The 109,814-nt window shown below is 34.8% G+C and overlaps 14 protein-coding genes across 26 annotated transcripts in view; 9 read left to right on the forward strand and 5 right to left on the reverse strand.

The window, feature by feature from the left end:
* The first annotated feature begins 2,693 nt into the window (after nt 1-2,693).
* Nucleotides 2,694-7,525, forward strand: LOC18053429 (eukaryotic translation initiation factor 3 subunit D). Its single transcript, XM_006449294.2, has 2 exons — nt 2,694-4,515; nt 6,091-7,525. Exon 1 carries the CDS (start codon nt 2,792-2,794, stop codon nt 4,511-4,513), a length of 1,722 nt encoding a protein of 573 aa, XP_006449357.1. The 5' UTR covers nt 2,694-2,791; the 3' UTR covers nt 4,514-4,515; nt 6,091-7,525.
* Nucleotides 7,526-17,332: 9,807 nt separating this feature from the next.
* On the forward strand, nt 17,333-19,024 carry LOC112101207 (non-classical arabinogalactan protein 31). The gene is made up of 2 exons (XM_024192023.1): nt 17,333-17,975; nt 18,491-19,024. Exons 1-2 carry the CDS (start codon nt 17,450-17,452, stop codon nt 18,784-18,786), a joined length of 822 nt encoding a protein of 273 aa, XP_024047791.1. The 5' UTR covers nt 17,333-17,449; the 3' UTR covers nt 18,787-19,024.
* A 9,782-nt stretch (nt 19,025-28,806) lies between these two features.
* On the forward strand, nt 28,807-29,821 carry LOC18053431 (VQ motif-containing protein 4). Its single transcript, XM_024192110.1, has one exon. It carries the CDS (start codon nt 28,976-28,978, stop codon nt 29,678-29,680), a length of 705 nt encoding a protein of 234 aa, XP_024047878.1. The 5' UTR covers nt 28,807-28,975; the 3' UTR covers nt 29,681-29,821.
* Nucleotides 29,822-41,898: 12,077 nt separating this feature from the next.
* On the forward strand, nt 41,899-47,241 carry LOC18053433 (protein SMG7L). Of its 2 annotated transcripts, XM_006449298.2 has the most exons (6): nt 41,900-42,070; nt 43,156-43,294; nt 43,400-43,993; nt 44,189-44,311; nt 44,434-44,642; nt 45,002-47,241. In XM_006449298.2, exons 2-6 carry the CDS (start codon nt 43,232-43,234, stop codon nt 47,037-47,039), a joined length of 3,027 nt encoding a protein of 1,008 aa, XP_006449361.1. In that variant the 5' UTR covers nt 41,900-42,070; nt 43,156-43,231; the 3' UTR covers nt 47,040-47,241. The 2 variants fall into 2 exon arrangements, with proteins under 2 accessions (XP_024047809.1, XP_006449361.1); XM_024192041.1 differs by lacking the exon at nt 44,189-44,311 and having other exon boundaries at nt 41,899-42,070.
* A 532-nt stretch (nt 47,242-47,773) lies between these two features.
* LOC18053434 lies at nt 47,774-52,665 on the forward strand. Its single transcript, XM_006449301.2, has 4 exons — nt 47,774-48,189; nt 48,258-48,442; nt 48,556-48,713; nt 52,086-52,665. Exons 2-4 carry the CDS (start codon nt 48,365-48,367, stop codon nt 52,180-52,182), a joined length of 333 nt encoding a protein of 110 aa, XP_006449364.1. The 5' UTR covers nt 47,774-48,189; nt 48,258-48,364; the 3' UTR covers nt 52,183-52,665.
* Nucleotides 52,666-53,832: 1,167 nt separating this feature from the next.
* On the forward strand, nt 53,833-57,828 carry LOC18053435 (transcriptional corepressor LEUNIG_HOMOLOG). Of its 6 annotated transcripts, none has more exons than XM_024191952.1 (13): nt 53,833-53,860; nt 54,189-54,234; nt 54,380-54,480; nt 54,928-55,031; nt 55,118-55,287; nt 55,616-55,658; nt 55,748-55,850; nt 56,165-56,214; nt 56,395-56,574; nt 56,959-57,033; nt 57,154-57,207; nt 57,325-57,439; nt 57,536-57,828. In XM_024191952.1, exons 1-13 carry the CDS (start codon nt 53,857-53,859, stop codon nt 57,541-57,543), a joined length of 1,053 nt encoding a protein of 350 aa, XP_024047720.1. In that variant the 5' UTR covers nt 53,833-53,856; the 3' UTR covers nt 57,544-57,828. The 6 variants fall into 6 exon arrangements, with proteins under 6 accessions (XP_024047720.1, XP_024047722.1, XP_024047724.1 ...); XM_024191954.1 differs by having other exon boundaries at nt 56,959-57,001; nt 57,158-57,207; XM_006449303.2 differs by lacking the exon at nt 53,833-53,860 and adding an exon at nt 53,867-54,097.
* A 328-nt stretch (nt 57,829-58,156) lies between these two features.
* On the reverse strand, nt 58,157-60,402 carry LOC18053436 (30S ribosomal protein S5, chloroplastic). Its single transcript, XM_006449304.2, has 2 exons — nt 59,589-60,402; nt 58,157-58,636 (listed from the first exon to the last, which is right to left on the reverse strand). Exons 1-2 carry the CDS (start codon nt 60,254-60,256, stop codon nt 58,387-58,389), a joined length of 918 nt encoding a protein of 305 aa, XP_006449367.1. The 5' UTR covers nt 60,257-60,402; the 3' UTR covers nt 58,157-58,386.
* A 3,132-nt stretch (nt 60,403-63,534) lies between these two features.
* Nucleotides 63,535-65,782, reverse strand: LOC18053437 (B3 domain-containing transcription factor LEC2). Its single transcript, XM_024190981.1, has 6 exons — nt 65,315-65,782; nt 65,110-65,184; nt 64,657-64,757; nt 64,500-64,546; nt 64,315-64,388; nt 63,535-63,957 (listed from the first exon to the last, which is right to left on the reverse strand). The coding sequence occupies exons 1-6, from the start codon at nt 65,780-65,782 to the stop codon at nt 63,535-63,537; spliced, it is 1,188 nt and encodes a 395-aa protein (XP_024046749.1).
* A 3,781-nt stretch (nt 65,783-69,563) lies between these two features.
* On the forward strand, nt 69,564-70,419 carry LOC18053438 (late embryogenesis abundant protein 1). The gene is made up of 2 exons (XM_006449306.1): nt 69,564-69,704; nt 69,799-70,419. Exons 1-2 carry the CDS (start codon nt 69,564-69,566, stop codon nt 70,417-70,419), a joined length of 762 nt encoding a protein of 253 aa, XP_006449369.1.
* A 3,086-nt stretch (nt 70,420-73,505) lies between these two features.
* Nucleotides 73,506-75,910, forward strand: LOC18053439 (dof zinc finger protein DOF2.1). 4 transcript variants are annotated; one of them, XM_006449307.2, is made up of 2 exons: nt 73,506-74,098; nt 74,225-75,910. In XM_006449307.2, the coding sequence occupies exon 2, from the start codon at nt 74,569-74,571 to the stop codon at nt 75,607-75,609; it is 1,041 nt and encodes a 346-aa protein (XP_006449370.2). In that variant the 5' UTR covers nt 73,506-74,098; nt 74,225-74,568; the 3' UTR covers nt 75,610-75,910. The 4 variants fall into 4 exon arrangements, with proteins under 4 accessions (XP_006449370.2, XP_024047727.1, XP_024047725.1 ...); XM_024191959.1 differs by having other exon boundaries at nt 73,506-73,924; XM_024191957.1 differs by having other exon boundaries at nt 73,506-73,680; nt 73,782-75,910.
* Nucleotides 75,911-89,907: 13,997 nt separating this feature from the next.
* On the reverse strand, nt 89,908-92,640 carry LOC18053440 (dof zinc finger protein DOF1.4). Its single transcript, XM_006449308.2, has 3 exons — nt 92,522-92,640; nt 92,177-92,303; nt 89,908-91,980 (listed from the first exon to the last, which is right to left on the reverse strand). Exons 2-3 carry the CDS (start codon nt 92,234-92,236, stop codon nt 90,955-90,957), a joined length of 1,086 nt encoding a protein of 361 aa, XP_006449371.1. The 5' UTR covers nt 92,237-92,303; nt 92,522-92,640; the 3' UTR covers nt 89,908-90,954.
* Nucleotides 92,641-98,122: 5,482 nt separating this feature from the next.
* Nucleotides 98,123-99,585, forward strand: LOC18053441 (squamosa promoter-binding-like protein 3). Its single transcript, XM_006449309.2, has 2 exons — nt 98,123-98,713; nt 99,233-99,585. Exons 1-2 carry the CDS (start codon nt 98,400-98,402, stop codon nt 99,348-99,350), a joined length of 432 nt encoding a protein of 143 aa, XP_006449372.1. The 5' UTR covers nt 98,123-98,399; the 3' UTR covers nt 99,351-99,585.
* Nucleotides 99,586-100,692: 1,107 nt separating this feature from the next.
* LOC18053442 (mitochondrial arginine transporter BAC1) lies at nt 100,693-103,381 on the reverse strand. 3 transcript variants are annotated; one of them, XR_002907028.1, is made up of 9 exons: nt 103,096-103,381; nt 102,898-102,987; nt 102,332-102,433; nt 102,067-102,171; nt 101,878-101,976; nt 101,619-101,807; nt 101,432-101,530; nt 100,993-101,236; nt 100,693-100,908 (listed from the first exon to the last, which is right to left on the reverse strand). XR_002907028.1 is itself a non-coding variant. In XM_024190118.1 (8 exons), exons 1-8 carry the CDS (start codon nt 103,192-103,194, stop codon nt 101,163-101,165), a joined length of 849 nt encoding a protein of 282 aa, XP_024045886.1. In that variant the 5' UTR covers nt 103,195-103,381; the 3' UTR covers nt 100,693-101,162. The 3 variants fall into 3 exon arrangements, 2 of the variants coding, with proteins under 2 accessions (XP_024045886.1, XP_024045885.1); XM_024190118.1 differs by having other exon boundaries at nt 100,693-101,228; XM_024190117.1 differs by having other exon boundaries at nt 100,693-101,236.
* A 353-nt stretch (nt 103,382-103,734) lies between these two features.
* LOC18053443 (glyoxysomal processing protease, glyoxysomal) overlaps nt 103,735-109,814 on the reverse strand; it is a 6,131-nt gene continuing 51 nt past the window's right edge. The window contains exons 1-14 of one of the 2 annotated variants that reach the window (XM_024190509.1): nt 109,758-109,814; nt 109,595-109,641; nt 109,317-109,482; nt 109,174-109,221; nt 108,989-109,069; nt 108,556-108,699; nt 107,762-107,890; nt 107,499-107,602; nt 107,037-107,122; nt 106,864-106,955; nt 106,048-106,777; nt 105,772-105,964; nt 104,485-104,576; nt 103,735-104,272 (exon numbers count right to left, since the gene is read on the reverse strand). The exon at nt 109,758-109,814 is cut by the window's right edge and continues 51 nt beyond it. In XM_024190509.1, the coding sequence (XP_024046277.1) occupies nt 104,010-104,272; nt 104,485-104,576; nt 105,772-105,964; nt 106,048-106,777; nt 106,864-106,955; nt 107,037-107,122; nt 107,499-107,602; nt 107,762-107,890; nt 108,556-108,699; nt 108,989-109,069; nt 109,174-109,221; nt 109,317-109,482; nt 109,595-109,641; nt 109,758-109,814 (2,232 nt within the window). In that variant the 3' untranslated portion in view covers nt 103,735-104,009. The remainder of the gene's footprint in view (nt 104,273-104,484; nt 104,577-105,771; nt 105,965-106,047; nt 106,778-106,863; nt 106,956-107,036; nt 107,123-107,498; nt 107,603-107,761; nt 107,891-108,555; nt 108,700-108,988; nt 109,070-109,173; nt 109,222-109,316; nt 109,483-109,594; nt 109,642-109,757) is intronic. The other variant, XM_006449311.2, reaches the window with a different exon arrangement.

Below are 109,814 nucleotides of genomic sequence, written 5' to 3' on the forward strand. Positions count from 1 at the left end.
AAAGTTTACAAAATATATTAGGGACCCTCTTTAAAAGTTTGCAAAAAATATTAGGGCATAACAAAATTTCTACATGCAAACATTCCGTAAACATTGGATGATACTAAAATTTTATAAAGGATAGGGATCAAAATGATATTATCGATTCAGTTTGAGTTTTGTTACTCTCGGTTCAATTTCAAATGGTTTGGTTCGGTACTTACACATTTTTTTTGGCTTTAAAAAAATTGAATCGAAACTGAAAACAACCAAACCATTATGCGTGTGTGTAATTAAATTTAATATAACCATTATTTGTATGATGATTTTTTAAAATAAATACGCATATGTCATAGCATCATTTACTTGTTATATTTCTGATATCATACCTCTAATTTATTCTAAAATTTCTCTATCTTTAGATATATTAACAATATTTTATCAAAGACTTTCAACCGGAATAATAATAATAATAAACAACTAAATACTTATAATCTATAAATGATAATATTAAAAAAATAATATAACCACACGCACAAACCTAGGTGTGGGCGCAGGTTTGAATTGACACAGGCTGACACGCGTAGGGATGGTAAAATATGGGTTCGGGTGTGGGTTTAGCCTTTTCAGATCTGAATCCGGACGCATATTTTCTATACCGGACCCGGTAATAAACCCGCCTTTTCCACTTTGGGTCTGGTCCGGGTTCAACCCGGGAAAATTCGGGTTCCCGGATTGCAGGTTTTCAACCCGAATTGATGAATCCAATTGAAAAAAAAAACTAAATTCAATTGAAAAATCAAATAGAAATACAAATCCAGAATTTCAGCAAATCAAGTACAAATTTAGGTTTTAAACAAACCAAATACAAATCAGCTCGTTCAATTCTTGGTTCGATATCATCATCATTATGAGTAATGATACAGCCACAAACTCTTGTACAAACTTATTTTGTACAAACTGACGTGGCATTAATTCATTGGTTGAATGAAAATATATATTAATAAAAACAAATCATGTGGGCCAAGTGATATTTAATTCAACCAATCTTATCATGCCACATCAGTTTGTACAAAATAAGTTTGTACAAGAGTTTGTGGCTGTATCATTACTCCATCATTATTATTGCATTTAAATCAAATCGATCACATTTTCAGCACTTTAATCTATTAACAGCAACAGCCAAGACTTTCAGTTTTCAACCTATGAGTAGTTCTCCAAATTTGTTGAGTGGTCGTTTTGAACCCTTCGCAACGGATTGCCTTATTTGTTAAAACTTCCTCCACCAAACGCTGTTCTAATCTGTGTACGCCAGCATCGTGTGCACTCCTCTCAATAGCAACTACCTCGCCTTCTTCCTCGGGAAGAGAAAGGGCAGTACAGAACCGATGTAACTCCTCAGAGTCCATGCAGAGAACAGATGAAAGACAGAAAGAGAAAGTTGAGATGAGTAGGCGAAAGAGAGAAGAAAGTGAAAGCACTCCGGTTGAGTGAATAATCACAACCAACAATTAAAAAATATTTCAAAATTAAATAAACTATAAATAATGATGATGATGAACAGCCGCATCACTGTTGGTTACTGGTCGCGCCAAAGAAGACAAGGAAACAACGACGGGTGATTATGATGATGCACAGCTGCGAAGGTGAAAACGATGATTTGATGAAAATGAGCTAAAGAGGGACTGAGAGAGGAAATGGTTGCTGCGGCTGTGAAAGTGTAAATGAGCTAGGGCACCATTTGGGCTTTTTTTTTTTTTCCTATTTATATTAAAAATAATTTTAAAAAATTAATATTAAAATTAATAAATATCCAGGTCCAGATTCCGAATATACGGGTTCACCTGAACTTGAAACCGGACCTGGATATATGCGGGTTTTGAAAATGGCATCCGGATATTGGATTTATTTAATCCGGTACGAGTTGAACTCGATCCGAAAAATCCAGGTTTCGTCCGGGTCCGAGTTGAATTGCCATCCCTAAATAGGCGTGACTGGTCATTTTTCACTTCTCCACACCCTCATCGATACCCATAAATATTAGGCTCAAACTTTTTGTTGATTTAGTTTGAACATTACGAAAAATATTCAGTTTGAAGGAAATCATTAATAGAAGGCTAATTAATAATAGCACACATACAAATTAGTTATGTCTACAAACTAGTATACGCATTAACTAATCTGTATGCATCCAATTGATCAACTGTTTTTAATTTAGTATTAAAAATCAACAAATTAATTTGTAAACTAAAATATTTAATCTTTTGTTTCACTTACCGATTCAAAAATGTCAACAAAAATTAATTACCTGTATATGGTTGCTTGATGCAGTAATGAGGCATCTCCTACATCATGAACCTAATTAGCTTTTAAAAACATTAGAACTTAAGCATATCTAAAGAGAAAATAAAATTTAAAACAATTTGCGCACCTCTAACTTAAAAAATAAATAAATAAAGTACTTTTAAATTATCAAAATTTGAAACAGGCAACTTAAGTTTAACCAAATAATATGGATTTTTAATCCAAAGCGATGTGATTGGATTTGGATGGTAGTATTTTAAATAACTCGGGGTGTATTTCAAAATCATGGCCACTTATCAAATGGGCCAATAAGGGCTGGGTTCGGTTTATGTCGGTTGGGTTCACTGGCCCAAGTAACACACCCTACACATGGTACACAATCTCAAGTAGGCAAAAGGCAAGCTCACAAGTTGAAAAACGGGTTGAACTGGCACTCTTTTATCTGATTATATTAACTTCAACGTCACCGAAATCAAAACCCTAGCTTTTTCACTTCAGTCTAATCACAATGGTGAGCGGCGAATTTGAGATCGGAGCCGTTCCATTCAATCCTGACGGCTGGGGCCCACCGGAATCAACGGCAACCACAACCGCTGCCCTCCCTCTCCACGTGCCGTTTGCCCCCTTCTCCCGATCGGAAAAACTTGGTCGGATCGCGGACTGGACCCGCAACGCATACAACAATCCATCAAACCGCCAAAACGCTAGCAAAAATCCGGCCGACACCGTTTTCGACTTCTCCGCCGACGATTCCTTTCCTCTGTCTGTCAATCCCGACGACGACTCCTCCTTCCGTCTCGTGGACGGCAAGCCTCCACCGCGTCCGAAGTTTGGCCCTAAGTGGCGGTTTAATCAGCACCACCGTCCGCAGTTGCCCCAGCGCCGCGACGAGGAGGTGGAGGCCCGTAAGCGCGAGGCTGAAAAAGAGCGGGCCCGACGTGACCGCCACTACAACCTCAACCGCTCCAACGTCAACCAGACCCGACGTGAAGCTGCAGTTTTCAAATCCTCTGTCGACATTCAGCCTGAATGGAACATGCTCGATCAAATTCCCTTCTCAACTTTTTCAAAACTTTCCTTCTCTGTTTCGGAGCCTGAAGACTTGTTATTGTGTGGGTCCCTTGAGTACTACGACAGGTCGTACGATCGTGTCACGCCGAAGAATGAACGTAGGCTCGAGAGGTTTAAGTACAGGAACTTCTTCAAAGTTACTACCACTGACGATCCAGTGATTCGTAGACTTGCTAATGAGGATAAAGCAACGGTTTTTGCAACGGATGCAATTTTAGCAACGCTTATGTGCGCGCCCAGGTCAGTTTATTCGTGGGATATTGTGATTCAACGAGTTGGGAATAAGTTATTTTTTGATAAAAGGGATGGGTCACAGTTAGATTTGTTATCTGTTCATGAGACGTCTCAGGAGCCTTTACCTGAGGCTAAAGATGATATAAATTCTGCTTATTCGTTGAGTGTTGAAGCAGCTTATATTAATCAAAACTTTTCACAGCAAGTTTTGGTTAGGGATGGTAATAAGTTGACATTTGATGAGCCTAATCCCTTTGCAAATGAAGGAGAGGAGGTAGCTTCCGTAGCTTATAGGTACAGAAGGTGGAAGCTTGACGATGATATGTATCTTGTTGCGAGGTGTGAGGTGCAGAGTGTTGTGGATGTTAATAATCAGAGGTCGTTTTTGACGTTAAATGCTCTTAATGAGTTCGATTCCAAGTACTCTGGTGTTGATTGGAGGCAGAAGTTGGAGACTCAAAGGGGTGCGGTTTTAGCCACTGAGTTGAAGAACAATGCTAATAAGTTGGCAAAATGGACTGCACAATCGTTGTTGGCGAGTGCTGATTTGATGAAATTGGGATATGTTTCAAGGGTTCATCCACGTGATCATTTTAACCATGTGATATTGGCTGTGATGGGGTATAAGCCAAAGGATTTTGCCACCCAGATTAACTTGAGTACTGCAAATATGTGGGGAATTGTGAAGAGTATTGTGGATTTGTGCATGAAGTTGAATGAGGGGAAGTATGTGCTTGTGAAGGATCCATCTAAGCCGCAAGTGAGGATCTATGAGGTTCCCCCAGATGCATTTGAGAATGATTATGTGGAGGAGCCTTTGCCAGAGGAGGAGCAGGTTCAGCCACCTACTGAGAATGCTGAAGGAGTGGAGGCAAATGGAGCTGCAAATGATTTGGATGATGTTGTTGTTGATGCTCAAGCTTGATGGTAATATTCGTTATTATATTTTATTTATTTTGGTTTAGCGTTTGCACTTTAATGAGTTGTACTCTTTTAGCTACATGTCTTCTATAACTATTGTTTGCATTAAGATTTGTAGTTTTTGTATCTATAATATATATGTCAAGGCAGCTGAAACATGGTTGATGAATTTTTGTGGTTAATGCTGGACAACAATACTGAATTCCAAGGTCAAGATACTGGTTGTGATATGTTGAATATATGTGAGATGAGCTGAGAGGTTCCAGTAGTGTTTGCCTATTTTGGCTTCTGCATTCTAGGCATGGTCCTTTTGGCATTTCTGGGTTCCAGTAGTGTTTGCCTATCTTGGCTTCTGCATTCTAGGCATGGTCCTTTTGGCGTTTCTGCGTTCCAGTAGTGTTTGCCTATTTTGGCTTCTGCATTCTAGGCACTGTCCGTTTGGCGTTTCTGTCATGCTAAGGATTGATGAGTTAAATACTAGTATGTCTCGGTTTCTTGCCTTAGCATGCTGGGACTTGTTGGCCACTAGAAAAAGAGCACATGAAATAGGAACTAAAAGAAGATCAAAGAAAGGACATGAAGGGATTTCTGTCCCTTAATTCCAAGAGCAGAAAGGACATAAGGACTGGGAAAGAGTGAGTTGACTCTTTTGTCCTATTACTCTGGGATTAAGGTTGTTATGTAACTTTTATTAGTGGTGGCCGTTTGGAATAAGAAGATCCTGTGTTTCTTCTTAAAACTCTAGGAACTGATTTTTTTAATTTCCTTGACTGAATACTTCAAATGCTTGATGTTTAGGATCAGTGATAAGGAATGCGTAATTTTTCTCAGCGGTTAGTGAGATAAGCAACTTATGGCTCAATTACTTCTCAAGCTGAAATTGTCCTTTTACTCTATTGCAAGGTTTTGAAGGTGATTCAAGAAACATAGTTCTTTCTTCGGATCAAAACTTAAAATACAAAGTATAGATAGAACTTCCTCTGTAATCTTGATCTTGGGGCAACAGGATAATTGTGCTTCCTGGCTGAATTTGTAACTTGCAACATGGCTACTATTTTGTTTCCATTCATAAAAAACTATGCTGTCTCAGTATCTTAAAGATTTAATCAACTCCTTAATTTTCAATCGAATATCTTCTTCAGTGGAGTCCACTGTTTCTGTTATACCTCCATATTGAACTGTTTAATCTTCTTAAAAGAGATAAAGTGAAGGTACCCTGTTTCTTCTTAGGATGTATCCAACACTGTTGTTGTCTGTGGGCAACGGTTATCTTCTTAACGGTGGCAACTAATGCATTTCCTACTGCATCCAGTTCATTGCAGTTGGTAGATTCTGATTGTTTTTGCATATTCAAGCACACTGTTCTCACTGTATCACTTCCCTCCATTGTTAACACCTGGTAGCTTGTTACACTCTGACCATTCCTTTAATGGCTTGACCACTTCCTGATCTGAGTTTAGATTCATTGTATTATTAGTTGTATTATGTGAATTAGTGCGAACTTTTTGATTTGCAAAAGGTTGCTCAACCCTGTAGCGGATTTGAATTGCTGATTGCTAAATTACGATTTGATGATTACAGGTCGAAGTCTTTTTTTTTCTAAAAACAGATACCTGCCAGTGAGTGGTTTGCATCATGACAGTAGCAGACTAACAAGCTGAAAGGATTCTGGCCCTTTTTGACCTGATGTTTTTGATGTTGTAAGTCAAGCAGCAGAATACTTCAATTATGATAGTGTATGGTGCCCTTTGGAGATCAGTGGTTATAATTAGTTGCCATGACTTTTGTTGCTATGGATAATGGAACCTTGTCTACAATGGTTTTCAAGGTTTGATGATTATTTTTTTTCACTTGTTTTGAATTTTAATTATGATTGATTATCTCTTGGCATTGTCATGCTTGACTTCATTAAGGATAAACGAAGTGAACTTGCTAGATTGGTGGTGATACTATTATTTATTATCTTGTTATATTGGCTGGCTGCTTTTGCCTTGTCATCTCTTGTCATACTTTGCACTTCGCCACAAAATGGATTTTACAGTCAAGACTAACTCAAGGCCGATATATATGTGTGTGTGTGTGTGTGTGTGTGTGTGTGTGTGTGTGTGTGTGTGTGTGATGTTTCCCTGCATGCGTTTTTCCTTGCAAGACAACGCTAGTGTGGGAAGTTTTTCGAAGTTGGACCATTTAACATTGGCAGCACAGAACTTGTTACCTACACCAATTAATCTTTGGAAGAGGAAGGTTGTGAAGGATCCTGTGCGTAGAAGATGTCAGAATGAGAGATCTCTTTCAAAACTGAACACAATCTGAACCTTAAATCGGAGTGGATTCTGATGGGATGAATATTTCAGATTAATTTGGGGGGACGTCGATGTGGTTACCAATTGCCAAAGAAGGCTAAGATTGTCTAGCCAAATTGTGGGCAAAAGCAGAATAATAAGAGCAATATTGACAACAAAGCATTGATTTCCACCAAGTGTCAATCCTTCAAGTTTAATTGCCATGTCTGGAAAAAGATTCTCCTACTCCTCTCTTTCGAAGATCAAGAATCAATTAGTAGAGGTGTATGTTCATGACATACACCTTCTTCCCAGAGGCTCGGTGCTGGCTGGTTCGGGAGTTGATGTGGGTTTGGGGCTGCCGACTACGTTTGTGGCTGCGGGTTTGTGAATCTGGTCAACGATGTCAATGCGGCTGGGTTCGTGGGTTTCGTTGGGTTCGTAGACTTTGTCTAAGTCAAGTTGACAAGTTCTTATCCGAATCCGATCCAATGCCTAGTCCTAGTAAGCATGCCAAAAAGGTATGGAAACTGACCGCTTTTCGTACGGAAAATGTTGGGTGCACTTCAAGAGCTGGCAACGAGCAGTGAGGAAGGAGAAACACTGAATCGGATTCCTCTCAATACGAAAGGCAGCAAGACAGCAATATTTTGTGTATCAAACAACTTCTTGAACTCCATTTCCTTCATCTAGCACAATTGATGAAATAATAAGTCAATAACAAGCAGAGAGTCTCCTGTGATAATTTGAACAGTAAAACTATCTTTCCTGTACAAATATAAATAAGTCTTCTACATGAAATCAACAATCATGAAACCAAAGAATATATGAGGGATAACAAAATAAAGCACATGAGCGACTAAAAGTCCCTGGAAGATCATATTATTCATACAAATATGAAATATTTCAAAGAATTAGATTGGTAAAAGTCGCCATCATGCGGGCTACAATCTTATAGAATCAAATTATGCATCATTTTAATTTAACAAAAGAAGAATGTCCGGGGTATAATGAAAACAATTAAATATTGCTATTTTGAATTTAATTGGCATAACTTAAAAGTAAGTTTTGGTACCAAATCATCTTGAAATAACCACAGGTCAAATGCAAAGTGTATATTAATGAACAGAAGAAGCAAAGTGATTGTAAAAGTCACTTGCTTCGCCCTTTCTTAGGTCCACTGCTTGGAAATAATACTAGTCTTCCATTCAAATTCAACCGCCATAATTGTTGGCAGGCTGTGCTCGGGTGACCAAAAGCAAGTAGTTTAGATATGGTTCAGCCTTAGATATAAGTTTAAGTACCTAAAAAATAATCATTGATAAACCCTTGCACAACCACTTTCTCTTATCATTTTTTTTTTTTAAAGTAACCCAATTTGATAATAGGACTCAAATTCACAAGAATTCACTATCAAATCAATAAAAATAATCAAAGCGGTTCATATGTTTTGACATCAAAGTGCTATAAAATAAGCAATACTTATAAAGAATCTAATTTTAAATAAAAAAAATCTCAAATATTGTTTTTTATCGTATTTCTTTTTACTTTTTTCTTTTTTAATTTAAAATCATACTTTTAATCAATTTGTTAACTAATTCTATTATTTTCAAATAATTAAAAAAATTTATTAATAGAAATAATTTGTACATCTGATTAGATTCAACAGTACATGTTACTTATAGTTAAAATAAATGTTTCTGAGGTTGTTGCATAATTGTTTGATAATATACCTCAATGAAGGCATTGGCGGGAACTCATGAATCCCTTGAATTAAGCAAGCCATCTGATGTTTGAATATCAGTCGTTGGATGGCTAGAAGCATCCAAGGTCAGGATTGGATGGTAATCAAGCTGAAGGAGCAAGATATCACAGCTTGTTAAAGACAAGACTGAGCAACTGAAGACAAGAAGACAAACTGCAGTGTCAGGTTGTTATAACAACTTTTGTAATGTCTTGTGATGAAATTGATAGTCGTTGATGCTAGGACTTGATGTAACTAAAACATGAGAACCTAGTTCTATATAAAGCATTGTAATGCATTGAATCCACTGGCTGGAAAAAATAAAATTGATTCTTTATTTTTGCTTGTGAATTGTGTGAAAACTACTAGCCTCCTTTTTTTATCTTGGTATCAGAGCTTTAAAAATCCAGAAATGGATAATCAAACAACAAATGAGCCAACCCCAGAAGCTGTAATCAACAACACACCACCAGCTCAAACACAAAGTCCTTTACCCACCCAAACACAAACTGAATCATCATCCTCACACACAAACATGCATGTACCCATAAGTTTTTCCTTCACAGCCCCTGTGAAACTTGACAGAGGAAATTACATTATATGGAAAGCCTAGGTCTTGCCTGCTATCCGTGGCAATGGCCTGGAAAACTTTATTGATAGAACATCTGTATGTCCAGAAAAGTTCCTAGTGGATGCTGATGCAGAAAACAATTTCATAGCATCTGCAAACCCTGCATATGCACTCTGGCGTAGACAAGACCAACTTCTCTTAAGTTGGCTTCTTTCTACAATATCAGAGAATATTATCACTGTTGTGACACGTTGCACAACTTCACAAGAACTGTGGTCTGTGCTGGAAAGGCTTTATGCCTCCCAATCAATAGCCAGATCTATAGTTATCAAGATGCAGTTGCATGGTGCAAGAAAAGACACACAAACTATCACTGAGTTTTGGACAAAAGTAAGAAACTTGGCAAATGAGTTGCAAATGGCAGGAAAGCCAGTTTCAGAAGAAGATCTTTGCTCTCATATGCTTACTGGCCTTGGCCAATCTTTTGAGTCCGTTGTTGTTAACCTCACTTCAAGACTTCATGAACTGACCTTTGATGAAATGTATTCTGTGTTGTTGAACCATGAAGCCAAACTGGAGCAGAATGCAACTCACGACAACAATTTTAAAGCAAATATGGCCTCAAGGCAAGAAATGAACAACTGGACCCAAAAGAGGAATGAGAGACCAAGGAACCAACCACCAAACCAGTACCTTAGTCCACAAAATCAATACTTTGAACCTTCCAACAATGGTGCTGGAAGACTAAATAAAGGAAAAGGAAGGGGGAGACCACATGGAGCAAAGAAGACGGTATTCAAGCCTGGAGTTTTTTTGTCAAATTTGCCACAAAGAGGGCCATACAGCTGATGAGTGTTGGTACAGAAAAGAAGATGACTTTGAACCAAAGCCTGAAAACTATCAACCAAGAGGAGCCTTTCTGGCAACAAATGAAGAAAGCAATGAACCAAGCTGGTACTTAGACAGTGAAGCAACTAATCATGTCACAAATGACCTCAACAACCTCAGTGTAAGGTCTGAGTACAAAGGTAACTCCTTTCTCTTAATTGGAAATGGACACAAGCTTAAAATCACACATAGGAACGATACATTTGCCTATATATGCTGGTAACAAATATGAACATCTTGTGCTTAAAATGGTATTTGTAGTTCCACAAATAACCAAAAACCTATTAAGTATCTCTAGCCTTACAACAGATAACAAACTAACAATTGTATTTTCTGATGAAACTTGTGTTGTTAAGGACAAATTGGAGAATATTCTTCTTCATGGAATTGATATAGAAAGGTTGTTTCAGATTGTTGGAAGTCAAGAATATGTATGTCCGAGGAAGAGATGTGCTGCTGATAGAGTCTACAAATCAGAGTCTTTGTTTGCTTCAATAAGTGAGGCTTCTGTCTCAGAAAGTGTTGATGAGTCTTTAAGTTCTAAGCCTAGTAGTGAGTCAATTAATCAACCTGACATGTTACACAGAAGGTTTGGCCACCCTTGTGAACAGACCCTTATAAAAATCATTTCAAGTTGTAAAAATTTATCTACTTTCAATAAAGAAAAATCTTTGAGTTTCTGCACTGCATGCCAATATGGTAAAAATCACAAATTGACTCTTAAAAGCTCACAAACACAGACAAAGCAGCCATTTGAACTGATCCATGCAGATCTTTGGGGTCCAGCACCTATAATTTCAGGAAAAAGTTACAGGTACTACTTAAGTATTGTTGATAATCACATAAGATACACATGGATTTACCCCTTAACCAACAAAGCAGAAATAACACAAACCTTCATTGACTTCAAGAATCAAATAGAGAAAACATTAAATAAACAGATCAAGTGTTTACAGACTGATATGAGGGGGAGAATTTAGACCATTAACCGAGTTTCTTAGGAACAATGGAATCATGTTCCGACATTCCTGTCCATATACGTCAATACAAAATGGTCAAGTTGAAAGGAAGTATAGGCACATTGTAGAAATAACACTCACCATGCTAGCACAAACAAACATGCCCTTAAAACTGTGGTGTAACGCCTTTGAAACTGCTGCATATTTTATCAATAGAATGCCTACACAGGCCCTAGGTCATATCAGTCCATACAAAAAAGTTTACAACAATGAGCCTAATTATGCCTTCCTAAAAACTTTTGGGTGTGCCCGTTTTCCATATTTAAGACCCTATAATCAACATAAACTTCAGTACCATACCACTAAATCTGTGTTTATAGGGTATAGCTTACAACATAAAGGATACAAATGTCTAGATAGCACAGGCAAAGTTTATGTAGCTAGACATGTGATTTTCAATGAGAATGAGTTTCCTTTTGTTATAGATAAGAACTTTGAGACTAACAAAAGTGAAAGCAGGACAAGTAGTCAACCTAACTATCATCAGCTTCGATTACTTCCTTGTGGCACTTTCTCAACTCCACAATCAAACAACAATCCATACAAAACATCCAAAGAGGGTGAACATAACTCCACACAAGATACAATGCAAGCATCATTCGAAAATCAAATCAGAACACCAAACCAAGACCAGATCCAAACACATCAACCAAACACAGAAACATAATTGGAGATAGTCAATATAGAACCTGAACGACCATTAGAACCATTAAACACACACCCTATGGTAACCAGATCCAAACATGGAATCTACAAGCCTAAAATATACCTTACACAAAGGAGTTCATATGAGTTACCAACAAATATAGTAAGTGCTATCAGGAATGTGAAATGAAGAAATGCTATGTTGGATGAATACAAAGCTCTACTGGAAAACAAAACTTGGGAATTGGTGAAAGTTCAAGAGGGTACAAAGGTCATCGGAAACAAATGGGTGTACAAAGTAAAACACAATCTAGATGGGACAGTAGCGAGACACAAGGGAGATTAGTGGCCAAAGGCTATAACCAAACAGCAGAGGTTGATTACACAGAAACCTTCAGTCCAGTGGCCAAGTCATCCACAATCAAGGTACTCTTGAGTTTGGCTGTCAACTATGGTTGGGACATCAAACAAGTAGATGTCAACAATGCCTTTTTTAATAGAGAACTAAATGAAACCGTGTTCATGGAGCAACCAGAAGGATTCAAAGTGAAAGGAAAGGAAAACTATGTATGTAGACTAAAGAAAGCACTCTATGGATTGAAACAAGCTCCAAGGGCTTGGTATGAAAAGCTCAAAGCTGCCCTACTCAACTGGGGATACAAGAACTCAGTCTCGGATACCTCACTGTTTCATTGGAGGGATAATAAAGAAGTCATATACGTACTTGTGTATGTAGATGACATACTCATAACTGGTAGTAGCCAAGATCCTGTCAATGACCTGATTAAAAAACTTAATGAGAGTTTCGCGTTGAAGGAGCTAGACTCATTAAGTTATTTTCTTGGAATTAAAGTAAAAAAGGACCGTGCAGGGATGCATATTTGCCAAAGCAAGTATGTGCAAGAACTTCTAGAGAAGACAAACATGAAAGGGTGCAAAGAAAGCATAACCCCATTAAGTTCAAGTGTGAAGTACACCTTGGAGACTGAAGAAGAAGAGAGAGGACAACTTTTTGAAGACAAAACTCTCTACAGTAGTGTCATTGAAGCTTTGCAGTATGCAACCATCACCCGGCCAGACATTGCTTACAGCGTCAATAAACTAAGTCAATTCATGCAAGAATCGAAAGTGATACACTAGCAAGGCTGCAAAAGGATCTTGAGATACCTTCAAGGCACCCTAAATTATGGTCTGTACTTCACACCTGGAAACAAAATGGAAATCTCAACCTTTACAGATGCTGATTGGGGAGCTGATAGAGATGACAGAAAGTCTACAGGTGGTTATTGCATCTTTTTGGCAGGAAATCTAGTCTCCTGGAGTTCAAAGAAGCAGAAGGTAGTATCAACCTCCAGCACAGAAGCAGAATATAGATCACTGTCAAATGGAGCAACTGAATTGACTTGGTTACAATCCTTACTTGCAGAGATGAACATCAAGTTGGAGAAGAGGCCAATAATATGGTGTGACAACAAGAGTGCAATAGCTCTTGCTGAAAATCCAATCTTTCATGGAAGAACCAAACACATTGAAATAGATGTTCACTTCGTGAGGAATAAAATCAGCAACCGAGAGTTTGATTTGAAGTATGTGGAAAGCAAGAACCAAGTTGCAAATATAATGACCAAGGCACTACCTAATCGAAGTTTCGAATATCTAAGAAGCAAGCTCAATGTCTTAGCATATGATTGAGCTTGAGAGGGGGAGTTAAAATAAATGTGTCTGAGGTTGCTGCACAATTGTTTGATAATATACCTGAATGAAGGCATTGGCGGGAACTCATGAATCCCTTGAATTGAGCAAGCAATCTGATGTTTGAATATCAGTCGTTGGATGGCTAAAAGCATCAAAGGTCAGGATTGGATGGTAATCAAGCTGAAGGAGCAAGATATCACAGCTTGTTAAAGACAAGACTAAGCAACTGAAGACAAGAAGACAAACTGAAGTGTTAGGTTGTTATAACAACTTTTGTAATGACTTGTGATGAAATTGATAGCCGATGATGCTAGGACTTGATGTAACTAAAACATGAGAACCTAGTTCTATATAAAGCATTGTAATGCATTGAATCCATAGGGTGGAAAAAATAAAATCGATTCTTCATTTTTGCTTGTGAATTGTGTGAAAACTACTAGCCTCTTTTTTTATCTCTTATATCATTGATGTTGGTAAAAAAAAAAAAAAATTACAAGAGAGTTAGTTGATAGGGTAATAAATATTAGGAATAAGGACCAAGGACGGTGAGCAGCTGAATGAAAAATGGCTGCTCATGGGCTGCATGCAAACTGCCAAGCGGCTGAGCGGGTGATCATCTTTTCTTTTGCAGCACTGCTCAACTCATACCAGTCTCATTTTTTATATTTTATGCTTGAATCGAATGGATACAACACAATCATACAATACAAGAAATCAAGAACTGCTATTGGCTTATACGTACAATCGGTATTGATATTATCAAACTTCCATTACATCGGATCGGATCGTATTTATTATCATATGATCTGTTATATCCGATTATCTCGATCATTCTAATTCATTTTATATTTCTAAGTCAACCACAACGTATTATTTTCAGCTCGCCATTGAGGTGCTGCAACCCTAAGCCTTATGTATAATCTCTCGATTGAATACAAAAACAGCTGTTCGATTTAAATGTGACTTCTTGGTGGATCCCGTTATGGACGCAGCATCATAAATTACACATACCTGACGATGATTACATCAGTGAAGCTATATATAATCCTTTACCCCAAACACAAGAAGAAAGAAAATTTAAGTGATCCTTATTTCTTACTCAATATAATTAATTTTTATTAATTAAACTTGTCCGATGAGTTAACTGACAGTTAATACTTTTTTGTTTTTTCTGCTTTACTGGGTTTGTCTTCTTCGGCTCTTCTGGCACTTGCGATTCATCTGCCGATCATTATAATAAAAGCTTAGTCATTTATGCCTTTTTGATTAAAAAATTTATTATTTGCAATCTATATGATTGTAAAATCAAAGCATAGTGAAACTTCTGAACATTAAAAGCTGCATTTTGTATGCGAGCTTGTAGAAATTAAATAACGAATATTATGCAAGTTTAAGCAGCCATTACTGATCTATAATTTTACTTGTGTGTGGAAATGTGGATCAATTAATGTGGGCTTAAATAAAAATCAATGATTTTTTGTTGAAATAATTTTTTTCCGATAAGTACATTGAAGATCAATTATTGCATATGTGTTTAAGCAAAACACAAAGTTCTTCAACTTCAAGTTATATGATTTAACTGGAATTCTTTGACAAATGCATGAAAATATTTGTTTATAGATTGGGAGTGAAAGAGTTTATGAGAAGCTGAAACAAAACACAAAGTAAGAGATAAGTGAAAATAAAAATAAAAATAAAAATAAAAATGGTGGAAGAATAAGCAAATAAGTAGGAGAGAGAAATGTCAATTAAGAATTATTAATTATATACCATTAGTAAATTTTTATTAAAAAATTTATGTTAATGTGATATAATCTATACCAAATTTAGTAAAAAAAAGGTATGATGTACTGCATCAAATAATTCAACCGACCTCGATCGCCAGTAAATACCTGTTACTACTCACTTGCGTCTCAACCAGGGAAGGGTTAATGCCATGTCAGTAATCAACTGAGGGATGCGTACTGAAAGATGATTTGGTCAAGAATCAAGCCCATGAAAACATAAAAATAATACTATATTTACTTAATTAGAATATTTAATTTATATCTCGATTAAAATAATAAATATTATTTAATTAGTTAAAGTAGTAGTTAATCAAAATATAATATCTAACCTTCTATAAAAGGACCAAAATGCGGGACAGAGGAATTACATTTGCAGTTCCATATATAAAAAGCTCAATTACATTATCTAGAAAGTTATCATCTCCAGAGTTTTAATTTATTTCATGCGTTGGAGCAAATTTGACATTCGCTTAGATTTGGAAATTTCTACTATTAATTTTACGCCAAAAACGATTGATAAATTTTACACGACTTACCCATCAAATGAACCCATTATTTAACTTTGTCGGAATTTAATTATATTACGATAAATAATAAACTTGAGTTTTCAATTTTTAGGGTTTAAAAGAAGGAACCCTAAGGCTAATTCTAGCTCTGATTTAATATCGATAACCCTAGTATAATATTTTCTTTTCTCCTTGCCATGTCGTTTTCTGATTAAGTTTTCTAAGGTGTCAGAACAGAGAAAAGATAAACAAATAAAAACAGAGCACATATAATAAATACACAACCTAGTTTCTAGACTCCGACGATAATTCGAAACCGAAAACGAAAGTGGCAAAAGCGAAAATAGCGTTTCGTTTCTTTATTTATTTTAGGAAAATTATTATTTTATACCCTATATTTGTTTCGTTGTCAAAAATAATATCAATAGTTCATTTTAAGCTGAGAAAATATATTTACTGACTACTAAATCATTAGTTATCATTTGAAAGTTAATATAATTACAACGAATTGACGATTTTACTCTTGAAACTTAAATTAAAATAAAAAAATTTATCACTTATATATTTTTAAATTTTTTTATTATCATTTGTGTACTTTTAAATTATCACTTCAATATCTTTAAATTATCTTATTATCACTTATTTTATGTGGAAAAATTAAATTATCCCTCTAATGTCATCATATTTAAACGGTAACTAACAGTTTAGTAAATAATAGATATATTTTATCAATTTAAAATAAATAATTAATACACTCTTAAGATATTATAGTATTTTTAATAACGGAAAAAATTAAGGTTCCTTTATTTTATTTTCACTTTTCTTGTGAAACGCAGGAACTTCAACGTTAAAAATTATTGTAACGTACAATATTCTTTCTTTATCCACAAAGAGCTCGAAATTTTATCACTTGCCATTACTTTTTCGTTGGGCCCATACCAATCATTCATCTTATTTACCATTTACCAACAGTTTTAGTAAATATCATTAATTTCCCAAACCAAAGAATCAACGTACTATTTAATTTAATTTTAAAAAATAAAGACGAGAGGTTCAGTAACCAAAGAAACATCGGAAACTTCTACATTGCCTCGCTACATGTGCAAAATTCCGGAGCCCACTCGCACGGTCTCACCTCTGCATGTGAATCTCTGAGCCACTTGTTCACAACGATCACTTGGGATTTAATCACCTTGTATTCCTAATTATCCTTTTAAAATCCTCCACCAGTATAATTTTTCCCTAGTAAGTAAAATAACATATGGAACCCACTTATTAGTCACTCTTTTTCTACACACAACACATGTGGACAGACCTTTAAGTCTCCTTGAATAATATATACACACACATTATGGAGTCAATTTGAGATGTTAGAAGTTGTCTACACATTTGACATTGAATATCAGTATTGTGAATATCATTAGACTTTAATATTAGATTTAAAATTTTAAAAAAAAAAATCAACAATTTTTATTTTGACCTCAACCAAACGCTAAAACAAATTAACGAATCAATCTTGCATTATCTCATTATCTCTCTTTTGCATTATGTTTGTGTCTACCTCACAGCATAATGCATAATAATAATAGCCCCACCACCATATTATAAAATAAAAATTTTATCACAAAAAACCGCAGAGAATCACGGGTTAAAACCCCTATAAATTCCCCCAATCGGAGATCGTTTTCACCACCTCTCTCGATCTCTACCACATTCTCTCTCTCACTCTCTCACTCTCCCCCTAGTTGGCTGGCCATCTTCTTTACTAGAGATAAAAGAAGACTGAAAAACAAAAAAAACAAAATGGGTAAAGCTTTACTGATTGTTGTTCATGTTTGTTTGGTCTTAGCCGGCTGCAGCTTCACTGTGTATGGTGAACAGGTTTACACTGAGAGTTCCATGGCTATGCCACCATCACACTACCACACGATAACCCCGGCAACGGCACCAAGCCCCCACCATCACCACCACCACCACCACAGCCACCCTCCTACTGCCCCACCGGCTCACGCCCCAAGCCACCACCATCATCACCACCACCCCCACCCGCCGGCTCATGCACCGGCTCACACTCCCGCTCATGCACCTGCTCACCCACCTTCACACGTTGCTCCTGCCCACCCACCTCCACCACACGTTGCTCCTGCTCACCCACCTCCACCGCACGTTGCTCCTGCTCACCCACCTCCACCGCACGTTGCTCCTGCTCACCCACCCACACCCACCCATCGTTTCCCTAGGAGCCTTGTTGAAGTTCAAGGCGTCGTTTATTGCAAGTCTTGCAAGTACGCCGGAGCTGATACCCTCCTAGGAGCTACCGCTGTTCTCGGTCAGTTTCGAACTCTTTCAATTTAACTTTCCCTGCTTCTAACTTTTACATACTTCGTTTTTTCTATCATTATTACTTCAATTAATTTCACATGTATGTTTAGTTATACATCATGCATACATAACATACGTATGGATGCGAATGTGCATTTGTTTTCATGGATGCGGTATGTATACATTTCCAGATTTTGAATGGAGAGAGAGAGAGAGAGAGAGGTGCTCTTGATCTCTTTCTTTCTCTTTGTTCTAGGTTTATGTCACATTCAGTAGGAGGCATGGTTATGGCAGCATAGCTAGCTACTTTTTCCTTTTTCAAGCTCTCTTTTTTAAGTCCTAGTATTTAAATTTTTATTTATTCTTTTAATATTGCCCATGGGTTCAATCAAGCTGAAAAAACAAATCTTGCTTTACTCATTCTCAAGCCACAAGAGTATTGAGTTAAAAAAGAAAAAGAAAAAATGACCACCGAATGAATACTGACAAAGACATTGTTTTGATATGTTTTTGGGGAGGCAGGGGCGACTGTGAAATTGCAGTGCAACAACACCAAGTATCCACTCAATGTGGTTGGCACAACGGACAAGAACGGCTACTTCAGGATCAAAGCACCCAAGACAATCACCAGCTACGGAGCTCACAAGTGCAAGCTGTTCCTAGTCACATCACCCTCGGCTTCCTGCGCCAAACCGTCCAATCTCCACGGTGGAGCCACCGGCGCCGTTTTGAGGCCTGAGTCACTCTCCGCAGGCACACCTCCAGTTGCTCTCTACACCGTTGGCCCTTTGGCCTTTGAACCCAAATGCCCACATTAATCTTCTTTTGATTATTTTACCCCCCCCCTCCTCTCTCTCTAATCTCTATCTCTGTCTTTTGCTTCAGTCATATCGTATCATATCCAGTGCTTTGTACCAATCTTGTGTTGTAAACTTGTAATGGGAATGCCAGTCTGTTTGTTTCTATTTGTACTGTGTCCCTTCGTTGACATTAATAAATTATAGTATCCCGCTAGTTTAATTAGCAACAAATAAATTATGAGGCTCATTGTTTGAATATGAATTATATTTATAAATGCATATGCCATATGGATCATGTTTTTTCCTTTTTTTTTTAATGTTTTTGTCATCATAAATGTACCCATATTATAAAATTTTACGGCGGATCTAAAATTAAATGGTAATTATATATATATATATAATCAAAACCAAGAAAAAGGGCAGTAATAAAACTAATTGAGTGGTCTGCCTTGTGGCAAACATGAGAGACATTGCAATTGTTACTTTTTTCTGGGATAATGTTCCAAAAGAAAAGAAAAGTCAAGTCCTTGGAATTTGTTTACTCTCTTTTTTTTTCCCTAGTATTATTAAATTAAATAATCATTTATGTTAATTATTTTAAATCTTAATTTATTTTGTGGTGCTAGCCCATTGGTCATGGAAAATGTAAAACGACCGAAATAACAAGGTCTATTGAGATTTCCCGAATGGTTAGATCACAATCACTTAACTAGCACTGGACTGTTGAACCTTTACCCTTGTTACCCTCACAGATAAGTATGACTGTGAAGTTTGGGATTCGAGTTTTCACATATTCAAAACTTTCTCAATTTAGTATTATGCATAATTATGTAGATTTATTTAAAGTTTTTCTCTCTTGTGAAATAAGAATAGAGTAGAGATATCTCTGTTTGTGAGGGTTATTTATCTGAATAAAATATTTTATTTATCTGGACAAAATATTTTATAGAATTTAAAGGTTGCAAGGGTTATTTGTCGGAATAAAATACTTTATAGCTATGATTATAAATATCGGTTATTTATCTGAATAAAGTATTTTATAGCCTCAGTTATATATCTGATTATAAATATCAATACAATTGTCTGTTGTAATAACTAATGTAATTCAGTAGTCTAGTGTATCATTAGTATTAAAAAAAACTATGAATGGAAGATAAATTGACGATCACTTAAAATAAAATAAAAAATCTGATGTAAAAATTTTTAATTTGTGAAAGATATCTGTTGCGATTAAACATCTGCCCGAAATGTTTTAGATCACACATTTTAGATTTTTAAATAATTAAAATCACATATTCATTTCAATAGCACCTTTTTTGTGCACATTGTGGTTAGTTAACCGCGGTGTCCAACTTCAAAGTAATATAGAGCATATTAAATTGCATTCCATAATCGATTTTGTACATTTTAAGTACCACATTATTTTTACAAGTCAATCACATGTTTATTCATATGCATATTTAGATAGAAAATTGGTAAAACAACACCCAAACATCGTATATATTTTCTCACAATAATTATGCATCACGTAAAAAATATTTCAAACGGTTTTTTTTTCTTTTTCTTTTTTTGGGAAAACAAAGCAACTTTGTGAGGTAAGTTAGGGATGGCAATTGTACCCGCAAGCCCACTCAAACCCGCCTGCTGCAGGTAATTTTACTCGTTGCGGGCGGATTTAGTATTATAAATTAAAATCTGCATATGGATACGGGTGGGTTTGGTATTAACCTTGTATCCAATGGATACCCGCATGGATATCCACCAAACCCACAATATTTTTTTTAAATATTTTTAATTTAATTTTAATCTAAAAATGTATAAAGAAAATAATGTCATTATTCAAATTACCAAATAGCCAAAAGTTCAAAGTTGTGTATGTGTGTATGTGGCCCGTCTCCCATTCTAAAGTCATAACCTAAAGAAAACTAAAGGCATTTTCCTTCGAATTAATATTTGAAAATATTAATCTTAATTATTATTATTATAGGCATTGTGTTGGATGGGTGCTTATAGTGGTGAATGAAATGAATATCTTGTCTCGGAGCTTGTTTTAAATGATAATATGAAATGTAATTATTATTTTTAGATACTAGTTTGTATTTTTAAATGGATTTGTGTAATTTATACTTAAATTTGAGAATTTATATTGGATTGATGTTGAAATTTTAATTTTTCATTTACATTGTTTAAATATAAAATTGAGTATGTTATATGGAATTTGAGGTTATTATTATAAATTTATATATTAAATATTTTTTTATTTTAAATACGGAAACCCACAAAAAATCTGCCAGGTACCATTGCGGTTTTGGTAATTGTTAAAACCCGCTGCGAGTGAATTTTTTTTAAAAAATAAAACCCGCTGCGGGTTGCGGATGGGTTTAGTAATTTAAATTTTGTGCGGGTTTGGGTTTGGTAATGGCAAACCCGCTGCGCTCGGTGCCCATTGCTATCCCTAGGTAAGTAGAAATGATGATTAAAATAAATTTTAAAAATATAAATTTACGGCTATAAATTGACAAAAATGATACGCATCTCATCAATAAGCCCGCTAAAGTAAGATATTTGTGCAATTCTATCATTAATTCAAACTTTAAGGATATTCATTAAAATATTTTAATTTTTATTTGTTGTAGTGTAGATTACATATCATTCCTCTAAATCAATGGCGGACAAGGATTTTAATATGGGAGTTGCTAAAATCTATTGTAAGTTAACATTTTGAGAAAATTGAGGATTGTCTCGAAAAATAAGACAGGGGGTCATCTTAAAAATATTATAATTTTTTCTACTCATTTTCTAAAAAATTTAAAAAAGTCGGCGACCCCTGCCCAAAATTGGCACCGGTATCTCGAATAATCTTTTTATTCCAAATGCCCTTTTTGACCGATAGCAAAATGTAAAACGTATCCGATGGCAATTTGCACTAATTTTGTTCAAATGGTGAATCATGGTGATGGGGTCACCCCATGTCGATTAATCATGCTTTTGTACGCCCATCATGTCATTTTCTCTCTCTCCATGCATGCATTTGTCTTTACTCCTCTCAACTCCACAAAAAAGAGAGAGAGAGAGAGAGAGAGAGATTGGTATAATCTGATCATTAAAATCTGAGCCGTTATTTTGTTGTTTCTTCAACGGTAAAAAAGAAAACAGCAAGTTTGAAAAATTATGGGGTCCATGACTCTGCTTCGAGTACTACTTGGTAAAATTGTTAACGTTATCAACAAATAATGGAGGTGTGGGGTTGGGAACCAAAAAAGGAATAGGCTAGCCGTTGAGATGATTTTGAAGCTGCACGCGGCTGCCTGTATGAGCAGTTCATCTTTGTCACCTTCTGTTAAAAGTTTTGCGAAGGATTTGACCTCCACCGCCTGACTTGTCTATCAATTTTTGATGCTATCTCTTCTTTGGTTGTGAAGTTTATTCTTATAGATCCCTCTATCTTACGAGGATATAAGATAGAAATTGTCTATTCTTATTCATCGAAAGACAGAATCCAAAGAAGTGTTTCATCAACTCGACATAGACTCGTACAGATAATTTACCCACACTTATATTAAGTAATTTTAGACGATATGAATCACGAAATTGTTTGGATATTTTTAATTAGAGTCAGACTATCTTTCTTAAAAACAAGAATTGGACTACTGTTACCACCAATTAATCTCTTAAAACTCATTTTCTTTACTTATAACAGCCTCTTCATGACAAATTTAACCTCAATTAAAATCATTCTTCATCATACCCCCCCCCCCAAACTTTCTATTTTCCTCTGGTTTATGCCCCATATCTACGAAAATTTTCTCTTACCAAACAAACACTTCTAAGTATATATATATATATATACAGTTTTTTATTTATTAAATTTAATCTTCTTAGTTGCTCGCGCTTGGTTTACGGGGAAAAAAAATTGAAAGAAATGTATTCAATTTAAAATTTATGACAAGTATGTCAGAATAACAAACAATACTTGTAATATGTTTGTGTAAAGAGTTTTTAGCAACACTGTAAGAGCAACCTCGGACCAGCTGCCTGTGGCAGTGTTTTTATTTTTTTGGCAGAGACTAAGGCTGCTATTTTAGCAATTGAATCAACTATTGACAGAGGATGGCATCAGTTATGGTTAGAGTGTGACTCGATATTAATTGGCTATTCATTTATTCTCTCATCCCTCTTTGAGTTCCCAATGAAGTACTCAAAATTGATGGGCATTCGTTTACTTCTTGTTCACACCGTCTCTCACACATTTGGGAAAGCAATGGTTTGGCCGCTGACCTCGCTAATCTAGGCATTGGACGTCCTTCCTTTACTTGGAGAAGTTCCGTGCATTTCGAGGCTCAGTGCGTTGTTTACGAAGAGGCTAGTGGTTTTCCTATACTCATATTTACTTGATATGTATTGACGCTGCAATCTGATCGTGTTAGTTATCGACCAAACGCCTAACTCTAACACTTAAATTTATAGTTGGGGAGATACCTTAACTTATTATTTTTCACCCAAGTAAATATACGCGACCAGAAACACTTCTTGATCTATAATCTTAAACCCTAAACCCTAAACTCTTAAATCATTTCTTTTAGTTTACAAGAAAAATGTATACCAAAATAATGTGAGCTTTCATTAAAAATTTCTAAAAAATAAAAAGGACTAAGAAAAAGAATAAAACTCCGGTTGTTTTGTATTTTTAGAGCAAGAGAGTTTAATAATAGAGAGAGAGAAAGAGGATCACTTATGTGATTTGATTTCTTAGAGGCTTTAATAAGCATGAGAACACTACGCTTCTTGGACTGTGGCACGATCGTTAGTGAATCATGTTCATGTCCTTTAAGAGAAGATTTGCAGGTTGACTTTTAACCAAGTCTTTTGGTTGATTTGGTTTGAGTCTCTCCAAGATCCCTGCTCAACAGCACAATCTATCTGCTCGTGTCTTTTTCAACCTAAAGAAGCCACTTTGTGAGTATGGGCTGAGCACGATTTGTGAGAAGAAACACCCATTCACGCTTCCCCATTTTATCCACCAAACAATAGCCTTGACTCTTTCATATATCTTTCCATGTCCCTCTTGACTTCTCTTGTGTTTAACTTTTATTTGCTTTCAATAAATTCCTTGTTATAGCATGGACCATTTATGGAAAAAGATAATAAAAGAATGTATTTTACAAGTAGGTTTAATTAAATATAATTTGTGCTTGTATGTAATTCAATAAATGATAAATTTGTAAATATCCTAAAGGAGTTAATTAATTCGGGTGGGCCACGAAGGGCTGTCTCTACTTGGGCTTTCTCGTTGCTTAAAGGGAATGGACTTTCACCATTTAGATGGATAATGGATTCGTCCATGATAGCGAAATGCCATTGAAGCCCGACAAAATCATAGTAGACTAATGGTCCACATAGAAAGCGAAAACTAATGGCTTGTGTGTTAAATATTTCTGAGTTTGAAATTTTATTATTTTTCAGACTATTTTAAATTTACTTAATTATTTTTTGTAACATGTATATGATTTTTAAATATTTACATTTGAACAAAACTAATAAATTTTTATGGCTTTTATCTAAATGAGAAAAAAACTTAATTGGAAGTAAATAATGTACCCCAAAATATTTTCATTAAATATACTTATTTTCTAAACTATAAAACATTACCCCTTTTTTCGTTTTGACTTGTAAGGATATAAATGTCAAATAGTCATGTTTAAGATAGGGTTATAAAATTTCAAGCTCGAATCGGGCTTGGCAGAGCTTGAGCTCAGCCAGAGCATGTTTCCTGTCGAATCGGGACGGGCATAAAAGCCTGAATTTATGTGTTACATTTTTTAATAATATTTTTCACTATATTTTACAAATTTACAATATGGAAAATTTGTATTTTTACTATATTAGGATTTAAAAGTAGGGACAAAAAAATTTAAAACTTTGAATATATGTTATAAGAAGATTAAGTAAATGCTTTTTGAGTAAAGCCCAAGCCTAGCTTGAAACACTTGGACTTGTGCCAGGCGGGATTTTTCTATCATCCTTAGTGTAAGATTTTTTTATTTATAAAAAGTAGGAGTGTTTAGAATCAAGTCCATCCATTCCATTCAATCTGTCTGATTTATACAAATCTAATAAGTGGATCGATATATTATATTGGATTGAAAATTTTAAATTTTACAGTTAGTGGATTGGATAAGTAAATCCATATAAATCAACAAATTCTCCAATAAATAAAAATAATATTTACTTTGTTTAAACAAATTAAATAAAAATTTATAACTATAGCATTTAGTAAATAAACAAGTTAAAAGTAACGTATCTTATACAATAATATACACAATAAAAAATAATTATAATTATATAATTAAATAAGTAAATATAGTTGCCTCAACAATATTATTGGAACAACATATTTTTATTTGTTATTTACTTCAATTATGTCTATCTTGTTTAGGTTGAAGTTCAAAATACGAATTGGAGGTGGACATTTTGACAAATCATCCAAACATTCAAGTTTCAATTTTTGTATTGATTTAATTCCATAAATTTAGTTAATTTTCATATATTAATCTAAACAAATCATATTTTTTCTTCTTGGTGTGTTATAATTTGAAATTTTGAATGTATTATTTTAGTTTTATTTAAGCAATTAATTTATTTGGATGTTATTTAGTTTTGAATTTGATTGGTAGTAAAATTACTTTTACATTAAAATTTTTTATTTAATTATTTGATGTTAGATAGAATGAAAATTTTCTTAATTCACAACGAATCTGCAAAATATTATTAGATGTGGATTGTGTCAAACTTGCATTCGATTTGCAAACTTATGGATTGGATTTACATTGAATTTCATCAATCCATAAATTGGATTGAATTAAAAATTTATAATTTGTAAAATCATGGATCATAATGGATCATATATAGATTGGTCTCTAATTTGTAAAATATAATATACAAACACTCCTAATAAAAATAAACCAAATGTCACTTATATTAAAAAAATAATAATAGCAAACAACTAAACATGTGATTAAGATATTTACATTTAGATCTATTTAGCCTTAAACAAATTTAAACCTATTGAGATTTCAAATACAAAAACAAATGCTGTCTAAGAGTGGTGCAATCAAAACCCTCTCTTTTTATCAGATCAATCCACTTTCATTATATTTTATTTTATTACACTACAAAAATAATAAATATGGATAAAACAAAATTATCATAAATGACAAATGATGAATCTGAGTACAACTTTAGTAACCTTATGAGTACTAAGGAACTTAAAAGAACTTCCAAAGGAAAAGGGGTCAAAACAGCTAAAACTAAGGAAATTAATTAACAATAAGCTGCTACAGTATTCTCAACTCTAATTGATTAATATTACTTCAATTTTACATCCAAAGGCTTTGTTTCTTGCCAAGCGTGACATGGCTTCGCAACACCATGTTTTTAAGTGGTATTGATTTGTGTTGCAATCTGAAATTGTTCTTCAATTTATTTTCACAACCCCCGTCGTTCTTCAAGTCATGGATAATTGTTCCATCGTCTTCCAATTGACCATAAAAAGTGTAAATTTGTGTTTTCGTCGTGATAGAGTTTCCAAACACTAACAAACCCTTTGGGACACCCAGAAGCATTTGAGATTACTTTACAAAGATTTACTTAAAAATAATTTGGTTTTGTTGATTTCGCCGGGAACTGGTATTTAAAGGTGTTGCTTGAAGAACTGATGAAATATTGGAATGAAATGAGGGCAAATTGAGAAATTTAAAAAATTTAAATTAAAAGTTGGGGGATTTGGTGAGATAAAATAGGGCAAGGCCCAGATGGATTGTTTGCTTTCTTGGGCTTAAAGGCTGATTTGACCGATTAAATAAGAAACCCAAACTCAATTGCTTTCGTATGCGTCAAGTGATCCATACATCATCGATCACGATTGGGTCAGCGTGCATCAAGCACTATCCAAGTTGATTCAAAAAATAATAAATAATAGAATACGAGTGAGTGTCTTCTCTGTTACATGACAGCAGCTCCCCTTGCGCAAGTGCTTGTGCTACCAGCTACTCTGGTGGTGGTCCCCGTCACAAGTTTTTCAGCACTTTGCTTTCAAGTTATGCGTACCATAAATGAGAATTGGATTCCTCTCTCTCTCTCTCTCGCCCCCCTTTTCACCGGTTGTGTGTGCCGTGTCTCAGCTAAAAGCTTTGGACAGTGGCTATGTATAAAGTATATCAACTTCAATGTGGGGCATCATTAAATCACTCCTCTCCAAGCTCTGTCAAAGATTAATTTTTTTTTTGTAGATAAATCAATTAATTTCAAGAAATTTTTTTGATAAAATATCTAATCCTATATTTGGCAGATTCACTTAGATTAGATTAAGTGAACTAAATTTAAATTTAGTCCTTCAATTATAGGATTAGTTATCTTAATTTTCACATGGGTTTAAGGAGGAATAGAATAAGCAATGTTTGTCATTTTATGATTTCTTTTTATTTGTCTATTTATTTATTTATGGACGTATTGTTATTAATTATTTAATTATTTTCATGATTCCATAAAAATTAAGCAATTTATTTTTTTTAAATTTATCTATGACATCTTCTTTCATTTATTTATTTTTGTTAATATTTAATGTTAAAATAATTAACTAATAGTATATTATATGTATTAACAAAATTATTATTAAGAAACACCCCATTTATCATATGAATATTATGTAAAACATTAACATTTGATAAATAATTAATTTTATATTTAATTGTTTCAATAATATTTTATTTAATAGGAAAAATATACATCATACATATAAATTAAATAAATTTAATTGTTCTAATTAAATACTATTTAACTTCACTTATATTTAATTTAATATAGTTTAATCCGATATTAATCCTATATATAATTCAGTCTCATCCAATCTAATCTAATCCAATTCAATTCTTATAATCAATTTGATTAGCCTAATTCTTATAGTCAATTCGATTAGCCTAAGATCACTGCCATATACTTTCAATTTTGATTGCAAAGATTCTAATTCATCTGATAGTGTTTAATTATATAGTACTAATGACAATAGAAGGGAAAATGGAGGGAAAGGGCTGCACTTGGTGCTAGTATTTTTTTTTTAATTTTTAATTTTGAATTATTTAAAAATTATAATAATGTGATAAAATGAGTTGTTAACGTTAAATGCACCATACACACAATAGATAAATTAGAATAATTAAGGTGGCAAGTACCTTACCGTAGTCAGTCTCAAGGGCCAAGTGGGTGGGGATTGTGCTTGTGCAAGTCAATGCCTAATTTTGAACACTTTATTGACGATTTCATTTTCTTTGAATATTTCTTCCCTCTCTCTCTCATGCCCATAGACATATAGTCATGGCCACTGGCCCACTCATTTTGTCTGTCTGAAATCCCCAACACCTCCAATGCCATGTTACCAGTTGGACTTCTTCTCAACTCTTTACCACCTTCACTCTTGGCGCGTGCGTTCAGTTTCGGATGGAGTCGGTAAAGTCCCCGACTCCCTGCAGCATAAGACTTTGAATTTAATTTTGACTAAATCATGATGAGTTATGGTCATGACTTCAGTACAGTTGCATTTGCATGGATGGATTGATGATGATTCTAATAAATTACCCATGACTTTATTGAATTCTGTTGTAACAGGTATTGGTAATTAATAATGTAAAAAGATAAAAATATTAATAATCAATATGTCAATACGATCGTATAATGATGGTATATAGTTATTGATGATTGAAAATAAGAATAATAAATATAAATAATTTTTTAATAAATAAGATTAAATTTTTCTTTTTAAAAATGACAAATGTTAAATTGCGGCCGATTGTAACTTTAACTCTTCACGTAAGAATAATAATACTGTAGTGGAGCTCACATGATTTATTGCGTGAGAAGTAACTTAGTAAGCTACTTTTGAAATAAGGAAAAATTAATTTCCAAAGATAGCCTTCCTTAGTCAAACAGAAAGAACCCTCCGTTGACAATGAAGTGGAAAACACTCATAAAACCAGAGCGTGGGATCAGAAAGAGAGGCGATAGTGCCCCCACCAAAACTTTCTTACCAAACCATAGAAAGTAAAGAAAACTCTTCATCTAATTTCTAATCTCGAACTCATCAAAACTCTGTGCTCTCCTCTCTCTTCCCCACCAAAACCAGAACCAGAACCAGAATCAGAACCCGAGCCCATCAATGGAGCACTCACCAAAATACCAAGAAAATAGCAGCACCAGCAGCAGCGGCAGCAGCAGCAACAACAACAACAACAACAACCCCTCTGCGCCGAAACCCGTTACGAGATCCGAATCTGGAAACCCGTACCCGACTACTTTCGTCCAAGCAGACACCTCTTCCTTCAAACAAGTCGTCCAGATGCTCACCGGATCCTCTGAAACCGCTAAACAGGCATCCAAACCCACTTCACAACCCGACCCAAATGCCAAAACTCACAGCATCCCTCCCATCAAATCTATTCCCAAGAAGCAACAGCAATCCGGGTTCAAACTCTATGAGCGTAGAAACTCGCTCAAGAATCTCAAGATCAATCCTTTAAACCCTAACCCATTTGTCAACTCTGGGTTCTCCCCCCGGAAATCCGAGATTCTTTCTCCGAGCATTCTTGACTTCCCGTCTCTAGTTCTCAGCCCGGTCACCCCTTTGATACCCGACCCGTTTGCCCGATCCGGGCACGGCAATCATGTTAACTATAACCATACTTCTTTGCAAGCAAAGGGCGAGAATTTGGATAAAGAAGCCGAAGATAAGGCCATTAAAGAGAAGGGGTTTTATTTGCACCCGTCACCATCAACTACGCCGCGAGAGGTGGAGCCGAGGCTGTTGCCGCTCTTTCCGGTGTCTTCCCCGAGAGTTTCAGGTTCTTCCGCTTCTAATTCTTAAATTATTATTAGGTTTTTCTTTTATTTTTATTTTTTTCCTGTGTAAGATTTTTATGTATTGTTGGTAACGAGGGTGAGAGAAAAATAAAATTGTAACGTTGGATATTTGCAGAAATGAGATAAAATCCTTGCTTCAATTGTATATTTTTATGTTTTGGCCGCAATATTATTTCTTTTATATTTATACCATTTTAGGCATTAGCAAATAGCAATGATTTGTTCTCATATGATGATTGATGGGGAAGGTTCCAATTTTTCGTTTGAAGGAGTGAAGAGAAATTAAGAACTAGTGGTAAATTTTTTCAGTATTAGCTTACTTACATTTTCTAGAGGAATTGATGTTGTGTGAATATATTTTTTTAAGGAAAAAAATTAATTGGAATTGCTAAATATTCTAACTTTTATTAATTGTGGGGTCGGTAGGGACTGCCAATGTAGGCATGACTATGGATCCAGAAATTCAATTCCAATTACTTGAGACTTTGTAAACACAAAACACTGCAGATGTGAGAGAGAGGGAGAGGAAGAGACGAGTAATGGGAAAATGGGAAAACTTTTGTTCGTATGAAATGGCCAAAAAATAAAAGCAGCTTTGGGCAAAGCTGTCAAAGCTAAATGGGAGAGGGAGGAATCTTGATGACTCTTTTGTTTTGTTTTTTGCTTTGTGGAGTGAAAAGGATGCGCCAAGTAAAGAATTCTACGTGGACAATGCCACTTACTCAATATCGTCGTCATAGACTAGTCTCGCACACATGCCATCTTGATTCTAGATCTACCATCACGATTCATAATGCTGCGAAAAATATTCGCCATTGGATACGTAAATGGATTAGATACAGATTTTAGCTAAACCAGTCTTCATACTTGTTTCTGTGACAGCGTACAAGTCAAGTCAACACTCAACAGTTGTTCTCAATGAGGACAAGAAACCTAAAGTGATTGCATTGTGATTTTACAATTGCTAGCATTTTAAAAGATTTTTTGTTAATGCGATGTCGACTTAATTTTCTTTTTCTTTTTGAGTTGAGGATGACGACTAATTTTGGGCACAGTTGCAGCCACACAAGATTTTATTTGGTTGGACGCAATTAATTGAAGGACCCACCTGCGCAGGAATCGTGCAAAGAAAAGAAAGCTGATGGCCCCAGAGGCCCAGTTGTTTTCAGATATTTGATTGAGTTTCCTGAATCTCGAGTCAGTGAGTGGGTACTTTAGACTAGAATTGCTGTAAAAAGTGGTCATGCGAATGGGGGGTTTCTTCCTTTTGCTCTCTTCGAATCCAATACCCAAACCCGCTGTGCCGAAACTGTTGCTTTTTTGACTCAAGAGAGACCAACTTGAGTGAGGTGAGACATGCGGAAGTGCAGGTGTGCAGAAGTGGGTCTTTTTGATTATGAAAGACTGAATAAGCATTTTGAAATGAAATTAAAGAAAGCCGTGAAACGTGGTGTCAGAGCAGAAAAAAACTTTTCAAATTTATTTATTTATTTATGTGATATATAAAAGAAAAAAAAATTAAATCGTATTTCAAAAGATTTTTTAAATAAAAACCAATTCATATCATTTTAATTATATTTTTTTAACCAAAATAATAATAACTCATCTCACTCTTCAAAAATGAGAAAATAAAAAATAATATAATACTGCATATTAGATTTTTTTTTCTTTTCTGAATACTAAAGTCTGAAGAGAGGGAATAATAATATTATTTAAAAAATATTTTAGAATAATTTTATTTACGCAGCTCTTTAAACGATAAGTAGAATCTTATTTAATGAAAATTTTAGTGATGCTCTTAATTGATTGCTTTTGTTTTGTTTTAATTTTGGTATTTTGTGCTGGGGTTATAGTTCCCATTTTTTTGAAAAAAAAAAAAAGAGAAGAGGAATTGGGTTATAGTTAGTTGGTAGGTCATTAATTGAACAATTGAAACTTCTACGTGCCTTGTTTGAAGATGCACGTCTTTCTTCCTCTTTTCAATTTTCAAAGGAAATTGTCAATCCTCAACCTATTAATTTCCCCCGATTTTTAAGTAATTCTACAAATGTGTATCTGTTCAGCACATTCTCTGGAAAATGACCAAAATGACCAAAATGACCATCTTATGACATTATCAAAAGTTATAATCTATTAATAGCAAGGTGAAAAAAATAATACAATTTATTAAAAAAAGAAAAGAAGACTAAACTTTAAACTAATGGCTGTTTACTGTTTGGATCAAAGAAATAAGAATCATTTTCATCCGTGTTTACTTGTTAAAAGTATAAAGGAATGAAAGTGAATTTTGGTTGGGACTCATAAATTTGGGAACGAAAATACAAGAATTCCCTTCTTATGGGAGATAAAAATGAAAATGAAGAAAAGAGAAATAAATTGATATTTTTAACCTTAAATAAAATTTAAAAAAAATTGATAAATTTATACTTTTATCCTTAAACAAAATAAAGTTCTTGGTTTAACTCATTTAAATATATTATTATTGTGTTAAATTAGAGGAAATAGTGAGTGGATATTAATAATTTCCGTATTTTAAAATACATCTTTTCCGCGTTCGTTACCTGATACTGAAAGTACTTATCCATCAACGGTATATGGGTATGGCTTGAACACTAATGCCGGGGTTTCACGCTTGATATTTTTGACAAATTTGTAAGGAACTTTGTTTGTATTCAATTGAAGTTGCCTTGAAGGTTCCTGCCGGGCAGTTAGCAGTATTAACTTTAAAGGATTAGAAATTTTATGATAAATTGACGTCATCGTGGAGAATTAATGCATCATAGAAAATAACTAAAAAAAATCCCACTACTTAAAAAAGTCTCGAGAAAATAAAGACCTTTTTTTTTTAGTTGAAACTTGCAAAAAGTATAATCAAACAAACTATAGCAAGGAATCTAGGGAAAAAGCAGCAAAATATTTAAATTTTTAGTGGCCTAATCATGATTACCCGTAGTCTTTTTAATTTTTAATTTTTTTTTTTTTACTGTAACTTCTTTCACTGCCATGCTTGGACAGGACACAAGATGACACTATACCTGGGCCGCCACTCACTCTCAGTCTCGGTGTGCACGAAAAACGTATGAAGACAATCTAGAAGATAAGAGCTAATGTTTGAAATGACCGGCTGTTTCTTTGGCTACTGCGGTTGAGACAGTCTAAATAATTGACCAGCCAGCCGTTTTCAGTGCGAAATTTGCAGCTGCTTGGGCCGCAAATTTGGAACCAAAATTTGGAATTGCCAGCCCTTTCATCCCAATTGTATGGTAGACAAACACATGGGTTCATCATTTTCTGTTGTCTGGTAGTACAAGCGATATTTCACAGTTCTCTTCTCTACGAGGTGATGTTATGTGTGTGCAACAAGTATTTTATTTTTTCTTATGGTGACACCAAAAAAAGAAGAAGAAAAAACTCACTCGAAACCTCAAATCGAGTTTACAGTTTAATTGGGGAAATTTAGGCTGGGTTTAGTTGAATTTAATTTACTATCATCCAAATTTATATATATAAAAGAACTGTATACCTCTAGTAATCAGACCTAAACTTCTCCTAAAAATCTTAATATAAAAAACCAAATTAAAAAAAAAAAGAGGCAGGGGTGGTTTCATCCGAGGGTTGTATTTCACGATATAAGTTTAATTTTATAAATTTGGTGAAATCTCAATCTTTCCATGTTCTTAAATTTCTAACTTTTGTACAACCTTATTTGAATAGTGTTTTAAAAATCTTTTTGTTAATTTGACTCTTTAAATAAGTAGTAAAATCTCATTTGAAGAGTTTTTTGACGATGTTGTAACCTTTTAGTCAATTTGAAACCATCAAAAGAACAGTTTTTAAACAATTACGAATCAAGATTCTCTTATTTGAAAATGAGGAAATCTCACTCCTGTTGATAAAATAACGTCAATCATGTCATATAGAGTTTTATATATTTTTCTTATACTTTTTGATATTTTTAAATTTTTTATAATAAAATTTTCATTTTATATTCTCAAGATCAAATATCAAGTAAATTATTATTTTTTTAAAAAATCACCGATAAGGTGGGTGTTAGAGGACCCCTACTTGTAAAATTAATCAAAGTAAAGGAAAATATGTTTAAAGGGGATATAAAACAAAACCTCTAGGTCATAGGAAAAACAAAAACAAAATAAGCTTAACAAAAGCAATAAGAGAAAAGAGAAAGCCAAATAAACAAAATTAAGATAAAGCCTAATGAAATATTAAGCAAATAATAAATATATATTTTTTGGACAATCTTAATTTTTGTCCTCAAATATGCATTGGACTATCTCAAAATGCATGTATAGTATAGTGTCATTCTTAATTTGTATTAAAAAGAAAATATAACTTATAACTAGATTGAAACTATATACTTTTTTTACGCTGATTATATATCTTTAAGTATCGTTAGGAATAACATTTTGAAGATAAATTTCTTTGAATCCATTTATCAAGTATTACAGCAGTGGTTAAAGTTAATTTATTAGTAAATAAAATATTGGACGAAGGGCCATGTGCATGAATGTTTACAAAAGGATGGCATATTTTTTTTTAATTATTATACACATGCACATTTTATAACACTCGAATCTAAAATCTAAATTTTGAAAAGACTGCCTGCTAACCAGTAAATTAGACCTTGGTCTCAGATGACACAGTTTATCAATATGATTTCCTTAAAATCACCATTATTGATCCATTTTTCCGTCTCTTTAAAATGACCATTAATTCTTGAGTGTTAAAAAATGCTTTCAAAGAGCTAGGTTAAATGAATTGGAAAACAAAAGAAAAGCTTAAAGCCCTAATTAATCGACACTTGAACACGAATAATATTTTATCTTTTTATTGATTACCTCGGCAAAATAAATGGAAGAACAAAAAGAATTAATGAGGAGAAGAGACTAGGTTCAATTACATGAATAAAGTTCATCAATGTTAAGATTCAGTGATTGCATTTGTACCCATCCGCAAAATTTTAAAAAAGACAAAAAAAAAAAAAACAAAACAATAGAACATAGAAAAAAATTACAAAAAAAAAAAAAGGAAATTCGCAATAGCAAAATAACTCAAGTTTCCGAAGAGTACTAGTTAGTTATAATCAAGGGGACATGTTATTTCTCTCTTTTCTATTAAATGAGCTTTGAATACCGTACCGATCCTATGAGTCAATTAATTGACTAGGCTGTGGCCCTCTGGCAGTTGGTAATGGCGGTGCAACCACGGCGGTAAGGGTTAGCGGGGCCTCCTCCATTGCAATTGTAATAAGAAGCGCCACGTCGGTTGCATGGAACTGAATTGCCCTGTAGGGCTCCCTAGCTGATGAAGCCTGCTGCATTGAGGTGGCGACGGCTATCTTCTGCGGGCATCAACACTTCAGTGTCATCTTCAATGCGTCCGATGTTGGTGAGGCGACCCCAGCTGCCGCTGTCGAAGGCATTTGCCTCTGATGCCATGATGGCCATCACAATGCCCAATGCAAGGAACACCATACTGATCAGCTGCTGCTATGCTGTACCCATTTTAATTTATTACTATTTATAATCATTATTTTGGGGGGGGGGCTCTTAATTAAATACAAACAATGGAGTTTAAAAAGAGCGAGTGATGTTTTATGTTCACTTGATGATAATCCATTTCTAAATTTTGTGCGCTCTCCTGATTTATACATAAAAGGAGGCGAAATGTGGGATATATACTACTGACTGAAGGGTGGCTGTGATTTTTACTCAGTTGAATGAGGGGAATCCTTTGATGATTTTTGTGGTTGTGAACTCTGCGGGCTTAACGTTAATTTAGACTTAGAGCTGCCCGTTTCTTGCTCCATCCCTCTGTATTTCTGTCTAAATATATATATGGTATTATTATTGTTGTTTCAAAAATGCCAATGGCTTTAATAGCCAGTATGTATGAAGATTAATTGATTAATTTGTTCTTCATGTGGTACTATTATTGTTGTTTCAAAAATGCCAATGGCTTTAATAGCTAGTATGTATGAAGATTAATTGATTTATTATGTCTTTAATTCTGGGTTTTGTTAATTTTTTTGATATGTTTATCCGGTGATCCATATTATTGAAAATATGGAACATTTGCCTCACCAAATACAGATCTATCATGTCATATATACATAGATCTTGTCCATCATAGATATTGCAGTTTGCAAGGATAATAAAAAGTATAATCAACGGAGAAATTTCCGGCAATAAATCAAGATAATTTATAATTGACTAGGATAAGAATAACACAATCAGACAGTTAGATCGATGATTAAGTTGAATTAGTAAGGAACTAATATTAGTATTAATTCATAACAAGTCTTTTAAGAAATACTAACATTATATCAGTATTATCTATTAAGTTTTTGGGTCAAGTTGATCAACTAAGACAATACATGGCATACATATACGCAATATATCTAAAACTCTTGAAAAAGTTATAACAATGCATAGATTTTAAGAGTGATGATGTATTTTTCTTTATTCACATCTAGCAAATTGAAACATTTATGATCGTGAATTGCTTTTAAGTTTTGATGTATGTGGTTGACTAAACGTATTGAATTAAGATCGTTATTGTCAACCGCGTCTTACTTCCCCAATATTTTGAGGGCGTATTCCCATTTTGAGGAGCATTAGATCCATATTCATCAATCCCCAAATAGAAAGTAGAATCGCCTCAATACATATCAATTTGAGTTATGTGAGACAGAGTTAATACAAAAAAGGTCTATATAGATATATGACTAGAAATGTTAACGTTTAAGAACAATAAAAAAAATGGTGTATCATTACTAACTGCTCTGCGCTTTCTTCTCCACAACATACTAGCACCTCTTATGTGTTGTCTTTATCCGCATTGAATGTAATGTTGCTATACACAAGGTCCATAAAATGTCTTCCTTCCTCCTCTCTCACTCTTGTTTGTTGCCTTTCAAAAGTTGACAATAAAAAGGTTAAAAATGAACGATTAGTACAAATGGGTTCGTGTCGGTTTTTGTCACCATTCTGTTGAGGTTTATTATTTATATCAGTATCACTGCTTTTAAAAAGTAGTACTTGAACAAATTTTTATAGGACACATTAGCATTAATTAGTATCTTCTTCCTATTTTGTCTCTCCTTGGATTTGTGACTTTTAAGAATCTAGTAACACATGACAATAATTGAATGGTTAAAATTTGTTTCTCTCCATTAGCATTAATTAGTATCTTCTTCTTGTATTTTCTTTCCTCGTACTTTTTGACTTTTAAGGGCCTAATAATACATGACAATAAGCAAGTTGAATGGCCAAGATTTATTTCTCTTCACTTTCAAAATTAATCCATTAAATTGATTAGGTATTAAAGTAAAATAGTAATCTGTAAAGACAAATTAAACTCTTATCATTCCCAATTCTTCAATTAACCTAGAGTTAAGGTGTGAATCAGCATTGAAGCGTCAGATTGGTGTTGATTTAATTGCAACTTGAACAGATCTTGACAAAGATTCTTGGACAGTGATTTATTTCTAATTAGAGAAAAAAGCAATCAAGTCACTACAATAGTTTCCAAACCTTCATTTCCTTCTCCCCTGCAGACTTACCAAGACTTTGGCAAAATTCAAATCTAGGACTCTTATATGTGAAACCTTTACCCATTCTTGCTTTTGTCAAATTAATTAGTGAGGTAGTCTTATGCTTGTGTACCCAACCAAACACCAGTTCGATTGCGTGAATCATTTAGCGACAGCAACTAATTAAGTATATAATTGTTAAAATAATATCTTAATCTCCACATTTCCAATTTTCATGTGCATTAGACTTTCATACAATAATAATACAACAAAAAATGATTATCTGGTTGGCCCATAGTGAATGCAAAGTTCACCAATTAATCAAAATTGTCTTTCGATTAAAAAAAAAGTTAGACAAAAAAAGACACTTGTGAGCTGTAATCGAGTCAATAATATCATAAGTCTAATCCCCGGTGGTTTTTTACTCCCCCTTAAATTATACCAAGTAAATGAACTTTGAATGTGGCTTTAAAATGATCCCAATCACAAAACCTAACAACTACTACGTAGACCCATTTTCATGCTTTTCTTGATTGATTGAAATCATTGTTCATTAAATTACTCATTAATTCCCCCATCAGTGTTGTTACTAGTTAAGAGAAATATTGAAAAAATGACTACAAAAATCACGAGATTTGATATATCTTGTTACCATATAGTTTTATTTACATGGAAAAAAAATTAGAAATCCGGACATTTGAGTCTCAATATAAGTTCTAATGTTATATGTCACTCATTTATTGAATGATAAAATTTGAGTATGAATGGATGATGAAATTTAAGGCTTATAAAATTACTTAACCATCATCTAATAAATGAATGCCACGTCAATTAAAATTAAAATTGAAACCTAAACATTGGGATAACTAATATTGGTTTATGGATGAAACACATATGAAAATGGAATTTGGTAATCGTTGAGGGACCCAAAATTCTCTTTTTCCACGGAGAGGAGACGAGAGCATAGCGTGTATAATTAATTAAGGTTAATTATTACTTATTAAGCAAGCAAATTTGTTTCCCTTGATGACTCGATAAATAATTTGATGATTTAATTGATAGATTATGATGGCCTGGAATTTAAACATACAGGAAAATTAAAAAGTCATGATAAAATCTAGGCTATCTAGCTTTAATAAATTATTGATAAAACTTTACATTCCAATTGTAATTGCAGCAGACAAGAAGCAATCAACATAAATTAAAATTAACTGATCAGTCTTGTTGTTGACTGTTTAATCGCAAGATCGGAAAAAAAAAATTAAAAAGAAAGACAAAAATTATGGGGTGTACGTAGTTGCATGCTGGCTCCTTAATTAAATATAATTAATTAATTAATTAACATCATATCCTCTTGGTTGAAGTTTATTATTTATTAATTAAATTAACTAATTAAGAGGGAAAAGAAAAAGGAAATTAATCAAGTGAGTCGCTTCGACGAGGAGCAGTAGCAGTCGGTCTACTGAGACCGCGACCATTGCAATTGTAGTAGGAGCTACCAGGAGCATCGCAGGGAACAGAGTTGCCTTCTAGGGCTCCATAACTGCTGTACCACGTTCCCAGAAGCTGACGGCGGCTGTCCTCCGTTGGCATCAACATCTCATTCGGATCTTCAACACGGTTTATGTTGTTGATCCGTCCCCAGCTTGAGCTGCCGTGTGCACTGGAATCCACCACTGCCGCCGCCACCATGAACAGCATCATAACCACCTTTAAATTCATTCTTTCTTCCTTGTCGATCTTTACTATTATAAATATGATGTTGTTTCATTTAACACACGTAGAAACATGAAATACGATCCATCACTCTTAATGATTCAGCTCGCCCTTCCTCTACTTTCCGGATGATTTTTGTGGTTCTTAAATTTTTAGGTTTAACGTGAATTAAGGGCAGTCGCAGTCCGTTTCTTTCTCCTTGTTTTTCTCTTTCATTTTTTTTTTAAATCCATTTTGTTGGTTCTGTTTTTCCCAATATTAGTGTTCTAGATTATAGTGGTGCGCAGATGACTGGATCCCGCCCTGGTGAAAGACAAATTGGTGCCCAAACAAGCCCATATATTTTTTTTATTTGACAGTGCATATTGACGTTTTTCTTTTCTTCTGTAAAATATTCAAATTTTGTACATATTTATCCATCTAAATAAATTAATGGAGTAGACCCTGACTTTTTCATTTTAGAAATCATTTGGCGACAGCAAACTACAGTAAATTTATAAAATAATATCTTCCCCACAATTTTTCCAAGTTCGTGAAGTAAAGTTTTCTCGTACACTATATATATAATGTGAAGTGGTTGACTGATCGGCCCTTGGTGAATGCAACAGCAAGTTCTCCCTTGTACCCCACCATTAGATATTTTCATTTCTTCTCTTTTTTTAATTATGTTTTCTTAAGTTATATATAGTACATTCATAGAATTATAGCATCAATTGAAACATAAATTAATTATCTCAACTCAAAAAACAAAACAACAGTGACATTTACAAGAATAAAATGAGTCTCATTTAATGAATTTTTTGAAACATATTACATTAAAAATAATACAATCAATTAACGATAGTATGAAATATGCAGTTGAATTTAATATAACCATCATTTAGATGATAATTTTTAAAATAAATACACACATGATAAGACATCGTTGTATGACAAGCATAGTATGTTTTAATTTCAAAAATTTCTCATTCATGACAACTTTAATTTCTAGCTCTTCAATTAATTAATGAAAAATAATAATAATCTTGCTCTTCAAACATCGAAAAGTGTTGGGCACGAGGCCGAGGAATGACCTAATTGGCCGCAATCTCCTCATTCACAAAAATTCTAAAATACATCAAAGGTAGTATACCAATTATACAACAAGCAAATGATTTTATAACCGTATGTATTTATTTTAAAAAATCATCATATAAATAATGATTATATTAAATTTAAATACACATGTTATACATGCATTGATGAGTTGTATTATCTTCGATGTAGTCTAGGATTTCTCCTCATTTTTTTACGATTTTTCTTCAATAAAATCACTGTAAATTGTAGGAATTTTATTTAAAAATTTTTTTGCCTAAAATCTCTTGTAAAATTATTAGAAATGGAAGAACTAGGAGGCTGAAATCCTCCTCATCAAAGAGGGGGGAAAAAAAGAAGAAGGAAGAAGGTGAAATCCTCGCTGGCTGAATCCCACCGAAGTCAAGCATGCATGATATAGAGCAATAAATGAGCTTTGAATACAGATTGAAATATTTCAAATCAGAAACCTAACAACAACTACGTAGACCCATTTTCATGCTCGCTTTATTTGACTTGCTATGCATTAACTTGATAATTATATTGCTCATTCTCCGTTTAGGGTGGTTCCTGAAGGCTAATAATAGAATAATTTATGACAAGATGGGTGCAATTTGAGCTTTTAAAATATCCCATCACCATTATCATTTGCATGAAATGGTCTTCGTGAGGGACCCAAGAGTCGTGCATTACACGACATGCACTGTGGGAGAGCTTTTCTTTTTCCACGGAGACTGTGACTTCAGCTGAGATTAATGCTAATATATGAGCAGTCTCGAATCTCTTTTCGTGGGCTCGGTGATCAACAAGATTGACAGGCCGTTCAAGCTGCTGATTGTAATTGGTTTTACTAGATGATTTTAAAAGATCAGTTTCTTCTTTATTCAATACGAGATCTTAATAGTAATCCTTCCTTCAAATTAATGTTATATGCATTATTTATTATATACAACAAAATAAGGATATCAAAAGTGAGAAAGTTCATGAAGAGAGAGACATTGCTTTTGTGATATATTTGATATCATAAGCTTTTTGTTCATATCCGTTCAATTAAAAGCACCAATTATAGTTGATTTTGTACGCATGTGAGAGTAACAAGACCCCCCAACCAACCCACAAAAACGAGCCACTTCGATCAGTACACATGTGCGGCTAGGCCCCCCTTATTTTATCCTTGTGGAAATGCACCAAATACCTTATGCCCCATCATATTAAATTGCTCCAACATCAAGATCAAACCAAGACAATCACTCAATTTCAAATAATAGAATAATAATTTTCAATTTCAACTTATATTTTAAAATAAAAAGAGATAAACTTAACTAATAATAACATCATTTAATGGCGTCAACGTTTTGTTTTAACAGGCAAAAGGAGATGAAAGCTATCTTATTCCCTTAATATTTAACTTTAAATGGGGTGTCTTTACAAACTTTAGAATATATCAACCTGATTAAAAGATGGGCTTAGCTTAGACCACAAGTGATCCGCTCCAGGCCTCCAACTTTCAGAAAAACATATAGGATTTTGAGTGTGTGACGGCAGATTACTTTAATTTTATTCCTCTCTTGTTGATTTATTGAAAAAAAAAACATTTGATGAATAATATCGTCCATTTTATGATGTACAAGTGATATAATTTTATGTAAGGAGTAGTAAAATTCTGTATTAATCACATAATAGCATGTGATGGTAACAATTCCATAATTTCTCGTCGGTCAATCAAATATTATCGTGCACCAGGGTTGCTCGTGATTCATGAACAATGCAATACCCGCTACATCACTATTTCTTCAATTATTAAGAATTTTTAAGTTATATTTTAATAAAAAAAAGAAATTAAAAAAAAAAATTTATTGGGTTAGATAATAGATAGTCTTTGCAATTGAGTTTCATCATCAGCCACCTTTTACTTTGTCTGTTTCACAACTGAGCAAAGTACAGGTGGCCCGTGGTTTTTAATTCTTCTTGCTGCTTCAATTTTCTCCTCTCTCTCTCTGTCTTATGTGTGTTTGGCTAGTTTGTTCTTTGTTTCTGCTCCGAACATTTGCTGTAAGTTACTAACTTTGATGAGGCTTTTTGTTCTTCCTGTTGTTCAATGTTTGTATCTGTGCATGTGCTTCAGGTGTTCTGTTTCTTTCACGAATTCTCTTTCTCTGATCCGCGAAGACTGCAAATTCTTAGCTTTTTGCTGCCTTTGTTGCTTAATTTGATATGGGTTCTTTTCAATGTTGCTTTTGGTGGGGTTATTAATTTGTTTTCTTCAACTTTCATGGCTGACCTTCCGCCTTTGTGTGTCTGCAAAATTCTCAACTTTCAGTTTATGTGGGTTTCAAATTTACTTGTTCTTGCTCAGGAAGGATGTTATTGTTTGTCTTATGGATTTGTCTTTGTTGGATTTATTTGTGGGTAGTAGAAATATGTTGTCTGTTCAGATAATTATGATCACACGAAGTTAAAAACTTGTTGGTATGAGAATGAGCAGTTATTGCTTTAGAGCTTATATTGTTTGTTCCGAGTTTCTCTCATTAACATCCTTCAATGATCTTCTTCTTGGTGAATTGTGTACTTCAGAAGGGTTAAGTTTCTTTCTTGTTTTATTATTATTATTATTATTATTATTTTTAATATATCTTCTTAGTTGTTAATTGGAAAATTATCCAGAATTTTAATTGATCCTTAAATTTTGGGAAATGTTACATTTTTGGAGTTGTTTGGTTATGTTTGTGCATATTAACAATGATCGCCTGTAGAATTAGGACCTTTTCTAAAGCTTTTGCTTAAGATGCCCAATTCACCCAAAATATTGGGAATACAACTGGGTCTATTTTTGTGTTTTGTGCTAAGATGACAAGTTTAATTGTTACTATTGCAATTGTTCTGAGGTACTCACATCTTCCTAAAGAATGGATGGCAATGTTTGATGCCATTGATCAAATTCACCTCCATGTGAAGAATTTTGGCATACTTTTAATCAGTTGGCTCTTTCAGATGACCTTTTGTTTTCTTTGAACTGGAACTTTAAACGTACAACCAAAAAAAAGGACAAAGACAGGCTTATTGTGCTTATCAGATTTTTTAGTCTTAAATTTGTTTCCAGCCTTCATTCTCTAATGGTTTGCACCATTAATTGACAGGCTGATGTGCTGTGAATGTTCTCATTCCGCTCTGAAAAGAAGAAATAGCTCTTGAAGAAGTTCTCCAGTTGTAATCATGAGCAGCAATTCACATCTTCCCCTTATATATAAGAAAGGAAAACCCAATCTTCTAGTTGAGGTAAAAAAAGATTTGGACTGTAGTTGCATCTGATCGTTTATTTATTTATTTATTTTAATATCTTCTTGCTTGAGTTTATTCTTAACAAATTTTATTGGTTTTCAGGTTGCCAATACAGATAAACAGTTAGTTACGTTGATCCATTCCAAAGGATTACTGTGCCCTGAAGTTCAAGAATTGTACCACAGAGTCTGCTCAAGCTATGAGAAAATTCTTCTAAATGATTATGATCAGGCAGAGCTTCAAGATGTTGAATATTCTTTGTGGAAGCTTCAGTATAGGCACATCGATGAATTTCGGAAAAGAATAAAGAAAAGCTCTGTTTCAGATAATACAATGACGCAAAGTGGTGCTAACGTGCAGAGAAGCAGTGACAATCATATAGAAGGATTCAAATCTTTTTTGTCGGAAGCAATGGCATTTTATCGTAATCTGGTAGTTAAAATTAAAAGATATTATGGGCTTCCAGAAGAATCTTCCTTCGCTAAGGAAGGTTATATGTCAACTACTCTTGAACCAAACAAAAAGCAGAAATACCAGTTTTTATGCCATCGCTTTTTAGTTTGCCTTGGGGATCTTGCTAGATACAAAGAACAGTATGAAAACTTTGGTGCTCAGGAACATAACTGGTCAGTTGCAGTTTCCCACTACTTGGAAGCTACAATGATTTGGCCAGATAGTGGAAACCCTCAGAACCAGGTAATTTCATTTTCTTTTCTGAACTTGGGATCTATAATCCCTATGTTGAACTTTGTTTCTTTACAAAATGTATGTATGTATGTATGTATGTTGTATGTATGTGTGTGTGTGTGTGTGTGTGTGTGTGTGTGTGTGTGTGTGTAATTTCAAATGCTTCTACTTCCGTTCTATACATGTAACCATGTGTATATGTAGTTGGCAGTGTTGGCAACATATGTCGGTGATGAGTTCCTTGCATTGTATCATTGTGTACGGAGTTTAGCAGTTAAAGAACCTTTCCCTGATGCCTGGAATAACCTCATTTTGCTTTTTGAAAGGGTACGAGTTGAGATCCTTTCCCCATTATTACCAGATTAAGTTTAGCAAATTTTTATCCTTCTTTATTTTAATTTCTGATATCCAGTTGTTCGCATCTCTCAACGGTTCTTATAATATTGCAGAACAGGTCATCTGATTTGCATTCCCTTTCTATGGAGGCCCACTTTGATTTCTCAAAACCATCTGAAAGAAGCAGCAATCAGATCAAATCACAATCAAGAGATGGTTTTTCAAATTGCAATATGTTGAAAGCTGAACATGATTGCTTTAAGGAAACAAATTTATGGTCACTTATCATCAGAACAATAAGCTTCTTTTTCATAAAATCCAGGTATTCCTTGTTGCACATTTTCTTATGATCCAGTTGTGAATTTGCTCATGGGTGGTGATTCGTGTAACAAGTTTTATTTATGTGTTCGCGCACGTGTGTGTAAAGGCTGTACATTTCATTTTCTGATATTGATTGTTCTCCATTCCCTTCCTGTGCTAGTTGCTTTAAGCCTTCACTGGAATATCTATTTGGTTCCTTTATCAAAATTCATGTTTTATTAACTTAAAACACTTTAGCTGTCCACTAATTTGAATATTATGGAGAAAACCTAAACACAACCCAGCATTAGATTGTGGGTCGGGGTATATTCATATTTAGCTTATTTCTTATGTTTTCTGCACCTTTTGGATGGGAGGCAGTTTGGAGGATTTCCCTTACACTTTTGCTTCTACCATGAGAGAGTTGGATGCGGCAATGGAATTAGATGATGCAAAACTAAAAGCCATGCTGGAATCCTATCAGCTTATGGATTCAGCTAGAACAGGCCCTTTCCGAGCACTTCAAGTTGTTTCTATATTCATTTTTACCATTGAGAATCTGATTAATGCCCCAGAAATAAAAGGATCGAAAGACAAAAATGATATGCAGCAGCTGGAGTTTATACGGTGGGCATTATCTGCTACATTCATTTTCATGGGACGCCTAGTTGAAAGGTGTTTGAAGTCAAATAGCTTGGACTCTAGCCCTCTTTTATCTTCTGTACTTGTTTTTGTGGAGTGGTTGGTGGGCATACTTGAGCAAGCTGAATCATATGCGTCAGATGGTAAAAGTAGAAGTGCTATGTCTTACTTTTTTGGTGCTTTTGTTGGCCTTTTGAAGCAGCTCAATGCTAGGAGTGAGGTCTCATCTCCCAAAAAGACTGCTCTGTGGGAAGACTATGAGTTGAGGGGCTTTGCACCAGTATTGTGTTCGCACCAGTCATTAGATTTCTCAGTGCATTTTGGACATATAAAGAGTTTTGAAGCTGGCATTGAATGTCGTGCTGATCGTGTCATTAATGCTGCAATGAAGATTGCAAACAGATCAAATGGTTCTCAAAAGTGGATCATCTATGACAAAATAGGAATGAGATTCTCTGTGGCAGTTTCAAATGTGAATGCAGACACAAGCAACTCAGAATTTGAGTTGACCAATGATCTTAAAGTGAAAGAGGCCCATCAGTCTATATCCAAGTCAACTGAGGAATATGAAAAACAGATACTGGAAGAAAATGAGACTAGCCCTTCTGTGCTAGGAGAATCTGCTGCCATGGAAGAGGAAGAAGTCATTGTCTTCAAGCCTCTTACAAGATATAATTCTGCACCACTCTATGCTTCTGTTCATACTAAGGACTCAGAATCTCCAAATGACACAGAGGAGCAAACAGTGCCACCTGATGAATGCTTACGCCGTGCCACCTCACTCCTTATAGCACAAAACCAGTCACAGGATGATCCTTTGGGGTTCCATTCTGACATCACTAATTTCAGGCCCAGCAAACCGTTTAAGCAGCAGGAGCCTCCTGTAAAGGAAACTGGAGCATCCTCATTTTCTCCAACTGCCATATCTGCTGGGCCTCCCTCTCTCAGTTCTTGGGTCTTCAATAGAGGAAGTGGCAATAATGATAGAGAAAAAGGGAGAAGTGACACGAGTATACCTGGCTTGAGCCCCATTGAGGAAATAGCTTCTGCATCCTTATCTGGTCTCACCATTGGTCAAACTAAGGATTCTGTTATAAGTTCTGGGCAAACTTATGCGAGCAGCAATTACAGTTCTCCATATTCAGCTCCAGTGCCTTCTGCTCCTTTATTGCCTGAGAATGCTTCTTGGTTTAATGATGTGCAACCCAGTTCATATGAATTCAAGAACTTGGAGGGCATCAACCGAACAAATAACTTGTCTGATGCATCAGCGTTGAGTAGTTATCCAAATTTGAACTCTACTCATGATCATTATAATTATGATTATGCTGTTCCAGGTTTCATGAATGGATACCCACCATTCCGTGGAATGACTTCTTCTGAATGGCTTCGCCAGTACAGAGAAAACCACAATCTTGACTGGACCAATAGCTATTCATGGCCCCTTCATCACTACGCTCCCAGGAACTCAGGCAACTTCCATAATCAAGATGCTTCCATGCTCAATCTTCGTGATCATTGGCAAGTTCCGCTGGCTTCAAACCAAATGATTTATCCTGAGAGCCAATTGTTGCATCCGGGTTTTCCCCAAGTTCATGCAGCAGATGAACACAGAAGAGATAAACTATTTCCCGATTACCAGAGGCCAACCGCTTATGGCTGCGGCGTCGCAACAGACTTTAGAGATGAGCCACAGCCTCTTTTGCAGTATCTTAAAGAGAAAGAATGGCTGTTGCAGCGGGATCCAACAGGGAGAGGTCCTTATATGGGAAACTGAAATGTTCATACATCATTAACTTGTTGATACAAGCACGCAACACGACTGATACCATTCTCGTAGACCTGAGATTGAATTTGATGAAAGTTAACCAAGTATGTATTATGATTGTATATGTCAATATGCACGTCCCAGTGTGATATCTGAAATGGGTGTTCAAGGAAAGTTTTATAGAGAAAATCTAGCTGAAGCTGTCCACAGATGTTGTATGTTTGTTTAATAATGATGTTAACACTCTTACTGATCAAATTTTTTATTTTGCTCTATCCTTCAATATCATAATTGACATCGACTGATGAACATGCACAACTGAAATTCCACCGGATTTGTGTGTGGTTGCTTTCTACCTCATCCTGACAACGCTCATACTACAGGACCCCTCCCCTGCCTCACAGATAGATAGAAGAACGTCGGTAATAAGACTATGCTAGAAAGGACAAATGCAGGTAGCAAAAATTTAACCAAAAAATTACCTAATTTTACATAAAATTGAATCTGAATTTGATCTGAGATTAGATTATTTATCCAGTGCAAACTGGTTTGCAATTACGGTATAAGAAAACGAGGAATGCTAATCCTGACTCTTTAAGTTTTGTCTTATTTTATTTATTCTTTGACATTATGATTAAGTACGGATAAGTGGATAACAAATTTATTTATTCGGGTGATACCTCTTTTATCCTTATAATAATAATAATAATTAATGGAGTTTACTACTTTACACTTATCGTAAGATACAATTTTCTCACAACTGCGCCGTGAGACTTACGACTGATTATTATTTTTATGAAAGGGCTCTACCACAGCACAATTGTGAGAGAATTGTACCTTAGGATAACAGTAAGGCAGCCACTCCCTTAATGAACACACACAGTCTAATTATTCACAATTTATCGATATATAATTAATTTTTTAAAAAAATAAAAAACCAAATATAAACTTGCATCATCGCATGGTATGCTATGTCGGACAGTTTGCCGAAAGAAGACCAATAAAGACATAATTGGGCCTGCAATGCAAAACGGTTGAGCCCAAATTAACATCGGATCTTTCTTACTCTCTCTGCTTCTCCGTCGCCTCAAAGTGCAAGCGCGAAAAAGTGGGTGGAAGTGGAGCTTGCGTTGCGTAGATCTGAACTTATTTATTTTTGGTAAGGAGGTTTAATACTTAATTTTTATATAAGAACAGAATTTATTTCTAAGTCTTTTTTATTTTCAGTTTTAGGTCAAGCCAACTTTGACTAGAATCCCGTTACCGTGATCTATCGACTGCATTTAATTAATTTAAAAAGAAGAAGAAGAAGAAGAAGAAAGCTCAGGCGAAAGATGGAAACCCATAAAGGCAAAGCAGATGTATCCTCGGCAGAAGCTGTCTTCCTTGGAGCTCTGGCACCTGGTGTTAATGTCCGTATTATTCTTAATATTAGTTTCTTCTCCGAAAGCTATATTACTGATATTTTTGTTTTTTCCATCTGATGCTGATCTAATGAGTCAACATTGGGTTTTTTTGTTTTCAGGGTCCCACATGGACAACGCTAAAATCGGCGTTTGTGATGCTGGGTGTGTGTCTTGCTGTTATGTTTGGATTAGCATTCTCTTCAAGCGACTCTTCACTGATTCTTCATGTTGGGTTTTTGCTCCTAATTGCTCTCACCCTCTTTTTTCTTCTTAGCTGGTATTCTTCTTATTTTCTACTCACTCTCTCTATTTTCTCAACTGTTTATTTTATTTTTATATTTTTAGGCATGCCTTGTTAACAACTTTCTCGGGTGGTATGTTTGTTGTTATTGCTTCAACTTCTTTGAGTTTGCTATTATGTACAGTACATAATAGCATTAGCTTTTGTTGATTACTATTATCAGGATTTGTAGTAATAGGCTGCAGAAGCATACACCGGAACTTTTTTTTAGGAAATTGAGATTCCTCCAAGTTCACTCTTAAGTAATTTGTCAAGCTATAAATTAATAGACAAATTAAATAGAGAATACACTAATCAGACAACACAAGATTTATGTGAAAAAATTCAACTCCTGATAAAGACACGGCCGTTATCAAAAGACAACAAGAGAAAAAATAATCATTATGTAAAAAATTATTACAACCACATTCTTATAAATAATTTTCTTTCACCCAAACCCAAAGTACATGATCCCAAGAAATATTCCTTGACAAAGTAAACCCGTAATACCCACATTGAGGAGCCAAATGCTCCTATAATATATCTACATGCTTGAGAATATATATATATTTTTTTTCCATTTTGAAAGCCCGAATACTTCCCTTGCATTCACCGATTGAATGCTTTCAATTTTTGGGATAAAATGCTCTTCTTTCTCTCTTCCTTTTATAGGCAAAACTTTCCTACAATCAAGGCAAGTGGCTGAAATGTTTGAAACATTTCAGCCACTTTTCAAAGTTTTCAAAGGCACCGAAATCGGCGGCTGCCTTTCGTGACTTTTACCACCGTTAGGAAATTGAGATTCCTCCTAGAATCATCCCAAGCAATTTGTCAAGAAACAAATTAATAGAAAAATTAAATGGAGAACAATATCAATCTCACAACACAAAATTTACGTGGAAACTCCAATTCCGGAGAAAAACCACGATTGTTGTCAAAAGACAATATGAGAAAAATATTCACTATCTGGAAAATTATTATAACTACGCTTTCAGAAATAATTTTCTCTCACGCAAACCCCAAATACATGATCCTGAGAAATATTCCTTGACAAAACAAACCCGCGATATACATATTGAGGGGCCAAATACTCCTACAATATATCTATATACTTAAGAATATTTCTCTCCATTTTGAAAGCCGGAATGTTTCTCTTGCATTCACCAATTGAATGCTTTGAATTTGAAATGACAAGCTCTCAAATGAGAACTTTTTTGGTAGGCAAAATTTGCCTAAAAAATTAAGCCAAGTGGCTGAAATGTTCAAATATTTCAGCTATTTTTCAAGATTCAAAAGAGACAGCCACCAAATTCGGTGGCTGTCATTCTTGACATTTTTTTCAATATTTTCTTTAACAATCTCCACTATGATTTAAAAAAAAAAAAATTACTGCCACTACTGCTATCACCGATGATCATAATTTTCAATATAGAGAATTATCGTACTCCACTATAAAAGATATACTCACTTAGAATTAATTATTAATTCCAAGAGTTTTACATCGGCGCATGTAGTGGTAGTTATGTTTTTCTTTTTTAATCACGGTGGAGATTGTTGAAAAAATTGAGTTAAAAAAAGGTCAAGAATAGCAGCCACCGAATTCGGTGGCTACCTCTTTTGAATCTTGGAAAGTTTAGGTAAATTTTATGTATAAAACAAGCTCTCATTTGGTGAATCCTTGAGAAGCATTCGAAATCTAGAGAACTGAGTAATTTAATGCAAGTTAAACATTAAGTGAGTAATAGGAATTTACATAGTGAATATTTTTCTCTGGTTGTCTTTTGACAACAACCATGGTTTTTCTTCGGATTTAGAGTTTTCCACGTAAATCTTGTGTTGTGAGATTGATATTGTTTTACATTTGATTTTTCTATTTATTTGTTGCTTGACAAATTACTTGGAGTGATCTTGGAAGGAATATCAATTTCCTAGCAGTTCAATTTTCAACACCTTTAGGGGCAATTGTGCGAAGAGTGGGAACTTTCATTCTAAAAGATTGCAAGCTCCCACTTGTAAGCTTGTGGGCATAATGCATTTCTGCATCTAGAGTCTTTTGTGCATGAAGCATTTAAGGATTGAAGGTTCATCAGTGTCAGTTAACATGCAAATGATTTATGATTTATAAGTGCAATATCTTTCAGAATTTGTGCACTTGCATGTGCTTGTTGGAAGCAAGTGAATGCTCTTTGTTCTTTTGTGAGGTTGCTGCTTCACAAATATATGCTTTGCTTTTTTATCCTTCATTTTTTATAGGCTTTTTTTTTTTCCTTTCTTTTGGTGCCACTGACTATTATGTGGAAGCTCTTGGAACTTGGAAGTGTCATGACAAACAAATCATGTTTTCAGAGGAACATGTCAAAGCGCTACCCACAGCCACTGTGCTGTCTAGGAAAATTTATGAGGTTGCTTTCTAGAAATAATTCAAAATTTTACTCTCTATTTTTCATTCTGTGCTTATTTTAAGTATGAATTTGGTTCTTGTTGAAGAGTTATTTTTCAAATATGCTGATTTCTCTTGGCATGCTACTAATTATGTGGCCATTTTCCTTGAGACTATTATGCATAAAGTTTGGAGAATCTCTTACATGACTGGCTGTTGGAAGACTGAAAACAAAAATCCAAAAATATTCTCTTATGTTTTGGAATTGCACTTTAAAAACGCATTTTGCTATCCTGTGCTGTCAATTCTATGTAACCGCATGGTGTTGTAAATCAAGTTTGACACAAAAACTGTCATTAGCTGGTTGTCCATTCCAGCTTAAAACATTCATAACCTTATCTCTCTCGATTTTTTAGCATCAATTTACATATTTCTTTTTGCAGCTTAACAGTTCATACCTGCAGGAATCCTGAGTCATTGTAGCCTTATGCCTTTAGGTGTAATGTTGTCTAGTCAATGATTATATGCTGCTAGATCCTGGGGCATAGATTCTTTTGACTTATGCATGATGATTGCTGGAGCAGTTATATGGCTGATGGGTAATTAGAATTGAGTTCTTTGCTTGTGTATATATGGGGTTTCTCTGTTCTTGTAATTGTTGGTTTCTTGATATCAGGTTAGTTTAATATGTAGATTATGACATAATCTGATATCAGGATGCTAAAGAAATGATTTATTAGCAAGGAAAACTGAATACTCAGATTTTATTCCAGTGAATTCCAGCACTGCTATTATTTATGTGCAGCTGTGTAAAATATATTAAAAAAAAAAAGATAAAATGGGAAAGAACCTTGGTCATTCTAATATTCTGCTATGCTGTTTGTGCCTTCTAGATGCATGTGGATTTTATATATTCTTTTTTTTTTTTTTGAGACCATTTGGATGAGCATACTGATATCTCAAATCATGACTTGTTGAAATTTCCTCAGGTTTCTTGCGCAGACTGGTCTGGTTTCAGTTGAACATCAAATGCAGGAGATGAACTTGATGCCAAATGATCATCAGAGAAGCAATAAAGGGGAATAATTTTGCTCAGAATATTTCTATAGCATTTCAAATGAAGACATCAGTAACAAAGGGCACACAAACAGTTTAAATGAAAAGATAGAGACAAACATTTTCTGATGCATTCATCTTGAAAGAAATGAGAAGAAGAGGTTGAAAGGAAAGAAGTGAATCCGGGCGGTTTGTGCTTACTTTTTGAGGATAATCACGGTGCATGTAACTAACTGATTGTGTTAGTCATGCTTTGCTTCTTTCTCCTTGTGGTTGTGCTTGTCCTTTTTGCCCTTGATGAAGCAGAAGCACGAGCAGCAAGGCAGCTGAAGAAGGAACTTCATATCTTTGGTATCACTGATTATTTCAATTGTTTCGAAAACCAACAAGTATATAAACTGTAAAGCTTCAGCAATAGTATTCTTATTCCTTGTTAACTTTATTCACTCATGTTCCCGGATGCCATTCCCATCTCTTACAGATAACAAGATGCCTAACTTCTTTATTTCCGTATTCCTGGCCATTGGCTCTCTCCTATGCTTAAATTTGAGGGTCATGTTGACATTTGCAGTTATTTTTCTGAGAAAAAAGAAAAGAAAAAGAAAAAGAAAAAGAAGCTGCTTTAATGTTTGTCTTCTTCGTGAAAAAGCTTCATGATAAAGAAGTTACGAGGCTATATTCCAATTTCCAAAGGAAGCCACGAATAAAGTGACTTGAAAAAACCGTTTGTTCTCCTGGAAGGGCTATCGAAAAATGGATTAACAGTGGGATGAAAGTTTGTGAACTCATCGAAATCAACCAACTAACAAGAAGCCCGCCGTAGAGATTCATTTTAAAATTAATTAATTACGATTGTAATTAGAGTAAACGGGATAATATTTTTATTGGGGTGATTTCACGGGCCAATTTTTTCTTTAATTTATCATATACATCCGAACGTACACATAAACAAAAACAAATGAACGAATAAATGCTTCTATCATTTTAATGATAGCGTTGTACTAAATGCCCATTCGTAGCGCATTTATATTATAATTAGGTGTTAATTACGCGTTGAGCTGGCCAAATCTGCCCACGAAAGATGACAAATACTTGCCATGTATGATTTTTTATTACCATTTTTACACAGAATGAACAGTCATTGTAGATAATTATTGACAATCTAGAACCCAAAAAAAAGAGAAAAAAAAAAGAAAAAGAAAATCTAACTTTCGGTGAAGGTTATTGGTTAAAATATCATTAAGATTAATTCGGCCCACAAAAAAAAAATTGGTATATTCAAAGAAAAAAAATCAAAATTATTGTTTTTCAAAGAAAAAATTATTGATTATCACAAATATATGAAGGATAAAACTGTGGTACAACTGTGGTACCGTGCCACAGTTGCACCCAATCGTTAGATTCCCACTTATTTAAGTGGACCTCACTTATTTAAGTAGATCTAACGACTGGTACAACTGTAATATGATACCACAATTATACTGTAGCCTGACCCATATATGAAAGTCTATTTCCTTTTATTAGAATTTAGAAGCAAGAAAGTTGTGGGGCCTGGGCCGAATTATTTTGATCAATAAAGAAATTCGAAAATAATAATAATAATAATGAAAAAGAAAAAAAGAAAAAAAGAAAAAGAAAAAGAAAGATAGGCGCATCGGCCGTACATATGCAAAAGAAAGAAAGCGCTCTTTTCGTTGGCCTACTATGTGTACTCCCCTTTTTGTTTCTTTTATCACCAGAAAATTAAAAAGCCAATTATTTGACCCTTTTCTCTGTTAATTTCTGCCTTTTTGCATGGCAATGTCACTTGCTACTTAGCTAGTTCAGGCACCGCCCCCTGTCTCTTTCTTTATATTCAGTTTCTTCATATTGATGTTAAATCTCAAGATTCACTGCAGGAATTAATAATCTTTTATCTGTTTTTGGTCACCACTTGAATCCTTGTGTATGTTTTATATATGTGTACAAACGGTAGAAGTTGTTTCTTTGAGATTTTTCTTCTGATCGTTTTTCTTTTCCCGTTTGGTTTTGTCTAGTGAAGGTGATCATGGCTTCAAATAGCGGTTTTGATGCCCAAAGGATGTTAGTTTTCTAGCTCCAATGGTGTCTTGGCTTTGTGTGATGGCGGCCGGGATCTTCTTGTTTTCTTTTTCTTGTTCTTCCTATTGTTGCTTGTCATGTTTCTTTTATTTACTGCTTGATTTTGGTTTATGATTGGAGGTTACAGGCTTGAACTCTACTTGCACGATTATTTTGTGAAGCATAACATGCATGAGACTGCTGAGACTTTCAGAAAAGAGGTCAATGTCGAAGCCAGCCATTCTGTTGGTACATGTCCTTGTTCAAATTTTCTTTTTTCCTTGTAAGAATTTGGTGTGCTTTTATGAATTTACTGATTTAATTTGTAATCAAGATGCACTCTTACTGCTGATCATGTCAAATTTTGTTTGAGCGTGTGGGCCCCTTTTTAATAGGGTTATTGTTCGCTTTGTTTCTGTGCTGTTACCACTTTTTCTTTCCTTGCTTTTATATTTTGTCTTTCTTTAGGAGTGTAGGAAAATTGGTTATCTTATGTACACAGTCTAAGAATTGATTCAACTTTCGCTTTGATATGGTTTTTGTTGATGTAGTTCTCATTTTAATTGATGGAGGGCTTATATTGCTCAATATTTGTAATCTATTGGATCTGTTGGAACATTCATGGTCATGTTGATTTTCACCTTATTTTCATTAACATTGTGATTGTTGACTGGAAGTTGCGGGATGTTGTTTCAGCTATTGATGTTCCTGATGGGTTCTTACATGAATGGTGGTGCATATTTTATGACTTTGCTGCTCAGCTAAAGCATCAGGAATCCAATACTGAGACTTCTTCTGAGGTGATACTTTGTTTACTTGAAGTCCTGTTGTTTTGTTTTGTGACTGTAAGAATGTGGATTCTATGGGTTCTATTTTTAATTTCCAGGTTACATATATGACTGAGAATCAACCACTTCATCCCATGGTGCCACAGTTAGCATTGGATCAGCAAAGGCCTAGACAGTTTCCAAGGAGTGCTGACCTTGATTCGATGATTGGGGAACCATCTCTGTTGGCTGCAAAATTTCAAGAGGAAGAGCAATTTAGGCGCTCTATGTGAGATTACAATTCCAATTATGGTTTCTCAAAGCTAATAATATGAATCTTTTAATACATTGCCCTTCCCCAATTTACAATTTATTTGGCTTTTCAGATCCCTTGTGTTTATGAATGTCTGATCTTTGAGAAATGTTTGAGATACAAAAGAGTGACTGAATGAGAGAGTAAAATTTGTGCTTGCCTATACAAATTTGAAATGAGGAACCTAAGAAGTTTTTATCTTATGTTTAGAAGATTGCATGCGTGAACATAACGCATTTAGTTGGATTTTTCATAATTAAAAATGTTCTTCTTTTCTTGTTTGACATTCTTTTATGTATTTCAGCCATCTGCAGCAGCAAATTCATAGTCAGTCTCAGCTTGTGCGAGTATGGTCTGGTCTATCCTATTTACTTCATTAATAGGATTTCAATTGCTAAAATTTATTCAAAGGTTACAAATTTTACCGATGATGCAGGATAATTTACGAGGCTTTGACTTTGGGAGGACTACACTGATGGATCCTGCCCTCTATGGTGCACAAATTCCCGTACCTGCAGCACCTGGACTTCATGGGGCAGGTTATTTGACATCATACAATTTAATGTTTTTGTTTGTTCTCTGGATAATTTTGGAATGAAACTTAGTTTTGCCTTTGATTTACTTTTACTCTGTTCTTAGAACTACAAAATCAACTGAATAAAGAGATATGTTCAGTATATTTATCAGGCTATATTCTGTCAAGATAGGAAAGAGTTGAACACATCATATGATGTCTTGTTTTTTGTTTTGGTTTTCATTTTCTTTTCTCCCTTCTGAGTAACTGCTTCCTTTGTTCTTTAATGTGGTAATTTTCTGTTTTACATATCTAATGCCTAATTTCTGTCTATTGCAGGCCTGAACAGAGATGTCAATCCAATGCCGTCGAATATATGGCCATTGGATGTAAGAGGCTTAATAATTTACTTGCTGAACTCGTTTGGCAGCTATTTTAGGTTCTTTCTAAGTGTAAATTTAGAACTAGCAAATCATCAACGAAAGTGCTTATTTTAGCAGGATTAAAAATTTAGCCAGTAGTTGGTCTTCATCTTGGTTTGGGAAATAAGCCCTTACACATTTTTTCAGGCACCAAAAAATCAAAGGCAGTTTCAAACATCGACCATGAACCATCAACAACAGATCTTGGCTCCAACACAGTCATTGACATTGGGGAACCTGACACCCAGTTTTCCTGGAAGCTCTGCCGGTTTTGCTCGTCACAAGCTGATGGTTCCCAAGATGGATTTAAGGGGGAAAAACGCACAGGTAAGCAGAAAACAGTAATATTTTTGTGTGCATGGGTATGAACTTTGTCAATCCTCTTGAGTTTAATATTGATATATGTGTGTGTGTGTGTGTGTGTATTTTACCTGTACTTTTATGTCCATCTATCGTTTATATATTCTCCATAACAGCATTGCTTCCCTTTTCATAAGCTTTGACATCCAGTTTTCCTACACACGAATATTTGGTGTCTGCACACCTGCATGAAACTGCACAGTAACATGTGCAATCATGAATCATGCAGGTTTCATGTCTCCCTAATGTCAGACTTCCTATTGGATATCATAATTATCTCTTTATTGCATACTCATTAAACTTGTTATGCTCATTTTCTGACTAGAGGTTTGTTTGGTGTTCTTATTCTAGATGGCTGTCCAAATGAGACAAACTGCACAGCACCAACTTCACGGTAAGCAGCCTCAGCACCAGCAGTTAGAAGAGGTTGGTCAGACATAGCACTGAATTGTTAATTTGCTTTGATACTTGGGCGGGAGAGGCCCAACTTATGTGATTTTATTTTCCCCCTATATACATTTTCTGACATTAAGTAATCTTGACCAGAAAGGCAGAAGAAGGAATAAATCGTCACTTTCAAGAGCTAAAGACAAGAGTAAGGTAGGTAACTTGCCCCAGGGAAAAAATGTAATGACCCTTTTTTCCAATGGCTAATTTTAAAAACTATTTGTTTTGCTTCATCTGATGGTTGCTTTTTCATGGTTTCTTTTACTGTAGGATGATCGGAAAGCAGAAGGCAGTAAACCTGTGAATGAAAACGTTGAATCAGTTTCATCCCATGATACTACTGTTGATTCAAGCACTGCCGCTAGCAACAAAAATAAGCCCAGAGGTTCTTCTTTTTCCAAAGTCAATTTCAATGTTGATATTGCATCGCTTTATGCAGTGTTCCTCTCTGGTGGAAACTAATTTACGAATTTCAATGCAGCCCCTTGAGGTGTGGAATCCAATTGAACGCTGTAGAATGCAGACAGGTGATGCAAACATTCATGATTCATCATTGGCAGATACATTTCATGGGTTGTATAGAGGCACTAATCCTGCGGAAGTTTGACCATCAGTCAATAAGTTCCATGGCTGAATACACTTTTTGTTGTAGATACTACAGGGAGACACAGAGACTGTTCCTATATCTTTTGTAAAGGTATAGACATAAATAATTACAATCAAAGTGTTGATAGCATTCAAATTTATTTGCCATATAAAATGCTGTTTCCCATTTGCCTTTTGTCCATATTGTTGAACTTGGCTCTGTTTTTGACTCTATATTGTTCATTTCTTCTTCTATAGTTTTGCACCGTCCCCGTAAATATTATTCAATCGATCTAGAGATACAAATTTATGTTTGTTGTGAGGTATTCGATGCAGAATATTACGCAGGGATGTAATTAATATTAATTTACACACTAAAAAAGTGTCATGCTTGCTAATTGAATCTAAATCTTACCAGTTACCATCTCTAATTTCATATTCAGAAAAAAAAATGAAGCATATTTATTTTAGGACACAGAATGTATAAAGAACACCGTTTTTCATCTCAGTAAGAAGATACGGATTAACACCAAAAGTAAATTAAAATAAAATCATGACTAGAAAGAAAATTTTAACTTGCAACTTAAAAGTAGTACCAACTGGAAACAAATTGGATAAAACTAGAAGACCAGCTTGAGCCACAAAATCAAGAGAGATGTCTGATGTTTGTATTTGGGGTTGCATTACATAAACCATTTTACAGAATCTACACTACAGGGCAAAGAACTCAAGCCACTTCTAGAGCCATCACTTCCATAATTCTTCCATTGGGATCCCGCGTTCACGAGAAACTTCACGCCACTGCTTCATTTTCTGCACTGCAACAACCGTTGCTCTAGCATTGTTGAGGGCATTGTTACTCCCAAGTTGCTTCCCCAAAGCATTCTCAACACCTGCCATTTCGAGAACAATTCTAACAGCACCTCCAGCAATCACTCCAGTACCAGGAGCAGCAGGTCTGAGCATCACCTTAGCCGCCCCAAAATCACCATCAGATCTATCATTTATTTGTTCAACAGAATCAGTAAGTGCATAGGAAGATAAATACATCAGCATTCAAATATGTTGCATAAAAATCATGCCCTCAGCGATATGTAAAGTTTAAGGGTAGATATGCAAATCAAGAAGCAAGATCATAAAGGGAATGCATTTGGAATCTGGATAGCATGCTTTTGCACACATATGGTAGGATTATTATTATCCACATATATTTCAATCTGGAGGTAAAGTCTGTAACTCAGGTTACAACGAACATCTTTTCTATATTTCTATCACACTGGCGTTTCTATCATTTGTTTAAAGGAATAGCAAAGGCATATATTTGGGTAGTTTCAATGAAAAATGAACCATTTAAAACAAATTTAGAAACAATTTACTCATTCCGACAGTTTCTGTCAGGTTTCAAAACATTCACTCAGTCACGATCAAACTGAATTAATCTACATTGTAAATCTATGTACGCTATAAGCAATTAAGCATAAATTCATCAAAATCACCATAGTTAGACCACAGCTTTATGACTCTCACATAAAACTTTTACACAAACAAAAATGACAAAATATCAACTTGCACTATATGTATGCAATGTTCGACATCCACCTTGAGTTTTTTAATTAGGCCTTAGCAAAAAAGTTTCTAGAAAAAAAAATATATAAAACTCTTTATACGGAAACTACATTCTGTCCCAAACCACAGGTTCCCCAAAATTAAGCACCCTCCAAACAACAGATTCAAAATCAATCCAGTCTCCACACAAAACAATTCTACAACATTCTGTCTGAAACAAACAATTCCACAGAATATAGCAAACTTAACAATCACATCAGTAATCTCGACTTCCCACATTTCACGTTCTCATTATCACACACATCCATACTCAAACCAGAAAAGTGAAACCAAAAAAATTGGGAAAAAAAAAAAGAAAAGAAAGAAAGATTGATTTACTTTACCTGTGTGGGAAAGTCAAGTACTTAGTCATAGGGACAGTAACAATATTCCTCCTAGCATCAACGGCGGATTTCTGTACGGCAGCAATAACTTCTTTAGCTTTGGCAACGCCAACACCAACTTGGCCTTTCTTATCACCAACCACAACAATAGCTCTAAACTTCAACTGCTTCCCTCCTTTGACCACCTTCGTCACTCTTCTGACTTGAACCACTCTTTCTTCAAACCCATCCTTCACTTTCTCCTTCTTCGTTTTCCCAAAAGCACTCGTCTTTTTCGCCTTCGAGTCCATCACATAAACATCATTTCCCAAGACGCTGACTCCCGCGTACGCGGGTCCGTACAATTCTTCGTAAGCAGCGGCAATTTCGTCCTCGGTTTCCATTGGGAGCTCGTCGAAGGAGGGCGGGGGAGTGTAATCCTCCGGGGGCGTCGGTGGGTCGAAAACGGCGGCGTCTTCATCTGGGTTGTTGAAGTCGTCGAAAACGATGCCGTTTGGTTTGTCGGATTCGGAGGCTCTGACGAGGACGGTCGAGAGGGTGAGTTTTGGGAGCCTGGTGAGTTTTGCAGTGGAGAGGAATGAGAGGCGGGGAGTCGAGTGAAGAGATAGAGACAAAGACAATGACGAGAGAGAAAGGGTTGCTCTTGTTGCTGATGCTGTTGTTGCCATTGGTGATGTGTATGTAACGCTGCGTTTGGGGGAGAGTGGAGAAGAAAGGAAGATCAGTTCAGTCTCTTGGGAGCTTTGCTTATCCCCCTCCTACGACGAAATGGGCAAAAAGCCAAAAGCAAGCTCAGAGGAGGACTATGTTGTAATTTTCATTTTCCTTTTTTATTTTTTATTTTTATTTTGGGGTTTAAGATGGTGTTGGATGGAAGTCAAATGTGTGAAAGCCAATCGCTACGAATTGGACTTTTGCACTTTTAAAAGCCCATTGTCTGGCCCCTTTCAATTGTCAGAACGCACGAAGAAAAGCCCACCAGGTATCCCCAAAATGCAAATTCTGTATGCAATTCCTCCGCATTTGCTGGCCTGCACGGGGCGATCCTTCTTGTTAAGCATTTTCTCACTATCTTGCATTCTTCTTACAATGCTTCAAAGGTGGACCATAATATTCAATATTAAAGCTTGAGGAAGCTAGTTAGTCAAACAACTCCAGAAGCTAGCTGCAATTGAGATTTGGCAGAAGAACTAGCAGAAGAAGATCGCGTTCTGATTGCTTTGTTGAGAGAAGAGGTACTTTTCATTCCCGCTTATGCTAACAATTAATACTCCACAATACATTGTAGTAAGAGTGGCCTTATAATTATTTATTTTATCGATTCTACTTTTGGAAAAGCCATCTAACGTGAAGTCAAGCCAATTAGAGATTTCACACAACAGAATACATACTTCTATTTTATGTGTTAATAACTAATGCTAAAACAAACCACTCAGTTAAAAATGTCGAGTGCCTAGAACTACTCTTTCACAATTGTGAGGGTAGTTTCAAAATCCCACAAAAATATTATAAGAATTTAATTCTTTTTTTAAATTTGAGTGAAAATAATTTTCTCCCTTTCGAAAATATGAGTAGAGTATATGCCTTTTAAATATTAGAAACGGTTAAAATTTGGACAGTACTATTTAAGATTTAATGTACACTACTCTCAATAATTATTTAATTATAAATATAAATTATAATCTCATATAATATGGGTTGTAATTTGAACAATAATCTCATGTAATTATAAAAAAAAAAAAAAAACTAATGCTAAGATTACAAAATAACAATATGCTTATAAATCCTAAAAGGAGAAGTCCTCATGAGATGATGTTGCAGCAGCCAATTAAATCGAAACACCAATAAATTCTAGTTCACTCTCTTTCTGGGTCTGTAGCTGATTTTTCTATACCAGGCCAGGCAGTCCGATTACTGAGAACCCACCGCAGAGCATTCTAAGCAAGATTCCACTTGTAATCACAACCATCCAAGAAAGACACGCCCGTATAGGAATCAAGTTATCAGCAGCCCCAGCGGCATAGAAAAGCCACATCTTGTACACAAAGAGAGGTCCCGGAACTCCTTAGCAACAGATTAACAGGTACGAAAAGGAGCAGACAATCATGTAGTTTCTTCTTATAAATCACGGAGAACATTTCAAGAAGGGGGCAGTACGCGATTTATTTGAATATGTATCTTTAAAAACAGCGTTTTACAAAGACTTTCGATAGATGTCAAAAGCTCAGCACATAAAATAAACCAAATGGTGATTGAACTTGGTAATGATAAAAAGAAATGGCGACGATTGAGAATGATGGCGATGTGATGCTTAGGGAGAGAAAAGAGAGCATATGAACAGAAAAGAAAATAAATAAAATAAAATATTTTTATTATATTTTTTAATGAGGATAATTTCGAAAAACAAATGAGTTAATTAAATATTGGGGCTGCTAAGATAAATCGAGAGAGACAAATATTTTTTTCTATTTAAAAAAATTGTCAATAGCTCAAAATGTCGGGGCCACTATATAAAAATATTACACTTATGATGTGTTTTATTTGTTGAATTGGGGAATAGGAAAACGAAATTAAAATCATTAACGATGTTTATTTCACAAGATAAGAATAAGATCAAAATCGGAATCATAAGGCTCATCCCAATTCAAAAATAAGGAATGAGAGATTGATTCCCAAGAGGGGATATGAATCAATCTCTCATTCCTTAAATTATCAATTTTGCCCCCAAACGTAGAAATTCAATTTTGCCCTCAATTCAAAAACCAACACAAGTGTCGAATGCAACATCTATGCTCGATCTGCCACCGTTGCACGCAGAGCCATGATCAATCCCCTCATAGTCGCATGCAGATCCTCAACCTCATGGAAATTGATCCAGTCACCGTCGCACACTGCCATGCACAATCTCGTCACCATTGTACATAGATCGTCAACCTCGTGCCACTGATTGTCATCGGTCGTATGCGATACCTGTTGATCATCGCTGCCACTCCTCGATCGTCGTTGCACATTTGAATTGTCACCAGTTGTTGTTGTTATTAACAATGGAAAAAATAATAATAATCATAATTATTATTGTTTGATTGTCAAAATAAACAACAATAATAACAATAACAATTAATTAAGGGTATTTTAGTAATTTAAAATAATTTATTCTAATTTAAAAAAAGCACAATAATGGGAATACAATCCATTCTAATTCTAATTATTACAATTAATATAGACAACTTATTCTGATTCTCATTCCCTATTCTCCATTCTTATTATTGTCAATTCTGATTCATGCCTATTACAATTCCTATTTGGTAAACGCACCATTACTATTTTTTTACATTTACAGTTTAAATTGAATAATTTACACCATATGTTTCTAGGTAAAATGATAACTACATCGACCAATTCGGCATTTGTCGATTACGCAGACATGATAGATCGTTATTATCTTAGTTAGGAACGTGATTGTCCAAAATGCAGTTTTTCTAATATATATGAGAAAAATGATGAATAAACTAATTTTGAAAATTGAGTTCCACTACCACTTCTAATTAATGTTATACAACTCGCGTCAGTTACATTTTCCAAGTACTATTTTCCTCATAAGTTCCATTCCAATATGTGGAAATTAAATTTCATGATCAATGTCACACATAAACACACAACTCAGTCCGATAATGCATGTGATGAGACTCATAACTACCAATATAATGCTCTTTCACACAGGAAAAAGAGTGTACATAGCCAAGAGAATTAATATGGCTTATGCAAGAGAAATGAAACGTATATGATACAAGAGATTTTATTCTATTTTTTTTCCTTCTTCAATGAAGAATTAATGTTTCTGAGGTACTTCTCCATTTCTCTTGCGCAGCAATCATTATGTTTAGTAAAAAAAGAGATTAAAAAAAAAATTTTACGACGTTCCATTGTCATGAAGTTCCCTTAGTTGTTAAATAGAAAAATTATATGTATCGACATCCGGTAGCATATCGAGGCAACTGTAGCAGTCATCAACAGTTTGATGATGATCATATTCAGGATTGTTCATTTTAGCACCATGCGACGAGGAGCTCGTTGCTGCCAAGTGGGCATGGATTCCGGAACTAGTAGCGTTGTTAGATGCACGGACAACATTGTTAGCTTCCTCATGATCATCCAGTGGCAACGTCATGAGGTTGTAATAAGTTTCCTGTTGTTCTTTGTGCCTAAGTTGTTCGATAAGTAGTGCTAAAGATGCTTCTTCCTCATCTCTAGCTTGGTGCATTATGGGAGTTGGAGTTTGATTTGCAGCTGGAAAGAAGTCGTAGTTCTGTTGTTTGTATGATGGCTCGGCTGCTGGCTCTGGCCGTTCCACTTTTTTAACGGAGAAATACTGTCCCTCGGATGCAAGAAAACACCAAAAGTCAGAGAACAGAAATCAAATTAGAAGCTACATGTATCTCAGTGCCTCGCACGTTCCCATCAGCTGCTACTGCCTACAGGTACATAAAACACTCAAATTTTGTTTGTCCATTTTTGGCACCGTTTCATTTTGTCATTTTCCGGTCGCATCCTTCCAAAGGATGATTCATCATCATACAGAAGAGGTTAAGGGTACTGTTGTCTTCCAGTTGAACAAACTTGATTCCCTTTTCCATATTTCAAAATTCACTTTTTTAATTGTCAAACAAATTCCAATTAATTCGCACAGTTTCATATATAGCAAGTAATAATAAGTTGATAAACTCACGAGATTTTTGCTCTCATCCTCGTAAAGGGTAAGGGAATCTCCAATCTCCAGCCCATTTTGCTTTACAAAATCCACTGTATATCGAAAACGTGAGAAAGTAGAAACAGAAGATGAGAATTGGCTTGGGGGGAAAAAAAAGCTTCATTTTTAAGGTTTAAAATAATTTTTCAGGAACTGAGATTTACCTGTATTTTCAAGAACATACATTCTGCTCTTATTATTAGACCAGTACCTGAGTTATCAAACGGGCACAATTAATAATATGATTAACTAACAAATGGGTCTAGCAGTATCAAAACTGTAGTAACCATAACCCATGCATGTCAGTATGTATGTACTCACTTGAACTTGAGAGTCCAATGTTTGACAGAATATACATCCCTGATTACTATGTGGATGCCTTCTTTATCAGAAAGACTTGGAAGATTTTCTTCAGCCTCTCTCTGGATTAAATAAAAAAAACGAAAAAAGACTTAATTATCATGAATATATAGATAATAAGGCTAATTATTTTTTGAGAGGTCATTAATAATCTTTCCTTTTTCCCATTTGCTTTATTTTCTGTGCAAGAATCGAGAAGTCAGGAAGAGAAGTTATTCGGCAGAGTAGATGCACAACTATGATGTAGTGGTCAATAAGAGTAAATCAAATGAATGATTACGGTTGGCTCATTTACTTCTTTCCCGTCTATCATAATCATCTTCATTGCATTGGAGTAAAAGAACGCAAGACCAAAATAAGCAAAAGTTGACCGACTAAGAAAGCAAAGCTATAAGCACAGCAAGGGCTGATCACCTTTGGAAGAATAATCCTCCCTAGAGATCCCACATCACTGTTCTTCAACGCCTTCTGCAACAGCACTCTCAGTCTCTGTGAGAAGAAAAACCAAAAAAAATAAAAAATTAGAACAGACAGTACAGAAAACACATGATGGAGTAAAGGCTAAAGACAAAACAAACAACGGGTTCTAAATTTTCGGATTAATTCGACGCGAACTCACTTTATTATCTGGGGTGCAGAAGTTGAACAGATCTCGGTGAGTGTCAACACCATACGTTGGTAGTCTTGTCGCGTCAAAGTGAGCTGAAGAAGGCACATTTGAAGAAGAAGCCCCAGAAGATGCATTTCTTTGTAAACTGAGGCTCTTTTGCCGAGCTAGTTTTCGTTTAATCCTAGCAATCTTGGTCTTTTGTGGATCAAGAACCACTCTTTGTGGCTCCTTTGGTACCCTGATATGTGGTTGCAAACTCCACGATCCTGCTGCTGCTGGTAGCGCATTATTACCACCTCCATTTTGGATCCCGTTTTGTGCTAACCAAAATGGATACACCGGATATGGAGCAGCAGCAGCAGCAGCAGCAGCAAAAGATTGACCACCAGACTGGTCCAAAGGAAATGTGCTAGGGTATTGCATATTTTGATGATAATAAGTTGGTAAGTAGAGCTGGGAATTTTGTGTATACGCCATGCTTGGTTGGCTAAGTTGCTGGTTAGTGAAGGTATTAATGGTATTGTTGTTAGCGGTGGCGGTGGTGGCGGTATTGTTGTTAGAAGCTGGGAAAAAGTTGTTCTCCATAATATTGAAATGGAAGTACAGACACTGTTTGATAGAGAGGAGAGTGTGTTTGTGTTTGTGTGTGTGCGTTTAGTTTTGAGTTTGTATTATTTTGTTCCGATGAGTGCAAGTCTGGTTCAAGAATAAGGTCGTGGTGGAGGAAGATGCTGCCATTATAGAGAGCCCAGGTGTCGATAAAGCAAGAGAAACGCGTCAACTGGTGCAGAAGGGCCGGTGTGGAGAAGGAAAACAATAAAGCAAACAAAAACAAAAGAAAAAAGAAGCCACGAAATTGTAGCAGAGTGAAGTACTGAGAAAGTGAGAAGCTGAAATGAATGAACAAATATGGTGATAGAGTGGAGTAAAAAGATGGCCAATCGGGCGTCGTTGGTGACAGATGGTAAGTGAGTGGTGGTTTTGGGATACCCATCTGCCCAGTAAGAGAACAAGACACGGTTGGCTTCAAAGACTTGGCGCCACCTTTGTTTTAATTGTGGCAGCGACTTGGCCTCACTCTTATTTTCTGCACGCAACACCACGCAAATTAACTATGCCTTTCTCTCTCACACACACATACACACTGCATTTTATTTTCTAATTAAGACTGATTAATTTTAATCTGCAGCTTTGATATATAATATAGATTGCAAAGCTGAGTGGGGTAAATTAGATTTTTTTTTCTAGTTTTAAATAAAATTTATATGATGAGAAACGATCAGAATTGTTCTTTGCCGTTGCATTGTTGTTTCTTAGACTCAGAAAAGCCAAATTTGGTTCAAAATGCAAACTTTCGAAACACAAAGAAACAGCAAAGTCAATTATACCGTCCCTCTTGTTTCCTTCAGAAAATTTTTAATTCTTATATTAGTTGTAGTTAGAATCGTTTGAATTTGATTTTGTATTAAATTGTTTTAATAGAAGTAGTTTTATTATAAATTAGTATTAAAATTAGGTTGATATAATGTTTGGGATGTGAGTAAAAGATTGCAAAAATGTTTGGAATGTGAGTAAAATAGAGCGGCTGAAAAACCCAAGAGGATGAAATTTTTGCCTCCGCTCCATGGCTCCATGGCCACCGGCATTCTGATGCCATGCCTGGCTTGTTATTCACCAGCTTGGCCATGCCTCCATGATCCAAGTTCACCTATGTAGAAGGCACAAAAAAAAGGGAATATTAGAGTTGATACATCATCAATTATACAGTATACATTACTTGCTTTTGTGATCCAAGAAATTATCGCCTTCATTACTTCTTTTACAAGCTATATGTACATCGAAAGAACAGAAAACTTGTTCATCTGGAGGCTGGAGTTATATTGAATTTCTTGTTAGCAAAAACGTTTGGCTATTCTTACTTTCAAAAATTGAAATATTAAGCACTTATACGGATGAAAGAGAACAGTTAATTAAAGCACAAGCAGATATTTATCTTCCCATTAATTCTTCTCAATATGTAAACTCAATGATAATAGAAGCAGAAAAGGCCGCAAAATACAACCCAAAAACAGATAAAAAGCAAATAATTGGCAAAAAAATCCTCGGTTCACATGTATATTAATTACTAACTATTAACGATCATATCTAGTAGATATTTCTATACATGTAAAGCAGATGTAGTTTTACCCATGGGAATTCTAATTTTGCATTTACTTTTTGCTGGCAACTGATTAATTCACAACAACAATGAACTTTCATTAATATATTTTTCATGCAATGAAAATTTGCAACAAAAAAATACATTAAAGAACACATCATCCATCAGAGAAATTAAAAGATTCCCATGAGTATAATAGAAGACCAAGGCATGAGATCACTTGAAGTTGAAGATCTCAAAGATGCATGAGAAGTCTTCAGTGCAAAATAAATACAGCAATCTACTTAATGGGCAAGAAAAGATTAGAATAAGTAATTTCAATAGTAATGAATTTATGAAGGCAATTAGCTTCACAAATAAGCAATATGCAAAGCCTTATGAGATAGAAGCCTGACTTACAGAGTAAGAAAATTCTCTGATTCTGGATCTACAATGAGAAAAAAAAGCCCTCATGCCACAAAATCAAGGCTATATTTATAATCATTAAGTAATAAATGGTTCTTAAATCAAAGCTTAAACTATTTCTAAGAGCTTGTAAGAAGGAAATAAAAACTTGAAAATGATAAAGGGCAAGGCAAGAAGTGATGCATTTGCAAAGAGACTCTTGCATAGTTTATATAGATCCATTAACGGGATCTGCATGGAACTAAAAGGTCTTAGGTGATAACACCTGCATAACTTGACTTGATAGCTGTCAGTGGTTTAGAACGTAACGCTAAACACGCGTTGTGGTGGCCATAACTCGTGCTCGAAAAAGACAATCGAAGTAAACTGGATTCAATTTATTGTTCACATCCGTTGTTGTTATTTGTGCTTTGCAATCTATATAAAATCTCATCGAAACGTAAATTGACAAGCATATCCTGCTTTCCAAACAAAGCTGGCTTCATTTGTTCAGCCTTAATGATCAAGAAACATCAAACTATGCAGAACAAAAGAACCAATTCGATGAGGCCTAATTTTTTCATGTGAGTTCCAGATAAGATAGGAATGGAAAGGAACACTACTGATAAACATGTGATGATCAAGCAAAGTGGTATAGGGATCAATATCTTGTCAAGGTCCAAAGACAATATTTACATGAAAATTTTGAATAAAAATAATGCAACTATTGGTGATTACTACTAACAACTGGCAAGTGAAAAATGGTCTTTTACCGACCATTATGCTAATTTAATGTTCACCTTTCTCTAGATCACAAAAGAAAAGATTTCTTTGATAATCTGAACATACAAATGTCTTACAACATCAAGATAAATTTTTAGTTCAAATTTGAAAATGGACGAGTAACTCAACACTGGAAAATATGCTTTTAACTATGACTGAAGCAGGCTAGTTTAAAAATATAACTGCAGAGGTAGAAAAAAAGTCTAAGGTGAACGAGTTCTGATACGAATAATCAAGAAAGATGATGCCCTATGTTGGAATGAAAAGATATGATGCATTTGGTAAGTCAAATTTCTGCTTTCATGTTTCCAAAACTAAAGACTATTTTTTTTTTTTCCGTCCTAGTACTACTTCATGTTTTTGGGTATTAATTATCATTGGCACCTTCCTTTTCAGGAACATTGCCATACTTGTCATATACAACTCAATACTTTGTGGTTTGCTAGGAAAGAAAATGGCTACAAAAAGAAGGATACAAGGATACAAGTTTAAGGAAATGCAATCTTCTTAATCATTCCCTTTTGACACATTTGTAACTATATCTCATCCAACGTAAATAAATCTGGAGGTTTGAGTTGAATATAGCATACTGGCTAGGTATCAAATTAGTGACTTCAAACGGAAAAAGGATTGATAATCTGGGCTTCTCTAACTAATAATAGGCTTGAGGCCCAACAGATTATAGAAGTTTGACCAGAATCCAAACCAACTTGATTTTGTTTTTGTATCCAATTATTTATTATTCAAGGGAAAATAAAGATGTGTTGACTAGCTATAGACCGTCCAACTTCCACGTGGCATGAAATGCCCACGCGTCCATATTGTAGGTCGCCACCTTCTTCTTCACTTACAACTTATAACATGCAATGTAAAGACACAAAGCGGTAAGGAAACGATCAGAGAGGAAAGAAAATCAACATACAGCAAGAAACCATGGCAGCGACGTTCATAACCAAGAACGCTATCTTCAACCTCACAAGAGCTTTCCCTCGTACCTCTTCTCTTTCGCTCACAACTCCGCACAAAGACTCCAGAGTCTGCTTCTCCCCTGCATCATCATCTAACTACAATGAGGTAATATTAATTACTTACTCAAAATAATATTTTTAATTTGGTGAATATGTGTGTGTGTGTGTGTTTTGTTGAATGGTTTGATTGTGACTTGCAGGACCGAGATGCAGTGGAGAAGGCCAGGGATTCAAGGGCTGACATGGCCTACAGGTCGAAGGAAACGATGAACGAAACTGACGAGGACATATCAGATAGAGCAAAAGAAACCATAGGCAAAACCAAAGAACGGGCTCAGGAGATGAAGGAGAACGCAAAAGAAAAGACCAAAGAGGGAACTAACAAAACCGCTGCGGCGGCACAGAACGCCAAAGAAAGGACCAAACAGAAGGCCAAAGAAGGGACAGAGAGAGCATCGGAGGCTGCGCAGAGGGCTAAAGAGAAGGCAGAAGAAGGGACATATAAGGCAGCGGAGACTGCAAAAGATTACGCACACAGCGCCAAGGAAAAGACCGCATCTGCAGGGGAGACTGTGAAGGAGAAGACCAAGGAAGGCACCAACAAGGCGGCGGAGACGGCGCAGAGTCTAGGGGAGAAGGCGAAGCAGACGGTGCAGGGTGCATTGGAGAGGGCGAAGGATACTACGCAGAAGATTAAAGAGACTGTTGTAGGGAAAGAGGATGAAGATCGTAATGATGACAGAGAGAAGAGGACGGATGAAGATGTTGTTGAGTTGAGGCGGCGGCAAGCGGGCGAGCATGATGACAAGAACAAGTATTAATTAGTAACGGGATCGTTGATGATCATCAGTTTTTATTATATCTGTCATCTGTGCGTGCTGTGTTTTGCTAATTAATTAACTGCAAAATAAGTTTTTATGTTGAGAGTATAATCTCCGAGGAGACTCGGCTCGTTTAATTAATTTAATAGAAAAAATAATATAAAAAAAAAACCACCTTTGACCAATGAGAGAAAAGTATTAATTTTCCGAAGTAATTTACATTGACGGTAGTTGCAACACCTGCCAGTGACGCTGCGATGCCCCAGGTAAAGCCAAAGCCAATGTGCCTTGGCAAGACTCATTATTGAACTCGAGGACAACAGAATAATGAATTATTCATGTAATCACTTCAACAAGAAATCATTACATCATTCTTTTTTTGGGAAATGGATTTGTTGTTACATGAGATAAGACTATAATTTAATTGATAAGCGATTGATTTGCGACACCCGGAAGAAGGAAGATTACTTACAGGTTATAGATTAAGGCTCCCAATCTGAGCCAATGTGGCTCATAATAACATTAACGTGGGTATACGTAACATGATTTAACAAAACGTTATCCTTGGATGTGAATTATTTAACAATAATTTTTTTTTTTTTTATAAACTGTGGCTCAATCAAGAGTTAGAGAACAACGTACCGAAGGGTAATAACTCTTTAAGCTTCATACAAAAGAAGGAAATTAATCCCAATCGGAGGATTATGGTACAAAATAAGGCCAATAATTAAAGAAAAAGTAAGGTTCGCCGTATACTTCTCAACATAGTTCGCCTCGCCTCTCTATATATATATGAGAGATAAAAATCTGTCAATTCTTATGGGAGTTAACAATAATCTTTTTAAAGTCAGTAACAATGTTGTTTAAAATTTAAAATTACGAATCATTAAAATTTTAAAATTGTAAAGTCTATGTGTCCACATAATTGAATTCTTATGTACTTATTACATTTCTAACTAAGAAGATTTTTAGGTTATAAATTTTAGAAAAATTAATTGATATCAAGATGGGAGTTATCATTTCCTTCCTATTTTGATGAAATTTCATTAATACGATGCACCCCTTAATGTGATAAAGAAGGCAGAAGTTAAGCCCATATTGTGGAGACCGGAGCAAAATCCAGAACCAAGGCCCAGGGGAAAATGGCCCGGCATGAGAGTGAAGGCATCACCGTTGAATTAGGGGATGCTCCACGCATCCATAAGATACGAGGGAACGAATGATGTTGATGATTAGACCAATCCGGTGGACCACCTGAGAAGATCAAGCTAATAAAAGTTATCCAAGCCATCAGAGTGGTGAGCAGCTCTATAAAGGACAATGGAGGAAAATACAGAATAGCAAATGTCACAGCCAATGGGTATTGACTATTGAAGAGTGAAAGTGCAGCGTTTGTCCACCAAGTGGTGGCTTCAGAGGAGCAGTTGTAACCTCTAACGGCCATCGGCGTCACCCCCATTTTCTCCTCTCAAGTTTACGTGCCACTCCCCCACTTTTCGTTATTTTTTTAAAAAAAATTAAACTCCCCCACCTCCACCAGTCGCGTTCCTAATTTCGTTTCCTTCTCGGGTTTTTGGCCTGAGAAATTTATCTGGGCACCCGGATTTTTTGGTACTTTTAACTGCCGAAACTACCCTTCCGCTATAATAAGTTAAAATGGGGCGCTCCCTCTCTCTCTCTCTCTCTCTCTCTCTCTGTGTACCCAGATGATTTGGGTTGAAACTTTAAGTTGGACGCACATAAAACTTACTTTGTATAAAATAAAATTGACGGACTATTAAAATATATGTATTTTGCCATTGCCCTTTTCGGTGTACATGATTGGTTGGGCGACAGTAAAATACTGCAAGTAAACAAAATCTGTACACGATGATAATAATACAGTTTATAACCTTTAATATTTATACAGATTATAACTTTTAATATTTACTTTATGCAACGAGAAGGAATAAAACAATTTTGATAAACACGAGTGAAAATTATAATTGTTGACGTTAAAATTTTCTCTTCAAATTCAGTACTTTAAATGTTAATCGTCAACTACAGTGTCCAAAAATATAGCAAAAATAGAGCTCAAAGTAAAAATAATTTATTTCCAGAGTATACAAACCAATAGGTAAAATACAGTGTCTTAAAATCTTCAGATTGCTTCAAATTAAAGCATAGTTATTTGTCTTTAATTAAATGTTAAACTGGTCTATGGTCTCGTAATTTTTTGATGAGTAATGATAAATATGTCAGAATTCTATGCGAAATTAATTCAATCTCAAATAATATAATAGATAATTAATTCAATCTCAAACTGGTCTATGGTCTCGTAATTTTTTGATGAGTAATGATAAATATGTCAGAATTCTATGCGAAATTAATTCAATCTCAAATAATATAATAGATAATTTGTTACGCGTTAGGTGGTTGATAAATTTAAATAAATAAATTATATTATTTTACTATCCAATTAAAAAATGACACATCATTTGAAAATAAATTCTTAAATAATATTTTGAGAATGTCCTATACACTCTTTAATTTATCAATATTATATTAAAGTTATTAGATTTAACTTTCATAGTAAATACAAAATCACAAATTATGAACGAATGCAGGAAGTTTCCTTCTAATAAGAATTCACTTATTTTAATATGATAAGAGACGATACAAAAAATAAAAAATATATAAATTTTAATATTAACAAAAGAAAATACAATATATTAAAATATAAAATTTTTATATCTTTTAATTTATCTCTTATTTTATGAAAATAAAAACTTCCTTATTAAAAAATTTATCTCCAATGCGAATCCTTAAAGCCCTCAACTTCAGAGTAAAGGGAATGAACTTAAGCCAAGACTCACTTTTGATCATGAAACTACAACCGGGTCAACGAACCTTAAGAAAGAGGGTCGGACTTTGTGTTACCGAATCCTCCCACAAATGGGGATAATATAGTCTTTTCAGGCTATGAGTGTCGATATCAATTATGGATGTCCAAAGACGACTGATATAAGATAATGACAACAGAAACAGCCTCTAAAATATTTGTTTAAAAAAAAATTCCAAAAAACAAAAGAATGAGAGAATAGAAGACTCAAGAGAGAGATTTTGGAAAGTGGAATAAGATAGAGAAAGACAAAAGGAAGGGGGGGGGTTTAAAGGAAAAAAAAAAAGGAGAAATAGAAGCTGAATTCAGTGTTACACAGCGCACACCACCCTATTGACTACTGCAACGCCACCTTTCTCTGGCCGCAGCAGCCACCTCTGGTCCATCACCCCTCTCCTCTATTACATCTCTCTTAATTTTTCTGTCTCTTAGTAATTCCATTATTGATTTTTCTTTCTTTCTTTTTTTTTTTTCCCTTGAGGGGTGGGTTGTTTTCATCAGGTACAAAAAGAAAGAAAGAAAAAGAGAGTGAGATTTTCTGATTTGTGGTCACCGGAGTAATTTGTGTGAGTAGGCTATTTCATGTATGACACGGGGGTGTTCTGATCAGGGCGACAAATCAAGGTGGAGTGGGGCTGAATTACCTGAACCTAAACACAGCCATTTATTTATAACGACTGTACCGTCTCTGAACCAAAAAAAAAAAATCATTTCTCCCCTTCAGTTTCTCTAGTTTCTGCCTTGCCTGCACACCAGAATGAGACCTTTCCTCTGTGACTTTGTCCACGGTCGACACCCGTACAAATTAAATCTCATCTTTCAATATCCTCCTAATTCCGAATCTCTCTCTCTCTCTTTCTCTCTCTCTTCAATTGATTAAATAAACATCACATATGCAATTAATATATCTATGTGTTTATGCAGCATATTGGTTATTTGAGGATCTGAGAGATTTGGCTAGAGGTTATGCGGAGATACTGAGTTATTGATTATGATTTGGTGTTTTGTTGGATGTTTCCACTGTTGAGAGAAGTTGGTTTTAGTTTTTCTGGTGGGTTTATTGTGTGTGTGTGTATGTATATATGTATACACACACACAGACACAGCTGATAGCTGATAGAGCTCGCATGCAAACAATCGCCGTGGTTTTGCACTCTTGTGTGTTTAGATTCTTACTAAGCAGCCATAGACACGTTGTGTCCTTAATTTGAAACCCTCTATATATCTTAACCTCATCGGGTTTCACTTCTCCCTCAAACAAAACCTGCATGTACCAAACCCACAATATATATAAAATAAAAGTAGAGATGCAGCAGCAGGAGAGAGGAGGGAGCAGTGAAGAGAGGAAGCAGCAAGATCGGAGGCTGAAAACGATGCAAGGAGGAACGGAGAATCAGCAGCAACAGGAACAGCCGCAGCCACAAAAGTGTCCGCGTTGTGAGTCTCTGAATACGAAGTTTTGTTATTACAATAACTATAGTCTCTCTCAGCCTCGTTATTTCTGCAAGACATGTAGAAGGTATTGGACTCAAGGTGGAACCCTAAGGAATGTCCCTGTCGGAGGTGGTTGTCGGAAAGGAAAGCGCACTAAAACCTCTTCTGTCTCCGGGGAGGCTTCACGAGCTTCTCAGCCGCCGCAGCCACCATCGCCGCCGCATCCAAATTTCACAACCACCCAGCAGAATATTCTCTCTTCTTCTAATCCAGTTATCACTACTGGACCTCCAGTTTTGAGGACTAAGCTGGAACCGGCGGCAGCTCCTCCGTCGATGGGGTCTTACTATCCAAGTGGTGGGTTCTTGTCTTCTTTAGCTGCAATCCAATCTCAATCTTTTAATCCTCAGCCGCTGCATCAAGCTTTTAATGTCGGAGGTGCTGATCATCATCATAATATCGGAGGGTCTTCAAATTTGGATCTGTTGCAGGGATTCAGTACTGTCCCTTCTTTTGGGTCATCACATACACAGCACCAGCAGATTCAACGATCAAAATTTTATCATCATCAGATGGGAAATAGAGATAAAAGTGCGAATCCCATGCACATGATGTATCATACCATTCCGTCTGATCAGGAGAACTTGACTATTCAGTCTAGGAGGCCCGGCAGTAGTTCTTCTCATCATCAGCAGCATGATTGGCATCAGCAAGGCAGCTTCATCAATAATGGTAACAACCCTAATGTACCTGATCATGATACCAGTTTGTGGAGTGTCAGCACTGCCAGCGCCAACAGCAATAATACCTCCGTTTCTGGTTCTTTGAACCCAAATCAATGGCCGGATCTTCCAGGTTATGGCCCTCCTCCATGATTGATCTGTTCAGCTTCAATATGCCAGCTCCTTCCATCTCCAAAAGGATTCTTTTTTATAATTCGAGTTGCTATACTGGAAACAGCACCATTAAATCTCTCTATATGTTTTGGTTTTGATCTTGTTCGTAGAACATGGCTTTGAAAGAATTTTGAGATGTTTGTGCTCATGTAAATGGTAGAAAAAAAATAGCGGCAACTGCCATCGTTTGTAATCTTTCTTATAATGTTCTATAGAGATGTTCTCGATCGGTGTAGGGATTAATTAGGTTGTTTAATTTGAACTTTTGATAAAAGTTAATAATAAGGTGTATGTTTTTGAGAACTTTATTTATTAATCCTCTCTTCTCTTTATTAGTATTCGTGCTTTACACGGTACAACGAATGTATCAACTTTCTCCCACTATACAAATCAAAAGATATAAAGGCCTTCGCTTTTGGTAGCCTAGTTAATTAGGGTTTTTTTAAGAGTCTATAAAAAGAAGAGGAGAAGAACAGGTAAAAAGGAAAAGTACATGGGGAATAAATATAGACTAGTGGAACTGACGTATTCGCGGAAGTTGTTGGACGAGATGGTTCATTTTGTTGCATGAGGGCGACTGAGACATTTAACTCAGTCTTCATTTAATGTTTGTGTATCCAGTATTCACTTTACTGTTCAATTCTCCCAGAGCTTTCGCCAGTGTACAAAGAGGTAATCTCTATTATCTAATTTATAAAAATGATATAAAAATTAATAATGTGCCTCATTTTTATTTTATTTTTTATGGTTACAAATTTTATTAAATATAGTTTTAGAGAAAACTATATACATAATATACATTTTCTCAGTTCTCAGTGTCATGATTTAATACATTTTTTCGTCACAATATCACTCATCCTTTTTTATGCCATAAATTTTCGGGAAATTTACACTAATAACCATTAAAGTTTTGGTTTTTTTCATCTTAACCCCCCAAACAAATTTCTATCAACATTAGCCATAAAACAAGCTTTGAGACTAAAATACCCCTCTCCCTCATCTCTCCCCCAACACTCCCTTTCACTCATCTCTCCCAAACCGAACCAACTCCCATCATCGGCGGCAACATCAGCCCTCGTCGGCGGTGGCTCCATCTTTCATCGACGTCCGATCTACAATCTACAACTTTCAACAAAACCTAGATTAGCCATTTTTTTTTATTTTCATTAATTTCAAATGAAATTTTAGAATAATAATGGTTGTAGTTTGAGAATAATGGTGGTGGTGGTGGTGTTTGTGGTGGTTGGTGGTGTTTTGGGAGTATTGTTTTTGGATTTTTGAGTGTTGTGGGGAGGGAGGGGGGGTGGGGGGCAGCGCGCGCGGGCGCCCATCGCTGGGCAGCAGCGCGGGCGCATGCGCGCCCCACTGTCGCACCAATTTTGGTGCGACAGCGCCCTACTGCCGCACCAATTTGGTGCGACAGCAAGCCTCTCGCACCCTATATTCTTTATGTTTTTGCATCCAGTTTTTCCAAATTTTGAATTTGTTGGTCTGCTTACGGGGTAAATGTCAGTAATATTGGTCTGCTTACGGTTGCTTCAAATTTTCAGGATGATATGTCTCGTAAAGACTGGAACTTGGTTAAGGTGCTGAAGAAAATTTTTAAGATACCATAAAGTGATGAATATTGTTCTATGAACGATTGGGCAGTTGAGTACTGCTCTTGGAATAATGCAGTCAATCTTTCTTTCATGCTAAGTTTTGTTAATAAATTTTTCATAGATACTTTGAGATAATCGATAACATGAATCTTTTAATTTCTTCGGATACTGATTCCAAATTCTGGGATTTTCTTCATCTTTCATTTGTTAGAAATTGGTGCCTGAAGCCTGAAGCCAAACGAACATATTGGCAGTTTTAAATCAAGTACCTTGGACAACCAATGATTCATTTAAAATAAATTTAAGAAAGAAAAAAAGAGAGAACAGTAACATATGACATCTCAAATACGGCCAAAGGTTCAAGCTACAAAATGTGCCAAGCCATGTTGTTGAGCAAGCGTGCCTCTGGAACTTCCATCTTCATCAACTCTATTTTCTTCCAGCAAAATAATAACCAAGCAAATGCGATTAATCCTCGAATAAAACTTGGTGCGACAGGTTGCCTGTCGCACCAAGCTAAGTGCGACAGGTTGGTTTGCAAATCGTTTTACATTACAGAATCAAAGCACTGCAAGAAACTGAAGCCTCTTCGCCAAGAGCACTTACCAGTTGTTCTCATTCGATATTCAAACACAACTCATCTTGATCTCAGTCTCTATCCACGCATAAATGACCATTCTTTATTTGCAATATCGAAAATCACTAGCTTTACACTTCAATCTATTGATCTTTCACGTTCTTGGGGCTTTTCAAGTTCTGGGTTGCTGAGTTTGACGTTGAGCTGTAAGAATTTGGAATGATTTATGGCTTCGAAGTGACACAAAACCGAACTTGTTGAAGGCTGGACCCTCTGTAGCTCGCACTTATGGAAAAGCAAAACTTGGTGCGATTAATCCTCGAATAAAACTTGGTGCGACAGGTGCCTGTCGCACCAAGCTAAGTGCGACAGGTTGCCTGTCGCACCAAGCTAAGTGCGACAGGTTGCCTGTCGCACCAAGCTAAGTGCGACAGGTGCCTGTCGCACCAAGTTTTTTTTGCGACAGGCACCTGTCGCCATATTCACCCACGACTCAGTTCACTGAAACTCTCGAGCAAGTTCAAAAAATAACTCATGTGATGCCGATTAGTGTTGGATCCGGATAGATTATGATCGGATTTCACTTTTATCGTTGTCTTTTGCCGTCGCCGTTGGTTGATGATTAAAGAGTGGAAAGCTGCCTTTGGTTTGACGATATGTGAGAAAGAAAGTTGCTTTTGGTCTGTAAAGAAGGGTAATTTGGGGAGAAAAGCGTGTGTTTGGCTAATGTTGATAGAAAAAAGTTGAGAGGATTAATTGTGAAAATAACAAAATTTTTATGGTTATTTTCGTAAATTTCCCTAAATTTTCTGGGTGTTTTGTTATTATGGGATGGTGACGTAAGAGATCAATAAAATGAGTCGCTAGCTAATTAGAGATGGCCAAAGGCCAACGGGTCAAGTCGTGCTCACTATGTATTTCGTGTCTAATTTTTTTTCTTGTGAAGACTCATTCGTGCCATGTCATGGGCCATGTCGTGCCGTGCTCAGGAAAAAAAATTCACTAAATTTTTTTTTTTTTAAGAGTGCATGTTAAGTTGTCTTATTTTTTTAAACTTTATGTAATTTTTTGGATCCATGTGTCTTTATTAAAATTTAATAGAATGAAAAATTTAAAACTCAAGTTCATATTCAATAATAATAAATTAATATTAATAATGTAATATTAATTACTAAGTTTGACTATGTAGTATTATAATTCCTTTTTAGTACTTAACAATAACAATAATAATAATTTTTTACGGGTTAAATTAATTGTTAACTTAGAATTACGCAAAGTCATTTATCATAGTTTATAATAATATTAATACATATTTATAAAATCATAATATCAATTACTTATTTAATAAATTATAAACATAAATCAATTATAATTTTTTTGAAACTAAGAATTAAATAAATTTAAAAAACCTGAGCTAATAAAATGTATCAAAAGATTCAATTTCAAGTTATTTATAAAATTATAAAATTTTAAGTTTACTTTTATTAAAAAAATAAAATTATTTATTGTGTATTTTTTCGTGTATTGTATTTTACCCATCTCTAATCGTATCATATTTTTAATGGCTATGTACATAAAATTTTAAGTTCGGCCCAACTCCCATACGTGTCGTGTCGTATTATATCGCATGCTTTACCAAAATATTCTCATACCGTATCATATTATATAAATATATATCGTATCTCGTGCCGTTCGGTCCATTTACCACCTCTAAACAGCACACCTAAAGCACTATGGAAATAATAATTAAGGACGTGCGTCTCGAACGGATTAATTTAGTAAAAATGGATCTAACAATTGACCTCGGTCTTGATGCGTCAATTGCTTAAACACACACACAAGCAGATATATATATATATATATATAGAAAGAAATTAAAATCTGGTCCTTATAAACAATAATTGAAAATGAAAAGTGATTACCATCAAAGACAAGATTGGGAGAAAGCGTGGAGTGGGAGGTGGCTGTGGTGGTTTCCAAGTAAAGCAGATCTTTGGTCTGCCATGGCAAGATCTCTGTTCAGAGAATAAAAATTAAAGCAGTGAGACTGAGAGTGAGAGACCTCTTCTTCCTCTCGGGATAACCACAACATGTCACTTCTTTGCCGTACGGCACATTATAATCTAAAAAATATAATTTTTGCAGAGAAAGATTACATCACTATTCACCATGGAAAGTCTGTCAGCGTCCAGCCAGCATGCAGAATTATAGGTAAGCCAAGAGCTAGCCAATAATAAAATATATTCTACATTTCTACTGTTTGAAACAGAGCCACTCGACTCAATCGAGCTAGATCCTATAAATGATTTTCAAATTTGGGTCCGTCTATGTTGCAACAGTGGCAACATACAACAACTTTTATCATTTTATGTTTATTACATTACACTATCTTATATTTTCTGAAAAATTTAATAGCCACTAAAAGTAACAAATTTTTACATATAAGTCCATTTTTATAATAAAATGACATTTGAAAAGAATTTTAATTTATTATTATTATTATTATCATTATTATTATATAAGATTATTTCTATTAAATTTTATTTTATTTATTTTTTTAATTATTTTTATTTATGATTATTACTGTCATTATTATTATTAAAATTTATTTCTTTTATTATTTTAATTGTTATTATACTGTAATTAATTCATTAATATTAATATTTATCTTGTTATGATTAAAATTTTTGTTATTAAAATATATTAACTTTATTATTAATTATTGTTGTTATTATTATTATTAAAACTTATTAATAATTTTTATTATTATCATTATTAATATTATTATTTCAGTTAATTTTGTTGTTATTATTGTTATTGTTAATTTTTTGTTTTAATTAACATTATTGTCATAATTATTATTTTTAGTTTTATTATTATTATTGTTTAATTATAATATATACAAATAATATTAGGGACACAATTAACAAAGGGCATTTTAATAACTTATAATTGTCTATTCCAATTATAAAATAAAGTAAACACATCAATGGGAATGTTGTTCATTCCGATTCCAATTCATAGAGCTCAAGTAAATAACTTATTCTAATTCAAATTCTTTATTACAATTCTATCTCATTTCAATTCTTATTTAATAAACGCGTCATTAGAATGTATTTAGAACATAATATTGTATATTGTTATAATATTGTTCACATTAATTTATTACTTACCTATGTTTGGAAGTTTTAAAAGTTAGATTGTAGTCAATTATATAATTCACTATAGTGTGCTAACTTTTGTCTTAATTGAAATATTAAATATATTTAAATTATTTTTTATTTTTACTATAATAATTATAATATTAAAAATAAATTATATTATAATATTATTTTGTTATATTATATTATATTTATTTATTAATAATTAATATAAAAAATAATTAATAAATTTAAATAATGAGAGTAGATCTAGAAATGATAGTAATAATTAATAAATTACGAAATATTTATGAATTTGTGGAATAAATAAACGAGTATTAAATCATGCATTGTAATTGCCTAATATCAATAATAAAAGTTCTCTTAAATTTCATACTTTTTCCTTATTCATATTATTTAACAACTAAGCTAATAAATAAAATAATAATAATAATATTTTTTCCTGGCATTTCAAAAAATAAGAGGGATTGCAATGAAAAAAACCAAAATAAATACACCATGCCGTTGGATTTGCTTTTACCATTCTTGCCTTGGATCCAATGGTTAAATTATAAAATGAGAAAAGTAGTGGTATGTTGCAACTGTTGCAACATAGGCGGCTCCTTCAAATTTTCAATTACATATACCAAACTGATTAGCAGAATAAAATCTTGGTTGGCACAATTTACTAATTTATGCTCAATCGCAGTCTTGGTAAATGGTGGTGATGATATATTTTTAGCAGGTTCCATAATTAAAAAAAAAAGTAAAGAAAAGAAAAGAAAGAAAGTCGCCTGTTTTGCTTGAGAGATTGGAGTATCCACTATCTAACATATTAGAGACAACTTATTAGATTATCTACAATCAATCAATCATAACTTGGTAATATTGTTTATTGGATCATTTATCTTACATGCATATAAGATAGAGATTGCCTTATTTATTATATTTTTAACAGGTTTTTTATTTAAAGAAAGAAAAAAAATTTGCTTGTGTGCACGAGAGAGCAGTGTATCTAAAATTTTTATTTGATACAATTTTTCAAATAAAACTAATTGAACTTAAACTTTTACAAATAGAATTTTTTTTTAAAAAAAATTAAGCTATGTTATTGAATAAATGAAATAAGATCATTAAATAAGTAAATGATGTTTTAGATATTCTAATATTTAAAAAAAAAATTCAACCTCTACTTTCAGAAGACTAAAATTTTATCTCCTATTTGTAGAGACCAGATAACTTATTTAATATTCAAAAACTCTACTGAAAAATAACCAAATAACAACAAAAAACTTTAAAAAAATCATGTGAGATCAAATAATTATTTATAGTCATTAGATAAAACGTACTAAACAGACACTAACTAAAGATTTCAAGATTGTGTCATAATTAATTTGTGTATAATATACATTAAATTCAAATTCTTTCACAAAAAATATAAATATAAATTTGACTAAGGACCAACTTGGTAATGTCGTAGTATTTAAAATAATTTGTGTTACTTGTACTATATAAATAATCAACTATGAAGAGAATGAGCTAAACTTTTGGTAATAATTATTTTTAAAAGTGTTGTGAGCTTTAAAAGCAATAATATGTGTTTGGTAAATTTTATTATTAAACTGCTGCAAGAATAAAAATTACTAAAATAGATATAATGTTTAATAAAATTATTTTGAAATTTATAAACCTGTATGTATAATATATATTTTTTAGTGTGTGTATGTGTATAATAATTGAAAACTAAATAAATACTCTCACCTTATTAATTTTATTTTTTTTATTTTTTTTATCTCAATGTAATTGGTAATAATAATAATAATAATCCCTTTAAATTTAATAATTTTATTTTCTAATTAAATAAGGATAATTTTATATGTGAAAATATATATGAAATTGCATTAAGTATAACATTAATTCTCAAATTTAGATGAGAAGCTACTCCTTCGCTACTTTGAAATCTACTGTATGATTAGGTAATTTTTCTGAATGTAAATATTAAAAAACTTTACCAAACATTAAATTAGTTTTCAACATTTTAAAATCACTTTTAAACCACTTAAAAGCGATTCCAAAAGGATCCAAGGATATTAAGATCACTAATAATTACAACTCATATTAACAAAAGCTATCCAAAATGGACAGCTTGCAAGTTTTCAATGCTTTGACTACTAATAGTTTTAGCCCTAATGGTTTTGGTCTTATTATTGACGATTGTAGAGCTTTAGCTCAATCTATAGGAGATGTTACTTTCTCCTTTGTTAGGCGATCTGCGAACTCCGCTGCTCATTTTATTGCTCGGGTGGGGGGTTCTTTGTCAGGTCCGGGGGAGTGGAGGCATGTTCCACCCCCTTGGTTGATTTCTAAGTTATCTACTTAATGAATTTTATTTCCCTCAAAAAAAAAAAAAAAAAAAGCTATCCAAAAAATTAAACTAAGTAATAAATTACATAACTCTTAACCATACGTTCTATAAAATATGGATACGTGTAAAAAAAAATATAATAAATTTAACACAATTCAGTTCAAACACTGAATTTAAATTCGTATAATATCACCTCTAAAAAGAGTAATTCAAGGAGGAAGAAAGATAGCTTCAATTATGGATTAAGGACTAATGTACTCCCAATCCATTTAATAGCTTTATATTTATTTTCTTAACATTTGGGTAATCCATTCTTAGTTCTTACATCATAGAACTTGGTGAATTTTGTACATATATTGAAGTTCTATTATAGTGTAGTGACCTCGTCGACTCGACTTTGCGTGCAAAACGACTCCACCCCCTTTATGTCATTGTCAAATACGATATTAGCCAGAGCCAAATGGATCTTATGAAGGCTTATTAGCTTGGATAGACGGATACATGATTCACAATTAGTCAAAGCAGGATTATTAATAAAGAAAGCTCTCATCCATTCAAAAGTAGGGTTAAAAAAAAAAAGGAAAAAAAATTGATTCCCTTGATTTGTCTAGCTAGCTGAGATTGCAACTTCCATAACAAAAAGTATTATGATAATTATGGGACCCTTGAAGTGGGAAACCCAGCCCACATCTTCGTCTTTTACAAACTTTACTTTTGTTATGTTGCGATCCCTTTAAAGGATTTGGTGACATTTGCATGGAGGAACAATCCAGTGTCCAACTTTAACACTGCATTGATGTTGAGCTGTGGGGTTCCCTTCTTCTTTTCCTTCTTTCGAAAGTATCATAGCATGCACAACTGTACGACCCTACCCTATATCAAAACCCCATGAGAATGGGGACTCTACGGCCCCATTTCACCATCATTTGAACTTCTAGCATGACAAAATACAAATCACGAATGGCTTTGTGGACTAAGCTAATTAGCTTTTACATTTCATCATCATTCTTACAAGCAATAAAGCTTAACTATTTTCCGTGAAACACTTCCATTACTGATTATCAACAGATAAAAAGTAATTAATAAAGTTATTTACAAGTACTATGAATAATGAAGTGGACCTTTCTCTTGAGGAATTTGCAGTTAAAACCCCCATCCGATCCCCACGTGCCACTTCCAACTTATTATATATCCACGCCATAAGCTTTATCCAGACTGATTTATGAGAGACTATTGATTACAGAAAATCCACTCAGCTTGTAAGTTGTAACACGGACAATTCAGAGGATTAATTTGGATTACGTTGAGGTGACAAGGCTTGGCAAGATTCGCATCACCTTCGTTCTTTTAATCATCTTGAATTATGTACTCAATAGCACTACTAACTCATATACGTAGACAAAAATCCGGGCTTTTTTGGCTTACACGTTAAGGAAAAGTGATCATTATAGCAGGGAAAAAAATTAATATGGAAGTGTTATCCTATTTGAGATTAGAGGGAGTAGTTATCGCTTAATTACCAGTTCAATGCGATGATTTATTTTCTCAAGAACGGTTCTTCATGGTCCCAGCTTTGGAACAACTAACCCAACAAAGTACAATATACTAATGTAGCCGGGATGCGGACGGCACTAGTTTTGGAGATTGTTACTGTAGAAGCTGATTTATTTAATTAATTGCAGAAGTAATATATTTGCCAAATAATTTGCCCATAAGGGTGTCATGAGTGACTTTTAAGTAGTTTTATCTAGTCGATTACTTGAATTTAAATGACGGAATAATAAAAATTAATTTAGATTTTGCTCACCTTTTTTTAATTATTTTTTAAAAGAAAATTATCAAGTGATTATGGTTTGTTAACAGTGGATTCACAATATATAATTTAAATTGGCAAGTGTATATATCCAATACATTAAAATGTGTTATAGAAAACACATGCAATAAATACCAATCACAACTTTTTAAAAAAGTCAAAACAAAAATCATATCACCTGTGAATTTCACTCCCAATTAATAATAATTCATAATAATTGTTGTTAGTTGCACTCTAAAAATAATGAGGTATGAGAAAAATCAGTTAAATATTTGGTAAAATTTATTTTTAAAAGTGTTTTGAGTTTTAAAAGCAACCATAAGTGTTTGGTAAATTTTACTATTAAATCGATATAAGAATATAAATGACTGAAATTGATATAATGTTGAATAAAATTTATTTACACCATTTATAATAATGCTTATATAATATTTATTATTGTGTATATACAGTAATAAATAATTAAAATGAATATTTTTTTATTAATTTTATTTTTTATCTCAATATAATTAGAAATAATAGAAATCACTTTAAATTTGATGATTTTATTTTCTAATTGAATAAGGATAATTTTAGATTTTTATAATATGTGAGGATATATACGAAATTTTATTAAATACGAAATTGATTGTCATTTGAAAAACTACTCTTTCTTTTCTTTTGAAAATCTATTGCCAAATATGGTGATTTTCGAAAAAGTGATTTAAAAAAAATTATTAAACTCGAAATTGACTTTAAACTTTTCAAAATTAATTTTGAACCTCTCAAAAGCAATCACAAATGTACTCCTAATTTGTTTGGTCATTTTTTTTAACTTCAAAATCAAAATTAAAATATCTATTTAAAAAAATCAAAATTGTTCCCCCAAAAATATGTATCGGAATGTCTACGGCATTAATCGTAAGACCAAGAGAGCTTTTATAGATTTTAAAACAAGAAAGAAAATGATTGTATTTATCAAACAAAAGGGGGCGGGGGTTGTTCATCTTTCCTGATTTATACTGTCTATTATTTTTAGTTTATAAAAAGTTAAGAATTACCGCGCAGATTTTCTCTCGTACTTCCTTTAGTTAAATGTACGTAATTAATGCTCCCACAGTATACAACATGATCATCGAGTGACTTGTTTTGAAAGTAAATCAATCCCTTCTCCAAATTCATTACTCATCAGTGTTTTGTTTTGTTTTGTTCTTTTCTTCTTCGTCGTCTTCATCTTCTTTTTTTTTTTTTTTTCCTTTTAATGGAAAAAAAGAAAAAGAAAAAGTATGTTCGAAGCATAAAGGATCCTACAGCTCAACCGTAAGGTATCTGTGCATCTCGAGCTTCCTTACGTTAAAAGACTAAGTTGAAGTAATCCCTCTCCATTTGTCAAGATTATGTTGACTCAAGTCCAACAACGAGAAACTTCGCAAATTCTTGCAATGGGGTTGCTTGGGACCAAAGGTTTGACGCCAATACAAATGTGGACCCAACGAAGACCATTCCCATAAATATATTCGTTTGCCTTAGTCGTGTGTTGCGTGAAGAATGTGAAAATACGTCATCGATCACACAATGTACAATAATTAATTCCCATTTCTTGCCATATTTCTCATATCTATATATACATATATATTGGGCTCGTTACAATTGTCCTCTTCCATATGGCTTCTCAGAGAATGATTGATTAGGCTACTTATTTCTAAGCTAGTGTAGTTGGTGGATTTAAGAACCTTCTGATTATGATCGCTTAATTTGATGCTATTCTTTCCTACTATGATTTACATAATTATTAAAATATATAACTATCGTTTTCAACATAGCAGCCAAAGCCAAAATTAGCGTAATCGAGTGAAATCCTTTTGTATATTAATTATGTTCGATCGTCGTATCCCATAAGTCAAGGGAATTTAGGATAACTATAACCAAAAGATAATTCGTTTAATAGCGAGAGATTTGTTGACAGCCGTGAGTAAACATGATTAATAAGCTTAAATAAATTCCTTTTTTTTTAAAAAAAGAAAAAGAAAAGTTCATTCCTTTTTTTAATAAAATTATAAAAACAACAAAATTTTATTTACTGCTAACGTCTGTATTTTATAATTATAATATGGCTAAATGCTCCTATCCATCGCCGATTATATATTTCGTACGTGGAAAATAAATGATTGCCAGTATATGGAGATAATTGTCAGGCCAATTGCTGAAGGAAAATGCTAAGTATCAAGAAAAACGAGAGAATGAAACTTGTGCTGGGAGGAGAGAGAGAAAAAAAAAAGCTGACAGAAGAGAGAGAAAAGAGTCAATTCTCCCGTCCTTCTCTCGGTCTTGATACAGCACTCATTGCTGAATCATCTAGATTGATCAAATTTGGTGATGCGAAATTTCTGGATCTAATCTCTAGCTTTTTTGCGCTTATTTCTCTTTCCCCAGGCCCGCTACAGCAACAAGCTTTGAAATGCTACATCTAGCTTACTACTAGGCCTGTGCTTTCTTTTTGCTGGCCAGTGGACTGGATACCTCAAGCTTCAAAGTTAACAAGTTTTGCAGTAGACCATAATCTTAAATAAACATTCTTTTCTCTTTTTTTTTTTTCTTTTTTTCCAATGAATAATTTAACCGATGCCAATAATTTGAGCTTATGGAATATTACTATTATAAATTTCTGATCTCTCACTGACAACATTCCGTGGAACGAAATTAAGCTGCATGACTTTAGAGATACTGCAGCAACCCCTAATTGCCCCATTCGATGGATAAAGTATGGAGGTTTACTGCATATCTAACCAAGTTCATAGAAAGAAAAATTTGGTCTCCCCGGTAGGTGCGCCCGCACATGCTGCAAGCAATTCCTTAATGTAAGTATTTTAATTGGACGTGCAACGAGAAGAGTAATGATATTTGGCCAAAATAGTACCACGGGGGCAAAAAAAATAGTGTCATTGATTGTTGTTTGCTCAATGTCACTGTAACATAGGGGCGCACTCTGCATGCACAGTAACGTCATTTATGTCAAATATCATTATTCAAAGAGAATTTGATATTTCAATTGCTATTGATTCCATTTTGTTAGATTAGGTGGCTCAACAAAAAGAACACTAGAACTATACAATTCACCCATCAATTATATAAATTTTCCTCTAGACCTTTTACTACTGAACGCATTTCTTGTGTTTGCTCATTTTGAGGTGCATTCAATTCTTATTGGATGATACCAAGAAGTCGTGTTCAGAAAGTTTTTAGAGTTATAAAGGAAACTTCGAATTCATATTAGCCCATGAGCTGAGAATGGGAATTAAACTATATGAGATATATTGTTCTGCTATTCCTTATCTTCACATTAATAACAATAGATCTTTTATATGTAAGACTAAAAAAGATACTATATTGTCACGCAAATTTTAGCCTCTCTTCCACAACAAAAGGACTATTATTAGCACAATGAATAAGTTAAAAAAAAAAAATGTATTACTTATGACATTAGAAATTGAATTCCTTGTATAATGCATTACATATTAGAATAAGAATGAGCAACTTTCTTGCCTATATATGTCCGCCGACATATATGTTTACCATCGATCTTTAATTCAAACCATTAATTCTAATTAAAAAAATATACATGTAGATTCTATTTTGTATTGTGGTTGGGTAATTGTATTTTTAAAACTTTACATTTAAAGATAAATTGATTTAACCCACATTTTTTTCCACAGCAACTATGATTTTTAAGTTGTAATATCTCAACATCAAATAAAACCTCAGTCTAATAGTTACAATCAAACTCAGAATGCAGATGAGATAAAATTCTAGTACTTAGGGAAGAAAATTATTGATCATAGCTTTCTCTTTGTCTCTTTCTTTTTTCTTTTTTTATTAGTCGATCATAGCTTATTACTGGGAAGGATTCCAGAAAATTTATATCACATTATCACAATATAATTTCATATACATATACTAGCTAATATCACGTTTCAAACAATTTTATATACAACCGTCTCGAATTATATTGCCTAGAAACTAACATGCGAATCCCCAATTTTACAATTTTAGATACAACCATCTGAACTTTCATTGGGTTTAGAGTTTTCAACTTAAAAGAATTCAAGCCCAAAATTCTAAATGAAACCAGTTATCGGACAACATATACATGTAGAGCTCAAATATCTATGTCTCACAATTTTTTCTATCTGAAATCTCATTACATACATTCATTGGTTTTTTTTTTTTTTGGTAGTCCAGGTCCCATACTAATCCTTTTCTTTCCAATTGAACAACTGATGACCAAAAAAAGGGGGAAAAAAAAAAGGCAGCGCTAGCAAAAACCAAGGGTAGTGTCCTATGCTCTAGCCGCTAGCTAATGCTATATATCATGATCGCCTATTTTCAAAGCTAGGTGATAGACAATGGTCAAGAAGATCATTGGCAGATGTTGAGGATCAACTTACCAAATTTAACTCCATGATTCTCTCTCTCTAATCATATATTCAACTCTCCTTGTATAGCAATTGAATTCCATTCATATTCTTGATTTCTTCGCTAGGGGTCTTATAAGACTTATATCAACTAGTTTTGTTCCAAAGGTGCAGAATCAAGCTATATTTTGAAGATTCATGTAGCGGAGAGAGTAAATTGTTACCGTAACAAATGCCTAAATCTATGTCTATTGTTCTTGATAAGTACACTCAAAATTTTTAAATCTCTTTTCTTTCTCTAGAAGATAGCGAACTCCAGTGTAAAGCTTTTTTTTTATCAAAACAGCCAGCACTACAAATTCCAAGTCATGGATCAAAAAAATCCATCTTCCTATCAGAATTTGCAGGGGGTTTAAAATCTTAACTTGCTAAACGTGTTTGTATGTCTCTTCAATTCCTATAAGAAGATGTACTAGGAAATGAACATCTTTAATTAGTAGTACAGCCAGCATACTAAAGTCCAAATTATGACACATCCTAGCTTTAGTTCTTGGTTATATTACATATCATGATTTACATAAACAAATCTTTAACTCGGAAATAATTTGCAGGCCTATATGTGCCTGTTATTTTTGGCATGTGTGAATGTTTTTGACGCAAATAAAATGTAATCAAAATGTCGAACTTCTTGTAAAAGCCCATCTTTAAATATATTACCAACAACACTAAGAACAATAAAGTCAACACACAAAATATCCAATTAAACGCCCACATTGCAATAACAAATCCCCCTCTCTGCTATACCATAATATACCCTCGCCCCTTTTTTCCTAAACCCCCACCTCCCCAAAAGAAGAAAAATGGAAAAAAGATTAGTATCTGAATTATTATCATGTGATCCTCGTCAGGGACTGCAACATATACCCAAACAAGTAAACTCCCCAATCCCCCCCAACCTAAACAACAAATACATCAAAAAGAAACGACATGTCATACGTATATACATTCACAAAAGTAATTAATCAAAGACAAACTTACTGAACTAGCTTGAAGGTTGCAGCAAAGAGCGCCTAGCTAGCCTTCCTTCAATCTTCAACACTGTAGACGATCCATGGTGCCTTGTGGAGATGAGATGAAGAGGATCCGAGGTTCCTCTCAGCGCAAATACTGATTATCAACCTTGTTAATAAAACTAGTTGGCTGAATTAATTCTTAATTTGCAGCTGACATGATCGCTCCGATCCAATAACTCCTCCCATCTATGCTTCACTTTTACAATACCATATTTTTTTTTTCTTTTTTTTTCTTTTTCAATAATCTAGTCCAAACAGAAGAAGTACTGACCAACAGAATTTACCTAATCAATTAAGATGCTAAGGATACCAAGATGACTAATAAAGAGGGAGACAAATAGAAATTAAGGAAATGATGATGATTTTAGATTAAAGAAGTGACAGAGGACCCAATATTTGAGGGATCATGCCAAGCACCGACAGAACTAGTTGAGTTCCAATATAAAGAAGGATCAGCTAACCCTATTTGCTCCATCTGATTCTGGCATTCCACATTCCAACCCATTCTGCTTTGACCCTCTTCCGCTTTCACTTCTTTCATCATCCCTATCCTTGCTGCTTCACCATTATTATTATTATTATTAGCTGTCATTTGCAGGTCTTCAAAGGATGCTAAGTTGTTGTTGAAATGGTTAGGAGCTTCAGTGGAGCTTTTTACAACACCATTCATGAACTTTGGCTGGTGAAGACTAGAAGCAAGCAAAGAAGCTATAGTTGGAGAAGATGATGAGGAACCAAATGTAGGGTAACTTGAAAGAAGAGAATTTGATGAGGTTACTACTTCTTGGATTTGCTTATTTGGGTTAAAACCATTTCGGTAGTTACAATCACCAGCATCAGTATTAGACATGATTAGTCCTGAGGAAAACCCTAAACCAAGAGCATTCAACTGAGGCTGCAGATCATAGCCAGATATGGTGTCTAAACTTGAAACAACTCTTGAATTAAACGTAGAGAATGGAAGGTTCATATCAGATGGGTTTGTGGATAGGCCAAAGAACAAAGGATTGATATGATTTGAGGTTGAAGAAATATGAATCTGGCGTTGTGAATGAGGGTTATTAGGGTTTGCAGCAGCACTAGGATTTGATCCATCAATGGAATTATTGGCTGACGCGGGCCTCTTCACACGCTTGTTTTTCCTGCATCCACCACCCACAGGAACATTCCTCAGGGTACCGCCTCTTGTCCAGTAACGCTTACAGGCCTTGCAAAAATGCCTGGGCTGAGAGAGGCTGTAGTTGTTGTAGTAACAGAACTTGGTGTTTGATGAATCACAGCGAGGGCACTTTAAAGGCGGTTGCTGCTGCTGTTGTGGTGGTTCTTGGCCTGCTTTATCCATGACCCTACCTGTTGAAGCCATCAAGTTTTTCTCATCTATCTGATGATTCTGTAACAAAGAAGAAGAGGGGGAGAAAAAAAGGGAAGAAAAGAAAGAGAGAGAAAAAAAAGTCTATGAGTTGTAGTATTAGGGTAAAAATAACAACACAACGTAAGATATTCTCATCCAAAAGCTAAGAAACAAAAATGGGGTCATGTTTTGTCTAATAATTGAGAAAGAGGAGAGAGAAAAGAAATTAAAGAACCTGTGGCCATTCGTTGGTAGTTGAAGAGATGACAACCATCTTCTCACAGTTACTCAACATTTCTTCTCACAAAGGAATCGTTGAAACAAAGAGTAAACAGACACAGCAGGTGGCGACGTGAGTCTTTCTTGATGGGGTTGAAATATTATGACAGTGAGAGAGAGAGAAGAGAGTGATTAGCAGCATAACAAGGAAAAAAATATTAAAATGAAAAATTATGGGATTGTTTATGTAATTTCACGTGATGGGGCCTGGCCATGGTCTTGGTCTAAATTCTAAAATCTAATTTGAGTAGGTGATTGTTTAATAGGGAATATAAAAACGAAAAGAATATAAAGGACATACATTCAAAATCCAAGAAGAGGACCGAGAGGTAAAGCAGCAGCATCATAACAGATGAATCTCGAGAGGTTCAAGAAAAGATAGAACATAACATGAGACTACACACTCTGCAGCACTACGTAACATTCCTTTGTGTGTGTATTTGATAGAGGGAATCCCTAGAGCTCAATCATCGATGCCTCACCAGCAAATCCCACTTTCCACTTTATTTTATTGTTAATTCTAACTCGTCTATCTTATACATTACCCACCACAAAAATATTGTTGTATGGTGCTCCTCATCAACAACCGTCAACATTCAACCACGACAAAATCTATATTTAAAAAAAAAAAAAAACAACAGCAAAATCCAACTTGATCTTATCTTTCAATATGCATTTTAATTGATCCAGTCTCCTTCTGATTTGCCCACTCTAATCACTGGCTAAATGGTAACAAAAGGAAATTTTATGTTCGAGTTTTTTCTATTTGATATATATATATTTGTTTGTTAATATAAGATAGAATCGGTGGACACAAGTTTTCATATTCAATAGACCTCATATAAAATATTATAATTGTAAGAATTTAAACTAACAATAGACTGTATTAATTATTAAAAAATCTTGTTTAATGTAACCTTATTATGTATTACATTCATTGTTCTCATTGAAGACAATAATTATTGTGGTTTTAGCTCTTACCTATTGATCAATAAAATATTTTTTTCTCCACAGACCATAGTAGATGTTCAAATGTGTAATTAAGAGATAATGGAGATTCTCATCCAAAAAAGAGAGAGAGAGAGAGAGAGAGAGATAACACAGATTAATTTTATCATCATAGTATTACACAACTCTAATTAATCCTCTTGATCAACATAGGGCTATATGATTCATCAAAGGGGTTGTTTGGACTTGTGAGGACTGAGGAACTGAAACCTGAGGACATATTTACTTTTGGTGAAGTTTAACAGTTATACTACTGAGAAATTGAAAATTCCAAGAGCGAAAGGACAAGAGGGCTCCATGTGGAAGTCTAGTTCACATCGATCTCGCACTCAAAACAGAGCAAGCAACGACCACGCTAGCTTTATTCGCCAGTACACTCGCTAGCTCGCAGTGGCATGGAAACCATGAGGCTGCAGGCTCCAGCTCGCAGACCCATGTGGTGGGCAGCTCAGCTCATCAGCTCATAGTGAAAAGAGTCCAACCATTAAAAAAATTAAAGGAAAAAAAAAGAAGCAAAATTAAAGCACAATTTGGGGAACAAACGGATTTTGTAGTCTTTCAAGGGATCTTCTCCTCTCCCTAACATCCCATCATTATTCCTGCGCAGTCTCTCCACTCCTTTATTAAAACTTTGATCTTTTCTTAGCTTATAATAAAAATAGTTATATATATTGTCACGTTACCATTCAGAATGCCACACTAAAGTGCTTGCTGTCTGTATAGGGGTTTGAATGCAGTAGATGTACGTTAGCATGTTGGAGAGCTGATAAAATTTAGATTTCTGATCCAATAATTAATTAATTTAAATTATTTATCACCCTTCTAATTAATAAAATTAGGGCATTTTTTGCTTTTTGCATGTTGGAAATTAGCAATTATCAATGTGAGTGTGTGCAGCAATGTTAGGGCATTAAGCATTAGACAAGGTGTGACACGTGTCAAATTTAACCCACCCAAATGTTATCCAAAACAGAACATAATCCTAATATTTTCTGTTAACAAAATCTTGTGTGGATTTGAAATGTAATAATATGCAAATTGTCTTGACATTGGGAAGGTAGGTAGTGGCTGTCTATTTTAGGTTTAGCCGATAGTAGAGTGCGTAGACAATTGAGTTATATGTGTGGAACGTGGAAAAATAATTGAGACACACACATACATACACAAAGACAGTGGCTTTGCTGTGTGTGAAATTGGGATTAGTCAATTTTATTAGAGGTGGTGGAGGAAGAAGAGAGACAATTATATGTACATATATAAACGGGTCCTACGCTCCCAACATGTACACTCGATCATTCATTCACCACTCCACCAAAAACTGACAAGAGATTCCAAAATGGCAAACATGAAAGAAACCCAACACGCACGATAAAGGGGAATGAAATGAATTGAAGCAATGAAGTGTGTTGTGTTGATTTTGAATTGAAGAGACGAGATGAGAAATAAAAATAAAGAGATCAGTTGGGGTCTCATATCATCAGTCCTAATGGGGACCAAAGCATCAAATCCAAGCCAACTGTCCATGCCCACTAAAACTAAAGCCTGATCTGAATTCTGATCTATCACATTGCCCCCCAAACAATGAGCAGACAAACACATCTCTCACTTTCTCCCAATTGGTTTTGCTTTACTCTCTCTCTCTCTCTCTCTCTCTCTCTCTCTCTATATATATATATATATATATGTATGTATGTTTGTTTGTAGTGTTTCCTTATTTAACACTTCATGAGCTACTTATTTGAGCACCCCTTTTGTTCGTTGGGAAATGACATTTCTACCGATACAATAATGATAATTACCCTCACCAAAATAAGGGCAAGCTAGAATTTCTGCTCAAGAGATCGATCCATTAGTTGATTTGGAGATGCATCTTTCATGCACTACTCCTGTGTACTTCCATGTAATTAATGTTTGTTATAAATACTTATGACTGTTGGCCAACTGGTCAAATTCTGTAATAGAACTTGAGGACTACATGTTGTGTAGGAGTAATAAAGAAGAAATAATTAAAAGTCCCCTAATTGCGCCGTAACAATGACAACCATAAGCTAATAAAAGTGCGATTCTGTGGGAGTTTTTCTTGTCTTCTTGTATAACAATAAGATTTGAACATAATGCAGATAATTATTCACATATATGTTGGAAGAATTTTGCCAAAACAAAACAAAACTATTTTCTAACCGATAATAAGTTAATAACCATCAATTCGGAAACCACTTTTATTGCAGCAGGGTTATTGACGTTTATTAATCAAATAAAATCGCATGAATATTTTAGTCCAAATTGATAAGTGGCGGTTGTTGTTGAACAGTTGGCATCATCATCATCAACATCATATAAAGTTGATAAATTAGTGAATTGATTCTCGGTTTATCATTCAAGATCACAAAAATGATAAGCTTGTTTATATATAAAAATACAGGCCGCATAATCAATTAGTGGGGGAGAATCAGTTGATTCATTGAAGAGAGTCAAACATAGGACTTGAACTATAGGTAGCAGGTACAAGCATGGAAAATTCCTGTGAATTTACAATTCCTTTAATTAGATACGTTTACATTACAAACAAGCTTCATTCGGACTGTTTCTTATGGAAGTTTCAAAGTGCCGCCGGTACTGTGGGGTCCGGAGAATGTTGTGGGGGGGGGACAATTTTACTATTCTTTATTGATTTGTCTTAACAAATTTATCTTTCCCCAGAAAATAAATAAATAAATAAGAGGGAGACACACAGAGAGAGAGAGAGAGAGAGAGAGAGAACCCAATCAGATCTTGGTAGATTTGAATTCTGTGACCTAAAATTTTGTAGGATATGATGTTGAGACTCTCCCACAGTGTCTAATTGATAAAGTTTTTTATGCAATAATTTTATTATAATTAATACATAAAGTAATGGCAGTGACTACTGACTACTAGTGGGAATATGTATAAACTAATGGTGAATATTCATTGCCTTTCCCTCCTGATTAACTCTAAAAATGAGAATTACAAATTCTAAAATGTCACAGTCATCATAATTATGTTAATCTTTTGTGTTGATTTGCTTACGTTATCCAAAAATTTCTTCGTTTGTAACCTTGTTGTTTTCCATTGTCCAAATTGTGGTTCAATTGCATGATGACCAAAGTATCATTTTCAGTGGACTAAATTCTATTTGTATGAGTGTGTGTATAAAGCTTTGTCCATTCCATAGGTCTGATCATTACCTTAATTTTTTTTTTATTACAAGCAGTCAAGCAAAATCCCTTTTTTTGGATCATAAATTGAGCCTCCGTCAATCATTTGGCAAACACTACCTTACAATCAATGTATGGTACATCCCTCACTCATAAACAGTGAATGAGTGGGACCCACTCACTGTTCATGTGAGGGATGTACCATACATTGATTGTAAGGTAGTGGGATCCCAATCATTTTATCTTGCAAATTCCATTATTGAGATATACTCCAAAAAGTAAAAACGTTCATCGCTTTTGTGTACAACACACTGGGTTCGATTCGATGCTCCGTTAGGCCCAGTACTATATCAATCTGGGCTTAAGATTTTGGACCTTCCCCAGCCCAATTATTGGACCCCAACTGCCCTCACGCCCTGTTATGCACCATCCTGAGAAACTATAATTATTGGTGCCCAATAGCCATTGTCGAAGAAGGTGCGGTGTGCATACTGCATGTCAAGTTTCTTTCACGGTGTTATTATTATTATTATTTATTTTAAATCTTGTCTTCTTTTAGCTTCAATCAAACTCAAAGATTTGGGCAAACAGTTCATCACAAATATCAGCAGCTACCACTAAATCAGACGAATAATATACAGAACAAATCTTCACTTGGAATGAAAATATCAAAGGAGGAATCATACAACTCATCTAATTAAACGCATTCGGTCCTGTAAGTACATGAACTGACATGTGGAGCTCAGATGCTGCATCACCATGGTTAATGGTTATTGAATTCAATTCAATTCAATTTTCCCTCGTACATCTGGGGACCAACTTTGGCTTAGCGCATATATATACATATACATATACATATACATATACATATACATACAGACACTTGCTAAATGTGCTCAAATATTAATTGCATGTGGTCCTTTTTGTTAATGGAAGATGGAACGAGTAGTAATGGGCTACGTCAAGCATATTATAGGTTCCCCTCTTAGCTGTAAAACTGTTGGGCGCACCAAAATGACTTGTGAAAAATACACAGAGAATTGAAAACGAAGCAGGGAGAATAAGATGCAAAGAAGATCATCAAATTCTCGCGAGTACATACGTGTTAAAAAGTGATAGGTTGGTTTGTCTCAGACATAGATGATGGAACAATAAAAGTTTTCACCTTCCAATAATACACCTAACATCAGAAGAATTCGGCCCCCTGTTTCGTGAAAACGACCGTCATTAATAATAAAGAGAGAGAGATTTCCACATGCATGCATCCTTGTAATTTGTAAATTTTCTCTATCTCTATCTCTTCAGAAAGGAAAAAAAAAATGAAAAAAATTATAAACACGTTATAATGTTTAATATAGACGATCATATACATATATATTGATCTGGTTCAGAATCTTTAACTTTATTATATATATATATATATATATATATATATATATATATGAAGTTAGTAAAAATGAATTATAAATAATATAGATTATTGTGGCCTTCAATTCTCAAATTGAAAGAAATTAATATTTCGATGCTTGGATTGTCTCGAATAGGAATAGCTACCTAGTTACCCTAAAAAATTGACCATGTAACAGTCAATTATATTGATGCAAAATGAAGAGAAAATAAGTACCCCTTGAATTGTACATTATATCTCTATAATTGTGGGGTCGAAATTGACGCGGAGAGGAATCACATAAATGAAATTTCCTTTAATTCGAGAAATTAACCAATCAAGATGTAAGAGTCATTGGAGCTAATTCTTAATCTTGATATAATAATTGAATTAAGATACTAAGAATTAAGCGATTAACGGTTGATGATAGGGAAATAATATTCAAGAAATTAGGAAAATGTAAGTTGTGGTCCATCACATATATTCTTCACATCATCAACTTTTCAAGGGATTTTATTTCTTCATCTCCTCTTCAATTCTTGTGATCAGCGCTAGCTCCATCTCTGTTTCTTTGGTTGCTTGTTTTCTCTTTATAAACAGAAAAAAAAATGGAAGCAAGCAGAGCTGAAGGAAAGAGGAGCTTGAAGGAGGATGATCAAGAAGAAGAGGAAGATGATGAAGATAGTGGTGGTGGTATTGCTGGAGAGGAAGACAAGATCAAGAAGAAAGGCAAGAGAGGATCAAGCAGCGCCGGAGCTGGGGGTGCAACGACATGTGTATCTTGTCAGGTGGAGAATTGTGGGGCTGATATGACGGATGCCAAGAAATACCATAGGCGACATAAGGTCTGTGACTTCCACGCCAAGGCTCCTGTTGTTCGTGTCGAGGGTCTTGCACAACGCTTTTGCCAGCAATGTAGCAGGTCAGCTTACCCTATCCCTAATTCCACCTCTATATTCATATTCATATATTTTTTCATCCGCGATGTATAGACCTTTCATTTAGTAATACACAGCACTAGTTATAGATTCTTTTGTATTTATTATATATGTTCATGTTATGGCTCAATTACCTGCTAGCTGCTAGGGACTCCGGCGTACATCATATATATCAACACACACACACACACACACAAATATATATATATATATATATCGAAGAGCATGACAAGTCAAAACTTGATGTGATTTGGAAGCCATAGATATACTTTAAATCAATGCGAACAAAGAAAGGCATCGAAATGTGGAAGAGGAAACAAGAGTCCATTTTCATTTATGGATGTATTTTAAGGTCGTTATCAGCTGTTATAAAAGGCAAAAGTATTAAGGTTTGTTGACAACATTCATGTTACCATAATTGAAGAAACCCATTTTCAAGTGATGACTCCTTGTCGTGCTGGGCTTATTTGTCCCTTTCCCGTGCCCTTCTACATAATTTATAGGTTCCATGAACTGTCGGAGTTCGATGACACCAAAAGGAGTTGCCGTAGACGTTTGGCCGGGCACAACGAGCGCCGCCGGAAAAGCTCAGCTGACTATCATGGAGAAGGCTCAAACTGAGAGTCCGTAATACTAAGCATTAATTACGGAGGCGGGCAAATAAAAAGAAAGAAGAATTGTTCTTACCTAATAACTTTCTCATTATATGTATGATTCTTGCGTCGGCAATTACCTAGCGTGCTCTCTCTCTTCTGTCAATGCTCGATCGACTGTAATGTTAAGCGCCAGATGGTGCTCCAAATAATTAAGAATTATTATCTTAATTAATACTTAGCAGCGGTATGCTTATGCATTTATTTTTGTGTTGATGTTTTGCTTTGTTGTTACTGTTAGGACTGCATATATTAGTACAATTTAGAGTGATATTATTACATGTCATCCTTTTTTTTTCTTCTCCTCCTAATCTTATACAATTAGAAATAACAGAAGAATGCAAAGAGTTCCAAAAGGACTCGAACCATGTCTTTAATGTGAAGTCACATGGGTTCACCACTCTGCTAGCCGAATGGCTCTACCAGCTTCTTTCTTGGTTCAAATTTCATTTACATGCATTAATTCAATTCATAATTTAATTTTGACAACTAAAATAAATAATTTTTTATTTTATTAGTTTTATTTTTTTATCTCAAAATTATTGGCAATAATTTTAATATCTTCAAATTTCTAATTTTATTTGTTAATTGAATAAGGATAATTTTATATGAGGATATATATGAAATTATAATAAATGTAAAACTAATTTTTAAAATTAAATTTAAAAGGCTAAAATTTATTATAGGATAAAGTGAGTTTTCAAAAAAATTTATTAAGCACCAAAATTAACTTTTAATTTTTTAAATGCAATCTGGAATGGACCCTTAGTAATTAATTAAGTTACTATAATATTATAATTAATTGACAAACGTTATATTATTAAGCGCCCCCCCCCCCCCCCCCCAAAAAAAAAAAAGAGAGAATGCTTAATTCAATTTTTTTGATCGCTAAATGCTCAAGTTTCTTGCTGCAGTTGTTGATAGCAAGGTTATGACTTACAATTAAACAGAAAAATAATTTCCTATGACTCATTAGTTGTTTGACAAGCACCAACTGAGTCATATAAAAAAATTAATTTTGGGTTGTAACTGCCTTAGTCTTTGGAGTTCAATTATGTTGAGCCATTTGTTGGTGATTATACCAGGTTTTGTCTGTCTGTTTTTATAAAGGGATAAAAAAAAAAGAAAAAAAAAAGTGCGGTGCTGCTCAACTCGGCCGGCCATTGATAGGTGTAGCCTTGAAAGCAAAGGGACACTCAAAGTGAGAATTTCTTAAGATGATGATTACTGAACTGTACAAATCCAGATCAATTGATCAAATATATATGTAGGAAAGCTTGTTAGCAAAACTGTAAGCAGTAAAATCTCCACAACATAGACCATCTTCAATGGTATAAACTTGTCAACATATATGTGTTCAAAAATTTCAATCAGTTTTGATCATAGATTCCATAAAATTGATTCTATGATCAAGCTCAACAATGTTGAAGAGGACATGATTAGAAAACCAAACCAATTCGGCAACCCTTCCTACAGTGCACTACAGGCTCAAGACAACAATAGCGCTTTTTGTTAGGCCAGGCCAGCTGCAATAGAATCGAATTCGCATATTGTACATAAGAGAGATGCTCTTATCTTTTACCCCAGGAAAAAAAAAAAATAAAGCTAACCTCAGTGTCAGTCCACATCAAGAGTTTCGGAACCATATTTTGCTGAAATAGCCACTAATGCATGAAATGGGAACAAGAAGTTAGTGAACCTTGTGTCTGGTACACCATGCTAGCCGTGCTTTATCCCTAGCAACTTTCCAGCTAGTTCCCAGGTAACAATTGCAGTTGCATTAGCAGGAAATGCCCTCATTATAGTAGGACCCAAACCCGTATAGCATCCTTTCAGACCAGCTCGCCTGTAAATCTATAAAAGTACTATATTAGCCCCCACTTGTTAACAAAATATGTTTTGGAAAAATTACGGGCCACATTCCCTTCCCTCTCCACTCTACCCACCCCTTCCATTTCTTTTGCATTATCTCACATATAGAGATGATGTGGATAATTCATGGAGAATTTAATCCGAAAAGGTCAAATAAGAGGAACCAGCATATTATACCGAGTTTAAAATCTGAAAAGGATTTGTAGAGGCGTTTTTATCTGGAGCAGTCTGGATAATGGTTTTTGCAACATCCAAAGGTAGAACAGCTGACCAGAACTAGGAAACAGAGAAGGTAAAAAAGGATTAATGTGAATGAGAAACACAAAAGAAAAAAATAGAAATTCAAGGCTGTCAAAATGCTTACAGCTACACCACCAAGACCACCACTCACGATCCCAATTCCCATGTCAATCAAGTTACTGTGATCGGATGAAGCAGCTTTCAGTTTCAAATGCATGTAATAACGAACATGCTCATAGACACTGAAAAAGACTGCATTTCCTATAGCTTCTCTTAAAAAAGTCGTTGATCCTCCACGAAAAATGGCCATGACCTGAACGCTAATCCATCAGCTCAAGATGATACATATGTTTTAAGATGCAGTAAGTCAAGGATTTACTCACCCCTTCCTGTTTGACAGTTCTTAGGGCGCAATCAAGAGGACTGGTGTATCTAACAGACTTTGGGACCAAAGAGTCAGTGCCCTGGACTTGCATTCTACACTGTGAAGCTCAGTGTCACAAGCATAATATAGGTAACAACTGCTTATAGGGGAAAATAGAGTGCAAAAGATAACTTTCTAATTCACTAACCTTCACTAGCTCTGATGGACATAACACAAAACTGATAATAGATCCACCAAAAGCTGCTGAAGGAATTATTACATTGGGTTGTGGTCCACCACTTTGTACCCCTCCCTTAATTTTGGAAAAAAATAAAAGTTCATAAGTATTTGATAGGTAGACGACGCGTTTAAGGAAAAGTATCAACGGTATTATTGATGGAAATGATTTGTGGTTATCATTTAGTGCCGAGTAGAAACAGCAAACAGATAGTTCAATTCAATGTCTTACAAACCTGCAGTAGCTGTTTTGTTTGGGAATAGATACCAAAAAGAAGTGAACTCTCAAAAGCCATCCCAAGGAATGATGGCGTTGCTCCTCTATAGAGTCCTCTAACCTGTCAAAGTCAACGGCTGGTCATCCTCCGGGCAAGATCATAGCAAAGAACTACGAGATAGGGCAGGACAGGCAGAGGAGAAGCAACAGATAATTAAAAAGCAATGTCAATTTTATCAAGATGATTAATACACTTGTGCGTCTAAGTAGTTTATTTGTTATGCACATGTACAAACATCAAATACGAAGGCCAGCCTTATATCTCAAACCAAAGGACGAAGAAGAATGCTCTAAAAAGGCCATCATCACCAAGCAAACAATATAATTGGGAAGCCAAAAACAAAAAGGGCAAGTATTCGCCTAGCAGTCTAAAAAATGAAATTTCGGTTTGCCTCTAATTTCTAAAGCCCAACAACTTCACTTTGTGCCGAGGAAGCGAACAACGTGAACTGTTACATAATAATCTATCAGAAATGCACAATTTTGATTAAAAGAAAAAAAAAATAAGTTAACAAAAAAGCATACCCCTTCAGTTCTGAGTATCCTTGCAGTGCAATGCAAACCATTCTTGTACCTAATCCCATGCACTTCAGTATTGTGTTTCTGCAGCTTCACCTAATAAATTAAACAAACATATGATATACCCATCATAATAATAATAAATAAATAAACAATTCAATTGTTAAGACAACAAGCCAACCCTTTTAGTTTTTAGTGTTTTACCTTGACGGTGTCGAAAGGATGACCGACAATGACGGTAGCAATACCGGCGATTAAGCCTGCCACATACTCTTTGTAACCGGAAACCCAACTCTCTCCCATCTCTCTACTTTCCCTGAAATTTAAAACCCTCTGCTTTGTCGTGTCCACGTCTCTCTCACTCTTTCCCTCCCAGTTTTGGACGGTTCAAGTTCAACGACCTTCATTACTAAACAATACTCGTGAGATCGCTGACCGTGTTTGTGCGTGCGATATATTTATTTATTTATGTACTTTTAACTGCAGTAGACAGCCGCTTTTCCAAATTAATAACATTTTTATTTTATTTTACTCTTCTTTACTTTATATAGTATAAATTTTTCTTATAATTTTATGTTGTAAAAATATTGAATTTGGAACGTATATGAAAGTTTGTTTGGAATTAGTTCCCGAGATGATAGAAGTAAATTAAATTTAATGATATGAGGAAAGTAATGCAAATTATGATACCTGCTTTTGAGATGATCAATTAATTGGACCCAAATAATCTTTAATATATATATATAGAAAAAAAGAAGGATTTATTATTTATGAATTGACCAAAGAAGAGAGGTGCTGGCGAATCATTCGATATTCTTGGCCGTTCTGCGAATTGCGATCATGTTCATAAATCACTCTTCTATTGTATAACCAGATGCAGGAATACGGAACAAATCAGTAATTTTCAGCACATATATGATACAATGTTGATGTTACAATTATCTTCTACCAGGATACAACTGCAAAGACACAATACCACCAGGAAAGCTCTCTACCACGAACTGCTTCCGTTATTCTAGCAAACAGCAATCTGTGAAATGGGATCAGGCAGGTGCAGCTCACCGTTTCATCGGGTTACGGAACAAAATTTTATTTGAAGCAAGACCGCTGCCTGGTGGTCATAACTTGCTGCGAAAGATTTCTCCAGAAACCCTTTCTGCATTTCCAACTTGAGTTGAATGTTTTAGAACCTCTCGTCCTTCAGCTATAAATTTAGCGAACCGGGAACCCTTCCCTTCAATGTTATCTTCTAACGCCGCCTGCGGCAGATCGGGTAAACTAGGACCTTGCTTTGGAGATAATGGTGGCATCAACGCCCATACTGATGCAAGGTGTTTGTTTGGTTCATCAAGTTTACGAAGAAGAGAAACCTCCTGCATATCTGTTCAAGTCAAAAGGATACTTCAGAGTTTGCAAAAATCTCTCTACCTTCAGCAAAAATAATATAAACCTCAGGATGGAGTTGATGTTATTCAAAAGACAGTTCTTGGTGCCTACTGTATTTCAGGATGTAATTACTTAATGAAATGATAATTTGAGCTAGATCATCTCATCATGAATATAAGTGTCAAAGCAATACTTTAGATTCCTAACCTCTTGCAAACTCGAAGATGGGTCTCAAAACACCACATGGAATGCTGAAGTTCAGATGTGGAATAACTGTCCCACCACCATGCCTTGCATTACTGGATCAAGAATACGTATCATTAAATACAGTTCAATCTGTGAGCACCGAAAAGCTTAATCAACCATCGAAACTAATATTTTCAAAATTTCTCCTCAACAATCACAATTTGTAATGTTCGAAGAACGTCACACCCACCCAACATAGTCTATGAAATTATCGATCCTCTGTCACATAAATAGCCTCATGCCAAATTCGTGGCCGAGTAGAACAGATTTCAGTTTGAGAGATCAAGTAGAACAAACTCGTGGCCAAGTAGATCAAACAACTTTGTTTCTTATCTCTCCACTAAAACTTCACATATAATCACTAGCCACGAATCACATAAAACCATAGAACAATAAAAAGGAGGCTTCCAGGCATTTCAATTCATGGGAAAAGCAAAAGGATTTCCTAATAAAAATCCAAACCAGATGATATTTGTGAAGGAAAAAAGGAAGAAAAGAAAAGGAGAGGATTCTTTTCCAAAACATTCTCAAGTCTGGGGAAGGGCAATCAAAGAGATAGTCCCAAGAAAAGTTCAACTTTTTGCTTGGTTGTTGGCCCTTGGTAAACCTAATACTGGTGACATTATTCAAAGGCAGAATCCTAATGAGCGTTTGTCTCCATCTTCGTGTATCATGTGCAAGAGAAATGGCAAAAGTGCAGATCATTTGTTTTTGCATTGTCAAACTGCTGTCCAGCTGTGGCATAGATTGTCTCCGGCAGCTAAAATCTCTTGGGTGATGCCAGCTTCTAGTATTTCAATGCTTTCAGAGTTTATTCATGCTTTTGGGAGAGGTGAAAAAGCTATACTGCTGTGGCAATGTCCAGTTATGGCCACTTTCTGAGTGATTTGGCTTGAAAGAATAGAAGGATTTTTGAAGATTCAGAGGAAGATGTCATCTTTTTGTGGGAAAGAGTGTGATTATTAGCTTCTCTTTAGACCAGTTACTAAGGAATTTCCATTCATCTAAACTAGGAAGGGGTGTTGGCTTAATTCTATGTTTTTGGTTTTTGTTTTCGTTGCCCAACTTTCATTAGTCTTTTAGGTTCTTATTTGTGGACTTCTTGTTCATGTTTTGTAAGTATTGCTCTCACTACTACTAGTTTCTTTGTTTCCTATCAAAAAAATAAAAAATAAAAAAGATAGTTGAGCCAACAACTTGGCAACCAACATAAACTTGCTCATTTTCAGACAACTTAATTTGAAGTACCTTGTAACAAGTCCAATCATATGACCATCCAGATTGACAACGGCACCACCACTACCACCCGGATGGACAGCAGCCGTTGTCTCGAGCATAACTGGATATGCTGAATTCCTTTGAAGAGTGGATTGACCATAAGAGGGCAAATTTGCTTTTACTACTTTTGCTACCACCCCAGAGCTAACAGAGGGGGAAAGGCCTGCAGAATTTGAAAGCACAAGAATCTCAATTACAGTAAAGTGCAAAGCACAGCCAAAACTGATAAATGACGAAGTTATTTACCACATCTTGGACCAAATAGCCCATGTCCAATGACGTAGGCAGCTGATCCTAAAGACGGCTGACCAAAATCAGCATCAATAGGGCAAAGCTGATCTGGAATATACCCAAGCTGCAGAAGGGAAACATCCAAAGGTCCCTTACAAACATACACTATTTTAGCATCACACCAAATCCACGGATCCAGGTGGTCTAGACGGACACGTATTTTTCTGTGGCCTCTGGAAAATGAACTCAACTTATATGCCCTATGTTCATCTACAGAAGAATCCACAATCTTTGGCTTCTTTGGCGGCAAAGTCTGACTCTTTTGGTACTGATCAACTCCAGTATGCCCAGAAGATGCAGAATCTTCAGGTTGAAAGGAAACTCCATTTCTCCAACCACTTACAGTTGTTTTACCAAATCTCCAAGGTTCTAACAGGTGAGCATTTGTGAGTATCAGGCCTCGATCATTGAGCAGAACACCAGATGCCCATACACCATCGTCGATTGTAATAAGACATACAGAAGCCAATGCCTTCTGAATTGGTAGTGGAGACCGGCAACGAGAATCAACATGCTCATACTTATAACAGCAGGCCCCATTTAAGATATGGCTGTTAAATAATAATGAGTTCCCTACAGCATTCAAGTTTCCCTTGTTAATATGGATCTCTTTTTCTGCATTTTGGGGCTCCTTCAGCAGTAAGTCACTGCAAGCAGTTGCAATGGCTTCCCACGGAATCACCAGCTGTTACCCAAGGCTATAGTTGTGTATAATGCAAAAACTATGAGATAGTTACAACAATAAATGAGAAACGGATCTTTGCAAATTACCTGAATTTCAGCACCGCTCTTTTGCCTCAATGGTCGGATCAAGATACCAACAAAATGCGCATGTTCACCAAAAACTGGACCACCTTCCATTCCTAAAAAAATAACCAGAACATAAAATCAAAATTGACTGACATCAAAAGAACCACAGAAAACATAATAGAGAAATGTCTCACCAGGAAGACACCGAATATCAGCCATCAGCAATGATCTGGTAGTTGACCTAGGAGGATAGCAGTTGGCAACAGACCCCATAGAGATACTGGTACAAGCCAGCACATCAATTTAAATATGCTAATGACTCGTATAATTGGAAAGGTAACTAAACAATTAAGATTTTCTCTTAATCGAACAAACACGAAAACACAAGTGAAATCTTTCTTTTACAGACTTTGCGAACCATGGACTTCGTGATATTTTGATGATTTTGTCCTCTGCTTAAGTAAAAGTAATTTATTCAACTAAGGTAGGGGATAAGAGGATACACAAGGAAGATAGAGAAATGGGGAAAACCTTCAGTAAATTTAAATGTATAATCAAATCCAATATTTCACAAAAAGCGTTTCATAAGGTGAACTATGTCCTGAAACGAACAAGAAATTCAAACATAAAAGAAACTCACAGCAAAGAAACCCAACCTGTTAAAGAAGTGCATGGGCGAGAGGACACCAAAAGGAGAACCCACGGCTAGAAGGAGATCTCCCCTTTTATTCAAGGGTGTTAGGGCAATGTTTGGCAAATCCTAAGACATAATAACACACAATGTTAACATCTGGCTCAAGTTTGCAAACTAAATTATATCAGCACAACAATATTACAGGATTTCATCTGTTATTATGAGTTATCACCAAAAAGTACACTGCTTAGAAAAGCAAGAATTGACAACTGAAAGAAACTTCACTTTTAAATATGAGGAAACTCCAAGGATAGCAACTCTTGAAGTCGACTTGCTCATAAGACTTAGATTGCTTGATTCCTCCATTGCAAATGGCCTATGGCTCTCCATCAAAGATATTTTGTTGCTCTCAATCTGAGGAGATTAATTTAAAATCAGTATCACGTAATATACAACATATATTAACATCAGAACAAGCTCCATTGTTTTTTGGCAGCATTTCCCAAAAAAAGAAAAAAATACTGCTTCAGATATGATCTTCAAACAATTTGTTCTTTACTGACAATAGGTAAGTATATCTTAAACTCTTTGAGTTAATTTCACAAGGTACAATTTCAATTTTTTTTTCCCAAATCAAATCATTTTCCCATGGCCACCAAGGAAGGAAAATGAGTGATAACTTGAAAAAGGAGAAAAAGAGGGGAAAAACTTTAACTGCTTGATGATTCAACACCCTATGGATATTGGACCGACCCCTTGCTTGTCAAACTCCTTTGTGTAATAGTTGTTCATATAACTAAATCCTCTCAAATTAAGCTGGGTCTCTGCAGCGAGATTATTTGCAGATCACCACGCATAAACTCTCAAACATTTAATTTTGGATATAAGCAACAAAAAACAAAAAGGGAAGAAATTCAGACATAAGCACCTCTTAACTTCTTATTAAACCAATTACCAATCAATGTTTAAAATTCAAAACAGAAAAATAGAAGAGCGTGGTTACACCCAGAATACCCAAAATAATATAAGAAGAGCATTTGATAAGTGAAATAAAAAAAAAAACCTTAAATAATACTAACCGAAGTCTTAACAACACCCATTAAAGGCTGAGAACTGTTATTATATGGGGCCAGGGACCACCCGACCTCCCATTCATGCTCCGGTAAGCCTGATGAAGCTTCCATAAGTGATTGGAGAGCAAGTGAAGATACAGGGATGTCAACCTTCAGGAATTAACATATCATCAAGAGCAGTTCTTTAAGAAATAGTAATAAACTCTCAAGACAACTCAACTTACTATGTCCAGTACCATTGGTGGAAAGCATTATATGCAACTTAGATACAGTTGAAATTTCCAACTTCAATGCAGTTGAAATTGAAGTATTGTAATATGAGCAACTTATTGTAACATGTGTTACCAAAATTAACATGATAATCAATCAAATATGCTAACATGCTAATACTAGCTTATAAGGCTCTTTAGCATCCATTTAACAAACATTAAGTACCCACCAACATCATAAGTTGTGCTGTAACCCATTCAGGGGATCCTTTATCCACATCCTCATGTTCTTTCTCTGACCTCAACTTGCCCTATAAATTAAAACACACGAACACATTCCGTCAAAATCCTACAAAAATTCACTTCCAGAAAACCACCATTTCAACCAAATAAACAACTCCATGTCATCTTATACCTCTACCAAGAAATCAATCTGAGAACCAGAAATCAACTCAGGCTGGCCCTGCAGAAAATAACAAAAACCAAAAATGTTCCAATTACTCTAAAGACCAAACCTCAGATCAAAGTGAAAAACAACCAGAAAGCTGTAGCTTCTACCTCGCTGGTATCCTTGACTCGGTATTGAGGTAACAAAAAGGGCTCAACAACAGAAGCAACAGTCACAATTAAACCATTAACGCCCCAATTACGCTCAGCAACCTTAGTATCAAAAAAGCTAAGAGGCAGTAACATCCCAGAGGCTGAAAGCGTCGTCTTGCCAGAACTAAACTTACCCAGAAACAGAAAATTCGATAAATAAATAAAATAAATTGGAATAATGAAATAAAATGCAACTCTGTTCGTGCTAATGAAACCGAAGAAACAAGCTGACTGACTTGTATTGATGGAAAGCGTGTCTTCTCATCTTAAGCCCTTTCGGGTCCTAAAAATTTAAGAAAATGTAAATAAATAAATTTTGAAAAAAAGACAACTACAATTTAGGCACCATAGAAGATGAAACGAAAGAAACATGTGAACTAACTAATAAGAGCGACTTACAGGGCCTTGAACTCTGACCAAGACGCCGAAATTCCGCGAAAATTCGGCCATTTCTGG

The sequence above is a fragment of the Citrus clementina genome, unplaced genomic scaffold, assembly GCF_000493195.1.
Source record: "Citrus clementina cultivar Clemenules unplaced genomic scaffold, Citrus_clementina_v1.0 scaffold_2, whole genome shotgun sequence".
Lineage (NCBI taxonomy): Eukaryota > Viridiplantae > Streptophyta > Magnoliopsida > Sapindales > Rutaceae > Citrus > Citrus x clementina.

What these genes read in the sequence shown, in the direction of transcription:
- LOC18053429 (XM_006449294.2), top strand. Translation starts at nt 2,792, where the DNA reads ATGGTGAGCGGCGAATTTGAGATCGGAGCCGTTCCATTCAATCCTGAC.
- LOC112101207 (XM_024192023.1), top strand. Translation starts at nt 17,450, where the DNA reads ATGGGTAAAGCTTTACTGATTGTTGTTCATGTTTGTTTGGTCTTAGCC. An exon ending in AGGAGCTACCGCTGTTCTCG is followed by an intron (nt 17,976 to 18,490) that starts GTCAGTTTCGAA and finishes TTGGGGAGGCAG; the next exon opens with GGGCGACTGTGAAATTGCAG.
- LOC18053431 (XM_024192110.1), top strand. Translation starts at nt 28,976, where the DNA reads ATGGAGCACTCACCAAAATACCAAGAAAATAGCAGCACCAGCAGCAGC.
- LOC18053433 (XM_006449298.2), top strand. Translation starts at nt 43,232, where the DNA reads ATGAGCAGCAATTCACATCTTCCCCTTATATATAAGAAAGGAAAACCC. An exon ending in AACCCAATCTTCTAGTTGAG is followed by an intron (nt 43,295 to 43,399) that starts GTAAAAAAAGAT and finishes ATTGGTTTTCAG; the next exon opens with GTTGCCAATACAGATAAACA. An exon ending in TTCTTTTTCATAAAATCCAG is followed by an intron (nt 44,643 to 45,001) that starts GTATTCCTTGTT and finishes GATGGGAGGCAG; the next exon opens with TTTGGAGGATTTCCCTTACA.
- LOC18053434 (XM_006449301.2), top strand. Translation starts at nt 48,365, where the DNA reads ATGGAAACCCATAAAGGCAAAGCAGATGTATCCTCGGCAGAAGCTGTC. An exon ending in CTCTGGCACCTGGTGTTAAT is followed by an intron (nt 48,443 to 48,555) that starts GTCCGTATTATT and finishes TTTTGTTTTCAG; the next exon opens with GGTCCCACATGGACAACGCT. An exon ending in CTCTTTTTTCTTCTTAGCTG is followed by an intron (nt 48,714 to 52,085) that starts GTATTCTTCTTA and finishes AAATTTCCTCAG; the next exon opens with GTTTCTTGCGCAGACTGGTC.
- LOC18053435 (XM_024191952.1), top strand. An exon ending in ATACTGAGACTTCTTCTGAG is followed by an intron (nt 55,032 to 55,117) that starts GTGATACTTTGT and finishes TTTAATTTCCAG; the next exon opens with GTTACATATATGACTGAGAA. An exon ending in GAGCTAAAGACAAGAGTAAG is followed by an intron (nt 57,208 to 57,324) that starts GTAGGTAACTTG and finishes CTTTTACTGTAG; the next exon opens with GATGATCGGAAAGCAGAAGG.
- LOC18053436 (XM_006449304.2), bottom strand. Translation starts at nt 60,256, where the DNA reads ATGGCAACAACAGCATCAGCAACAAGAGCAACCCTTTCTCTCTCGTCA. An exon ending in TACTTGACTTTCCCACACAG is followed by an intron (nt 58,637 to 59,588) that starts GTAAAGTAAATC and finishes AATAAATGATAG; the next exon opens with ATCTGATGGTGATTTTGGGG.
- LOC18053437 (XM_024190981.1), bottom strand. Translation starts at nt 65,782, where the DNA reads ATGGCGTATACACAAAATTCCCAGCTCTACTTACCAACTTATTATCAT. An exon ending in TCTGCACCCCAGATAATAAA is followed by an intron (nt 65,185 to 65,314) that starts GTGAGTTCGCGT and finishes TTCTTCTCACAG; the next exon opens with AGACTGAGAGTGCTGTTGCA. An exon ending in GTATGTTCTTGAAAATACAG is followed by an intron (nt 64,389 to 64,499) that starts GTAAATCTCAGT and finishes TTCGATATACAG; the next exon opens with TGGATTTTGTAAAGCAAAAT.
- LOC18053438 (XM_006449306.1), top strand. Translation starts at nt 69,564, where the DNA reads ATGGCAGCGACGTTCATAACCAAGAACGCTATCTTCAACCTCACAAGA. An exon ending in CATCATCTAACTACAATGAG is followed by an intron (nt 69,705 to 69,798) that starts GTAATATTAATT and finishes TGTGACTTGCAG; the next exon opens with GACCGAGATGCAGTGGAGAA.
- LOC18053439 (XM_006449307.2), top strand. Translation starts at nt 74,569, where the DNA reads ATGTACCAAACCCACAATATATATAAAATAAAAGTAGAGATGCAGCAG.
- LOC18053440 (XM_006449308.2), bottom strand. Translation starts at nt 92,236, where the DNA reads ATGTTGAGTAACTGTGAGAAGATGGTTGTCATCTCTTCAACTACCAAC. An exon ending in CTACCAACGAATGGCCACAG is followed by an intron (nt 91,981 to 92,176) that starts GTTCTTTAATTT and finishes TCTTTGTTACAG; the next exon opens with AATCATCAGATAGATGAGAA.
- LOC18053441 (XM_006449309.2), top strand. Translation starts at nt 98,400, where the DNA reads ATGGAAGCAAGCAGAGCTGAAGGAAAGAGGAGCTTGAAGGAGGATGAT. An exon ending in TTTTGCCAGCAATGTAGCAG is followed by an intron (nt 98,714 to 99,232) that starts GTCAGCTTACCC and finishes CATAATTTATAG; the next exon opens with GTTCCATGAACTGTCGGAGT.
- LOC18053442 (XM_024190117.1), bottom strand. Translation starts at nt 103,194, where the DNA reads ATGGGAGAGAGTTGGGTTTCCGGTTACAAAGAGTATGTGGCAGGCTTA. An exon ending in GAACTGTCAAACAGGAAGGG is followed by an intron (nt 101,808 to 101,877) that starts GTGAGTAAATCC and finishes ATTAGCGTTCAG; the next exon opens with GTCATGGCCATTTTTCGTGG. An exon ending in CTTTTCAGATTTTAAACTCG is followed by an intron (nt 101,237 to 101,431) that starts GTATAATATGCT and finishes GTACTTTTATAG; the next exon opens with ATTTACAGGCGAGCTGGTCT.